This window comes from Furipterus horrens, unplaced genomic scaffold, assembly GCF_987537825.1.
Source record: "Furipterus horrens unplaced genomic scaffold, mFurHor1.1.pri manual_scaffold_3, whole genome shotgun sequence".
NCBI lineage: Eukaryota > Metazoa > Chordata > Mammalia > Chiroptera > Furipteridae > Furipterus > Furipterus horrens.
The window spans coordinates 182,872,445-183,016,623 of NW_028327173.1; the positions used below are offsets into that span (position 1 = coordinate 182,872,445).

The window sequence follows — 144,179 nt, forward strand, 5'->3', positions numbered from 1 at the left end:
TGTGCTGGGGCCGCAGGGCTCGCGCCCAGGCTAGGACCTGCGAGGTCAGCTCGCAGGCGGCTGGGTAGACCGCTCGCAGGTGGACCTGCGGGTCCCCGCTCCTCCCCCACCCGCCCACCGCCCCCAGCCGTGGCCCCGCCCTGGCCCGCCGCTCGGCGCGCATTGGTGCCGCCAGCTGTCAGTCTCTGCTCTGGGGAGGGGGCGCCGCCAGGCTGCGGTCCCGCTGCAGAGGGCTGCTCGCTCTGGGTGCGACCGTGGCTTCCCGGCTGCCTTGGCGCCCGGCCCCGCCAGTGCCCCTCCTTTCCTACTGCAGCAGGGACCCCCCAGCCAAGGACACCAACAACCTCGGTAAGTGAGGGGAGGCGAGGAGGTTGAGCGAGAAGAGTGTGCGGACCAGTGTCCGGTCCACTGACTCTGCGCGGCTGAGTGGGTGGGAGGTGTCCCCTAGACCCCGGGAATCCGCGCCCCACCCCCGGAGATGGCCGAGGCCAAAACCGGGAAGGTCATTTATCCATAGGCATCTCCAATCAGCGCGACCCTCATCAGCTCTGCCTACCTGCCCTCCTTAGCCTTACAGCTCGTCCTAGAAGCATGGGGTTGCGGTAGATTTTTTAACCCCCTTCTTTGCCCTTTACTTGAAGGAAATGTGATTTTAGGTCCCTGGCATTATAATTGTGCAGATAGCTTGAAGCTGGGTTATCTGTTGCACGCCCCCGGCACTTTCCTTTTTAAGTAGTTTATCCTGCGCTCTAGCTCCTGCCATAAGGAGCATCGAGCCAGAATGAGAGAAGCCTTCCTCCAGGAGGAAGCTTCGTGGTCCACATCTGTGGCGCTGGAGAGAACCAGTGCTTTCCAGGGAGTGGCTGCTTTTTTCCTCCGTGCTTCTCTGCTCGAGGGAACTGGGAAGGGCTGTTTCCTATAGCACTGGACTTGCAGGTCTGTCCGTAAGGGACTTCAAGATTCCTGAGGCGATGAAACTACACCTGCAGTTTAAGGACGAATCATTTGCAATCTAACACTCAGCAAAGTTTTAACGTTTACAGATTGCATGCTCCCCACTGCAGTTAGGCTTTTGTTTGGGTTTTTATTTTTACAGTGTGATAAATCATTCAAATAGGCTTCTCAAGCAGCTGTCTATGTTAGTTTCAAATGATACATTCCTATACATGATCTATTTCAATATTTGTTAGTTATACATCCTCTGGTTAATAAAAGTTTTCAGGAGCTGAGCACTCACAAGTGCTGAGAAGACTTAAAGAAAGCTATAATCAGCTCTAATTCTAGCACTTATGGAAGCATTACATGAGGAGGGACACTATAAAAATGTTCATATTTTAGTTCCATTATTGTTAAAGGATGACTTTGTCTTTCTGTCAGAGGCATGGAATATGTAACACCCAACCTACGGGAATACTTAGATTATAAACTGATTTTCAGACTTCCAGTTTCATATGTGGTTCATAGGATCTAGAGCTACCCAAACAAACCTTCAACAGTGAAGTATTTATATAAAAATAGTCCAAGGAATGAGTCCCTTTGCTTATTTTAAGACATCCATCAACTAAAATTCATAGGATTTTTGTTAAGACGATCATTTCACATCTCTGTTCATTGTTACCATCATACCATTCTGTGGATTAAATTTTATAAATTTAATCTTTATTGTATTTTTTCTATTACCATTTAGTTCCCTTATACCCGCGCTCCCAGCAATCACCACACTGTTTAATTTTTAAATATACCTTCATATTTATATATAACTAATCAGTTTGCCAGTTGTACAGCTTATCATTTACATTTGGCCTTTATATTAGCTCCAGAACCAAGAAAATACAATATAAGGAATTTCAAAAGCTTAATTTTAAAATAGTAAGAACTCAGCCTAATCTTAATTCAATTTTGAGTTGATGGGCTACATAATGGTTAAGTAACTGTTAAATATTTTAAAACTTTTTGACTAGTGGATCTAGTATAAATTAGCATCTTGAAACAACTAATTTTTCTGATGTAATTTTTTTAAATTGATTTTTTAGAGAGAAAGAGGAAGGGAGGGGGAGAGAGAGAGGGAAACAGTGATTTGTTGTTCCACTTATTTATGCATTCATTGGTTGCTTCTCTTACATGCTGACGGGGTATCAAACCCACAACCCTAGTATTTCAGGATGATCCTCTAACAAACTGAGCTACTCGGCCAGGGCTCTGATGAAACTCTTAAAGCCCAGTTTCAGAGCATGGACTCCAGAAACAATCTTAGGTTGAATCTGAGCTGTTACCTATCAGCTATGCAATCTCAGGCAAATTGCTTAACCTCTCTAAGCCTGTTTGTTCATCTGTAGATGGTTATACCACCACCTACTCATTTTGTAATGTGGGGAAGGATGAGAGACGTATATAAAAGTGCTTAGCACTTCCTAATATACAGAAGTTGCTCAATAAATGTCAGCTATTACTATCATTCGCTCTCACTGACCTTCAACTATGTGCTCATTATGGAAAATGTTTGAACAGCAAATAACATAGAAAAAAAAGTCAGTGTTGTACCACTAAATTTAAGAGTGGAGAATGACAAGTAATGTCAAATTTCCCCAGTGTATGTATGAAAAGTATCACTTCCCTGATGGAACAGGCATTTTTAGAGCAGAAATCTTATGGTATAAAGGAAAGAACATTGGAGAGTTGAAGTCTTCAGCTCTAACTCTGGCAATGACCTTAGCTAACAGTATGGCTTCCGACAGGCTCACTGCCCATTCTGGTGCTCAATTTCTTTGTAAGACTGGACTTGATTAATCTCAAACATTCCCAAAGATCCTCTGTAGCTTCAGAATTCTTTATTGCATGTAATAAAATTTACAGTAGCTTGCTTATCACCCCACCCTTCATTGCTGATTGATTGATTGATTTTAGAGAGATGAAAGGAGGGGGTGAGAAATACTGATCTTTTGTTCCACTCACTTAGGCATTCATTGATTCTTGTCTGTGCCCTGCCCAGGGATCGATCCTGCAACCTTAGTGTTTTGGGAAAAGACACTGGCCAGGGCTACTCTTCATTGTTTCGTTGTTGTTGTTTGTTAACTTGAACTTCCGAATCATAAACAATTCATAAAGACAGCACAACTAAAGAATTGATAAAATTGTCAGATTTGCAAAAATAATCCAAAATGAAGTTTTAACAAAGAGACTAGAGCAAAATATATTTACATTGAAATCTTTTTGATAAGGCAAAAGTTAACTCCAATTTTTAATCTCCAGTCATTTTCAGTAAGTTACCTTATAAAAACATGCCATGTAGAGTCATATACATTCAACAGAAATCATCTCTACAGAAAACAATAGGCTGATAGTGAAATAACATACCACTCTCTTTTCTCTCATCAGGTTGATGCTTAAATAAAACAAGTCTATCAAGTAAAGGGCTTTCGTGAAGAAACTAAAGAGAGAAGTTACAATTATTGGAGAAACGAGGTATTTGCATATGGGATAAACCACCTCAAACAACTGTGTACATTAAGACAAAGGGAGTGAATACATCTGGAAGAAATTTTGCTTAGTACGATATTTTTGCCCAGCTTTTTGTCATAAACTGCTGCTAAGGAAGAGAGAATATCGTTTGCTAGAGACAGAGTTTAATATAAAAATGGAGACCCCAGTTTCTGAGATTCAAGTAGAAAGCAAGGAAGAGAAGAGATCAGCAAAAGTTAGTCCTCAGGATGAGAGGCAGGAGGAAAAAGCACCGACACTTTGCTTCAAGAGAAGAAAAAAATCAGCCAAAGCAATGAAGCCCAAAGCTAGCTCTGAAGCTGGTGATGTGGCAACGAAACGTCCCTCTGAAGCAGGAGCTCCTGATCAGCCACAGCCCCCAAGGGGCACCTGGGCCTCAATCAAACGTCTTGTAACACGCAGGAAAAGGTCCAGTTCTTCAAAGCAGCAAAAGCCCTTTGAGGCTAAAGTACAACCTGAAATCAATACTGAGGATGATGATCTTTCTAAGAAAAAGGCAAAGTCCAGACTTAAGATTCCCTGCATAAAATTCTCAAAAGGGGAGAGAAGAAGTAATCATTCCAAAATTATAGAAGATGCAGACTGCAGCATCAAAGTTCAGGAAGAGGCTGAAAGGTTGGACACAAAAACTCCAACCCAATCAGATGACCAAGCAACAAAGACCAAGTTGGCCCAGGACATCTGTGGAGATGTCTCACAGAAAGGGGGTGATGAGGTCTGTGAATCAAATGTGAACAACAGCAGAACTTCTCCTGGAGAGAAAGTGACTTCAGTAGAACTTGGACTAGATACAGAGCAGTTGGCCATTCAAACAGGAACTCTAATTCTTGAAAAAGATACTGAAATGACTGAGGAAAAAAAAAGTATCCAGCCCCAGGAAACAAGCCCACTTGAAACTTCAGAAACAGAACAGCAGCTGCCATTGGTTTCTGATACTCCTCCCTCACCTGCAATCCCAGATCAAGAAATTGTGGAAGAAACCAGAGACAGTTTCCAAGGAAGTGGACCAAATTGGAAAGACCATGGAAGTGGAGAGATTGTAGTTGAGGAGGTCAAGTCAAAAGATGCTGAACTGAGCCAGGAATCAGATTTTAAAGAAATTGAGATCAGTGCAGAGAAACCCAAAACAGAAGAAAGCAAAAGAATGGAGCCGATTGCTATTATTATTACAGACACTGAAGTTAGTGAATTTGATGTTAAGAAATCTAAAAATGTCCCTAAGCAATTCTTAATTTCAATTAAAAATGAGGAAGAAGGGGTTTTTGCTGAGGGTGGTTTTGAAGGCAGAACTTCAGAACAGTATGAAACACTCTTAATAGAAACAGCTTCTTCTCTTGTCAAGAATGCTATCCAGTTGTCTATAGAACAGCTGGTTAATGAAATGGCCTCTGATGATAATAAAATAAACAATCTTCTACAGTGACTCAATTTCCAAATCATGGGAGGGAAGAAAAAGTTTAATGATGAATTATTTTACATACCTGTAGCATTTTTTAATTCCATAACAAATGAGAGGTTTTCATCCATGGAATTTAAAGATGTAATCTCAGCCCAGAAGTGCTGAAGAATTAATCAAGTTTATAAAACCCTGCCTACCAGTAAAATGCAGTCACTTCCGGATGGAGAAAGTTAATACCGATTGCAATAAGTGACATACAGGAGTTGCTAAAATGGCATGTGGAGATGGGGGTGCCTGAAGGAAGATGTACTTATTGAGCATCTACAATATGCCATAATCTCTTTAATGTCCTTTGATGTCACAAAGCCTGGTTTCCTTTTAATAGCTCAGCTCTGTGTATAGGTTAACACTGCATTCAGTTTTCAAAAACAGTTACAGTGCACATTTATGTCATTTAAAATGGTGAATAAGGTGAGCTTTTTGGTGTGAATGTATGCAGAATATGTGTAGTTGAATTAAATATGAGTGATTTTCTAGTCTTGCCTGAGTCCCCTTAAAAAAAAAAAGGCCATTCACAAATTTCTTCAAACTGGCAAATAATTACCAAGTGCAAAGCTGTGGGAACGGGGAGTGCATTTTTCCTCTCCATCTTTTCTTCTGTCCCAAACAGACTTGTCTACATCTGTTTCTGCATGGGATCATCTGATGAAAAGGTAAACACAAAACAACAGCAACAACAAAAGAGTGGGATATTATTTTCCATCCAGAAGGCAAACCTGCCAAGTAACAAGTCACCACAGATGACACGGGTTCATAAGGCAGGATTACTTCTCTAAAGACCATATTCATCAACTCTCCTCAGACTGAGAGGAATGGATTCAAAGCCAGCCTGGCAGTAAAAGTCCTGGGAAATCCTAATAGTTTAGTAAAAATATTATTCATTCTTGACCAAGAGTGAGCCAGGTGAATAGAAAGTAAAAGGTTATTGCTAGAGCACATATTTTAAATGCCAGTGTTCTTTCATTGTGCTTATGTATTGAGAAAAACCAGTTAAAAATGTTTTGCATGGATATTGAAAATTAAATTTTTCAGCATCTTTTTTCCAATAGAGCTACTCCCTTAACCAAACCAAAAAAAAAAAAAAAAAGAGAGTGAGAGAGAAGGGCTTATTTGCATTTTATTCATTTATTTAAATCATTGATCTCATCAATGACTGCCATATTTTTTGAGAAAGTTATTCTATAAGTTATTCTACTTCAATCTTTTCTTGTGTCCATAGAACCGTAATATATCCCTTACCTCCCAGGATAGGTTTCATATTGCACAGTCCCGCACTAAACTGAGTTACTCTGAAAGTAGACAAATAATGAAGAGCTTTCACTGGTAAGAGTATTTGTACATTCTTAGAGAAAAGACTATATTAGATGATTTTAAATGATCTGGTGACTTCTTGAATTATTTATGGATTGCATATAGAATATGTGCTAATTTGTTCTGTAGAATCTTTGTTTCTGTAAGTACACGTTGAGACCTCTGGCAGAAAAATCTAATCTGACTTTGGAACTGAACTAAATAATGGATATTATTAACAAGAGTCTGCTGGAGTGCAAAAGTATTACCCCATATTTTCCTACCTTCATGCTTATAAACTTGGGAGGGGGGGACTCACCAAAATCCTTCATTTTAGCAAGCTAAAAAGTGAACCTTTCAAAACACATGACCCCCCCCCCAAAAAAAACCCAATTTTTTAATTTGTATAAACACTCAGAAAGACTGCTGAGTCAGCATCCCTAAAAGTACTTTCTTTTTTTTTTTTAATTTACTATATGGTGCTAATGAACTTGGACAGTTACCAGCAAATATCATATATTTAAAAGTGAACAATTTTAAAAAACTGATTAAAGTTGGTGCATTTTACAGTGTTTAAAAAATCCTGCCTTCATTTACTGCAAGGATGGCTCAAGCCAATATACTTGGATTGTAAATTTTTAATCTCTCATGAATGAACAAAAAGTACAGCACTTACCAATTATTGAAAATATTTTGAAAGGATTAAATGTATTTATTTGGGAGCTTTAAAAACAGATACTAGGTTAATATGTGTAATGAATATTTTTTGTTATAAAAGTAACATTTTATCTAGTCCTATGTTTCCACACCCCCCCACACACTGTGGTTTGATATGTATTTTTTATTAGAATGTAAAGACGTAGTGGGTTTTTGTGATGAGTATACTCTACTTACATTCATTCTTCAGTGGTTTCTCCTCTGTCTTTTCTATTGAAAATCTATAGTGAATTAAATAAGTAGGATTCCAGTTTGAAAAAGGAATTAGACATTAATTGGTTTCAATCTGATTATATCTTCCATATGGATTAAATCCTACTACAGTGAATTCTAAGGTGACCCAGATTGTTTTGTTGTTATAGAAATAACTAGGAATCAGATGACTTAGAAATCGCCCTTAAAATTTTTTATTATAATGGCATTTTAAGCTACTTGGTTTTATATGTAAGACATTAAATGAATATAAATAGGTTCTTATTCAATTCACAATCCTTTGACAATATTAAATTGATCATTTAAAAGGCAATTTAATAACCACATTAATTTTCATTTAAATTTGCTGTGGTATAAATATTGCCTTTAGTAAACATTAATTAGCAGGGATTCAGTTTCTCTTTGAACTCAGAAGTTTACAAGGCTGGTTGGTTTATCGGGTACTTGTTAAGTTTTCAGCATATTATCTTCTCCCTTTTAAGAGTCAAGTATTATTCACTTCGCTTTACAACTCAGCGAATATGAAAATCCTCTATTTTATGTAACATTATTCACTTAACATTTTCTCAGAGTACTCTATAGGACATAAAAAATAGTACCTGGTAACATTTAGGTAAAGGTAGCAGAAAACAGAAGAACTTTCAAATTCTTTTCCCTGCCACCTCCTCCATTTCAAAGAGTAATAACCATGTGGCACAAATGGAGTTCTTCAGAAAAGCTGTCTGCATAATTTTCTTTTAGGTAATCTATTTGACAATGCAGTCTGTGATCATCTTAATTGGACTACCATTTAATGGAGTGTTAGAAACTTTCTGATTTATTTCTAAGAGTTGTATTTTTTCACAAGCATGCATGAATAGCCTTCCTGCTAAAGACTTTTAAAGATATCGGTCTTAACAGGGCATACAATTCTGAGTTAACTTCATAAATTTATAACTTCAAGTTGCCTTATTTTTTATACTTAACTTTTCTTCAGGATTAATAACAATTTTAAAAATAATTGTTAAAATTTAAAATCCCATTGTTTGAAAAGATCCTTTTAATGTCAACTTTATTTAACTAGGTGGTCTAATTTCATCTGACACTTAATACAACAGAGTTTGACATTTTTGCCTGTCATTTAAGGTTTAGAATTCTTTAGATTCAAATTCCTATGATGTTTTATTGTATAACATGAAGTTTCTTATTTTACAGAATTCAGACTTGCAATGTATAGTACATTTTATGGTACATTTTTTAGCAAGAATTTTTGTAATGATCCCTATTTAGTTATAAACATTTAACAGAAGAAAGCTACATAAAATTTAGAAGTCCTGATTAGATTCATTTTGATTCAGCATGTGTTGGGTATAACATATGCCGAACACTGATAAAGGGGACAGGCTCCATGCCCTCCAAGAGCTCAACCTAGGGAGCAGCCCCGATGGGCTCCGGGACAGGGGTAAAGGAAGACAGCCGCAGGTAATGCAACATTTGAAGTGCTATGGAGGGGACAATGAAGAAAAAACAGTGTTATCTGGTGTGGGAAGGTGGTCGTATAAATACAGGGGCAGTTTGAAAGCATTCCGTTTCTAAATAGTTAAATGGTATATTTGTCCTAGTTTGTGCAGAAAAAAAAGCTTGCATGGTGTTACATATTTATAGTACTTTGTGAAATGTTAAGTGAATGAGCTGTTATGAAAGTAAAAATTCCATTTTCTATTTCTATGTTACTGTGGGGTCAGATGCTAATATTCAAGAAATACTCTAGAAAAAAGGTTTCAAGCTGAATACATGTACTGACTGTTAATACAGACTAAATGTTATACTGCCTCATGTTTACTTTATTTATCAAACCTTTTACGAGAAACGTGGTACATTACTTTCATTTCTTAAAACTGTAAAGATCACACTCATGAAACTACGGAGTTAACGCTACAGAAAAGTTCTCCTCTGCTGATTGGGTGTGGGACAGACTTCACAACAACTTGCCTAAAAGAGCCCACTTTCAGCAAAGAAACACAAACACTTAGACCTTGAATTCAATTTCATTGAACTAATTCTGTGTAAAGGGTGATTCTGACTTTGATGCCTTCTATGAATTTGACAAAAGTGCACTTGTTTCCATTATCTCTTGCGTTACTCGTTAGTTGTTCCTACATTATATTAAACTATGAAGTATTAATCATCTTTATAGTTTTTTAAAATAACTAAGCAATCTTGGTGTGAAAATGCTTAAAATTATTCAGATGATGCCTGCTAAAGCTGAGAGCTTCAAAAGTTCTGTGTATTAAGACACTGATTTTAGTCCCCTGATGTTGACAACCCTGTTTTTTCTTAAGCACAGCCCAATAATAATAATAATTGGACTCTTTGAAATAGTGTACTTTCCAATCTCTGAACCAATTTAAAGTTGAGAATGTCTTAAAACTTCGTTCCAAAGCAAAATGTTTTATTAATGTACAAACACTGTATATAAGGTGTTTAATATTTCACATCTAGCAGAACTTTTAATTAAATCACTTCTTTCTAGTATAAAAGATACACTGCGTTTTGCAAAACTTGTCCTCACAGGCAATTCTAATTTCTTTTTAGATCTATTTTTAAGGCTGAAGTCTGGAGCTCCCAGGACCTTTGTGAGTATCCACTTCTTTTTCTCCCTGAAAGCTTGCGATCTCCAGAAGGTTAAGTTCCTGAGCTTAGAAAAGAGAGGAATTATATGTATGTTTGTATATGAGCCCAATCCACATCCACAGAAAACCCTGAGCAAAGCTGGACTTGGGCACCATGAACAAGTAAGGAAAACCTAGGTGAGGGGAGGATGATGCAGTGGCCCTAAGCCTGGAAAACTGCCAAACTTAAAATTGTCTCTGTAAATTCCGAGTATCATAACAGCAATAGTATCAATGTCCAGCAGTTTCTGTACATCTGCAAGACAAGACACATCTCACAATTCCTTTGGTGACTAGCCTCAAATAGGACTTCCAGTCTTGATCTTTATGGCAGTGCAATTATAGGGGGCAGGAGTGAAACCTGTCAGATACTTCTCACAGCCATACATATGGCCATAAACCCGAGGCCTTCCACTTCTGCACTCCTGGGAGATGGGAGCACAGGGTGACATAAAAGCAGATGCAGCCATTTGTACACTTGTACTCAAACCTTCTATTCCCAGATACCTACTTCGACATCTGTACCTTTATGTCAGTCAGTATGGAGATCTGGTCAGTATAGCTACAGGTGGGTCTCTGGACCACATCTGTGATCAATTACAGTCACAACACAGCTACAGGCATGCATGCTCAAATCAAACATCCTCATATAAATTATAATGAGGATGTTTCATGTAGAATAGTTGTTTACAGCACAAAAACGTAGAATATCACTTCTGTTCACACAGGTCATCCAAAACCAGAGGATTTCCATCCCCCTGATCAGAGTGCTTGGATTCGTCCTTGCACTCTGTGTAAGGCTGTGCTATGGCATACAACATGCTGTACAATTGGTCACTACTCCATTTAGGTGAAAAAAGTCAACCTGTCTTTCTGATCTTTTATTAAGATGTACCACAAACAACTTTATCAATAATTTTGTTGATTTCAGAGTGAACTTGCTTGGAACTATTTTTAGTTTTATGGATTTCCTCTATATTCATAATGTCTGGCTAATGTGCTTTTCCTGATGTGGAAGGTTGAATCGTGAATGGTAATCATTATGATGCATTAAGCTCTAAGACCTTTTCATATTTATCTGGGTGGTCTTTTTCTCCATTAAGATACAATTTACATACATGTAAAATCTACTCTTTTTAGTACAGAGGTTAAATTTTGACAAATACTGTATATATAGTTGTGTCACCTAGGGAATATTAATTTTTTATTCTGATTTCATTGTTGTTTTTTTTCTCCAGTATTACAAAGTTTGTTTTAAATGTTTTGCCAGTAGATTAGGGCTTTTTTTTTTTAAGTATATTTTATTGATTATATTGTTACAATAGTTCCGATTTTTTCCCCCCTTTGATTTCATTGTTCTTTATACACCTATGTATTTTGGGTTAATCTAATTTTCTAGATGCATCAGTGAAAACTGCTACTTCCTGAAGAAATTCAAAATAAGGGCTTCTTAAGCCCAGTACATAAACCAAAATAAGGAAAGGCAGGGTTGCCATGCACAGCTCTGCAAATTCTGCACCATCCAACTCCAGGAGAAGCATTCGTTTAGTAGTGGTGCCCCCTAGCGTTTATTGCGCATAATAAGCTTGGCCATATGTGGTAGCTCTGACCACAACCATCAATTTTGGGAGATCTGAAACTGTAGTGTTAACAGTGAAACAGGAGATGTTTAAAAATAAGTCTTCCATTTGTCTTTCCTCCCACACTTAAAAATATTGTGATATCCCAAGCTGGTGTGGCTCAGTGGGTTGAGCACTGGCCTGCAAACTGAAGGGTTAATGGTTTGATTCCAGGAGAGGGCACATGCCTGGGTTGGGGGTTTGGGCCCCACTTGGGGTGTGTAGGAGAAGCAACTGATTGATGTTTCTTTCTCACATCGATGTTTCTCACCCTTTCTCCCTCCCTTCTCTCTCTAAAATAAACTAAATTACAATCTTTTTTAAAAAGGTGGGGTCAGACCAGGAACCATTGTGCTCATAGCACCACACTTTGTATACGTGAAAGGGCAACATTGGGAAATGAGAACTGGTCCAGTAGAGACTTGACACTCACTCCACTGGGATCTTTAATCCGCATTTTAAAAGCTTTTCCCTTACTTTTGCAAATGTTACATCCTTTTTCTTAAAAACTACCATATATTCTTTAGATTTCCCTCCCTACAAAGCAAAAAAAATTATTAATACTTTACCTAGATACGGTTTAGACTAAGTACCGTATTGCTTCCACTACAGAAAAAATGTGGCAGAGCTAAATTCACAAGATCTCATTCCTCGGTGGCCTGCTTGGTCCACACAAATCTAACATGGACCTTCCTGGCATTCAGGAATAACATAACCAGACAAGGGGGACAGCTACAGCCTGGGAGGCCCTCCTTTTCCGGCTTGCGTCCTGCATAAGCCTCTCCCCCTGGTCCCAGGAGAGCAGGGACCAGTTCAGTTGTGCAGAGAAGCCCACTCAGAGCACTGCTACTCCTTCAGGTTTCTGATGTGAGAGGACAACGTCATTTCTTAATAGCTTGAGGGGAGATACTTTATTTCCATTATTTTGATGCAGTATCACCACGTTGTTTCAATAAAAAACTGTTAACATTGCTTTATAAACGCTAGAAGAGAATTAATCTGAGAGGACGTGGGTTCATTCTCCAAGTTGGTTAACCAGCTGTAAACTAAATTTAAGAGAAGTATTTGGTGATTAGGTGCAAAGTCCTGGATAACACTAATATTATTGTGGGCAGAAATGATGTGGACAAAAGAGGGCAGAGTATATTCACTCGGAACTGGAAGGCCAGGAGAACTGGAGGCAAAAGGACTCTATTACAGAAGATCTCACCTTACTCAGAGATTGGGAGTGAGGGGAAAAGGAATAAAGAACACCAGTGTAGAAAGTCAGTTGAAAAGAAAGTAAATTCCAAAAAATAATATAAAGGCCAACCTCACAGGCTGTGGATGTGGGAAAAAAAAAAAAAGAGAGGCAACAGAACCGCCATCTTCCATTAACTTGTCACCAAGGGAAAGAGAGGCACCCGCTGTATGTTCTCTAGGCCTTTTAGAAAACATGGTTCCTTTGACCACATACGTGAGAATCTACAAGAAAGCTGATATTGTAGACATCCAGGGAATGGGCACTGTTCAAAAAAGAATGCTGACAAATGTTACCAAGGCTAAACTCAAGAGTCTACGATGTCACCCACATGCAGTGGGCATTGCTGTAAACAAATTGAGGGCAAGATTTTTGCCAAAAGAATTAATGTACATATTGAGCATATTAAGCACTCTGAGAGCCGAGACAGCTTCCTGAAACGTGTAAAAGAAAATGATGAGAAAAAGGAAGCCAAAGAGAAAAGCATCTGGGTTCAACTGAAGCACCAGCCTGCTCCGCCCAGAGAAGCACTTTATGGGAAGCAATGGAAAGGAGCCTGAGCTGCTGGAACCCATTCTCTGTGAATTCATGGTGTGATAAGTGTAAAACGATAAAAAAATATATCTGTACTGGAAGAAAGAGAAGAGGAAAGAAGAGGAAGGAAGGAAGAAAGAAGGAGGAGGAGGAAGAAGGAGAAAAAGGAAGAAAAAAGGAGGAAGAGGAAGAAAGAAAGAAAGAAATAAGAGGCAAAGAAACAAGGGAGTATTTACTCAAATGTCCCTGGATCTCTCTCTTGATCAGGCACAACACTAAAAACTGAGTTTGATGCCTGATTAGAAAAGCAAATGTGATTGGGACTAAAATTCCCAGGTCTAACTGTTAAAGGCTCACAAGAACCCTCAGAAATGCTCAATATAACAATCACAATAAATGTGATATTTTAAAAAGTTATCTGCGGCATCTTAATCAAAGACAGGTATCAAGATATTGCAGCACCTACTATATTATAGAATTCTAGGAAACCCTCATTGCTCTGACTCTACAAAGTAAAGCAAGATCCAGGTATAGCTAAGTACTAAATAAATAGTGAGTGAAATAGTGATGCCAAATTTGAACACAAGGTAAACTAGATCCTTAAAAAGTACATTAGTGCCACCTTTTGACCAGATTTAAAATTTACACAAATTACAACCCACAATCATATTTTAATTTCACAGAGACCTTGTTAGGGACACAACTGTTTAATTCAAACATTACATGAATATATTTAAAACTCTCTTACCCTTACCCACAGGGCTCAGTGGATTGAAGTGTGATCCTGTACACTGAAAGGTTGGGGTTCGATTCTTGTCAGGGCACATACCTGGGTTGCGGGATCTATCCCCAGTTGGGGCGCTTATGGGAGTCAATTGATCGATGTTTTTCTCTAAAATCAATAAACATTTTTTAAAACTGTCTTGTTCCTTAATATATCTTTGATTTTTAATAATCACATTTTAAAAATATTTTAAAGGCTGGAATAAAGGATAATATTTACAAATAGACTTTAATTCTGATCTAATACCTTTCATACTCAGAACAATATTAACTTAAAAGATGACTGGGACAGAAATCCCAAAATTTCTCTTGGCAACCATCACAAAACTTACTTAAGTTTTTAGCCCAAGATTAGTCAACTGCAGCACTATTGACATTTTTGGGGTGGGCAATTCTTTGTTGTGGGGGGTTATCCTCTGCATTGTGAGATGTTTATCAACAAACTTGGCCTCTACCCACAAGATGCCAGTAGCAACCTTTCCCCACCCCCACCCAATCTGACAACCAAAAATATCTCCACATTGCCAGATGTCCCCATGGTGAGGGGGCCACCTCTGTGATGGTTAAGATTATGTGTCAACTTGACATGGAGTATACACATGCATACACATCCACTCACTCACATCCTGTTGGGTTCTTTCTCTGCAGAACCCAAACACATCCTGGTTGAGAACCACTGTTGTAGATTATGTTTCCAGAGGAGAAGCAGTAGGGAGTAAACAGGGAGGGGAAAAAGAGAAGCAAAGCAAGAAACTTCTGGTAAATGACTAGATATTACCTTTCTTCCCAGAGATAGTAGTTGGATTGTGGTTGATAAGAATTGGACTAATACATTTTTACATCACACATCCAAAATGTTACCTGGCACAGAGATTACTTACCTTGACAGAAGGAGGACATTTGGCAGACACTACTGTAAAATAAGAACACAGTCTATAAGCTGAGCTAATAAAATGTTTATGATCAAGTTACATTAATTGATTTATGATGAAATACATGAAATCCACTGCTTTTATTTCATATAAAACTTTCTAAAAGAATGTTTCTGAAGCAAAGTCACATTAGGTGAAAGAGTTTAACCATACAATGTACTGATTTCAGTCTTCTCTATTTTGCCATGTGTTACTTGTATTTTGAAGATTTCTTCAGTGGGCCTTCTTTATTGTACAAGTTTTTGAAATCCAAGTTTCTTTGAAAGTACTTTTAAGTTGATATATAATCTAATCTGACTAAATGACTTTATTTGGCACAAAATAGAAGAGTTGATGATGGTTAATGTCTGTTGCACTGAAGCAATATCTACTAAGTACTCAAGTGTAGCAAGGATACATACAGAAGCACAAGGGATTTTCCAAGGTCTGAAGACAAAAATCATAGTGTGTGATTCCTTGTATTTAAGACATCCAGGTTTGAGATTATGTAATTGCACCAGTTCTCAAAAAGTCCAACCGTACAAACACAGAAGTACAGCAGAGAATAATAATTTACAGATTTCACTCTAGGAACTTAAAAATAATAATAAAATTCCATAGAGCTACATTTTGTTTAAAACATACAAAGTCACAGATACGTTATGAAAACAACTCATGTGGCCTATTCTTACCTCAACTGCTACAAAAAATTGGTGTTTCTCAAGGATATGAGTTAACAACATCAAGAATATGCCTGTGCAAATAAACATTACACATTTTTTCACCTTCTTTTTCCATGATTAATATGTATTTCTTTCAGTTTTAAATGAAGCCTTTCGAATACTATTTTAATAAAACATAATGAATTACTGTTACAATCCCCATTCCATTTCTTGTCCCCATCTACTTTTTAGATGAACTACATCAAAGAAATAAAAATATTTTCACCAATGCTTTTCTTTCTTTTCCCAGGTGTAAACAATATATTTGGAAGAGCTTTCAGTAAAGCTGATATTGGCAAGGTTTTATTCCGAAAATTCAAAAGAACTAACATCCTTCTTGGTAAAGTCTAAAGAAAAATTCTAATGATTAAACTATAGTAGAATAGGAATTCTAGCAACACTTGTTTCTAGAGTATTTGTAAAAAATAAAAATAAGAATTTTGTCAATTAATTATTGAGTATTAAATAGTGTATGACTGCTTCTGGGTTGGAATACTGAAGTTAATAGATTTAGCTATAGAATCATATAGTTTATATGATTGATTTTTATCAATAACACTAAAAGCTTAACACAATTTTAATACAAATCCTCACAACACTCTTGTGACGTAGGGGTTGCTTATAACTTCACAGATGGAAAATTAGAGCAAGAAATAATAATCTCAAGATACAATACAAATCAAGACATCTTGGTTTTCTTATAAGGCAGATTGAATTTATCAGATGCTGGTATGCTAATAAAGACAAATACTGAAATAGTCTGTTTTTCTCCAGGAAACAACTATGTGGAATACCTGGAAAGAAGGGAAAGTTCTAAGCTAATCCAAGGGGAAAATGTCTGTTTAGTATTTGTCCAATACACAGATTATGGTACATATAGCATTTCCAGTTTTTAGAGTTTGGTAATAATTATTCAAACTATTCTTTATGGCTAACATTATTACCTTTGTTTTGCAGACGATTAGTGAAAACTAAAAGTTTAGCTGGCAGAAAGTTTTTTATACAAAGCAGATTTTCTTAGTGAAAAATTATATCTTAAAAAAATATACTTAGGGCACAGTGTTAGTTGTTATAGTTATTTAAAAATATGGCTGTTGAACGAATGGAAAAAAATAAAATGGGTCAATCCCCACACCACTTTTTCACTGGTTTTCCAGAACCCTGCTTTGGGGATGTTTTTCTATTGATATAAAATGGAGTTAACATTTTGCCACTTCCTAAAACAGAGAGAATACCATGAAGACTAAGGAAAGAACATTTGCTTTGAATTCCTTATATTAAAAATAAGGATAAAAAATACAGTTAACCACTATTTTCTCAACACCCAACAAACGTAGCTATATTTCTGCTTTAAATTGATGTTGTCTGTCATGGCCAATCAGCCACAAGCAAACTTACATTTCTCCAGACCATGCCCTGCCTGCTGCCCTACCCCACAACTCCCATGCACTCGTAATCACACCCTTTAGCTACAAACTTCTTGTGTCACGGACCAATGACTGAGCAAGTAAGTAGTGAAGAACAGAGAAGAGTCAGAAAAATTAAAAGAACTAATAAAAATGAGAAAATTTTACTTGAAAATGGCTAGGGCATATATCTTGAACAGCCTAAAATACATGAAAATCAATGTTACTATATGTGTTCATCCTATGAGATGAAATATTTGAGAGCAGAAATATTTGAATTAGAATAATTGCTTAAATGATTTAAGTTGAAGATTAGATGAAGTTCTGACCCCAAAGAGCAACACATTTATTTTAACCACTCCCAATACAACTGATCCTATAGCCATAGCTAATTAGTTTGCTCTCAGCACATACCAGTCTTGACCCCAGGAGGCTTTACTCACTTGTCGAAGGCAGAATTCTGCTGCTTTAGACAACGAATGCCCAATGGTTTTCTTATTACACACGCAAGAAAAACCCACCACTTCATAATTCAGCTAACCTCCACTTACTCAGAGAGAAAACCTTTGCACCCTTAGAATGATCTGATTACTCTTTGAGCTCCCTTCTTACTGAACTCTGATGCTGTCAGAGAACTCTGAAGTTGTCAGGAAATGTCTCAAGAGTGTGCAGTCAAGAAGGAACTTAAAAGCATTTTTGTGAGCCGCACAACCCAAATTCATCCTATTTATTAAAACGTCTGTGAGATTTAGTATTTAACAGACAGCATACAAAAAATATGAGGTTGTTTGAAGCCTCTCTCTTTTGTTATTCTTGACTATCTAGTATTAGATACTTAAAACATTTCAGAAACAATTTAGATCTATCCTTTGTGATGAGGTTTGATCAGCTATTTCCCAGCTACCTTGAGTAGGAGAATCTACCATTTAGTACATCAATTTTAATTTTGGGGGGGTTCCAATTTTAAAAGTTTTACCACTATAAAATGGAGTTAAAAGTTTATTCACAGAGCCCTGGCTGGTGTGGCTCAGTGCATTGAGCACCAGCCTGTGAACCAAAGGGTCACTGGTTTGATTCCCAGTCAGGGCGCTTGCCTGAGTTGTGGGCTGGGTCCCTAGTTGGGGACATGTGAAAGGCAATTGCTTGATGTCTCTCACATATGTCTCTCTACCTCTCTCTCTTCCTCCTTCCCCCTCTCTAAAAATAAATAAATAAAATATTTAAACAAAAAGTTTATTCACAGAGAAAAACCTACCATAGACTTTAAACATAGTTCAAGTACATTGACTATCTACTCTGCTGGTTTTATGGACCAGAAAAAAGTGAAAATGTCACTGAAAAATTATTTTTCAAGTGATTGTTAGAAGATTAATTTTAACTCAGGCAGCCTAGAAAATCCTGACAGAGAGGGTATGAAGATAATACGTATTTTAACATTTTCCTTTTCAAACCCATGTAAACCTCCAGTCATAAGAAAATCTCAAATTGTTCTTAAGATTTTTAAGAAAACACATTAGATTCAGGTAACAACACTGGGGTCTTAAGTCATTGCAGATCTATCTGGACCTCTGTCTCTGTGAGCTCATCTAAGTGTATGTATCTTAATGTTACTCTCTTTAGGAATTTTTATGTCTGACACTTCTCTCTTTTTAACAAAAACATGTTTTATTAAAAATGAGGTATGCTCACAATTTTTAAAAGATAAATACCATGCAAGCTGTTGCAGAGCTAGTTAAGTAAAACATAATTTTAAAACTACTTTGTATAGCTATGCTTAAAACAAATTTTTTATACATTATAACATAGTTATGCATTAAAGTAACTATTAATTTCCTATATGGCAGAAAATATTTTTACATAATCCTTATAGGGGCTTATTCCTGTGATACAGTAGTCAAAAGTGATGGTCTAAAATATTATTTAAAAAATATTTCACTTCATATTAATTTGATTTTACTGATTTGACAACCTGGAAAAACTTAGAAATTCTATAAATAACTATTTACTGTAAAGTTCCATATTACTACATTGGTTTCTGACTTCTAAATTGTGAATTAATTTATGAAAAGTTCATAGCCCTAACTGAAGGTAATTTTTTTTTAATATTGATATCTGACTATATTTTTTATTTGTTTGTTTTATTTTATTTTTTAGAGAGAGGGGAAAGGAGAAAGAGAGGGAGAGAAACATCACTGTGTGGTTGCCTCTCACTCATGCCCCTAACTGGGAACCTGACGTGCAACCTAGTAATGTGCCCTGACTGGGAATCGAACCAGCGACACTTGGCTCGCAGGCCGATGCTCAATCCATTGAGCCACAGCAGCCAGGGCTTAACTGAAGGTAATTTAAATAGCCATTAAGTAATATCTTACAATAAGAAGACCTAATATACACAACATTAAAACTATGGGTAAATGGTAAAGAAAAAACGTCAGGAGAACTTGAGGAAGAAAATAATTCATGAATAAAAAATGCATGTGAATTACTTCAGAACTGATATAAAAATTCTGAAGGAGAAAATGCTACTCAACTAGGATCATGTCCATGTTTTCTTGTGTGAGCTCCGACTCAAAGGCACGAGATGACTCTAACTGCTCTTGCGACAAGCGGGAACTTTTCAGGGGGACAGCAGAACAGCCATCACAACATGGCTGGAGTCTCTGGGCTAACACATTACCAAACCTTTGGCATCGGTTATGTTTGAAAGATTTACCTTTGTGTGAATACATGTGTTCCAGCAATTGGCTCTTTCGGAGAAATTTATGACCACAGATGGTACAGCTGATTTTTCTTTTCCTTGAAAAAGAAAAATTGCAGTTTAATTCTACTGGCTCTGTGTCTTTGGAGATCAAAGACACCTGACTGATCTGCAAAGGCTCTGCAGTCCCACGGTTTGAGTGGTCAGGCTGTTGCTCATTCTCCTTGACAATGAAAGAGCTGAGCCTGCGGCATTCAAGAGCCTCGCTATTTTCATTAAGTGGATGCACTTCACCAAGGTCATTACTTTCCAGAATGGAAGCAGGGACACCAAATGGGAGGGATCCAGACACATGGGTATGGAGATGTTGCCGAAGGTTACCACGGGAATCAAAACGCTCTCCACAGTAATGGCATAAGTGAATTTTGATACTACTTTCAGTGGAAGTGGGGCCTGTCATCTCTGATGAGGATGAGGAGTGGCTCTGGGAGATCACAGATTCTGGGTCACACCTTTCCTGCTTGATGGACACTGGAGGCTTCTGGCGTTCCTCTAAGACCTGGGCAGCAGGGTGGACCCTCTGCTGGTCAGCAGTGCCATCATCCAGCCCAATAGCAAGAGAAAGCTGCAACTGGGGGTGTTCTGCCTGGGCAGCAGCTCTGCTTCCACTGTTACTGGACGGAGCTTCTTTGACCTCCAGCCCTTGTTTGACAGCTGTTTTTTGGGTTGTTGATATTTGAATGCCATACAAATTTGAGGACTGCACAGTCTCTGGTGAGAACACTCGATTCATTTCAGTTGCAATGTGAGAAAGGTAGTCGGCATGAAGAAATCGAATCCCTTCTTCCAAACGGCTATGATCCACAATCTGTTTTGGCCCTTTCCCCGTGTACATAATGTGCAGCAAATAGCTGAATATGTCAGGTTGGATGTCAGTTGGCTGTATTTTTATGCATTCACTGTTAAAAACAAGAAACAGACCCACACAAAATCAAACAGCCTAGTTGGCCTTTTAGATAATAGTACACAGTCTTAGGCTAAAGCAATTTTTTCCTAAGACATTCAAACTTAGCAATCTGCCTTGATGAAACACAGCAACAAAGCTTAAACTTTCATTGTATACCAGTTTTATGGCCTAGCAACAAGTCTTCATGTGTCCGATCTACTGCCTAAAGTTAGGATAACAGATATTCTGATTAGTTCAACATTTATGTAGTGACTCCTAAGTGATACTAGTCACCAGGGAGTAGAAAAATTATGAATAAAATAGGTACTCTGCTCTTCTGGAACTTAACAATCTACTGAGTATATAGCCAAAAGAACCAAAAACAGGGATTCAAACAAATACCCATACACCAGTGTTCAGTAGAGCATTGTTCACATTAGCCAAAAGGTAGAAACAACTCAAGTGTCCATCAACAGGTGGACATAAGGGTGTTCTATTATTTTCAACCTAGGATGGATTAAAGCTATTCTTCACCAAGAGCTCAGAATCTGAATACCACTTCCCATCCCTCCCTCTGCATACCTACCATGTTGGGATAACCTAAATTCAAAACGTTTTGAAAAAACATTTGAAACAAATGACCTTTCAACTAGAATATGAAATTTAAGGTGGGTAGAATTATGACACTGAAACCTTGCTATGAAAGTGTTACAGAACAGAAATCAATAACTTAGTGATTAAGAGCACAGACCTTTAAGAGCACAAATCTACATCTGAGTCTAACTTATTAGCTGTATATCCTGGATAGGCAAGTTATGCTAACAACTGAGTCTCAATTTCCTTTTCTCTAAAATAGTATGGACAACAGTAGAACTTACATCAGGTAAATACCTAGTGCTCAGGTATGAGATAAGCCTTCAATAAATTTGAACTATTATTGTTTTTATTCTTATTTTCCACTATGGACTCGTCACACTGCATTTAATTACTGATATGTAAATATATATATTACATTTTTTTTTCCTAAGGTGACCCCATAACAAAGAATTCTTCCAAATGATGTTATAATAAGGTTTAGATATGCCACAATATTAAAACACTTCTCATTTACAAAAGCACATCCTTACCTTGTTTGGTGAATAAATATCATCTTAAAATAGTTAGAAAAAGCAGCAAGAACTGCTCTGTGGGCTTTGAAGTAAACATCTCCAATAGCAACTGTGCAATCACACAGAAAACCAAATTCTCGTTGCATGTTCAGCTGCTGCAGAAGGACAAGGCTATGGCTAGCTGTGTCCATTGTGGCTCTAAGAAAAAAGAAATAAAAAATTTTTTCCAGCAAAATTGACTACAGTTCACACAAACCCACAGAGTACAAGAGGACCTAAATTTAAATAAAATTATTCAACATTTTTTAAATTTTGTTTTTAATTACATTTTACATTCAGTACTTTGTATTATTATTTTCAGGTATACAGCATAGTGATCAACAATTTTCTATACTGTTAATTTCACTCCAAACCTAGCTAACATTAAATCCTCCTAATAGACAATTTATATAAACTGCTGAAACCATAAATACTTATGGCTTTTTTCCATCTGTTAAGAAGGTAAGTTGGTAGGAATGACACAGAGCAAAAGGAAGGCCTTTTTAAAAAAAATCTATGCAACCACAATGTTTTTAGTCCTCAGTTTCCTCACTGGAAAAAAGTGGGAGTGAGGTATTGATCCTTGCCTCAGAGCTAAATAAGTTATGTGAAAAGCACCTTGTCATTGAAACAGCTATTCAAATGTTAGCTATAAATGTTAATAACATTACAGTGCGTCCTGTCTGGGTTGGAGATGTCACTGCTCCTTAGGGAACCTGTGTGCTTAGGAGACACTGGCCTTCTAATTATCATACAACGTTTGGGAAATGTACCAGTCACAGTAATGTCACGAGCCCCTCAAACAGATGTCAAGCCACATCCCCTGATTTACATGGGGCCTGGGAGCCACATAGGAAAGAATCTAACCCCTGATCTTAACTGGATTCAGATACATACAAGTGTGGGGAGTCATGAAGGAAGCAGAACGAGGAGGGTGCACTGGTCTTGGGGGGGAAAAATCATGCATGAGGAAGAACATGCAAAAGAATTCTGGCAGAGAAGTCTAGTGTGAGTACAAGGTCATTCAAGAGGGCGGTGGTTTCAGAGCAGGGAGGCTGCGCTGCGCCACCTTCTCCACCCCAACTGTGCAGACTGCAAAGAACCCTGGTGCTTGGCACGGAGGGTATCACAGGGTGGGGGCTGCGAGAACCTCTTCCAGAAAATCAGATCCTAAAAAAGATAATGAAGTTTCCTTACTTGCCAGAGAAACCGAGGGGTAAGGAAATCAGAGATTAGAGAATGGGGTTAGCTGTCTGGACATTGGCAGTAGCTTTGGCAATGGACAGCTGAGTGATTGATAATATAATAAAAATAGCTAACACTATATAGAGCTTCCTATGTGTCAAGCAATTTTCACTCATTTAATTCTCAGTACAACTCTATGAGAAAGGGAATACTCAATGAATCTTACAAATGAAGACACTGAATCATCACAGAGTTAAATTTACCCGAGGTCATGATGCTAGTAAGTGGCAGAGCAGGGGATTCAAACTCAGGCACTAGATTCCAGAGCTCAAATGTCCTCTCTCTCTGCCTCCCAGGGAACATGACACACAAACTGAAGGAGCCAAAGGAACAGTCTGAATTATACATCAGGGTACCCCAGAAAGCCTCAGGAATATTTAGAATAAAATGCTTGCTTCCAGAAGGGAAACTAAGGAGCAGGGAGTTAAGGATGGGGGGAGGGGGACTCTACTGTTTAAACTTGAAAAAAAAAACACCAATGGAAGTTTTATATCATACATACCTATATGTATTCCTTTTTCCCTCATTTAAAAAAATTATATTTCTGCAAGGTACAGTGAACAATGTAACAGAACCCACCAACATTATATACATGGTAGAGATCCCTGGCATTTCCCCCTCATTCTATGCCCCCACCTACCTTGCCTCCAAAGGTAACCACAGTCCTGAATTTGGCGTTTATGACTCTCCTATATATTACCATAATATTACACCACATGTATATATCCCTTAAGAAGGTATGGTACTGTTATGCACGGGGTTTTTTCTTAAAAGTTTTTTTTGTTTTTAGAGAGAGGAGAAGAGAGAAAGAGAGGGAGAGAAACAATAATGTGTTTCTCATGTGCCCCTAACCGGGGACCTGGCCTGCAACCCGGCATGTGCCCTGACTGGGAACTGAACCAGCGACCCTTTGGTTCGCAGGTTGGCACTCAATCCACTAAGCCACACCAGCCAGGGCAGTTATGTATGTTTTAAAATTTTATATAATTGATAGTATACTTTAGGAATCCTGCAACTTGCTTAATTCTGCATTCATTACTTTTAAAATTCCTACTTCTTCAAACATAATTACCCCCCATTTATCCCCCAATTAAAAATTTTTAAAAAAATGAAATTCTTACCCCTTACATTTTCATTTTAAAAGCCCTTAAATAGCAATGAAATAAAAATAAAAAGATAACAAAACCTACAGAGACATGAACATACCTGTAAGAATATAAACAAAATCCAATTGGGGGTATTGTTTGAAAAGGCCATTAAACCAAAAGTCAATTTTTATTATATTGACCACATTTCTCTGATTCTAAAACATCCAATTTATAGGGAGACTACACAAACAAACAAAATAAAACTCTATATTGGAAATGTCAGTACGTGAAAAACATGTGTTTTAGAATCAATGAAATGGATCAAATTGAAGTGCCTTAAACTAGCCTTACAAACTGTCTCCCAAAAACCCCCTCAGATCATCATTTTCACCAGTTCTTTACATATGTATATGTTTGTGAATATATAGCACAATATAATGAACTGTTGAACCATATGGAAATGAAAATGGCACACTAAAAAGCAGCATATTAAAAAGAAGTCTTGTGGTTAATGGTCTGAGTAACAGTTAAATTTACTTGCTGAAAAACTATTTATTGAAGAGAAATTTAATAAAGACAAATATTTGAAAGCATGCATTACACAAGACAAGAGGACAGAAAAAAGTTACATAGATGCTGCAACCAAGATTACAGGTTAATAGGGGAGGTAAAACATAGTAATAACATGAAGTGACAAGTGCCATAGAGCAGTGTGGAAAACATGTTATGTGAGGGAGAGATAAATAACAGGTGACCCAGTGGAAAATAAACCATTCAATCTGGATTTAGATGAAAAGCAAGATGAACACAGCATTGCAGGCAGGAAAAACAGAATGATTAAAATAACAGGGAGTGGTATAAATATATAGATAACTGAAGAATTCAGATTGGCACTTGGCACAGAAAAAACAAAAGTAAGTGAGTAACAAGAGACTGGGTTAGCTCACAGAGGGTGCTGCGTGTAAAACTAAAAGGTAGTTCTGGTGTTTGAAATGGAAAACTATATTAAGATGTTTTCTGTGAGGGAGAACAGTGTAGTAGTCAAAGCTTAACCTCTGGAATCAGACAACTTGGAGTAAAATTCCAACTCTGCCCCTTAGCTGTGTGGTCTTCACAAGATACAACTCCCTGGGCTTCTGTTTCACTTACAAAATATGGGTAATTCAAGTATCTACTTCATAGGTGTTACAGACTTAGTGAGATGATGCCTATAAGCACTTAGAAATAGTGGGCGCATAGTAAGTGTTCAATAAACAGCAGTTACCATCGTCACCATCACCATCATTAGGCTTCTAAGACTGGTCCATCTAGGAGCAATATATAAAAAAGGATTAGCAAGGGAAAGGCATGGAGAAATAAAAACCGGCAAGGAGCCTACTGCAATATCTAAGTAATGGTGCAAATGAAGGAAGGAATGTTAAGATACACCAGATGAAGAACTGACATGACTTGGCAGGCAGGTTGGATGTGGTCAGCCACAGAAAAGAGCAATTCAAAGCTGAGTCTCAGAATTCCAGCTTGGATAATTGGAAGTATTTGTTCATGCCTTCAGGTCACATTTGCACAGTTAAGTGCCATGTGCTGGGTGTTGATATAAAAAAGGCAGGGTCTCAGAATGCCAAAGAAAAGGTTTAAGAGACAAGTTTCACTTTTGACACATTGAGTTCAAGGTGTTCACTCTAGGACATCCGAGTAAACCTGTTTGGTGATCAGTGAAAAGAAAATATGCTAGTCCGGGGCTCTAGAGAAAGCAGTGCCAGAGAGGGAGAGGAGGTTCTCTGAAATGACAAGGCTGAAATCACCAGGAGAGAGTGGACTACTGAGTAAAATAACAGAAGAAAAGCTAAGAATAAATCCTTGAACAGCACAGAAAAGACACAATAAGGGGGAAGCAGTAAGAAAATACACTCTCGTTGAGCAAAGATAAGGAAGGTGATGGAAAGGTGAGAACCTTGGCAAGAGGAGGTGGCAATGATGGTAGACGCTGCAGAGGAGCAGGTGATGAGGCCTGTCACAACACCCCCGTGTGTGACCAGCGGATTTCTGGGGGCCTCTGAAAATAGTTTAGGAAAGCAGCAAGAGCCAAGTGACTGCAAGGGAGACGTTAGGAAGCAGCAGCCACAGGGGTAGGTGCAGATAGGATAGGACATAGAGTGTGCTGCAGATTGAAGACAACTTGCAGGCTAAAGAGGGGTGGAACCTCTAGAAGCAAGAAGGAATGCAATCAGTAGTATAAGCATAGCAGCTAGCCAGGGAGAAGGGGGGAAAAAAAAAAGTATCTTTTTCTCAAAGTGCAAAGGAAATGGATGACTTGAGGAGAGAATACAAGTTTGTTTGTTTTGGATGGCATTGACTTACAAATTAGGTCAGTCCACATGCAGAGGGAAGAGGTGAGTTAGGTGAGTTCAGGCCTTGACAGAACCCTACAGTAATAATCCCTGATGCTAACCTAGAGCACTGAAGTTTACAGAGAATTTACACATATACTTCCTTCTGCTTTAATTTCTATTAATCTATCTTCAAGTTCACCGACTTCATTATTTCTAATTAATCCCATTCAGTGAAATTTTTAAATGCAGATAGTATATTTTCAGGTCAAAATTTTTTCATCTCATTGTTAGTTTCTATTTCTCTGCTGAGGTTTTCTATTTGTTCACACATTACCAACTTATTATGCTTTACATCCATGGGCATAGTTGTAATAGCTGTTTTAAATCTTCTGCCAAATCCAACCTCTGGGTCATCTTGGGGTCAATCTCCATTAACTAGGGTGGTAATGGTAATTTCCTGTCTTTTCATATGTGTAATCATTTTGGATATCTTCACCTTTGTGATTACTATAGTAAATATTTTAGATTCTGTAATATTTTTCCAGAGTTTGGTGTTTTTGCAGACAATTAACTAGGTTGGACTGAAACTCCCAAGTTCTGCCTCTCTATGGTTTGGACTTTTCAGTGTTAGGTGTGCTGTTTGAAGGCTGTTCAACACATGTATAATAGGGGTTGGCAAGAGATTTGAGCTGAGTTTATATGCAGTACTTAGCCCTCCCACTCATCCTTTCTAGGATTTTCCTGCTTACTTTCCTACTGTGTAGTCCCTCTGAACTCTGTCCTCTTTTCTTCAGGCAAATAAGATTACAGGTTGTTGTCTCAGCTTTAGTCATCCCTCATGTCACCAACTGGGGCCTTCTCTCAGGATAAAACCCATAAAAATGGGAAATTATTCATTGTCGTTCCCTTCTTCCAAGTGCAGACTTCATTCCAGTCTCTGCTGGCATTTTGTCACTCGTGAATGACATCTGGTAGTTTTTAAAACTTTTTTTTCAAGTTAAGTTTTTATCTTGATAAAACTATAAACCTTTATTTTATAAATCTCAATCTTACTAGGAACTACTCGGCCATTACCCTTTATCAGCAATTCTAAAAAGTTCTGGTCTCAAAATCCATTTATTCTCTTAACAGAAGTATTACAAACTGGGAAGAGTTGTTGTTTTTGTGGGTTATGTCTATCAACAGTTACCATGTGAGAAATTAAATGTGAGAAGTTTTTAAAAATTTAATTTATTTAAAAAACAATAGACCCATTACATATTAACATAAGTATTACATTTTTCTAAAAAATGTATTTTTAATCTAAAATGTTTTTAGATTTACTTGTCTTAGAAAAAGGGAGAGTAGAGAGAGCGAGTGAGATCGATTTGTTGTTCCACTTATTTATTCATTCATTAGCTGATTCTTGTATGTGCCCTGAGAATTGAACCCACAATCTTGGTGTACTGGGAGGATGCTCTAACCAGCTGACTACCTACTCAGCCAGGGCAAGAAAGGTTTTTCTTTTTTAAGGGAGGGATGGCATTGTTTTACATTTCACAATCGTCTTTAATACCCAGCTTTAAAACAAACAAAAAAAAAAACAAAAAGTTTGTTTTTCCTTTCTTCTATGCTTCTGCATTCGATCTGTTGCCACATGTTTTGGTTCAGGTGTGTTAAGAGAATTTGGCCTTGCAAAAGAGATCCTTGTAAACCCACTGAAAGGGTTTCAGGAAGGGTCACACTTTGAGAAATCTGCCCTATATATTTTTGATACTATGCAGTAACAAAGCAGGTACTAAATTAGTTCCATTTTATGGTTGAGGAACCATGGGTTCAGAGAAGGCAGGAAAGGTACCCAAAGTTAGACAACTAGCTTTTAGATGATGCTGGTAGTACTTCAAGTCTGACTATAAACTCAATGTAGTTTCTTCAAAATCCCCATCTAGAATGTTCGACATATATATATTCATGGCAGATTTTACAAATATATTGAATGAAATAAGGGGATAAATTTTCCAAGTTTATGAAATAAAACAAATTCAGATTTAAAAAAAAAAAAGCAACTTATATACATAACAGGTTCATTCAAACTTGTCTGCATAATAATAGACCCTTGATGTTTGAAGGCAACACAACCAGACTTTACTTCATGTTAACAAGCCAATCCATCACAGAATTACTGACAACATTTTCTAACACAACCTACTTTGCAAATTATTAGCTAGGCTGTTTATATAACCTTTGTTCATCATTTCTTTGATCATCAATTTGATTTTCTCTAGTATATAGAACAGCCAGTTTATTATGAATACAGAAAAATCTTAGAAGTTACATTTGAGAATTTTTGGTGGAAATTTTAAGATGTGAGAGATGTTGCAGAAAAATAATTTATCATTTTATTATACTTACAAATACTGGAGGCAAAAATGTAAGAGTGCTACATCTTAACATGATTTATCTGGTATTAAAGTGCTTTGTTTTTTTAAAAAAATATTTTTTTAAATTTATTTTTAGAGAGGGGAAAGGAAAGAGAAAGGGGGGGAGAAACATCAATGTGTGGTTGCCCCTCGCACCTCCAACCTACGCACGTGCCTGACTGGGAATTGAATCAGCGACCCTTTGGTTCACAGGTCAGTGCTCAATCCACTGAGCCACACCAGGTAGGGCCAAAGTGGTATTTATATTACAATAGGGTTGGCACTGGTATTTAAGAGACTACAAAAACCTTTTTTACTGACTAGACTGCAGTAACTCTGGATTAGCTCGAACTAAGTACACTAGAACAGCTTTATACCAGTATCTGTTTAATTCAAAGTTACCTTGATATTCAAGATCTCTGATTTTTATTTACTTAAAAAAAAAATCTATTGTATTAATTTGACTGGACTCTCAGACCCATGGTAGCCAGAAGGATGTCCTAGAATAAACAGCTTTTCATTCAGTCTCTCAGGCAGTAAGAATCTTTAATAAAAAAAGGATCAAAAGGAATTAGGCATCTGTTTCTGTGGAAAACAAACAGTCTTAGATATTATTTCTGTGGTTACTACAACTGTGACTTTATTATTAATTATTACAACAAGGAGGAAAGTTGGCAGAGGAATGTGTACAGCTTTTTTGAGATACTCACTCATGGCTATAAATACAAAGTAAAAGCAGATATATTCAAATTGCCACATGATAAAAGACTGTATACAATGCTTTTAACTTTTTAATGATACTTTCACATGATAGTGAAGGTGTAACCTAGATAAAGGTTGTTTGCAGAAATAATTTTATCCTGGAATAGTGGCTATTTAGCTGACTATATTATAAAATTTTCCATGTAGAGTCATACTGAAGTCTGAGTCCTAGTCCAGACTAAGCCAAACACAATTGTCAGGGATGATACACAGATCCTTTTTTAAAAATCTCTGCAGGTGATTCTAATAAGATATCTCAGTTAAGAGCCACTGAATTAGAAGAGGGGACAAAGAAACTCTAGAAAATACTTCACACTCTAAAATTACAGAGAAAAAGAAATTCACAAAAAGTGCTCAAAATGTGGGAATTATACCAGTTACAAGAAGTAAACAAAAATCAACAATTATAATTCTAGTTGTAACTTTAAACTAAAAACTTAGCCAGATTAAGAAACAAAGGTGTTCTCAAACTAGTAGGATAGGCATTGAGGGCAGAGGAGGAACACACCATTTTCAGATTTCTTTTTAAAAAATACTTAGGAAAAAGAGATACTTACTCTTCTATTTTACCATTATATTTTTCATAGCATCTAAAAATGACATGGAAATTCCAAATCTGAAAATATTGTTTGAGGTAAAGCCTGCAATAATTCTGGGCATCTGCTTATAAAAATCACTGGGAATATTACAGAAGAGGGTAAGAAGCAGACGTGGTAGATGATACAGGAAGAGCAGTTATGCTCTAGAAACCTTTAACGGAACAGGGAAACGTTAATTTGGGGCCTCTTGCCTGTTGGCAGACACAGCCAGCCTATACCACATCTCTAACCCCCATCTCACCAACATGTGGGATGCCTGATAAAGCCACAGGCAAACAAAATATGCCAACACCAGTTAGTGCAAATTGCTAGTGGACCTTTAAAAAAAAATCAGAACCCTGTGAAGGAAGATTCTTCTTTGTTTACTAAAAAGAAAGAAAGAAAAATATTCTTTCTGAAAGAAAAAATAAGATACTGAAAGGATAGGAGAGCCCTGGCTGGTGTGGCTCAGTGGACTGAGTGCCGGCCTGTGAACCAAAGGGTCGCTGGTTCGATTCCCAGTCAGGGCACATGCCTGGGTTGCAGTCCAGGTCCTCAGTTGGGGGTGCATGAGAGGCAACTACACAATGATGTTTCTCTCCTCTTTCTCCCTCTCTTTCCCTCTCTCTAAAAGTATATAGATAGAATTTTAAAAAAAATTTTTTTTCAAAGACAGGAGAAAGTTGGAAAATGACAGTGCTAGTACACATCTAGAGTACAGTACAAGCAAGAATGATTATAACTTCTGAATATAGGTAAACCAATACTTCCTTTGCCGCAGAATGTTCCACAACCATGTTGTCCACATGGGCTAATGAAACCCTTTGCTTAAAGTGTCTACAGTTTTTCAGAAAGAACAAAAAGTCATTACATATTGATTTGTAACTAGGAAAGAAATGAATCAGAAAAATTCCAAAAATAACTAACATTGCCAACATTTTTTCCTAAAGATGAGGTTTAAAAAATTCCTGATAAGCAAAGGGAAGGCAGAAGTACTAATAAATTCAATCAATAATCCTGAAACTGATGTTTGCTTCAAACACTTTATTTCCTCGTCCTCCACTCTTGCTATGCAGATTCAGGTAGCAACATCTTTCCTACACTAGAGAATAATACTGTTCTAGTTACTATCAACAGCTACTATTACAATGAGTAAATACTATGTGCCTTGTGCTAAGTGCCCTTTGTACATTACCTCTTTTAATCCACACCATGACTATGTGTTCTTTTTCTTTTCATTTTACAGATGAGGAAAAACCTAGGCTTAGGGCATACAACCGGCAAATGGTATTAGGTGGGGATCGAGCTAGGTCTGACTCCATAGTCTGTGCTCATAACTATAAACTGAAGTGGTATTTTTCTTAGCATTCTTTTATCAAAAGAATGCAGTTCACATGCAAGCGGGAATACGCCAGAAAGGGGGCACAGGAAGTGGCGCATAAGTACTTTACAATTTATCAAGATAAGAGCACCTGCACTGCTTTTTTTAAGACCAGGGGGAAAAAAAAAGAAAAGAAACCCTGCAATAATATAAAACCCCCAACTCTTTTCTAGCCCTGTTAAATGGACAAGTTTTTCAACAAGATGGTCAAGCAGCACCTACAGACCACAGTACATAAATCACTTTGGTTCAGTGGTGGGGAGGGCATTATGAAACACTTCCCAGCACAGCACTCACCAGGATATTTTACCGCCAAGACACTTAGGCCCCTCCTCCCCAGCTAGACAGCCTGGCTCCTTCATATTCCCCTCAGGAGATAGGGTGGAAGCACAAGGCTCCACTTTCTAAGGCACAGAGGGCAGTTGAAAGTCCTTCTCAGCCTCTTTGGGCAACCACAGGCGCCAATAAATCAGCCACAGGCGATTTCTCTCATCCCCTTCCCGGCTGGAAGTAGTAGTGAGATACAGTGCAAAAGAGCACAGATTAGCCTTGGGAGGTTAAGTGATATAGGCTTGAATTGTACTGCAACCAGCTGTATCACTGAAGCCAAGTAAACACCTGTTTGTAATATGGAGACTTTTGATAAGTATCAAAATTCGTCTATGAGAACAGCTAGCCAGTGCAGGTACTTAATAAACAGCAACCAAACCTGAGCAGAATCCATGTCTAGCACCTCCAAATATTGGTAAGATATTCAGGCCAGGGCTGGTCAAAACGGTGTAGCAAGTCATGTGAGCTTCCTCCCTACTTTCTTGCTGACCATTCAGGTGATGTTTCACTGCTTCCTGGTAACCTCGCAGCCATCAATCAGTACTAATCTATTCCATGTCTTATCCCATCATTGTTTCGTTCCCTACTAAAGAGCTGATGTCTGATAATTAAAATGTCCAGATTACTAAAGAGGACTTTGATGCCTTAACCTTAAAGAAGCAATCAATGCTACAAATGTTGGTTATTCTTGCAGAAAACAGGGCTGAACTGGGGGGTGGGGGAAGGGTGAGCTCCAAAGTACATCATAGCCATTCTATTTAACCTAGAAATAGTGCCAACCCTGTTTCTTAAAATACCAAAGCCATCACGCACCAGCCAAGCCTGATTTTTCAGTATTCTGGATCAAGCCAAGTATCATCACCTCTGGCAGAAAGCCTCTACAAAGCACGGGTTAAACTGGCCCTGCTGCACTCCGGGTGTGGTAGGGAGCAGAGCAACCAAGCTGTCTGGAGCCGGTGAGTCCAGTTACTCAAGAGGTGCAGAACCTCAATCAAGCTACATACTTGCTCTTTAGGCTGGGTGTCCTCATCTGTAAAATAAAAGGGATGAACTGGATTTTCCATAAGGCTCCTTTCAGCTTTAAAATCTATGACTACAAAGTGTACTTTACACACTTGACAAAATCCTATGAGAATGAACAGCTGTCCAAAAAGACTCGAATCTCAAGAGAATGAATGCCAAATTCAATCCCTTGAGAGAAACCAGGCGTTAATTTATGAAACATGTTAACCGCTTGTCAAGTTCCAGGGGCTGCCTAAGCAGCTCAAGAACAGCTTGTCTTCTCCACTTGAGTGCTAGCTAGGAAACGAAATGATAGATGATGGGGCAAGCTCTAAAAAGAAAAACTGGCCCTGGCTGGGTAGCTGGGTTGGAGCATCCTCGGGAGGTTTCAGGTTCCATCCTGAGTCAGGGCACTGCAAGAAGCAGCCAATGAATGAATGCATAAATAAATGGAACAACAAAATCGATGTTTTTTTCCCTCTCTAAAATAAAAAAGCAAAACTAAAAAAAAATAATGAATGGGTATGCTCAGAATGAGATTCAAATAATCTGAAAAAAGAGAAATAAATTACGGGACGAGAGGGGTAATTCCTGCTCCAGAAACAAGGTAATCACAAATGGAGGTGGGAACGGAGGGGGCCTCCGCAGGCTGCACCTGGAAACCCACCCACTCGCCAAAGGGGTCGGCTGGCCGCCTGTGGAACGCCGCACGCCAGTCGGGGCTGCCCGCGCGGGGTCGGAGCCCGGCCTGCAGCACGCGTCCTCGCGCCCGGTCCTAGCCTGCATCACGCCCCGCCAACTGCCTTGTGAGGACAGCGAAGGGCGGGCTGTGGGCATCCTCGGCCCAGTGCTCACTCGCGGTTGCCATTTTCCTCCTTGCCCTGATTGACATGTCAAACGGACCAAAAATACCCCTGTCCCCATCTACTTGCATCTGTTCCACGACCGGCGCAGCTGCAGGCCGCCGCCAGCCTAGGCGGCTCCCGGCGGGAGGGACTGACTCTGGAGCAGCCCACAAGGGCCGGGCTGCATCGCTTACCCAGAGGCCGCCGCGGCGGCCAGCCGGCTCCTCCATGCGGGAGGGGCGGCTCCTGCGCCGCAAGCGTCACGCGGCGGCGCCCGCTCACGCACTCCGCGGTCCATTCTCGCGCGGCTTCCCGCGCCGGCCGCCCCGTGTTGGGCCCACGTGACCGCGCGCCCGGTAGCCGGGAATGAGGGGCGCAGGGGTAGGAGTGTGCGTGCGTGCTTACGTGCGAGCCCGCCTATCCGCTCAAGTGGCCAGGAGGGGTTGGCTCGCGCTCGGCCGCCTCCGCCTCAGTCCCCAGTCGTGACTCTGTAGGCGGAAGCATGGTAAAGAGCCTGGGCGTTACAGGCTCCCCACACACAACCGCGTGACCTGGGGACTTTCCCTAGAATGTGCAAAAGCATGGGCACCCCTTCAGTGTGGGGGTGGGGAAGGATGCGCCCGGGTGTCCGAAGGGGGAGTGATGAGGGCGCGGGACCAGGGAAACCAAGCCGTGGGAGCCTAGGAGAGGCCGGGTGGGCAGGGTGGGGCATGACGAGGGAAGTGATTCAGGGCCAGAGGCCGACGGGCCCATGGAAGGTAGGGCGGGGGGAGCGTAAAGAATGGGCGACCCTGAACGCACTGGCCACGTCCAAGACTGGACGAGGTTGCCGGTACCCCAAGAACGTCCGGGACGTACTGCGAGGGAGGGCCCAGCTGCTGGGTCCTCCCGGGCAGGGGTCTGACATCTGGACAGTGTGGGAAAGCAGCATCTAGCCCTTGGGGAATCGGAAGGAGCCCAGTCCCATCCAGCTGTGCAAACAGGAGGAGGAGGTCCCAAGCCTACCCTTGGGAGAGGGGCAAGAGGGGTGATCAAGCGGCCGCCGCGCCGGGCCCCCGCGGTGCGGGTTGCGCCAGTCTCCTCAAAGCCCGACGCAGAAACTTATAACAGGCGACCGCGGGTGCCCCTAGCAGCCAGCGGCGGAGTGGGTGGGCGGGCGAGAGGGAGGGGAAGGCTGGCGGACGCCGCAGCGAACTGGTGGGCAGACCCGGAGTCGCCGCGTAAGCGGGGCCGGCTCAGTGCGGTGCGGCAGGCGCGGCTGTGCGGCAGCGGAAGTCCTTTGTTGCAGCACAGTCCCTGGCAGAGCCAGAACCTCTCCGCGCAGCCCAGCCCGAGCGCCGCGCTTCGCCGCCACTGCAACTCGCGGCCCTTTCGCCTCCGCCCGCCTTTCCCGTCGCTGATCTGCCTTAAACTCCCTAAAATCTCCGCAACCTCGGTTCCCGCTGCGGCCGGTAAGTATTTGCCAGTTGTGGGACTATTTGCGCAACTTTGGCCCGCGCCTGAGGGCGGCGGGCCGGGGGGCCTGAAGGAGTGCGGCGTCGGAACGGCATCGACCCATGCGGGGAGCCAGAGCGCAGCGAACACGCTGCGAGGACCCGGCGACTGGCGGCTGCCGAGCCGCCTACTCGATCCCGCCGCCCGCCGCCCGCCGGCGCGTCCGGTCCACGACATGCGGCCTCCCTGGGTCGGAGAAGCCCCCGCGGAGACTAGTTCCCACATCATTTACCTTCTTTTCCCCTTCTTTCTCTACCTTTATTTATTTTTTTTGAGGGGGGGGGCAGGGAGGGGAGGTGTAGACGGAAGGCGGGAGGACCCGGTTGATTGACGTGCCCAGAGCCCGCTTCTCTCAACTTACAGCTGCGGCTCCTCGGCGGGTGGGAGGGGGAAGTGTCCCGGAGTCCGAGGCCGCAGACTTGGGCGCGCTCCGAGCGAGGAGGCGTAAGAGCCGTGCAAATTCTTGCTACGCTCTTTCCCACCCCCTCTGCCGGCACACAAGCTTTTTGTTCAGTAGAAAGTGGTAGGTCTCGGGTTTGGGAATTTTCAGTGGAGAAGATTTCTTTCCTGGGAAAAAGTGCTTTCGCTTCTAGTGGTGGGCGCTTAACTAGAAGTTCTGTTAGTGTTCGGTAAATGTGTTGGACGTAGATCGGGAGTCGTTACCACTAAAATATGTAGGCTTGGTCTGAGCTCAGTCTCCTTCCCACTCTCTCATTCTATCTAACTGTGTCTACGTGATCTGAAAGACTGACGTGACATTTTCCAGACTAGGACCGTCAGGGAGATGTTGGTGAAAGTCCTTGATGTTTTCTGGAGACGGTAGGACATTGGTATGTGTGTAATAATACTTCTAAGTCAGCGTGGTAAGCACGCGCATATTCACCACTGGCCTAAGTGTATTTCCTTACAGTATCACGGCAGGATAATTGTTCCAGGAACAGTTTTCCCTTTGACACTGGATCTCAAGGAGGTCCCAGGCTTTTGGGAGAAGACTTAGAATCAGTTTCTTGAGTCGAAGTGCAAGCCATTCTGGAGCAGAGTTGGTGAAGGATGCAGTTCTTAGGATTATTTCAAAGCAATCACCGTCTTATTTGAAACTGTGAGATTAGATCTATGAAGCTTTGTCAGAGCTAATAGATATGATATGATGAGAATTGGGATACCAAAAGGATGAAACTTGACTGAGAACTGGCCCTCAGAACCTCAAAACTTTTTTTTTAATCACTTGCTGGATAGCTGATGAAGTCTCAATATCTGAATATCTTTGGTGGCTTCATCATCTTAAACAGAAAATTGAAACATAGTGGAGGTGAAGTGCTTTTCCAAAGATTAATAAAGGCAGTCTGCAGTAGAGCCTTCAAATAACATCTTCTATTCATTTTAAAAGCGAATTTCTCTATTATGACCAAATTTTCATCTTACAGAATAACTCAGGTAAAGCTGTCTTTCCTGAAGCCTTTCTATTCTTCCCACTCCAATATAGTGGCCTCCTTTGGGGTGGAAGTGTGGGGGAGCTAGTGCATCATTGTCAGAGAAAAGAGAAACCATGTTTAACCAGGTCCTTAGCAGAGCATGAACACAGCCTCAGCCTCTTGCTGTTGATCTTGTGTTTTGATTTTATTTAACACTGTTAAATTTTTGTACCTGAGCGCCATTTCCTATTCTAATGTGCAGGAGAAAAGAAGTGCCCACTTTAAGGCCTCTCCTCCTCCATCTAGGAAAAGTGCTAAGCTTTTGCTGTTGACCTTCTATGTCAAAGGAGAGGAAACCATTTGGAATGAAATAGAGAAAATTTTCCATCGATTTTTACTTTTAAGCTACATTCTGTTGTCTTCCCAAAGATTGAGGTGCATATGAAAAACAATTGTTTGAGAGGTCACTTTGATCTCTGTAGGATGCTGATATTTTCTTGTGCTAATATCTTATCATAAAATATTGAAATTAGCTTGTTATTTATTCTTATATTCTTATGTGAACCAAATTAAAGGTGATTCATGCCTTTTTTCTCAAAATGGAAATACTTTATTATAAAACCCATGTTCTTTGTAAAAATTCAACCTACATTGAAGTACATAAAATATAAAAATGAAAGCCACTCTTGACTCCCACTCCCCAGAAATAATCACTGTTAACAGTCAATTCCTTGTGTGAAATGAGAGAAGGCAAGATTTGATCGTAAGGGTGCTGTTGTGCATGCCTCACTCTGCCTGGGGATGGATGGCCTGTCAGATGATTCATGGGCTCATGTTCTCTGTTCACTGCTCAGAATGCTGAGAATTGGCCGGATAGAGGAAAGGGAAATGCTTTGCATGGGGCTGATCTGAAATTCTGGGATTAAGTAACAGACGTGAGAGTTTAAATATAACAGGGCTGCTATTTTAGGTCTGTCCTAATGAAGTACTTACTGTACCTTGGTGGGTTATGCTAATTCTCACACCTTTTTAATGTTGATGTCTAGCCTCTCATGGGCTGATTTATACCAACCAAACAAAGCAAAAAGCCCTCAAATGGTAGAAAGTATCATAATTTATAGTTGGGAAGGAGTTGGGTATACTTTCCATGAAGACCATTGCCAAGATATCCCTGTGCTGATATGGCATGGGGCATTCTTCTATCCAGAGGTAGCATGCCAAACATCAAGGAAAGGAACTTAGAAGAAAGACAGGCATTAATGACTGTGGTTTTCAGATGTGGCATGGAAGGAGATAGTACATATTTAATAGATTTCTAGCTATATTGTGGCTTGTATAGTAACTACAAGCAATCTTCGTGAAAGTACAGAATCACTTATTACTTAGTCTGGTATATTCAAGAAGGATGAGCTGTGAAGTAGTTGATGTTCTGAAAACAAAGCCCCAAAACATTGGTTATTTGAGGGTGTTGGGGCCATGCATGTTTTTTGCACTACACTGCTTTGAGTTTAAAATGACTTTCAAAATAAAACTGGAAAATTAAGTAATTAAATCACCAACTAGATTTTCTGTTTGCTATCTGAGCTGTACATAATCCTTTTTAGAGGAAACCGAAGAGTTCCATCCTCTGTTAAATCTTTATTAGTAGGGGAGGGTTTGCCCTCATGGGCAGTGGGAGTCAGCAGATGGAAGAGGAGGTGGGGAAGGCGCGGCATTCTACTTGCCTTGCCATATGGGGCAGTATGAGAATGGGGTGACTCTGGGAGGCTTAGGATGTTCATTCCAAAGGGACACTTGAGTTAATTGTCATTGCCAGAGTGTGGTCTGATTTATGAAAACAAGCTCAGGGCTCTGAATCAAAATAGAGTTTGAGTCTCATCTTCTAATTATATACAATATGAGCATTTGATATCAGCCTATCAACCACTGAACCTGTTTCCTCATTTACAAAATGAGGTTAATAAAAATACCTACCTCGGGGTTGTTGTGAGAATCAGTTGTATACTGTGTAGGAAATGGCTTTGTAAGCTCTTGGCCACTACAAGGTGGGGCAAAAGTAGCTTCACAGTTTTTTGTATGGGTAAAAATACAATAATTAATAAGTAATAATACAAGCCCTGGCTGGGTAGCTCAGTTGGTTAGAGCGTCGTCCCAACATGCCAAGGTTGCGGATTTGATCTGTGGTCAGGGCACATACAAGAAGCAACCAACCAATGAATGCCTTAAGGAAGTGGAACAACAAATCAATGTTTCTCTCTCTCTCAAATTTAAAAAAAAAAGTATGTTTAAAATAAATAATACAACAAAACACTATGTTTCACATAACAACTGTAAACCTACTCCCTCCTTATATAGAAGTTGCCATGTTTGAAAGAATGCAAAAAAAAAAAAAAAGATAGGCAAAATAAAACTTACCTACTTCAACATTCACTTATTCAAAAATTGATCAAATATAAACCAAATACCAGGCAACTGTTAGGGGCTCAGGGATACAGTGGTGACTAAGACAGTCCTGCTCTCAAGGAGCTTACACAGCAGAGCAGGGAAGCCATATAATTATAATCCTCTGCCTTGAGCATGGTGATAGATAAAGCATCCCACTTTGGATGATACATTATTTGTCACCCTGTAGTGGTAGGCACAGGCTGTTTTAGAAGCACAGAAAAGGGGCATCTGCCTTACCCTGGGATCAGAAAAAAATTCCTGAAGAGAATGAACTGAACATCGAAAAAGTTCTAAGCAAAGGGAGTAGCATGTATGAAAGCATGATGGCTGTGCTGCGTTAGGTGCTTTAGGATGAGGGGGAATTTTAATTCTTATATACATTTAAGGCTTAAAAATGTAGTTAAGCTTCTTAGAATGAGCATACCTTTTGTGATACTCTATTGGTTTCATTTCATTGACTTAATTAGATAAAAATGTGAAGTTTTCAGGGTTTTGGATAGACTTAAACATTAAAAAAGTCAGCCCTGGCTGGTGTGGTGCAGTGGATTGAGCGCTGGCCTGCAAACCAAAAGGTGTTCCGTTCGATTCCCAATTCCCGGTCAGGGCACGTGCCTGGGTTTTAGGCCAGGTCCCCAGTTGGGGACGTGCAAGAGGCAACCAATTGATGTTTCTCTCCCTCTCCTCCCTCACTTCCCTTCTCTCTGAAAATAAATAAATAAAACCTTTAAAAAAATCAGGGCTATGAAATTGGAAACAATACAATTAAAAGTGCGTGGGGATCTGCCGGAAGAAGGAAACAGGGTGGGCCTTCACACGTCATTGAGCTGCCTCACCAGTTATTCATTTATCAGCTTTTACTGAATACATGTTACGTTGCAGAGAAACAAAGCCCAAGACCTTGCCTTCAAGTTGCTCATAATCTAAAGCAGAGACCAACACATAGGAAATTGTGGTAGCTGATACATATTTGGCACTTACTCTGTGAAGACACTGCCTTACAATAAGTCTAAAGGCCAGTAAGGATTACCATCCCCATTCTCAGATGAGAATTGAGGCACACGTTAGTGAGCAACCTGCTCAGAGTCACACCTAAGAAGTGGCAGAACCAGAATTTGAACCCAGGCTTTAACACCCACTTTATGTTGCTGCTCTGATGATTAAAATAAGTGTGATAAGTACAAAATGAGATGCTACAGAGCAATATCAAAACCTAAAAATAGTGGGAGAAGGAGGTATTACAGACGGCTTTCTGGAGGAAGTGATAAACTGGTTATTAAATGATATATGGGAGGTTCAGATAGAACTAATCAGTGTGACTTAAAATGGAGATAAAAAAATACATGAAGAAATGGGGATGTTGAGGAGATGAGCAGTTTTATGTTTGTCTTTATGCTTGAACATGAAGTTTGAAGCAGGAAGTAGCCAAACAAGACTAGATGGGTGAGCTCTGAGGCCTTTTGTCTGCCTTGCCTGAGGGTATGTGACGGGAACTATAGAGGGTTTGAGCAGAAGGATCATAGGATCTGATTTTCTTCATGGGTCCTCTGAGGATGAGGGACCAGTGAAGGAGCCTGTTGTAATAACTCGGTAGGGATGGAAAAGAGACAGATTTGAGAAGTGTTTAGTGAGAAAAATTGGCAAGACTTAATTATGAGAAAGGAGTCCCAGGTGACTTCCAAGTAGCCCTGGTGATTAATGCATAGTGGTGCCAGCTAAGATAGAGGATACTGGTGGAGGGGCAGTTTTAGGTGGGTCCCAAAGTCACAGAGTGAGTGCTTTGGAATAGATAGAATTTCCACAAAATGAACTTGTAAATATACGAATGCCACGTGCAAAAAAGCACTTTCTGGTGAAGCTGCTTTTTCCTGAGAAACTTACTGTTCACACAGTGCCCTCTGGTGGTCAGAAGGTGCCATGTTGTGTCTTTAGAATGAACAGATCAAAATATTAAAACTTGCATTAAAATACTTTTCTTCCTCTACTCCTGGAGGAAGAGAGGAATATTTCAGAAATTTCTCTGTTCCCTTTGCTTTCTGTATGGACTGATTAATTTCCTAAACCCATACTGCAGCTGAACTACAGAAACACCTCTCTTATTCACAAGTGATCAGGTGCCCTGGGCTGAAGCAAAAGAGTAAGGCAGTTTGTTGCTTGTCAGCAATTAAAATAGATGAAACAAAGTGCAGGAATTAAAACCTTATCTTACTCATTGAACATTTTCCTGTGTCCTCATAGAAAATTATTAATGTAGATTCAGTGTCAATGAGTTTTTTCTTAATTTATAACCCACAACAAATGGTGGGCTGCAAGAGTTCAGCACACCTTTTCGAAGTGACAGCTGCTGGCTTAACACACAGAGAAACAGCAAAATACTGGCCAACAAACCACAATCTCCAAAAGTATGACGGTCTCAGGCCATTTTGTAGGTGTAAACAACCCTTGAACATTTGAATAACTCTTATATTTCAGGAAAACATAACTGATGCAGAGGAGAAAGCAGGCAGCCAAGTGTGCTGTACATGAGGGCTGCAGTTAGAATAGTAGGAAGAGCTCTAGACCAGGATTAAGGAGACCAAGGGCCTATCCTGCCAGCAACTAAAACTAGATGTGACTTTAAACATATCACTTAACCTCTTAGCACCTCATTTTGTTTTCCCATCCATAAAGCAGCAGGTTGAACTTTTGAACTCTTCATATAATTCTATGAACTGTGTTCCCAATGATGGCATTAATATTTAAGAAAATTGTATTATGTATGGATTGAAAAGACAAAATCTTTTTGTCATCTTTAATTTATACAAGAGTCCTGTGAGAAGTATATTATCCATATTTTATAAATGAGAAAAGTAGGCTTAGAAGGGGAAGATGTTTAGTGGTAGAGCTGGTATTCATATCCATTGGTGTCTGCTTCTGAGCTCTAAGTTAATACTTTCATTTAACAAATGTGCATTAAGACCAGCCATGTGGGAAGAGTGTGCTCGGCACAGGGAACAAACACAAAGGCCATCAAGCCTCATCTGTGTCCTTGAGAGTTCAGTGAGGTACTGCTGTATAGTACCTCTGTTAGTGCTAATGATATAAATAATACGACAGCACATTAGGGCTTTTAAAGAGTTTAGTGTGTGAGCATAGAACTCAGCCACCATTTTAAAGTTTTAGAACATAACTCAATTATATTTTCAGAACGTTCTATATTGCCCGGGCTGGGTATCTCAGTCGGTTAGAATGTCTTCCCACTACACCAAGGTTGCAGGTTGAATGTTGGTCAGGGCACATACAAGAATCAACCGATGAATGCATAAATGAATAGAACAACAAATCTCTCTCTCTCTCTCTCTCTCTCTCTCTCTCTCTCTCTCTCTCTCTCCCCTCTCTTTCTCTCCCTCTAAAATCAATAATATTTTTTTAAAATAGAACTTCCTGTACTAAGTACCAAGTGTACAGTCTAATAACTGAAAAGTGAATAAAATTTTCTAAACTTGATCATGTCTATCATTTAGGTGCTTTGAAGTGAAATCTGTTATCTTTAGGAGCCTCTACAACTGGTTCTTCTGGAAATTTCTAGGGGAAAACCCAAATTATTTAATTAAATTTAAATTTAGAAATTGGATTGTGTACCCTGGAAAATGGTATTCTAGGAAAGAATTTTACTGAGGTGACTTTATTTTTATAGGTGGCAAAATTGTTAAGGCCATGAGCTCAGGCTGAAGAGTCAGATTGCATGTGTTCCAATCTTACCAAGTCCTTGGTAGCCTTAGGAAGGTTATATAATATTGTGTGCCTCTGTTTTCTTATTTGAAAAATAGGTCTTAAAACATTACCTCCTTTGTAGGGTTATAAGAATTAAATGATACAATTATATACATATTTACATGCGTACATACTGTACATAATACATAAGATATGCACACACATTTGCTTAGACTAGAGCCTGGTACATTGATAGTAAGGCCAGTAAAACAATCTACCTTTCCTCCCATTACATTTTCAAGCTTTTGTGCTGCTGTGTACTTCTCCCCAATTATTCACATAGACAGCAATACAGATTATTGAAATGCCTTTCCCTTTGCTTTCTCTTTTTCTTTATTTTACTCATTCATCAAGGCTTCACTTAATCTTACATTCTTCCTAAAACCAGCTGTTCTGGTACAATGCATGCTTTTTTCTTTCAAACTTTATTCAATATAGTTTAGTACTTAATTATTCTTGGTTTAAAATTTAATCCTTTATATGTAATTAGCTCTATTGTGTACCATCTTTCTTCACCCTGCCCTTCAGTGCTCTGTGTGGCATAAGGAATATTGTAGGTGTTCTGTACATTCTGATACTCTTATTTATAAACATGAGAGAATCCTTTCATTACATTTCAGGCTTCTTCAAAGGCTAATCTGTAGCTCTCAAATCCTTGTACATACATGCAATGAGGTAAGACATAGAAATATGTACAAGGAACTGTGTGAGTTAAAGGTCCAGAGATAATTTTAAGTAGTCAAGCTGGTGCATGCCGAATTGAGTCTGATACTAGCTAGGCTCTGCTGTAGACTCACTGAGGCTCTGCAAATTGTCCTCAGGGGCCTCCTTGGTAATGCGGGTCTGACACAAATTAGAGGGTGATTATTTGTCTTATAGATGGGGTCAGCTCCAAAGTTTCTTTTAAGTTACTTCTTCATCCACTTTACATGCTTATTTATAGACCCTTAAATTATCATTTGACTAAGGCTAGGTCAAAAGGACATCCAGCAAAACTTTTTTTCCAGTTTTAAGAGATTTAGCAATGAAGGAAAAATATTTCTGAAATCTTACTATGTCAGTGAGAATTTACTGAAATAGCTTACACAGTATAATTTAGGGAACAGGTCTACTGGATTAGACTTGGTGCAAATATACAGATAAAATCATATTACAAATAGAGTTCAGATGGGGGTAGTCAAAAGTGCAAGAGCACCTGGCCAGTAAGCCCTGTGTTAAGGATTCAAGCACCATCCTTGTATTCTTTGAGAAGGACACACTGCATTGTACCAAGGAATATGTAGTAACTATTGTACAGTGGTTAGTACTCATCTGGGTTGTCAGGAGTCCTAGTACCTACTTTACCAGTTAACTATACCCTTGATACATTTAATGGCCATAGATCTTTGCCCTTCTACGAAATAAGAATTTGGACTAGATTAGATCTCTTATGTTGTGAAAGTCTATGAATATCTAAATTGCATAATGTGCTTGATAGCTGCTTTTAAATTTAAGATGAGCTGGTAAACTTTCTCAAAGTAAGTTTTTAAAAATCTAGTATAAAATGTTCGCATTAGTTAACTCCTGTGTTCTTCCTGGAGAACTGCGTGCACACTGAGTGTCCTATCCTGAGGCAACGCCTTTGGCTTTAGACCTCATTTGAAGTTTCTGCTCTCAGCCCCGTGCCCTTGGCGTCTAGCTGTAATAAATTTGTTCTACCAGTCATGAAGTTAGTGACACAAACAAAAGCAACCACCAATTCCAGTTACAAAAAGAGGAACAACTGAAATATAATAATCCTTTTATTCAAAATTATTAGCTTTACTATAACAAAGTTCACTAAGTTTTTTGGTAGCATTATTAAGGATATCAAAATCTTGAAAAGAGCAAACTTCTTTGGGAATTTGAGTGAAATTTATTGTTTAATTAATAAAATTTTAATGCAAAAATTATTCTAAAGAGGTAACAAGCTAAAAGTCTCACAGGAATTTAGATCCATCACCCTGGACTCCCTTCCTCCACCCCCATCGTGTGTGTGTGTGTGTGTGTGTGTGTGTGTGTGTGTGTGTGTGTGTGTGTTAAGCATTCTTAAAGTTTTTCTGAATAAGAACAGAGTTGCTGGTACTAATGGGTGAATGATTGCTATTAAAAGTCAGTCTACCTAAAATTATTTTTCTCAGAACTTGGACATTTGCATAATGACATTGATGAAACTACAGTTCTAGGTCAGCCTTGACCCGTAGAACTAGCATTAATTTTAGACACAGTACCTGTTCAGCTTCTGGCTCTGTGAGAGGAAGATTGAAATAGACATACGAAGGCGGCGAGATTCTTACCCAGGCCTGTCTGACCCAGAGCCCATGTTCTTTCTACCACAGCATGATGCCTTCTTCCACAGAGTAGGTACTTTACTGAGTACATGTTGAATGAAGTCACTAACCTGGAAAAAGTCAAAGTTCTCATGCATGATTTATCCTTGAGATTACAAAATACCTGTGCTATTGCTGACTCTCAGTACTTTATACAGTGTGTGGTACACAAAAATATTCAATAAATATTTGTTGAATTAATAAGTATACATTAGAGTGCTATCGATGCTCTTATTTGTTTTAGTGTTTTGTTAACACAGAATGTATGCATTTTCACTGATTTCAGTGGTTGCGGCTATAGCTACAGATGTGTCTCATCTTGTTCTATGTAGTTTCATTAATTTTGGTTGCTAATCATAAAACTGCTTTTCATTTAAATTTGAAGGGTCCTTGGGACCTTTAAGCTCTTCCTGTCATTATTTCAAGCACAGGATATTTAAAACCTGAAAGTTTTTACAGATTAACTGCTGACATTTGTGCTGCTGGACTTCTGTTTGGAAGGAAACTAAGGCTGTCTAGTCAAACCTAACTCCTGAGAGTTAACATAAGCATCACACCCACAGCATTGCCACAGTTTCTTCCATTAATTATTACATGCCAAGTACTGTATATTGTATACATTGCTTCTTTGAATCTTCATATCTGACATATTATTTGAGTTATTATTATCCCCACTCTCACAGTTCAGGAAACTTGAGGTCAATGAGAATGAACAAGTTACCCAAGGCAGCAGATTTTAGATTGGAACTCAGATCTGTCCGATCCAAAGCCTATGCTCTTTTCACTGAACCATACTGTCCTCAACATTTGTCCTTGCTTCCACACAGGGCATTCATTATCCTTTGAACAAGTTTGTTTAATTTTAAACAACTCTTACTACTAGATAAAAAAAATTGAGATGATAGCCATCCCTCTGCCTCTTTCTCTTTGATTTATTATTCATTGAAAGTCTCTCTGAATCTTACAAAAATGCCTATAGACCTAGAAATCTCATCCTACATAAAATTGGCTTGGGGTCAAACTTTTCTCATTTTCTTCTACAGTTTTCATTCACAAATAGTTTTTAAAGATGGCAGGACAGTGAATTTTAGAATGTGGATTCGTCTTGGTTCAATAACAATTCCCTTAATACCAGGCATTTCAAATTATAAATAACACATTGATGAAAACCTATGTACACATTACTTTTTGTATTTAGGTACATACTGAACATGATTCCTCACAGTTTTGGCATAGATACCTGAGTCACAAAAGATTGAAATATTATACCTACTTGAAATACCTGATCTGGCTTATAGAAAAGGCACAGAGGTTGCAATTTCAAGAAGGCAGTAGTTCTCAGTATAAGCCACCTTCATTTCACCAGCACATTTCAGCAGTAGTTTCATGTGCATCCCTGGCTGTGCAGCTCTATCTGTAGGCAGGAAAAAGGAGGCAGGGTGAGTCTTAGGTAGTAGGGAAAAGGGAAGGGGTGGGGGGGCATGTAATCCACATGTGATTTGTGACAAACATTAAAAAGCAAGTGAAGTTGGTAAACTTAGAGACTGTCTTAATTACTATTAAGGATTGAAGGGTTTGGAAACTGAAGAGGGAACATTTTATTTCTCTGAACAGCTTGTTAAATGTTCTTTTTATGTTCAAATTGCGCAGGAACTTGATTTTTGGTAGAAAACAGATTCTGAAATTTTATATATACAGATTAAATATTGAGGCTGAAATTAGATCTTATTTTAGCTGTGCAATATGATAGCATAGATAGGACTTTTAGTGCTTTTAATATTTTCCTCTTTTTTTATCCAAAGTCAACTCCCTATATTAAAAATACTTATAATGTCTACCATATGTTAAGTGAAAAACAACTAGTTGCAGAAAGTAATATATTATGATACATTTAGGTTTAAAAACCAAATACACAACAAAAGCACATAGCCTGGCACATAGTAGGTACTCAATATTTGTTGACTCTGTATGTATCCATAGAAACTGAGCTGAAGATATACAATCGAGAGTGTTTGGAGAGGTTACCTCTGGGAAGAGGTATGCAGCCTAAGGTGTGTTTTTATTCTCTATACTTCTATGTTTGAATTTTTTGCAGTGAGCATGTGTCACTTTTGTATGCATTTTATTAAACAATCATGAAATTAAGAAAAATTTACAATCTGTGGATAAACACCTTCTTCCCGAATAGGTCTATTGCTTCTTTATACCCTAAAATGTATGCCAAGCAATAAAAGACAGCTATATTCTGACTCTACAGAATTATTGCTCCTATATGATGAGGAAGAAAGCAGTGATCAAACCTATTTGCTTGGTGCCATTTCCATGTAATTTAATAAAAATAAAAATTTAAATAAAAAATGTTTAAATAATTTTAAAAGTAAAAATTTCTAAGGAAATTTTCAAACTTACAAAAATAGAATTATACCTGTCTCTCAGCTTTAGTAGTTCTCAGCACATAACCAATCTTGTATCATCTGTAGCCCTACACCAAACCCACTGTATTATTTTCAAGCATATTTTAGAAATATCCATTTCATCTATAAATAGTATGTATATGTAAAACATAAGGAATTTTTTTTTTAACAAAACCAAAATTTCTTTATCCCACTTAAAATTGAGCAGCAATTCCTTTCTGTCCATCATCTAAGAAGTTTTTTTTTTTTTAATTGTTCTATTACAGTTGTCCCATTTTTACCCCCATTGCTCTCCCCTGGGCCGCCCATTTTCCCCTACCCCCAACACACATTCATTCCCTGCCCCATTGTTCATGTCCACGGGTCATTTATACTAGTTCTTTGACTAGCCCCTTCCCCTTCTTTTCTCCCTTCTTCCCCTCCCCTCTCCCCTCAGGTCAGTCTGTCCCTTGTTTCCATAAGAAGTTTTTAATATTCAATTTAAGTTGCTATTTTATTTACTTTCATTGTTTATATAATTTAAGTACTTTTAAACTTGTGTCTTTTTTCCTTTCCAATTTAATATACATTTTTCCCACAGAGTTGTAATGAAACCAAAATAATAAGTTTTTGCTTGTGATACCTTTGCTTGTATTTCTTAAAATCGAATAAGTAGTTTGAATAAATGGCTGAGTATCTTCAAATTTAAAAATGGTTCAGGTATATATTACTGACTTTTGCTACATTGGAATGGAAGACGTATTCATACCGTAATTGTAATAGCAAAGTCACAGAAGTCACAAATCGTGATCAAAGTTATTATTTTGTTGAAGTGCTTTTCTGATATCTTGTCTGACTGTAAGTTTTTTTTTCTTTCTATAGGTCTCTAATTAATAGAAGATGGCAAAGCCCAGCCACAGCAGCTACGTCCTTCAGCAGCTAAACAACCAAAGAGAATGGGGTTTCCTCTGTGACTGTTGTATTGCAATTGATGACATTTACTTTCAAGCGCACAAAGCCGTTCTAGCTGCTTGTAGCTCCTATTTTAGAATGTTTTTCATGAACCATCAGCATAGTACTGCACAACTGAATCTCAGCAACATGAAAATTAGTGCTGAGTGTTTTGATCTCATTTTGCAATTTATGTATTTAGGGAAAATTATGACTGCTCCCTCCAGTTTTGAGCAGTTTAAAGTGGCAATGAATTACCTACAGCTGTACAATGTTCCCGACTGCTTAGAAGACATACAGGATGCAGATTGTTCTAGTTCAAAATGTTCGTCTTCTGCTTCTAGCAAACAGAACAGCAAAATGATATTTGGGGTAAGAATGTATGAAGATACTGTGGCCAGAAATGGCAATGAAGCCAATAGGTGGTGTGCAGAGCCAAGTTCAACAGTAAATACACCACATAACAGAGAGCCTGATGAAGAGTCTTTACAACTGGGTAATTTTCCTGAACCACTATTAGATGTATGTAAAAAAAGCGCTGTCTCCAAATTGTCTACTCCAAAAGAACGTGTGTCACGACGCTTCGGACGAAGTTTTACCTGTGATAGTTGTGGATTTGGCTTTAGCTGTGAAAAATTACTAGACGAGCATGTGCTAACCTGTACTAACAGACATTCCTACCAAAACACCAGGTCCTATCACAGAATAGTAGATGTTAGAGATGGAAAAGACAGTAGTATCAAGACTGAGTTTGGTGAAAAGGATTCTTCTAAGACATTCTCTACGCAGATGGACAAATACAGAGGAGACACAAGCCAGGCTGCTGATGATTCGACTTCAACCACTGGAAGCAGAAAGAGTAGCACAGTGGAGTCTGAACTACCCAGTGAAGAAAAGAGCAGAGCTGCTGAGAGGAAAAGAATCATTATCAAGATGGAGCCAGAAGATATTCCTACAGATGAACTGAAAGACTTTAACATTATTAAAGTTACTGATAAAGATTGTAATGAATCCACTGACAATGATGAATTAGAAGATGAGCCTGAAGAGCCATTTTATAGATACTATGTTGAAGAAGATGTGAGTATTAAAAAAAGTGGTAGGAAAACTCTAAAACCTCGGATGTCAATAAATGCTGACGAAAGAAGTAGTTTAGAAAATATGAGGCCTCCTAACAACAGCAGTCCGGTACAAGAGGATACTGAAAATGCATCTTGTGAGCTGTGTGGACTCACAATAACTGAGGAGGACCTGTCATCTCATTACTTGGCCAAACACATTGAAAATATCTGTGCATGTGGTAAATGTGGACAAATACTTGTGAAGGGTAGACAGCTTCAGGAACATGCTCAAAGATGTGGAGAACCCCAAGATCTGACAATGAATGGGTTAGGAAATACTGAGGAGAAAATGGACATGGAAGAGAATCCTGATGAGCAGTCTGAAATAAGAGATATGTTTGTTGAAATGTTGGATGATTTTAGGGACAATCATTTCCAGATAAATAGTATCCAAAAAAAGCAGTTATTTAAACATTCTGCCTGTCCTTTTCGGTGTCCTAATTGTGGCCAGCGTTTTGAAACTGAAAATCTTGTGGTTGAACATATGTCTAGCTGCCTAGACCAAGATATGTTTAAGAATGCCATCATGGAAGAAAATGAAAGAGATCACAGACGAAAGCATTTTTGTAATCTGTGTGGAAAAGGATTTTATCAGCGATGTCACCTAAGAGAACATTATACTGTTCATACTAAGGAAAAACAGTTTGTGTGCCAGACATGTGGAAAGCAGTTTTTAAGAGAACGACAATTGCGACTACACAATGATATGCACAAAGGCATGGCCAGGTATGTCTGTTCCATTTGTGATCAAGGAAACTTCAGAAAACATGACCATGTACGGCATATGATTTCTCATTTATCTGCTGGTGAGACTATATGCCAGGTCTGCTTTCAGATATTCGCAAATAATGAACAGTTGGAACAGCACATGGATGTTCATCTGTATACATGTGGAATATGTGGAGCAAAATTTAATTTGAGGAAAGATATGAGATCACATTATAATGCCAAGCATTTGAAAAGAACATAAGTCATTTTCTACTGTACTAATGTTTAGTTGATAGCAGATAAAACACCAAAGCAAAAGATAGGAGCTATTTAGAAGTTGATTTTCTAAGATGACCTATTGGGAAAAAAATTCAAGGCCCTTTTACCTTAAATATTTTTGTTTAGAATCTTAAGTATCTATATTTTAGGTGTTAGTAAATGTTTATCATTTTTGTTTTTTTCTTAATATAATTCTTTGTTTTCAGTTTGTTTTAGCTATGATTAAAATTACTTTTAAATGTAGACTACAAGTGGTTGTTACCCCTTTAATGACTATTAAACTTTAGTTTCTTATCAATAAGGTGATGACTTCACTATTTCTATGTTTTGTTTTGCTTTTTAAGGTTATTCTGTGAAATTTTAAACCCAACACCATTGGCCATTCCTGTTTAAATTTTTTAAAAAAATTTTAAAGTAATTAGTTATATGAAGCTACCCCATTCACTTTTAGCTTTTTTTTTTTCCTTTTCTTTTTGGCAAGTTAAACAGTGATTTAGCCACTGTTTATTCCTCCTCCTTCTCAGTGAAATTCATATTCTTATTAGGCAGGTTAGGTGCACTGAATCTAACCTTGAAAGTTGACATGGGCTCAGACTTGGCCTAAAAAGATCGAAGGACCTAAGGAAATTCCTATAAATGAGCATTTTCCTATAATTGATAAAATATTATCATTTAATAATCACATTTAAAACTTATATTAAGTGTAAAACCCAATGAATGACTTTACCCCATTGAGAAATTTGTGGGGACAAGTCATTTTGTTTTGTGATATTAAATTTAACTATGATAGTTAATTAAAAAGATATATCTTGTATTCATTTAAAATAATTTAAAATATTCTGATTTCTAAAGTGTGTTAGTTTATCAATTATTTTGTTTATATAAATAGATTTTAATAGTTCTCTAGAAATCTGACATCTAAAGGAAAATGATTTTTCACCTTTAAAATTACATACTTTTGGAACTTTGAGATTTGAGAAAGCTGCCATGTATATTGATAAAGCTAATAAAATAAAGAAACCAATTACAAATCTGGTTGTTCTATAAAAGTAGAGTGTGCAAAAAAATGTCTTGTGTTTTATACTATTTAAGATTTGAAGAAAATGTGTTGTGGCAAATTGGAGTTTATCACCTGCTTTATTATTTTTTTCTGTAAAGGACTACAGAATTTGAGGAGTATAATATAATAACAAAGCATATAAGTGAAAATAGTTTATCATTTTTTAGTTAAAGTAGTATTACTGTTGTTGCTAACACAGGGTCTACATGAATTACATGTGAATTGAAACACTGGCAAACTGACCCGTCAATAAACACAACTGTTGAATGCTTTTTAATGTGAATTACTTGCATTTTGATTCCCTTCTCATAATGAAAGGGATTTTAAATAACTCCTCTATTTAAAAGTATAATTTTGTGATCATGAAAAGCATTACTCTTTTACATCATATTTTTAAGATATGCAAGTCATATTTTTTGTATACAGCTTGCATAATGGAACAAGTTGCCAAGAGAATTGAGAGATCTACTGACTGGTACAGATTTAGTTGACAAAGAATTATTAGAGCACAGTGTGAGCTCAGAGATTTGTGGGGAGACCTCGAGCTGTTAAGAACAGGAATAGTACAGGAGCTGTGCAATATTAAAATAATGGGAAGTAGAGATGGGGAAATACACAAAAAGATAAATGATTTTTTTTTAAGCCACATAGAAAATGATTCATCTTAGTCTTGGATACAGTAATTTAGCAAGTAGTTAAATCTGAAATGGAACTTAAAATGAAATATGCTACATACATTACTGATGGGAACCTGATAAAAGTTCTGTAACAAGCCCCAAGACCATCAGAGAATAGTGAGATAAACTAAGCAGATTTTCAAACTACAGAGTATCATAGTAAACATAATTTTCTTTGGGGCTACTGTTTTATATGATCTTCATCAAAATTATTACAGTGGTCTTCCCACCATTAAAGAACAGGATTCTTTCTAAATACTGCCACTAGTACCAAATCTGTTTCCTAATGGATTATCTATTCCATTAGGAAGGGAGGCTTAACCTAGTGTTTTGACATGTACTAACAGTCAGCCATTAGCAAGCAAATATATGAACATTAAACAAAATCTCTAATTTTACATAACTGAAATGTTGATAGTTTCACAAAGCCACACCTCAATGATCTTGTTTTCTCCCAGTCTCAGGTTACACAGGCCACACCTTTTGTTCTGTAACTAGCTACAGGCCCAGCATAGGGCCTGTATAATGTAGTTTTCCTTGTTAAGACAAGGAGTTCATTTAAAGGCTACTTGCCTTTTAAAACCAGGAAGAGTGAAAAATATCCAACACCTCTGTCCAGCCCAGTTTCCTCTCATTTTTTTCCCTCTCCTGGGGTGGAGTTACAGCTCTGTAGCTTGCTATTGCTTCTTGCCCTCCAGTGCTGTGAAGACAGTGAATCAAGGTTATGGGAGCTGTGTGCTCCTACCTTTATAATTTGAGTGATCAATTTCCAAATTTAAAAATGAAAGGAAAATCAAGGTAGATATATGTGCAGTTTTGTTCCTCTTTCTGTCTCAGTAACAGTCTTGCTTAAAAGGACTTGTTCTCCAGCAAGAAATTCTAACAAGCTTGCCATCAATTGTAGTACAATGCAGATGTTTATAATCCTTTAGTAAACATGACTAAGAATCTCAGAGTTAGTAAAGCACAACCAAATAGCAGCAGACAAGGACTCAACCTCTTCCATATATTCAGAGAAATACCTTATCACATAAGTAAAATGTTACATGGCTATAGTGTTTAATGTGTGAGGTTTGAGTACAGATAAAAATTGGAAAGATTCCAGGGGCTATTTATAAAAAATAAAAGAATTAAAATAACCCCTGGCTGGTGTGGCTCAGTGGATTGAGCGCTGGCCTGCAAACCAAAGGGTCACCAGTTTGATTTTTAGTCAGAGCACACGCCTAGGTTGTGGGCCAGGTCCCCAGTTGGGGGCGTGTGAGAGGCAACCACACATTGAGGTTTCTCTCCCTCTACCCCATCCCCTCTCTCTAAAAATAAATAAATAAAATCTTTTTTGAAAAACATAAGGAGTTTGCTAGGGCACTCAGAGTACCTGAAAAATCATTTATGTAATGTAGTTGAGAACAAAAATATGAACAAGATATAAAAGTTGAATTAAAAAAGTAAACATTTGAAATTTTCTGAGCTGAGTAAAGAAGTAATTTGATAGGTTAAAATAATTTGTTAATTCAATTAGAGCTATAGAATGCCTAATGAAACAATTAGTATGAATATGCCAAGGATATGCCCAAATACTTGAGATAATATACCAACTTCTGTATTTTAAAAAAGTGGGAAGAGAGGCTGATTGTGGTTGGCAACTTTCTCCCTGGTTAAAACAATACCTGTTTCTCTAAATCACTTGTTAAGGAACTTCCATATTTAATACATCTCTGGAAAATCCCCCAAAGAACCAGTGTGATGGTTATATTGAACAAAAACTTGTGACTATTGTTAAAGGCTAAATCCGTATCAACCAAAAGAAAATTAACCTGAATCTGTATATGCACACATAGTTGAGAATAAAGAGATTTGGTATTTTTTATTAATTTTACATGAGTTTTATGAGTTAAATTCTTTTTTTCCCCCCATTAATCTACTTTGATCAGTTCCTCATCTTTCCTCCCCACCCCCACCTCCTGTGTAACAAATGCTTCTCAGTGATAAATGCTACTGTTCTGCAGGCACCCTAGTATAACCAAGGCCTAGGATTCCACGATCCAGAAAAGCTCTGTGGGAACATTACCCTTGTGGAATGTCTCCCATCTCCTTAATGTCTGAGGTGCAGGGAACTGGGGGTGACAGGATGAATGCCAGGGAGCTGAAGCTGAGTTATATTTGGTAATGAGAAGTTGAAGCTGCAGACCAGATTTGGAGACCCATGATCTCTCCGTCCTAGGGCTCTCCCTAGTAACCCTCGCATCCATTTAATTAGCACTCTTTCTACTCTGCTATATGATTTACATATGTAATTTTAATTAATCCTCACAGCCTTATGAGGTAAGTACCATTCTCATTTTCCAGATGGGGACTTCAGGTTCTGAGCGACTCTTTTTTTTTTTTTCTTGAGACCACACAGAAACTTAATACTAGAGCTGAAATTTGAACCTAGGCCTATCTGATTTCTACATTCCTGTATTTAACCACTAAGCTACATAACTCCACCTATCAAGAAGTACAAAGAAGGGCCTTTTCAGCCTAGGAACACATGTAATAAAGCTCCTATGAGATTCTGTGCTTCTTGTTCATCACCTGTCATCTGCAGTGCCTGGTAAGGTAGCTGGTAATAGTGGGGGAAATATATTAGTCGAAAACAATATTTGAATGGGTCATTCAGAATGATGTTTCAGAAATAAAGACAAAATACTGATAAATTTTCATTTTCCTTTATTTAAACTTAAAACAGTAGTATTGTTAGCCATGTTGGGGGCCCATGGTAGTTTCTCAATTAAAAATTAATTTGAATTCATCTTACATGTTTCTACATTTGTGAACTTCTCCCCCTCTTTTCCTTATTCCTGACCTTTATGTTTTAATTTCTCCCACCAATCCTAATTTCCTTTTACTGGTTTTCAGACTGATGAATAATTCAAATCATTTAAAAATATTCCCAAGAAAAATCAGAACCCTTCACAGATAATGTGGATAAGAAATTTTTCACTTAATTTGAAAAAGAAAATGAAATCCTTGTCATATTGTGATTGATATGATTATAAAGTTTATAGAGCAATCAAATTTTGCCTAAAAAGAAAAGTTGGTTTTTCTAGCCATTTGTAACTCAATTTACACAAAACAAAACAAAACAAAACCAATGGCTTTCTAGTGTAAACTTAAAAACTCTTACACCTGCCCTGACTGGTGTGGCTCCATGGTGCAAACTGAAAGGTTGCCAGTTTGATTCCTTGTCAGGTCACATGCCTGAGTTGCTGGGCAGGTCCCCAGTTGGGGGTGAGGGAGAGGCAACCACTTGATGTTTTTCTCACATGTCAATGTTTCTATCCCTCTCCTCCCCACAACCGCGCATCCCCTCTCTCTAGAAATTAGTTAATTAGCTAATTAACTAAATTAAATCTTTAAAAAGTTTTACTCGTAAAAGAAATGAAAGAATTTCAGGACACAACAGCTGTATATCCACCCTAACCTACCAGCAAACTTAAAACAAATGGAACAGTTATTTAATGGTTCAAATGCAGGTTTCTCCCCAATTGAATCTTATTTTTACTTTATGCATCTATTGTCTGTTTTCTACAGCCTATACAATAGGTTTTACTACTGTGTTAAATCTACTATTTTAATTATCTGCCAAATTGTATTAGAATAGAAGAATGGGTAATGTCTATAGAATCATTTAGGTGGTCCCTTTTCATGGCCTATCAACCTCAAGGACATATTGGTACATGCGGAGTCTCCTACCAAAACCAGATGAAATTCAGCAACTTAAAAAATTATGCTGGCGAGAGGCAAGAAATGCAAAGACTTAGAAAGCTGGTAAATATAAATGACAATGGCAGCTTTTAAATTCATGCTAATTTTGAACCAATTTAATACCACCTACATATTTATATGCACATGCCTGCTTGACTTTAGCATTAAGAAGTTTAAATCCAATTTAAGTTGCGCCTTTATGATATTCAGGAGAACCAAATCATTGAGATTCATTAATGATAATTGTTCAACCTTTCAAAATCCACCATAGGTCACTAGGGAGTAGGAAGCCATTATAATTTCTCATTATTTTACTAATTTGCTGACAAAGATTGTTATGAAAATTATAACTCAGTACCTGGCTCTGAATTTAATGTATCAGTGTACTAATTGCCATTATAATAAGGCAATACAGGAAACTAGGATCAAAGGATGACCAAAAAAAAGTAAAGGACGTGATTTTATTTCAGGTCAGGAATATTAATTTTATGTGAGAAAACTTATATAACCCTATATATATCCTTACCTTTTTGAGAAAGGCATAGAGTTAGGTAGACAGCTTATGAAGTCCCCAGTTAAACTTTTAAAAGTTACTATGTTGTTTTTATTCTACTTAAAGTAATTGCTTATACCAATTAGAATCAGCAGAGCCCATTTTTAGATGAGAGATAACTAAGCATACATATTATGAAAGTCATCTCTTCTTTCAAATGCATATGTGTTCCCTGATGTTAGGGGAAAGTATTTTAAGAGATCATCTCTTAAAAAATTAAGACAAAGCATTGCTGCAAATATTTCTACCCAGAATCACACAGGCAGGTTAGGGGAGCTATGAATTTAGGAATTTGGAGGAAACTGTGTGTGTGTGTGTGTGTGTGTGTGTGTGTGTGTGAACTTTATTTGCAGAGTGCACACAGTACTTAACATTTGAAGAAAACCACTCGATGTTTCACTTTTAAATTTGTTAGATATATAATATGTTCGAACCAGATTTGCCATTAATAAAGTATATTATAAAATTATTTTCTTTGAAGGAAAACACTTAAATGCTTCTTGCCTCCCTGGCTGATCTCCAATTTTTTTTTTTTTTAAGTTCTATTTATTTATTTTTAGAAAGGGGGGAAGGGAAGGAGAAAGGGAGAGAAACATCAATGTGTGGTTGCCTCTTGCATGCCCTCAACTGGGGACCTGGCCCGCAACCCGGGCATGTGCCCTGACTGGAAATTGAACCAGTGACCCTTTGGTTCACAGGTCTTCACCCAATCCACTGAGCCACACCAGCCAGGGCTGACCTATTTTTTTTTATGTTACATATATGCCTTACCCATTCTAGCTTAGATCATGCGAGGGGGGAAAAAGTGCCCCTACAGTTGAAGAATTATTTGAGTAATAACACCTTATATTTAAAAGGTATAATGAGTTACATTGGGGAAGAAAATAAATTTAAGTTCTAGGAAGTATGCTTCAGTTTCCATTCTTGTTCTGTTAATAGTGTGCTGGCCTGTTGCCAAAAGCCATGAAATTCTGACCTAAGATATATGTTGTATCTGTAGAGCAGTCAACTTGTAGTATTATTTTTCTTGAGTTTTGTCTTTTTCTGTGTGGCAGTGGTGAAATAGGGCCTTCTAAACCTCTGGAGAAGTGAGATCTGAATTTGGAGAGGACATGGGGAAGAATCAATCTTCAACAGATAATCTTTAAGTCCAGACCCAGGAATATCAGATCTGAAGTGACACCATCTTTTCTGTCTTCCTGACAAACCTCATCAGCCCCAAAAGTTCCAGTTGCAAGCATCCAAGAAAATTCAGTAAACATCACTTTGAAATCACTGTGTTGTGACAAAATTGATTCGTGGTGTCTCCTAGTATTTGCTGAAAATCTGCTAAAGAAAAGTAGAATATTCATAAGACATCAATGGGTAAAGCAACACTAAAATGAAACTACATGCTAATTATCTTCAAGGGTCCCTTCTGAAAGGCCTGCTAGACTACTATAAATAGAGGTACTCAAATAAATGTGTAACACAATTTTAATCCGAATCAGAGTTTATATATTATAAAATGCATTTAGACAATTTTTTAAAATTATACATAAATAAAAATGGGTCAGAGAAAAAAGACCAATATTTTAACAAGAAAAGATAGTTGTTACTCACTGTAATGTAACATTTGCTCTTCTTTATATGTTACAAACTTCTTTATTAATATTAACGAAGCTCCCTTTTAAGTCTGTTAACTTGAAGGAAAAACAGAAGTGGTATTACTTCTTCAATAGTGGTAGATTTTCACAAATCACAGACAGCCAAAAAGAGTGTACCTTAAGGCACATTATTTTGTTTTGAACTTAGCAACATAACCTAATAGGACAGAATGGGTTTCTGTTAAACATTTAATTCTCAGTATTAATGTTTCTCAGTTTTCAAGTTTCAAGATAAAATTCAACTAAGTATTGAATAAAACAATGGTTAACATTTTTAAAGACCTTTCACGGGGGAATGAAATGTTTGGTGAAAATTTAACCTGGCTACAAATAACTTGATATATATGCTCATAATATATTTCTTAACTATACAAATCTTCTAGCCATATTATTTCCTTGTGAGTATACTTATAGTTTTACTTTTGGTTAACTGTATGCCCAATTCATTATTGTTATTATTTTTGTTTATTGTGCAATATATCAATATGTCATATTTTTGGAAATGTTTATTATGTTTATATGCCTATTCAAATATTTTAATGAATTGCACAGAGATCTAACTTAGAGCATACATAATAGCATATGCAGAAGTAATTTAAAATCTCTAGCTATAAAATAGAATAACTTGAATATCCTTTCTAATAATTAGATTAATAAAAGTCAGAGAAAGTTGCTCTGACTGATGTGGTTCCGAGGGTTGGGCATCATCCCGCAAACCGGAAAGGTCGCTGGTTTCATTTCCTGCCAAGGCACATGCCTGGGTTGCAGGCCACATCCCCAGTTGGGTGTATGAGAGTGGTAAGGGATCAATGTTTCTCTCGCACATCCATGTTTCTCTCTCGCTCCCTTCCCTCTCTCTAAAAATAAATAAATAAAATCAGAGAAAGTTAATTACAACGTGATAGTGGGCGAGAAGGGAGAAGAGAAATCCATTAAAGATGTCAAATTTATATGAATTCAGCTACTTTAAAATAAAACAAGTTTAGATTTCTAACAAATAGGAAACAAAGATATAAGAATATTATCAATAATTAAAGGTGACAGATAAATATAGTACAGACTCAATAATTTTAATTGGTGGAATTAGATTCAGAAAAATTTTGATTGTACTAAAATACAAATGTAATGAACAATAAGTAATATAAGTGCATTCTATAATGTGATTATTTTCTGTATATTAGTATGAAATGGAGTTTATTGAGTTACATAGAGAACTTTTGTTACATTTTTAATCCATTGCTTTTACCTAATAAAATTTCCTCCTCTATATTCCGAAGTTAAACTGTCTATATATTACTTTTATTTATACTTTATTTTTCAACTTGGCTTTTTAAAAAAAATTATATGTCTGAAAAGTTATCCATCCCTTTCATTCTAATACCAAAATAATAAAATATTTGATATAGCTAACTATGGTGGTCCTGAGCAGCTTCAGAAGTACACAAAGAGAATTAACTGAAATTATTATTGCCAAATCCTATTTTCTTTTAATATACAATTACTGGAAAATTACTCTTTTGTGGCAAACACAGACAGCAACAAATTAATTAGGTTTCTTTATAATATAAAAGGAAACAATTATAAAAATCCACTGACAGTATTTAGCTCTTTCAAATGGTTGATAAATTCATTTCTCAAAATAACAAACATAATTTATTCATAGAAATAACTTCCTAACAAGTATAATTCATTTTGTTTATTTTCAGTTCAAGAGCTTAATAATTTTGTTTCAAGTGATCAGCAATGAGTAGTCTCTTCATTTCAGATCAGTTCTGAAAGATGATTGTCATAATTTCAGTTAATCTAATTTCACTTAATTTAATTAGTGTTAACTAACGGCATATTGAGTCTGACTCTTCATATTTACAAGATAACAGCCTCACTTTTTTCACATTATTTTAGACTATTCCACAAGAGTCTATCCTCCAAGTTAGGATTCTTCAAAACTGTGTAGGTACAATTTGTCAGCTGTGTTCACAGATTTACTTCTCTTCTGGAAAAGCCTCTCTTCCAGGTTTGGGTCTGATAGCCTTCCAAGCCAGGCAGGGTAGAGTCCCCCAAGGCTATTGTGTATCTACAGTTTAATTGTAACCTTTAAAGACAGTTTCCCAAGACTCAAAGAAGCTAATGGTGAAAATTTTCCCATATTGACAGGTGATTGGATAAATATTTTGGAATAGGGTACTTTCAAAGAATTATAAAATGGCTGTATTTACAGAGGTCTTAAATATGATTAGTTTGACTCCAGTTTGCTCATAGGTCCTCAAATTATAGGCTGCTACTTACTCCACCTTCTCTTCAGGCCAACAGTACCTCTCCAAAACAATCCATAAAACTTTATGAAGGTTGTACCTAGGTAGGGATTTAATAGTTTCCAGAAAAATTCATAATTTTTTTTTCCCCTAGTAATTTGGGGAAAATTTATTCTTGCTCAGTCAGTCTTAAGGCAGACCTGACTATCCATGCATATAGTTTTAGAACTAATTTTATTCATTGTTTTATCTCTAATACAAGTATTTTTAGATGTGAATTTGTTTCAGTTTTTGATATCTACAGTCTTAGTATGGAAATATAAGATGTAGGCAGAGAATCTTACTCTTACACAGAAAAAAAAGTTATTCAGTATTTTTGGTTACATAATGTGCTTCAGGTTACTTTTAATAAACTTGAACTAGTGAATCACTACTGTGTTCCAGGTACTCTTCTGGATGTTGGGGATTAAATAGAGAGGGTTTGGCATATGTTAAAGCTCTTGGTTTTTCCAGACTGTGTGGGACCTCAGTCTATTTTAAAAATATTTTTAAATATCTAGCATTTATAATCTGCCAAACAGATTTTCTTATATTGAAAATCAATAGTAATTTCTATGTAAGTAGTAGGACTAGTAAACCTTGTTTCAAGTAAATATTAATGGCCAAGTTTTAAAAATCAATTGTAAGATTATATATATATATATATAAATAAAACAAGGACGTTTAGAAAAATTACTGTTACTACTGCCACTTGGAGATAACCAATTTTGATGCATTTCTCATATACTTAAGATTATCCTACATATAGAGTAAGAAGTTACAAAAGTCTTGTATTTTCCACTTAATTATATCAATAACTTTTTTCTGTGTCATTAAAATTCTTATAGTTTGTATCGCTACATAATAATTTATCATACAGATGTACTATAACTGATGTAATCATTTTCTTATTGTCAGATATTTAAGTCATTTCCTTTTTCATGTTATCATAAATAATACTACCTGCATGTTTTATTATATTCTTGGGATGAATCCCACAGGGTAGTGCTGAATGAAGGATATGATCATGTTTAGGTAAAGAAAAAATATTGTCACATTGTCTTCCAGGGAGATTGTACTAAATTACATTTCCACTAGTAGAATTTATCTGTTTTGCTGCACCACTGCTCACATTGATGAATATTATTTGGTTATAAGTTTGCTAATTTAATCATTTAATGGACTATATTTTTTATTAACTTGAGCCACAGTCATCAAAAAGAAAATTTAAAAAATCAATACAGATAAGAAACAATGTAAAAATTTAAAAAATGCTCAGTGTATGATAATGTTCTAGGACTGCAAAAGTTTATTTCATATGAGACCAAAATGAAAATACTGTGTCTTGGAAAAATCTCAGGATACCATCTAAAGTATGAAACATCAATTTACTACGTGACAAATTAGAGCAGGGAAAAAAATATATATATATAGCTAATGAAAATGCAGATAAATTGCTACTGTGGTTTCAAAGCTGTGTTAAAAATAAATATGGTGGTTAGATTACAAAAGAAGTTTGTAATAACTGTACATAAAGACAGTATATAAGTTACTAAGACGCTCCCTTCTGAAGTTCTAATTTTAGTGTTTGTGTATAAGAACTGGCATGTTTGGTTTTTGCAATCTTGCTTTGCTTGAGTTAAGTCTGTGAGGGCTGTCTCAATACAAGAGATCTGAAGAGTTTGTTTCTTACAGTTCTTTCTGCTTTCAGTTGTAGCTGGGAACCTGTCTCTTAATCACATCATATTATCAGTTCTACAAAGAATTTGAATTGCTCCGCAATCCTCTAATCCACCCAACTCCCGTTTTTTGTTTGTTTGTTTGGTTGGTTGGTTTTTTGTTGTTGTTGTTAACTACATAAAAGACATTAATTTGCAAGAATAAAATCAAGACATATGTACTCACAATTTAAGACAGCACCAATAGAAAACTTTTGGTTTTATCTTTGTTTTCCCAATATTTTCTTTAAAAGGTTTCCTAGTTCAAAATTTTCCTTTAATTTCTTTCGTAAAAAAGGAGATGAGAATTGTGGTTAAAACCAGTACTATTTAACAGATGAGATTAACAAATTAATAGCATGTGTTTGTTTTAAAGATTGGAAATTACACAACTAGATAAACGTTCATTGATAGACTTTATAGGGTTCTAGCAACAGGACTTCTGGTCACATGTGACTTATGTGTTTCTCAGACAAAAATTTTGCCCAGCGCGGTCTCACACAAATTTGATATGGGCTCTGCATTACTATCCTCTTTCAAAGGATGGTTCTCCCCTCTCATAGCCCCAAGGGGGGAAAAAAAATCATGGCACTTAAAGCTCTTAAATGTATCCTATCAACCTGAACACACTAATTTTTGCTTGTACCCTGCCCTTGCAGGAACATTAACCTGTACAGAACTTGTAGTTGCCCCAGGACACTGCTTTCTTCCCAGCCCAAGCTACCACAACCCACACAAAGAATGCCTCCCCTCCCCTCTCTGCTGGCAACTTCAGCGCCTGGCTCAGGCATCTCACCTCTTCCAGGAAGCCCTCACCAACACACTTTTCCCTGTCTGGATGTGCCCCTCCTTTGTGTTCCCATGGCAGTTCTCTCGAACTATGTTTACCTCTTTATTAGACTCTCGACTTCATAAAGACAGACTATCTCATTTGTCTTTTTACTCTCACATAGTAGGTACCATTAAAGCTTGTTGAATTAATGTCTATAGATTAATCCCCCCTGGTCTCCCCTCCTCCCCGTTATGTGAAGTATCAGCCCCCGATTTTGTTACAGTTTTCCTTCAGGAGCCCATTTATAGGAGTCTACTTCTACCTTATCACCTGGTGCCAGACAGTACTTCCAAACCTATTCTCACATTCCTCTTATAAAATGAATTTTCCTTTTCACCTACATTCTTTGAGGGTTTATGCCTCTGATGAAGCTTCAGCAAAGCTAAAGAATATAATCTCATTCAGTTGAACTCAGTCATAAACATGACTCGGATTATAAACAAGATCGCGTGCGCGTATGCTGGGGATGAGAGAATCGGGCTGGGAGAGAGACTGGGATTATTTTATGGTGCTTTAGCATGAGGGTTTGAGTATAGATTTTCCTGTGAATAACTCAAAGCGGCGGATAGAGCCCTTGAAACCCAAAATAAGGAAAGTAGTGGAGAGAACAGGGAGACGAAATCTGAAAGCTTAAAGTGGCAGGACAAGCTGGAAAAATGCAAAGTGAGGTAGACAAAGTTTAAACGCTGGGAAGACGAGTTGCAGCCACTCCCCAGTGCCCATTCCGCAGGCCTCCCGCGCGCGGCACGGAAAAGTCTCCGGGCTTTCTCCCCGGCTCCCTCCCTGGCTCCTGTTGCCCCACCCTCCTCCGCCAGGGAGTTTATATCGAGCTCTCACTCCCACTGAGACGCTGCGAAGTACGCAAAGTAAAATTCCGTGAGGTCGACGGCCCGATGGCAGAACTTCAGTGTCATTTTATTTTTGTCCGGGTTTAAGGGGAGCCGCCCTCATGCCGAGGCCACGCCAAAGTTAAAATAGCAGATTCTGGCCCTATTTCCTCGGTGCAACAAACTCAACTAATTGCCCTGCCCCCACATACTAGATTAGTCGGTATACTTGGCACTGAACTGCACACTGAAGCCCTATGAACTCTAGGAACAGCCTAGGTGACTCCCCTCTCCCCGCTCCCCTTCCGCGCCTCAGCCCTCACCAGGCCCTAGCCTTCCCGTCCCCCGACTTGGAAGTCGGCTCTACTCATTGGCCACGTGCCCTGCCAATCCAATGGATGTGGGCGAATCCAGCCTTATGGAAGGCGGAGATGAAGATAAAGCGCCTTCACCTGGAGGGCGTCGGGGAGTGCACGAGCCTAACGCCCCCAAGCTGCAGGCTGCTAGTGAGGCGCAGCTGACCCCCGCCGCTGGGAAACGTGGGAGGGGCATATTTGCATAAACGGCCGCCCAGCACCTCCTCGCGACGGCCTGAATCCCGCCCCTCACTCAACTTAAAAATCTATTGGGCCCTGGGCGGGTCACTCTGACAAAGGCAAGCCTTGGCGGGCGGTCCTGAGAGCGGATTGGCTCTGGGAGTTTCCACAACGCGGCTGTGAGGTGGCTATAAGAGCGAAGAGCCAAGCCTACCCGAGCGGGAGACGCTTGTTGCGCTCGTGGTGTCAGGTGCAAGGCGACCGTTAGTTGACGCCGCGGATTTTCTGTCCCTGGTGTTCTTGCCTAACGTCGCTTGCCTATCTTTCAGCCAGGATGTCTGCCCGCGGCCCGGCTATTGGCATCGACCTGGGCACCACGTACTCGTGCGTGGGGGTCTTCCAACATGGCAAAGTGGAGATCATCGCCAACGACCAGGGCAACCGCACCACCCCCAGCTACGTGGCCTTCACCGACACCGAGCGCCTCATTGGCGATGCCGCCAAGAACCAGGTGGCTATGAACCCCACCAACACCATCTTCGACGCCAAGAGGCTGATCGGACGGAAGTTCGAGGACGCCACAGTGCAGTCGGACATGAAACACTGGCCGTTCCGGGTGGTGAGCGAGGGAGGGAAGCCCAAAGTGCAGGTGGAGTACAAGGGAGAGACCAAGACCTTCTTCCCAGAGGAGATCTCCTCCATGGTCCTCACTAAGATGAAAGAGATCGCCGAAGCCTACCTGGGGGGCAAGGTGCAGAGCGCGGTCATCACCGTCCCAGCCTATTTCAACGACTCGCAGCGCCAGGCCACCAAGGATGCGGGGACCATCACGGGCCTCAACGTGCTCCGCATCATCAACGAGCCCACGGCAGCGGCCATTGCCTACGGCCTGGACAAGAAGGGCAGCGCGGGCGGCGAGAAGAACGTGCTCATCTTTGACCTGGGCGGCGGCACCTTCGACGTGTCCATCCTGACCATCGAGGACGGCATCTTCGAGGTGAAGTCCACGGCCGGCGACACCCACCTGGGCGGCGAGGACTTTGATAACCGCATGGTGAGCCACCTGGCTGAGGAGTTCAAACGCAAGCACAAGAAGGACATTGCGCCCAACAAGCGCGCAGTGCGGCGGCTTCGCACCGCCTGCGAGCGCGCCAAGCGCACCCTGAGCTCCTCCACACAGGCTAGCATCGAGATCGACTCGCTCTATGAAGGTGTGGACTTCTACACGTCAATCACCCGCGCCCGCTTCGAGGAGCTCAACGCTGACCTGTTCCGCGGGACCCTGGAGCCGGTGGAGAAGGCGCTGCGAGACGCCAAGCTGGACAAGGGCCAGATCCAGGAGATCGTGCTGGTTGGCGGCTCAACCCGCATCCCCAAGATCCAGAAGCTGCTGCAGGATTTCTTCAACGGCAAAGAGCTGAACAAAAGCATTAACCCCGACGAGGCAGTGGCCTATGGAGCAGCGGTGCAGGCGGCCATCCTCATCGGAGACAAATCAGAGAACGTGCAGGACCTGCTGCTACTCGACGTGACCCCGTTGTCGCTGGGCATCGAGACGGCTGGCGGCGTCATGACCCCACTCATCAAGAGGAACACCACGATCCCCACCAAGCAGACGCAGACCTTCACCACCTACTCAGACAACCAGAGCAGCGTGCTAGTGCAGGTGTACGAGGGCGAACGGGCCATGACCAAGGACAATAACCTGCTGGGCAAGTTTGACCTGACCGGGATTCCCCCGGCGCCTCGCGGGGTCCCCCAGATTGAGGTCACCTTCGACATCGACGCCAACGGCATCCTCAATGTCACCGCTGCCGACAAGAGCACCGGTAAAGAAAACAAAATCACCATCACCAACGACAAGGGTCGTCTGAGCAAGGACGACATTGACCGGATGGTGCAGGAAGCGGAGAGGTACAAGTCGGAAGATGAAGCCAATCGCGACCGTGTAGCCGCCAAAAACGCGGTGGAGTCCTATACCTACAACATCAAGCAGACGGTGGAAGACGAGAAGCTGCGGGGCAAGATTAGCGAACAGGACAAAAACAAGATCCTCGACAAGTGTCAGGAGGTGATCAGCTGGCTCGACCGAAACCAGATGGCAGAGAAAGATGAGTTTGAACACAAGCAGAAAGAGCTGGAAAGAGTGTGCAACCCCATCATCAGCAAACTTTACCAAGGCGGCGGCCCTGGCGGCGGCGGGTCTGGAGCCTCCGGGGGACCCACCATCGAGGAAGTGGACTGAGCTTGCACTCCAGTCAGCGTAACCTCTTTTCCTTTCTTTATTTTTTTCCTTTTGTTTTTGTTTCTTCTTTGAAATGTCTTTGTGCCAAGTAGAGATCTATTTTTGGAAGTCTTTAGGCAGGTGTATACATATAAAAGGAAAGGAGCAACAACTTAGTTTAATTACAAAAGGTTAGTTCTAAAGTTTGATTTTTAAAAAAACATGATTTGAGGTTTCTTTTAAATGTATTTTGCGTGTTTGTTGACTTGAATAATTTTGGTTAGCTTAGCTTTAGACGGGAAACCCAAAGTTTGTGCACCTGTTCTGTGGAGTCTTGGTAACCATAACATATATAGAAGTTTGATTTGTTTTTATGTGCTGAAGAGGAAAGTAAACGTTGCAGTAAAGTCAAGACTGGGCATTCTATTTGCACACAATTGCATAAATACAAATTTAAAGTAAAGTTGAAATTGATCTCAAAATTGCTGTCTTGGAGTTTTCAATTTTCCCTTGGTACTGTTTTACCCATGTTAGTCTTTAAGATATTAGTATGAGGTGAAATTTATCTAACCCAAGCTTGTCTTATTCTCAGATGAGGTTTCTGCTTTGAATTACCAACAACTTAATTGGTGAAGATCTGGGTAAACTTTTCCCCCTCTTTAAACACAGAAACTAGACTGGGATCTTCAATATGCCCAAACTCCTAAGGCTTGGCTTAAGTGTTCTATTGAAAATCCATCTGAATATTCCATTAAAATAAAAGCTATATTCTGGGGTTAAGTGTAAAATGATTCTTTAAACTAAAAAAAGCTGGGGCAGGAGTTGTCCTCTGATAATAGCCCAAAGTAGTATGAAACAAATTACTTTCTGTGACATACAGGTGCCTGAAATAAGAGCCAGTAGGCAAACTTGAAAGCCACTTAATATTAAGAGTCCAGATTTAGTCAGACTTGTTTTAACTTTCTAGTAAAACACTTCAACTTCTGAGCTTAAGGCGAATTCCACAAGTATGTGTTTCCAGCAGGTATAATTTCTAGGGGGGTAGGAGGAGATAATGTAGATTTCCCCCATAATTTAAGAATCATGATGATTTTGCAATACCTGCCTTAAATCACTAGAATAGATTTCTTTTTAAAAGGCAAACTGCAACATAGTTCTGATTTGAGATTCCCAACCCTTGAGAATCCACTATCCTGGGCTTTAAAATCCACATCCTTGGGAAAAGAGTTTATTTTTAGTGTAATTAACGCTTTTGCTTTGTTCTGTTTTATTCTCTTTAAGGGGAATTTGGGAAAAATTCTGTAAAGCTGGTTGGAAAATGCATAGTTAACCTAATGAGTTCACCACACAGACATTTTGGTAATCTCTTTTTAAGCGATGTAGATTTGCTTCATGTTGTTTATAAAATAACAGTGAATTATAGAAACTATATTTTTAATTTAGTAGTGGACCCTTCTATATCATGCAGAGAGAAAACTAGGGAACAAATTAGCCTAACACTGGGCTTTGGTAATGACCCTCACGCAAGAGATGACTCTTATGTACATATATGTTTCCTTTTCTTCTTTCTCTTTCTCTCTCTTTTTTACCCCCAGCAGGTCTCATTTAGGTGGGGAATGAAGGTGAAAAAGCAGTTGTGAAATTGCTTCAAAATAAACTTTAAAAAATTACACTGAAAAGCTGAAGTTAACTTGGGCTTTTCAGTACTGGTGCCAAGCTGGTGGAAAGTTTTCAGTGAGGAGGTGTTAGGGTGTTTCATTTACTACAGATAATATCACATAAATATTTGACAAGCTACCTTGTTATTAAGAGAAGAGGTTATTAGTAGCCTTAGAGTGACTATGAGCATTAATTTTTACCAAGATAATACACATGCTATTCAACTTCTCCTTTTAGTTCTTTATTTGTTGAGTGTTTATCCCTTGCTCTTACTTCAAAATATAATAGTCTTTCTGTAAGTGCAATTTGGTATTAGTATAACTCATTTTAGACATTAGCTTCTAAAGTATCAGAAAAATGACCAGAGGTAGTCACTTTGATCCTGTGGCCTGAAGAGTAACTGGCTATAACACTACAATCTATGTAGATACTTTCTATTATTTTGAAAAATAATTTGTAAAACTCCTAGCCTTCTTGAGTGTTTTTTAATTGAATTCTGTCTTCTCAAATTATCTAGATCTGAATATTATTAAGATAAAGCCACCAAAGCAGCTATTCAATGTTTCCAGGGGTCAGTTGAAACTAGTAACTCAATAACCCTTGGGAACTCCTTAGCAAATGTTAGATCAGCTATAGTCAAATGACAATGGAAAAAGTACTTAATGTTAGGACAAGGCTAAATTACAGTTTAAGAATTAATTAAGCATCACTTGAACTTTTAAGTAGTGAGTTATGGTAGAGACTAGTGGTCATTTATGACTAAAGCAAATGCAATACATACAGAATACTAAGGGACTAAAAAATACATTTCTCAGAATAGGCACTTAAATTCTTCTTGCCTTAATGTCTAATTAACATGGTTGTTTTGAGGCAATACAACTAGATACCTATTAAAATAAGACAATAGGTTGTTTACGGTATTCAGATGTGTGGCATTTCAAAACACTCACTCTACACTTTTCATAGTATTAATTTGACATGTATAATGGAAATTCATTAAAACTTGCACATTAGGAGACATTAGGATATTTAATGAATCATCTAATCAATATGTCAGGGACACTAAATGGGAATTTCTTTATCTTATATATAATCTTAAGTAGGAATACAGCCTGGCTATTTAGATTAAATCAAAAGGTTTCTTTTTATGAAGTTCAAATACTAGGCCTATGATAAGGCCTTCACCTCTTTAAATGGAATGTAGTTTATAAAAGCTGTGCTGTGAGGCATTTTCCTCTTGCTTGAACACTAATTAAAGTTTTAAAGAATCTTAAATCCATGTATTATAAGACAATTGCTAAATATATATATGTGTATATATATATAGGTTAAGGAACAACAGGAATATTCAATTACTTCTGTATATATAATTTATAAGTAGGTATCAGGAAACTGTTTTTAAGCATTAAAATTAGATGCAAAATTTCATTCCTTGAAGAAAAGAGCCCAGTATTTTTTTTTAAAGACTTTATTTATTTTTAGAAAGAGAGAAGGGAAGGAGAAAGAGCAAGAAACATCAACATGCAATTGCCACTTGAGCACCCCCAACTGGGGACCCAGCCCACAACCCAGACATGTGCCATGAATAGGAATTGAACCAGCGACCTTTTGATTCACAGACTGGTGCTCAATCCACTGAGCCACACAAACCAGGGCCAGTATTTATTTTTTATATAGCTCTTGGAATGGATATATGCATTTCTGAGATTTAATAGGGTGATATTTATTGTAGAAATGTCTTTCTTTTTCTCAATAGAACAAATCAATATGCCATAGGCTCTTTTCTCCATCACTTTCAAAATAGATTATTAGGTTGTCTGTGAATTCAAGATTACAGAAATAAGCAACCAAAAATGGAGTTGCTAATTCAAATATTGTCGTTGTCATGTCCTTACATGTTAATTTTTTAAAGGTAGAATTATATAACACTATGAAAACCTGTCCATTATGACGTTTTCACAATACTGAGTCAGGATAGTAAGAAGCTAGGAAAATTCCCTGGCAAGTAGAATGGGGAAACTGAGACAGATAGCTGAACAAACTGGCCGAGCAACTTATAGTCAGATGTAGAAGGTCACCTCCCTGGAGATAACATCTAGAACTCAGTTGTATTTCAACTCCAGGCCCAGAAGAGCAGCAAAATCAGGTGGGCAACACCAGGACCAGCTGCAGTGGCTAATGACCCCCTGCCCTGGCACCGACCAATCAACAGAGACCACGACCATGGAAGGGCACACCTGGAAAACTGATGAATATTCTGCTGAAAAACCCTCAAAGGACCCAACAAGTGCTTTCCCTCTGAGGAGCGTGCCTACACCTTTCCTTTCCTCCTCTTCCCCCATAGGCACAGGTCTCCAAAACTCTAAGGATCCCCATGAGACTTGCAATGGGCAGTGGCAGCTTGTCCTGTCCTGGACTAACTCTCTGAACTTGTCCCTAATGCCACCTTTTCTCTGACTTCGCAGTGTGCCAAAGCAGCCCCACCTTGGCTCATTTCTTTCCTGTAAGATTTTTAGAGAATCAAAGCAGCCAGCCTATGTCTCTCCTGTTCCTTGCTCTATACTAACTAAGCCCTTTCTTGTTTCACTAATCACAACCTTAATAAATCTACTCTCAATCACCTGGACTTCTGTTGTGAAATCTTTCCTGCATAAAGTCAAGAACGCACACACTATTGGGTAGCCCTAGGCAGACCTGCTCAGGGCCAGGTCCCCTGTCCAGTAACGGTATAAGCATTTATTATAATTCATTTAATGTCTTAGGCCTAAAATCTGAGACCAGCAACTTAGTTCTATGTTACATGCTCTTAGTTATATGACCTTGAGAAATTTCTTTTAATTAGGGGGAAGAAAATAACACCCAACAAAACCTTTCCCTCATAGGACACTTGGAATTATTAACTATTTAGATAGTACCTTTACCCCAACTTTATAATGTCATAAATTTTTTTCCAAAAGGAAAATTATATTTCCATTTTATAATTTGTGATTTCTTATGTCACAAAAAAAAAAAAACTATTTGGTGCAAAATCTGACCTAAGAAATGAGTGGGTCACTTTTAAAATAATGATTTAGAGCAATAAAAAAAATATTTTCTTCCCTCTTTTGTTAGGATTTGGTAATACAGAAGTATAAGATGATCATTCTGAGTTACAGAAGGGTTCCTTTAAATACTATTTCCCCTCTAGCACCTGTGAAGTAACTTGTTATGTAACAATTATGTAAGTCATTGTTTTGAGTTCTCAACTCTTATTTTTTATCTTAGTTTTGTACATTAGATAGCCTGATGCTAGAGTATGGTGATGTGTAAAAGATCTTTGTTTTTCTTCACTCATTTGGATAAATTGGAGGTTGACTGAAGTGTGGTCTTCCTGATCATGGTTGTCAGGTGAATCGATTCCAGGTTTTTCTGGAGCTTTAGCGTATTTCCCAGGCTTTTCTGGAGCGTCAGCTTATTATTCCTCCCTGTGCTATCCACCCCAAGTTATATACACTGTTTGGTGAAAAACTCTTAGCGACTGGAATAGTCTTACTCCTTTTCAAATGAGTCATCTTGTAACAAGCCAGCCTTGAGGCAACAGCCTCAAAGCAGCACTGCCAGTATATAGGTAGGTGGTTTTTTGCTTTTGTTTGTTTTTTAAAGATTTTATTTATTTTTAGAGAGAGGGGAAGGGAGGAGGTAGGTGGGTTTTTCTGTATCTTGCGCCAACCAGAACAGCTACCAGCAATGAACACAAGTGAATGGAATATAAATCTAAGTGTTTACAATTTTGTATCACTGTGACCAGTGATTGTCTTACCAAGTAGTGAGACCAGGAGGGTGGAGGAAGTGGGAATGTCTGTTGCCACATTTTAAAAAGTTGATGGGAGTATATAATCACCGACTATTTACTAAGCATCTCTTACGCTGAGCAAGCTGTGGGGGTAAAACAAAAGAATATATGAGGCATTTCCAATCATGTTGCATCACCTAGCATGCTTACATCAGTGTTGGAAGGAAAGAACTATAATCATATCAACATACCAACACAGTTGCAAGAAGAAATTACGTGATTTGAAAAGTGTAAATGTAAAAATATCAAGTGAATACCCATTGACACAAAGCAAGTTTCTTTGCTTTAAGCAACGTTAATTTTGAGTACCTATAAATGGTGGTGGTTTACACACATTACTCCTTAAAAATCCTCAAAACCCCTGATTTGGTCATCTTCTAGTTATGCAGAGCAAAGTTTTGAAAACCGTATTTCCAAACTTCCTCGCCTACTCTCTCCATCCTGCCCCCGTCGACGCAGTCCCATCTGGAACAAAGAAAAATTCCCTGTGGAAGTGAACCTAGTTACTCCAATTAAACACAAAACAGTCAAGTGAAGGAGCGCATTCTTCATGGTCGAGCCCCGCCCCCGGGCAGCTTTGCTATGGATACTCCCATCAGCCAGCATAGCAAAGGCTGTCGCTAGGCGGCCGGTGGAACCCGGGTGCCCAGACGCCTCTCTGACCCGCGTCGCCGCCCCCCAGCCGCCCGCCCGCGGCGGAAGCAGCGTCCGCCCCGCGCCCCGCGCCTCTCGCTCCCCGCAGCGGTTTCACGGCGCGGGCGGCCGGAGGCCCGGGTGATGCCGGGAGCGGAGTGAGTGAGGCCATGTATCAGGTGCGGGAGGATGTTCAGAGGAAGAGGCATTTGGAAGCCCAGGGGCCTTCCCGGCCGGATGTAAGTGCCGCCGGGTCGCCCCAAGGCTGGCGGCGGGTGGAAGGCCGCCCCGCTGCCCTGACCCGGCCCGTGGGCACCGACGCCCGGTTCCCCTTTGTCCTCCTCTCCCCGCCGTGCCGCCGCCCAGTCCCGGGTGAGCGGACTCGGTGCCCACGAAAACAAAACTGTAGATGCGTGTTCGGCAAACGGCCAGAAGGGATTCTGGCTCCATGCGCAGATGTTTAGGTATTTATGGAAGTCCCACCTCACCACCTCCGAAATAAGTGTCGCCCTGCGGGGGAAGCGGCCCCGCTCCGGACCGATCCCGGAGAGGCGAGGCCGGTGGGTCGGTAGCAAAGAAGGGAGGCGCGGGGGGAGGGGGTGGCGATTACACTTACTTGTTCTTTGCTGACTTCCTCAGAAGGGCGGTCAGTGTGAGAGCGGGTTCCTGTTATGAGTGTGTCTAACTCTGCAAGGGCCAGGCTGGCCAGAGCATCCATTTATTGTGGTTTGAGTCCCAATTAATTGGTCAGCTGCTATGATGGGCTTTGAGATGGTGCAGCTTAAGTTTTGTAACTTCCCTTCCTTCCCTTCCTTCCTTTTTACTGAAACTACACCTAAAAACAATAAAAAAGGAGAAAAATCCCCACTCCAAATTTAAAAAACTCACACACTTTAAGGTTCTACATCTTAATGGAATAAAGAGCAACTAGTGGGAATTATTGTTAAATGTTTATTGTGACAGGTGGACTGTAAATTTCAATTTTAATGATTTTTGCTGCAATCATTTTATTTTACAGTTGGGATTACGATTAGGCATGTGGTACTGGAAAGATGAAACCAAAACTCTTGAATTCAGAAGGTAAATTTTAATAAAACTTTATTATAGCTTTTATAAAAAGTACATTTGCTTGTGGTAAAAATAAAAATAAAAAATTAAGCAATACCAAAGGTATAGAGAATAAAATAAATATTCGCTGAAATCCCACCAGTGTAAGCCCCTCAATGGCAGGAACTATCTTACTCATCGTCCTGTCGCAGAGCCATCTAACGGACTTCATAAAGTAGATATTCACTCAAAGTTTATTGTTCAGTAAACCAACTAAATTCAAGCAGAGAAAGACTAGAGGCAGGGGACCAATTAGAAGGTTAGTTGAAAGAGGATTACAAATAGTTATACAGGTAAAAAACAGAGTCAGGACCAAGCCCCTGTTGGTAGCAATAGAAAGAAGGGTGCAGGACTAAGACATATTTAAAAGATTGAATTGACAGGGTGTTTGGATAGAACTGATAGAATGTGGGGCCTGGGTGTGAAGGCAGAGGGAGAACAAGGTGTTTAGGTTGACCCCCCAGGTATCTACTTTGGGTGATTGGGTGGCTGGGATTGCCCTTCACCCATATACAGAATAAAAAAGGCAAAACTGGTGGTGTGTTTAAGGTTGCTATGACGTGTTCACATGGATACATGTTTTAGACTGTTAGACAAATGGGGCTGGAGGCCAGGAAAGGAGGTGGCTAAGCAGATGTAATTTATAGTTACATTATATTTAATGTCAATTAAATATCAATAACTTAAAGCCTAAAGAGTACATTAGAGTCACAATCAAAAGTTTATATTTCAAAGAGTATTTATTTCAGTATTTGAGTCATCTGTTGTTTCCAAAGCAGTGATTCACAGAAAATTCTGTTGAGTAGCTCCTGAAACATCACACTCAGTGAATGCGAGGTAGACAGTGAGAAGGACAGCAAGATAGCTTTGGGATTAGACAGACAAAATACATTTTAAAGCACAAGAACATATGGAAATAAATTTTTAAGTGCCGACATTTTTTTTAACATTCATATATATCTAAAGGCCATCTCAATCCTCTCTTCTATGATGAAAATTGGACCATACTTTTTACCTACTGACCTTCTTTGTAAATGAAGATAATTTGTAGAACTTTTCAAACTACTTTTCAATACTAGTCTAATAATAACCCCACGGCAAGTGGCACTATTTCCTATAAAAGCCTACTAATAAATTCACAGATATCAATTCCACACTGACTTTCTTGTTTATAAAATATTCATATTCATAAACTAAAGTTTCTTTTGGCTTATTACCAAATTATTCTTTGAAAATAGCTTAATTGCTTTTCACTAATTTTGGAGAATATACATGGGGTGATTGATTTAAAAGGTACAGTATATGGCATAATGTTGAATAAAAAAGGCCAGACACAAAAATGTAAATACTGTATGATTCTATTTATATAAGAGTTTAAAATAACAGATAAAATAAAGAACTGTGACGATAGAGGTCAGGATAATAGTCAGCTTTAGGGATATATCAAACTGGCAAGGGCTGGGGGAAGGTACAAGAATCTTCTGTGGTGCTGGGAATGGACTATTTAGTTATCTGGGTGGTAGTTATGTGGGTATATATTCATAGTAAAAAATTCATCAAGCTCTCTTCTTAAGAGTTACATACTTTACTACATGTAAGTTATGGTTCAGTTTTAAAAGTTAAAACAAAAAACAAAACCCAAACTCCAGACTCTGTGGAATATACAAATTGGAGCAGTAGGAGTGATGGGAAAAGGCATACCATGAAGAATAGATGGGGGAGAGGGTTCTTTTGTGGTGGGGCTGCTTTGTGTTAAGGTAGCTCAGCATGGCAAACCTCAGAGTATCAGGATTACCTTGGAAGTCCACCTGCTAGGGACAGTACTGAGGAAGAGGAAAGCAGAACTTTGTGTGTTTTAGGTCAGAGTTAGTGTTTGGATTTGATGGAACTATAGGCACTGATTCTCTTTTAAAGTCTAAGCATATCCCATCACAAATTAAAATGTCGGTTTGAAGTTGGAGAGGACTCGTGAGCTGGAACATGCTCTTTTTTTTCAGAGACAACGCTGCAGAGAGTTACCTCACCCCAGTGTGCGGTGATGAGAGGCAGAGGAGGTTGAGAGGTGACGGTGGTAAGGGTGGGGGCTGCATAGGCCAGAAGACAGGGAAGGCTTCCCAGGGGAGGTGATAGCCCAGCCAAGACCTGAGGAGGAGGAGTTGACAAGGCAAAGGGAGATTTGGTTGGGAAGGAGGAGAGTGCATTCTAGGCAGAAGGAACATGTGCAAAAGCCCATTGTTCCAAGTGTTTAGAGACAAAGTAGACCAGGGTAAGATAATGAAAGGTCTTGCATATGATGCAGAGGAAGCTGAAATTTATGGTGATTAGAATCACATTTTAGGAAAATGACTGTGCCTGCAGTATGGAAGATAGTTTGGAGGGAAGCAAGACTGGGGGCAGGGAGCTGAATTAAGGAGCAGTTGCAGAGATTTAGTTGATAGGTGATGGTGACTAAAATTAAGATGGTGGCAGAGGGAAGAGGTGGGAGTAGAGAAATCAAAAAGCTATTGAAGAATGAAGTGATTAATGGACTTAAGGGCTTAAGACTGATAGAGAAAGCAAGGATGACACATTTCCTGGCCTGGACACCTGGATGGGTGGTGGCACTTCTTTGCTGAGATGGCGGAAATAGGAGCAGTGAATACAAGTTAAAGGGGAATGAGCCCAGTTCTGGACATATTGAGTTAGGTGTCTGTAGGGTGCCCAAGCACAGGTGTCCGATAGACAGATGGGTCCATTTCTATGTCTGCAGAAAAACCTGAACCTTAAATTGGCATTAGTTGAGTAGATGAAGTTACTCAGAGGAATGGAAGAGAGAAACCAGAAGGAACCCTGAGATAGGCCCTCATTTAGGGAACATAATTGGGACAAAGGGCTTGAGGAGACAAAGGAAGAGCAGCCAGAAACAGGGAGAAAAATTTGGAGTGTCATGAATCCAGATAATCTGCTTTGCAAAGTAACAGCTTGACCTCAGGGATATTCACATTCAGTCTGGAAATCTCTGCCTTGACGTTAGTCTCCTTCCACATGGGGTAGTCCACTTTTTACACCTGCTAGCCAACCAGGGCTTGCAAACTTCTAGGTATTCTCAAGTTTAGATCAAGAGAATACGATCCCTTTCCTCTCCAGCACCTTGCACTTCCTGGCATCTCACCTAGATGAATAACACTGGAAATCTTACCCTTCGAGAAGCCCTGGCGCCCTATTCACAGGCAGATCTTGCCTTCCCTTTTCAGATTATACCCTGAGGGAGATAACTATCAGAATACAACAGGATACTCATAACCTCCATACAAGAAATGGACACACAGTAATGAGCAGGGAAAGATGGTCTTTATTTCTTAATAAGCAGTTAAGAAGAAAGAGACAGTAAAGAGTGGTTTGCAGGGAGCCCCGGGTTCGGATCCTAGCTCTCCAGCTTACTAGGGGTTATCATTTGTCAGGTTACTTAGTCCTGCTAACATCAGTTCTCTTGCCTATAAAATCAAGTAATAATGCCTCCTGAGGAATAAATGACGGTGCTGCATAACTCATCAGCATGCACGCCCATTTCTTACTTGTTAAAGAAAGAATACCCCTATTCACAGGCCACATCTGGGCTGGCCCATGAGGCATTTGTCTCCCTGACAGTGTCAGCAGTCCTATCTCTTCTTATTTCAAGTGCCCCTATGCCCAGCTGGGAGAGAACCAGCAGCCTCTGTGAATCTTTGCCAAGGTCATTGAGTCCCCTGAGGACATACAGAAGAGGATACTACACCTCCAGAAGTCCTGAACGTCTCTTGTTTTTCATTACGGCCTAAGAGAAGACTACTGACTAACCACTGAAGAGCTCTAACTTGTGTGGGGGCCAAGAGTGGTCTACATTTTAGTGGTGGGTTCTACAGGGAAAATGTGATTTTTTTTATCATTTATTTCAGGGCAAAGGGAAACCACATGATTATGTTGTAATATTAAGAAAACAGATTACCAAAGTGCAGTCTGTAAAAGGACCAGATCCTAAATGGGTGGTCAGATTGAGGAGGGCACAGAACTAGCTCAGACTGTGGTTGGGGAGCCACTCAGAGGTACAGTTCAGAGGACAGTTTTCATTGAGTACTAGTGACATTTTCAGCGACTCCAAGTTGCACTGAGAGTGTAGGCTGCCTCTGCAGCTATGGCAGGGCACTCACACAGAAACCCATCTCACCAGAGAGTTAAAGAATGACTTTGGTCAAGTGAAAGGCCACTTGGACAAGTTTGAAGTAGGAAATGTAAATACGGACTAGAGGTTTAGCAGTAAATGCCAGACCATTGGCTAATGGCCGGCAGTGCCTGCCACGAACTTCAAACCATGAGACATGGGTCACCTTCTCTAAGCCTTTGTTCTCTCCATCAGTAGGGTGACAACCATCTTTTAGATGTCCTCTAACCCCAAATTTTTTATTTTATAATTGTAAGTTCATTTGACTTAGTTCATAGAACTGATCTACATGATAATCTCAAATGTATTCTTTCAAATTTCTTTTTTTTAATTTATTTTTAAAGAGAAAGGAAGGAAAGGAGAAAGAGAGGGAGAGAAATATCAATACAAGAGATGTTGACCTGTTGCCTCTCACATGCCCCCAACTGCAGACCTGGCCCACAACCCAGTCATGTGCCCTGACTGGGAATCAAACCAGCAACCTTTGGGTTTGTAGGCTGGCACTCAAACCACTTAGCTACACAGCCAGTGCTCAGATTTCTTATTTTAGGGCACTCTAGCCTCCAATGATCTCAGGCAACCTAATGAGGCAAGAAACTTTGAATTACAGGGATGGGACTGAGAAAAGGTACTCAATAAATAAAAAAATTCTTCCAAACTTATGAGCTTTGTTTCTTGTGAAGTTACTACAACATTTTCAGATGGAAATATTTTGTGTATGATGCTATTCTGGAGGCTGCTAATACAGAGAATATAAAATCTGAAATTTTAGTCCTTTTCTAGAGGATTGTTCCATATATAAATGCGTAAGTTGGGTCATGCTGTGCCTCAAATTCTCTTTACACTCCACTCATAATGTATCCTAGTCCCAAGATTACATAAGCTATGGTCATGATGTGATTCGTTTTCCTAGGGGAAAAGGTTAAGTTCCTTATTTGCTCATTTCTATTACAGTTTTGCACCTGCAGTAGAACTCAAGGAAAAAGGAAGAAAAGGCAAAGCAGTCCACTTTGCTGAAATTGGTGGTGCAGCTTCAGACAGGTATCTTAACTTTCCAACCATGATGGCACCTCCCAGCAGAATGGGTTAAGCCTTTACAAACTCAGAGAAGATAACATTCCCATTCTCCTAGGTTGAAATGCAAATACCCATCAAGTAAAGAACATACATTATTTCATAATTACGGTAGGAGTTACAATAGTCCCTATAAATGCATCCTTGTAATAATTTGCCTATTAACAAATTTTTAGCTTTTTATACTTCTTTTAAAATCTGAAAATGGTGTCTACATCATAAATAGATTATTTAAATGATCTATTTAAAATGGAATTGGTCTTTATACTTTATGTCAGGCAATGTACACTCCTTGTACCCATAGTATGGTACATATAATGTTTAATAAAGCATATTCTGAAATGATCCTACCTTAAACAACCCAAGCAGCAGACTTAGGCTCCTGTTACTTCATAGTAAAAGCCTCATCCACCTTAGGATAGAGTAAATACAACTAAAACCTTTCAAAGCACTACTTGAGACTGTTACATCCTAAAACAGGTTGACAGATAAAAGGTTTGCCTCAAGAGATGCTAAGACACCCCAAGCCTTAGAAAAACGCGGTCAGCAGGGCAACGTTACACTGCACGATGCTAAATGTGAGTAACTGCCTCCTCGTCCTTACTGCTTATCTGATACGAATCTCTAAGGCAGCTCTTGGCTCCTCTTGAAATTGTCCATCTTTTTTTTTTTCTTCCAGTTGTTGCTTTGCTTTTGCTACAAGAATCTGAGGTGCAGCGGGTCTGTTCTTTTACAACATTTATGAAGTATGTAATGCTCATGAGACATTTTAGATCTTTTCTCCTCTATTTTGAAGTTATTCTATCTGATAAATGATGACAAATCTGATTTTTGGAGAAAGGCGTGGGGCTGGCTCTATGCAAGCCATCCTCTCAGTGACCTAGGCCAAAGAGAGAATGCCAGAAGTCACAGGATCCCCTAATAAGATCCCAGGGCAAGGGGTTTGGAGAGCATATTGTCAGAGGTCCTTAAAGGCTGCACTCTATTTATATAATAGTTAAAGGGTATACATACTCACTTACTGAAGATCAGTTTTCTATATTAGTTGTGTTTGGCAGCCCCCAAAGTACTAGGTGTGTGACTCTGGGCGAGCTTCTGAGTTCCTTAGACACAAAATCGGAAGTAATGGCGTCTCATGGCTGTTAATGGAAGCTGTTTCACATGGCACCTGCGCTCATGAGTGCGCAGTGCGAGTTGGGTCCCCAAGGCTATTGGCAGCTTTGCCACATTCCCTCAGCATCCAATGAAGGCTGCTTTGGTGGACACCTGAGATTCTCTGACTGAAGATCACTCCGGGGCAGGAGCACACTCAGCCTGACTGCAGGGCAAGCAAGGAGCTCTAGGGCGGCAGTCCCCAGCCTTTCTGGCACCAGGGACCAGTTTCATGGGAGACAGTTTTTCCACAACTGGGGTGTGGAGTGGGGAATGGCTATATAGCCTGCCACCAGATGCAGCTTAATTGTCACTTGCCACTCACTGACAGGGTTTTGATATAAGTCTGCAAGCAATTAAATTATTATGGTCTCTGTGCAGTCAAACCTCTCTGCTAATGATAATCTGTACTGCAGCCGCTCCCCAGGGCTAACATCACTGCCTCGGCTCGCCTCAGATCATCAGGCATTGGATTAAGGAGCGTGCAACCTAGATCCCTCCTCCTGTGCGCAATTCTCAGTAGGGTTCGCGCTCCCCTGAGAATCTAAGGTCACTGCTGATCTGACAGGAGGCGGAGCTCAGGCGGTAAGCGAGCGATGCGGAGCCGCGGTAAATACAGAGGAAGCTTCGCTTGCTTGCTCACTTCTTACCTCTGGCTTTGGTGTGGCCTGACTTGTAACAGGCCACGGACTGGTACCGGTCCACGGCCCAAGGGTTGGGAACCCCTGCTCTAGGGAATTAGTGCCCCAGAAGCAGCCTTCAGTCTGTGATGTGCCAGAGAGAGAGTTGGTAGATGACTATCCCAGTTTCCATCTATCAGGGTAACTTGGAGAGGTTTTCTGCGCTGTCTTCCAGAGTCCCCTACAGAACTGAACTTCATTCGTCCACAGTGATAATGAACTTGTTAACCTCTTTGTTGGCTTCCTTCGCTTTCCTATCTCACTTCCCCACTCTCCTGCTGATGTTTCCTGAGATCTCTTTCCAAGTATGCTACTTACTTTCAGATCTCTGTCTCAGGATCAGTTTCTGGGAGAAGCCAACCTAAAATAGGTAGTTATTAATATCCTGAAAAAAAAATTGCAATGCTCACTTTTATCCTACTTTCAAGGAACAGTTAAGGAAAGAATGCCAGAGTAAGAATTTCCATTTGGGTTTAGAAATGAAGCATCAAAAGTCTTGTAAGAATATATAGAAAGAAAACAATGACTTCTAGTATAAAAACAAATGAGAAAGGACTGTAAATCAGGGCAGTTTTTTCAGAGAGCAAGACTTATGAAACTTTAATATATGTACGTATGTACTATGTCCTAACAATTTCACTTAGGAAGTTACTCAGAAATATGATTATAATAATAAATGCTGCAGTAATGTCTATAATGTTTTTGAAAGATCTAAATATTCATCCATAGAAGGCTAGTCATATAAATTATGAAATATAGAATACTTTATCCAGCTGTTTTAAAGAGTGAGGAAAATCTATTCATAGTATTTTGAAAAGAGGTCCTTGCTATACAGATGTAAGTGACAAAAACAAATTATAAAGATTTGTGTATACAGCATTGTCCTGTTACAAAAAATTAAGGTGTATTCATGGATATGTATGTGTGTTGGTGTGGGGGGGGGTACCTTGTTTGTGATTGTCTGTGCTTTAGAAAGTTTAATAAGGACTCATAACAAACTTGTAGCAGTGGATACCACCAGGGAATAGGATGGTGACAGAGTCGTGAGAGGAGAGAACTTACTTGCTACATTTGTGTACATTTTTTAAACAACAGAAAAATATTACTTGTATAATAAAAACTTTGTTTATCCTCACCGGAGGACATGCTTATTGATTTTAGAGGAAGGAGAAAGGAAAGAGGGAGAGAGAGAAGGGGAGAGAGGTAGTAGAGGGAGGTAGAGAGGGAGGAGGACAGAGAGACATCAATCGGTTGCACCCCAAATGGGGACAGAACCCACAGCTTAGATATATGCCCTGACTGGGAATCGAACCCACAACCTTTCATTTCACAGGATGATGCTCTAACCAAGACACATAGACCAGAGCTAAAACTTTTTAAAATTTAAAGTTAATTGATAAGCAAAACTTATCAATTTAAGTTATCAGTTATCAAAATGATATTTGAACATCTGACCTTCCAAAAAGTGTTGTTTACAAAAGTCAGATTTCTTACATCTTCAACAGTATAGTAATAGAACTTTAAGTGGGAAATTAGTTGTATGATAGGCACGATCACATGTATTTCTATTTATTATAATGTGTGTTCTTACATATTTTTTATGAGAAACTTAATGTTTGAAATATGTTAGTGTTAATCTCTTTTTCTTTTCTTTTTTTCATCTCCCTATAGGAATAAGAATCTTGACAATTTCCTCATGGCATTATTGTATTATTTATCTCATTACTTGGAAAAAATCTCTTTGGAAAAGAAGCCCAAAAGCTGTATGGTGTAAGTAGGATTTTGTAATATGCTCTAGAGTTTTATCACTACCAGTATTAAAACTAGCTTTTGTCTAGGGTGAAGAAGTGATGGAAATTTTTAAATCTTTGTAGTAAACTAGAACATTTTACTTAGGATGAGTTTACCAGGTTTTAAAGCTCACTGAATAATTCAGATGGATATTCTGGTAACAAAATATTCCAGATTATATAGACAAGTACTGCCTAATAGAAATACAGTGAGAGCCCTGGTTGGTATGGCTCAGTGGACTGAGCACTGGCCCCAGACTGAAAGGTCACTTGTTTGATTCCTGGTCAGGGCACATTCCTGGGTTGCTGGCCAGGTCCCTGGTTGGGGATGTGTGAGAGGCAACCAATCTTTCTCACATATCCATGTTTCTCTCCCTTCCTTCCCCTCTCTCTACAAATAAATAAATAAAATATTTAAAAAACATACAGTGAGAGCCACATATGTAATTTAAAATTTTCTAGTAGCCATATTTTTAAAAGATAAACAAATACAAGTGAAATTAATTTTAATATATTTTATTTAGCCCAATGACCCAAAAATGTTATCATTATAATATGCAGTCAACATTAGGTAGTTATTGATGAAATACTTTACTATTTTTTTGGAGTAAGCCTTTGAAATTTGGTACCTGTTTTATACTTAGAACATATCTCAATTTAGACTAGCCACAGTAAGTGTTCAATGGCCACATGTAGCTCATGGCAACCATGGTAAACAGTGCAGATTTAGATATTATTTGTGTGCTTTCTCTTGCTAATAGGTTTGTAAGCATCTAGTTAAAAAACTAGGAATTAGTCCTGGTCAGGTGGCTCTGTTTGTTGGAGCATTGTTTCATACACTAAAAGGTTGCAGATTCAATTTCCAGTCAGGGTATATACCTAGATTGCAGGTTTGATTCCCTGTTGGGGTACATATAGGAGGCAACCAATGGATGTTTCTCTTTCACATCTCTCTCTCTCTCTCTCTCCCCCTACCTGTCTTTCGCACTCTCTAAAATCAATAAACATGTCCTCAGATGAGGATTAAAAAATATATTTTTTAAACTAAGAATTAAAAAATTAATAGAGTTAACCAAAATAATATTCTATATCACAGAGGGAAAAAACCACAACATTTCTTAGGCTGCATATTTAGAATTTAACTGCTTTAGACAAAGGTGACTCAGAGCTATGCACCCAGGGCAAGAACCTGGAACGCAGAGTCCAGAGAGAACAATGCCTCTCAGGCTTGGTGACCTTTCAAAAGCCATGGAACTTTCCAAGTGCCCAGGCTGCCTTCTCCAGTAGATGTGGAATCAACCCAATGATTTAGCTGTTAGGAATGTAGGTAGAGTCATGAATCTGTTGCTGCAGAATGTTTTCGTAATGCAAAATCCTTGTATACAACCAAGCAGTTTGATTTTATGGACAGATAAATGTATCTGGACAGCAGTTTTGTGAAGAACCAAATAAATAATTCAAACACTGCTACTCCAGTAAGCCATCATAATAAGCATCATCTGTCTTATTTCAGGGCTGCATTTCACAGCAGGGCATCCAGAGATCACAAAGTGTTTCTGTGAGAACAAGCAAAAGGGCTCAAGCCAACTATGGGCTCAGAAGGTTTGAGGAGCCTTACTATTCCCAAAAAGAAACTTATTACACTTTGGTGACATGTTAGCTTATATTTTATAGGTGTTTTCTCTCAATTCTGAGGATTATTGTTAATCTAGCAGAGAGATTTGCTTCATAATTTATATAAATAGATAACAAAAGAAAAGTTTCTTAGTTATTTAAAAAATTCACAAAAACTTATTAGAACACAGCGGTATAAGATAGGCTTTCTTAGAAGGAATTAGTGATAGAATAATAAACAAGAAAATAGGAACACTCTCTCTTGAGCACTCCTGTGTCTTCCTCCCACCTTCTGTCCTCAGACATGTACCTTTGCTTTCTTCCTCCTAAGCTCCAAGGTTTCTCATGAATTTTCAACTAGGGGAGCAGTGAGCAGCAGCAGCTTGTCCTGGGCTAATCCTCTGAACCTGTCTCCAAGGGCCCTTCTTTTGCCTCTGTAACTTGTTTCCTGAGTCCACACAGCCCAGCTGGCTCACTTCTTCTGCCTCTGTGACTTCCTTTCTTAAGGGCGAAAGCAGCCTTGCCTAGGCTCACTCTTCCTCTGTCTCCAAGAGGCCAAGGCAGCTCTGCCTAGACTCACTCCTGCTGCTATGAGCTTGCCTCTTCTATCTTTAGCCCTTCCTTTGTTTCACCAACCCCAGCTTTATAAAAGCCCTTTCAAAATAATACAACAACAACAACAACACAAGACTTAAAATGATTGATTCTATGATGTGATTCTAAAAAGTTATGGTGACTTTATTTTCAGGCTTCCAGTAGTCTATTGGTTTATTATAATAGAATTAAATATAGGTTGCATTGAGATATGTGAATAACTTTAAGGAAAAAACTTATTTTTAGTCAAACTAGTGAGGTATAACATAGAGATAACAATAGTACCTACTTCACAGAATAATAATGCATATTATCTTAAACTAGTGCGTGACCCTTGGGAGTAAAGCCTATAAACTGTGAGAGAAGAGCAGAAAGGGGCGTAGGAGGACAGCAAAGATACAGTTTGGTGGTTTTAGATGATTAAAACCCTTAATTGAAGAAAAAGGAAGAAGCCTTGTCCTCATTTTACAGATGAAGAAGCTAAGGCTCAGGAGGTTGAATAATGGGCTAACACCTATAATTGATGGAGCTGACATCAGAACCCAGGTCTGTCTAACTCAAAAGCCTGTGTGCTATGCCCACCCCCTGCTACCAATCAACTAGGCTCACTTTTCCACAGTTCAGCCATTTATAATTAGGAATTATAGTGTATAGATGTTGATGTGAACAAACCTGCGTCCATCTCTGTACCCCTGCTTTGTTTTGTTTTGTTTTTTAAGTTTCCCTGCTGAGAACTCTGACCTAACTAGTCTCAGCCAGCACCAAAGCCCCAGTTAATGATTAGCTGCGTCCTGTAAGCTTACACAGTGTAATTTAAAAGATTCCTGTGAGTAAACTGTTAGAATGGCATAGCAACCAAGATAAATATCAAACTGGGTGTTGGCATCAGTACTAAGCAAGTATCCATTATAAGACCACCAAGACACATGGTTCCTGATTTGTTTTGCATTCTTTGCTCCTTCATCTTGTCAGTTGTTAGTAGTTCAGCTATACTAGAAAATATTTTCTGTAATAACCATCTGGTGGCAGAGGTTAGCTATGTAGACTTAGACCGCTGTATTGCCTATCCACTCCAGTCTTACCCTTGTAAGTAACTTACCCTGTAATAAATTCTGTTATCATTAACAGACTTGCCTGGTTCACTTTTCAGTCTTTTTTGCCTTTTTTTTTAATTGTATTTTTTCCCCATTACCATTTATCCCCCTTATATTCTCCTTACCCCACCCCTGCATCGTTTCTCAGTCTTAAGATACCCCTGTGGTTCAACGGTCACTGTACCTTCACTCCACCTTCGGACATAGTTTCTGAACAAAGGCACAATTATGTGTGCACTTTTTTAAAGTGTATGTAGTTTTAAACATTATGTCATGAGTATTTTTTTATTATAGTTTTCATAATTATAATTTTTAATGATGACATAACATTCCATCAAGCCCACGTATGTTATTAACTTACTGACTTACCTATTAAGAGACAGTATAGTATAGTGGTTAAGGATACAGACTTTGGTGCCTGGCTTAAATCTCACAGGGAGTCATATATTAAGTCAAACTGTACCTGGCTGTATTACTACAGCCTGTATTACTCCTCATTTTATCCCTCTATTTTACATATTTTGGGAGTTTCTAGTTTTTATGAAGACAAAAGATAAATAATGATTATATTGAATATCCTCATGCATTAGATGTTCCCTTAATTATTGAATGGTTTTTAAAAAGAATATATTTCCAGGAAAGATAACTGGATCAAAGTTATGATCGGTTGTATGGTACTTGAAATTATTAGTTTTTTTCCAGAGGATTATGCCTGGGTTTATTTGAAATGCCAGGTTCTACCCGGACCTGAACCAGAATCGTTGACAGAAAGAACCATTGGGAATCTGCACTTTTAGCAATAACCCCAGGCAATTCTTCATATATTAAAACTTAAGAACCCTTGGCCTAAAAGTCTCAAGGTGTTTCTTGATTGTTGTTGTTTGTCTTGTTTTGTTTATAACAACAAAAGAAGGATATTAGCTACTGGCAGTTATGGCAAAGTAGGGTGAACAGTGAGGGAGGGGACTACTGAAGAAAACAGGGGGCAGGCACAGTGATGGCCATTGGGGTGCTTGCTGGAATGTGTGCTGGGCTTATATGAAATTTGGGCATTTAAAGTTGGAACCTGATTTAGCTATTCCAGAAACTCATTTTAGAAATATTCCTTTAGAGAACGGAGGGAGAAATGTACAGAAACATCAATGTGCGATAGATACATCAATAGGCTGTCTCTCATATGTCCCCAGCTGGGGACCTGGCCCATAACCCAGGCATGTGCACTGATAGGGATCAAACCAGCGATCTTTTGGTTTGCAGGCTGACACTCAATTCACTGAGCCACACCAGCCAGAACCAGAAACTCTATTTATTTCAGGCACTCACAAGCGTTCTCATCACATATGATAATGTTTTGTACATTGAACTATGTATTTTATCCTCAAACCCACGTCCCTCCCCCCACATCATATCCTCATGGGATCAATCTACTGCTTAACATCAGAAGGGGCAATAACTTGTTTAGAGTGCATTTCATTTGGTTTAAATCTTTCTGAAAATTAACTCAAGGATGAAAGCTAGTGACACACACCTTTTCAATAGCAGTCATTGGAATGTATTGATAGCAATACTGTTTTCTTCTATACTGCAAAAACTTCTAAAATTAGGCTTCAGACATATTGTAACCTAAGAACAGGCTGTCTTTTAAAGTTCATTTGCAATTCAATTGGCACTGGGGTGTGTTTTCTCTGGGAAGAGAGATTATTGTAATTGATGTCAAAGTTTCAGAGTAGTAGTAGTCCACAGATGCCTGCTTAGCAAACACAGAGACAAACATTGAGCCCCAACTCTTAGTAGGATCATCAGGAGCCCAGGGGAAGCTGAGGTGGGCGTCACCATGGCTGTTTTAGCAAAACAGCAGAACACTGGGCTGCCAGCTGCCGCAGAAATCAAGATAGGTAATAAATTAGGACTTCCTGCATATACAATTAAGGATACATGGCATAAAGTATAAAGAATCTATGAAAAAGTGAAAATTTACCATAAACTTGAGATGCTGATGGTGATGATAAATATCAAAGGAGTTCGAGGACCTTTGCCACAGCTTGAATAAACTAAATGAAAGGATAAGCCAGATGTATTGATTCACTTGTATTTCTTTCACAATAGTTTATACTTCTGACTTTTCATTAATTAAGATATGTGTTTTCCAAAATTAATCCAATTATCCTTTTTCTTTTTAGGGGCCTTGTAGAGAAAAAAGAGATGGAATTGGTTTTAAGTAAGTTAGAAGCAGCCCAGAAATACTTGGCGCAGAAGTACTGTGTCCTTGTCCTGGGTGTGGGAATGCCCGATAAGCATCACATGTGCTGCGGAAAGTAAGTGCACACTTAGAATTTTATTCCATCTTCACTTGTTTGTATATCCACATCTTTAAGACTCTTCAATTTGACTTCTGGTGCCCTTGAGAAAGATTCCTTTTTGGTTGCACAGAATAATGGGGCTCAGTGTAAGCTCTGTCCCAAACACATGCAATGTCTCTTTTGAGAGAGCCAAGTGAGTATGGGGAGAATCCCAGAACCTCAGCTGATATTTTAACAGCCCTCTACTGCTTGGGGATTGAGATTTCAGCATCAGAAATATTCTGTGGTCCGAATATAAGCTATTTCAAGTCCCTAGAATAACTACAGCTCTATTATCAGAAGGAAATAACACACTCATGTGGGGCAGGAACTCTTTTCAGAGTTGAGAACTGCACACTCTTTGAGGCCCAGGCAACAGGCACGGTGCTGTCTGGCTGACCCAGGGCAGCTGGCTCCCACTGGCGGAGAAGCTGACACCATACACCCAGTCACCATGCCACAGCCACCAAACTCTGACATCAGCTGACCAAAAGGCATCTTGCCATCCCAGCGCGGACTGGCTGGCTTTTCATCCATTCTTTAATGCATGCAGAAAACACACTGCTTTTGAAATCACATGCTCCTGTTGCAAAACATTGCTGGGATGCCAATTCAAGCTGAGGACCGTGGAGCTAACTGGCTTTTTAATGTGCTTACTTACCCGCCAGTCATTCTCAGACTCGAAGTAACAAACAGAAATGAGTCATGCTTCGCTTCCCACAGCCAATTTGTTCTCTGGTAGGGACCGCTTGACAAAAGTGGCTGCATGATTAATCCTCAGGATCACCAGGGTTGACTTCCAGACACCATCTTTCTGACTCCAGGCACAGGCATTGCGGTCTGCCCGGCAAGTGAGGACGTGGTCACTCTTGGGAGCTCAGTCGATACCTGTGATATGTGCATGGTACTCCTTGAGCTCATGTGCTTTCACCCACCGGATCCCGTTCTTGTAAATGAGGACTTAGTGATTATTGGGGCTAAGGGCAACCTAAGTACCGTCCCTGTACAGGTGTGGCAGGTGATTGGCCTAGTACAAATTGATGCAGGGACTTTATTCTTAGTGTTTTCAAGAATAGAAAGTTGATTCTTCAGAAAGCCCTAAGAATCTTCTCACTGCAGATGAGGAAATGGACTCAAATGGAGCAATCTTCCCAGGGTCATCCAATGAACTGGTGGTACCGGATTAGAATTTTGGTAGTTCGGATGGGTTGAGCAGTCCGGGCAGCTGGGCAGAGACTTCACGGACTCTGCTCAGTCATCGTGAACAGGCTCTAGCTCAAAAAAATAATTTAATTGCCTATACTTAATGTTTAATCTTTAAAGAACATATGCATTGCAAACTAATTTGGGAATAAAAAATACAGTTATATTATAATTAGAGATTTTATCACATCTTTTAGTTCCCTGGGTATAGAACCTCCACATAAATTATTGCACTTTTGATGGTACATTTTTATTACAGTGTAATTTTTATTCAAACTTTTAAAGGAACTAATTTTGTTTGTAAGCGATTGCCTCAATTTAGTACTAGCTCACTTTCAGGAGATATTGGTCTTTTTTTCTCATTATATGCACCGTCACCTGCGTTTCTCCTGCCTGTTGGATAGCAGTTGGAAAAGGATCAGTTTAGATCTTACCACCCACCATACTCGTAAGAAATTTCACACAAGTCAAAAGCTGAACAAAGGATATTGAGGAAAACAGATTATAGCATGTTTTTGCCAGTAGAAGTTGTTAACTGGCCATGGTATTATGTCCTTGAATGGTGTTTATATTGTTCTTTTGGTTGTTTTTATCCACAAAATAAGGACAATGGTTTTTTTGCCAGCTGTGAATGATTAAATGATTTTAACATATCTTTATTTCACTTCCTCCCAATGTGAATAAGCTAATATTTTCATGAGAACATTTTCATGAGTATTTTCTGACTTTTCCTCTCTAATATGTACATGCTTAATATCGGACTAGAATACCTTTTGCTATTTATCTCTGGAGTTAAAGATTTCAGTAAAACCAGCAATTTGGGGGCTGTTAATTTAGTGCTTTCATGTTTCTTGAGAAGTAGGAGGACATGCCTTTCTCTTCTAAATACATCTGTGGAATCTTGATATCATAAAAGCTTTGGCAGAATTTCGATGAACACGTTCAGTGAAAGTTCTCTGTATTTTCCAGGATAGATAAGAAAACTCCGTGCATGGCACACGCTGTGGAATTAGATATGTTCTTTGGTTATTGCCAATTCTGGCTCCACCCTCACCTCTACATTAGGATTTATACCCTCCTCCTGTGCTCTCAATACAGCTGGCCCCTGATGGGTGACCACAGAGGCGATGCGTTTGAGGATGGGGAGAAAGGGCTCCTTGAAGCTCAGGTGTTTAAATCATCCTTAAAACCCATTCCCCACTCCCCACCGCAGTCACAAGCACCAAGGCCTCTTTCTCCTTCCCCCATGCACAGTCCTTTGAAATGTTTCTTCCCTGATAAAAAGCAGGTCTTGACCTTCCTTTCAACCTGATTTCACCTAAAGCAGCAGAGGGCTAGTGGAGCACAACATTTTTTTTCTCTCCAGTCCAGAATAATGGGCCTGGGCCTAAGTTTTGCGTCCTTGCAGGAATGACGGATGACATTTTGGTGGTTTGGATACAATCGGTACTGCATTCTGTACTTAATTACTGTGGTGTGGGCTACATCAATTGTCTTTGGTCTTGAAGAGAAGAAGAAGTCCTAGTTTTATGGCAGCTTGAGGAGAGGGGGAGGAGAGTGTGGGGGAGGAGGTTCATGAAAGAAAAATAAAGGAGAGAAAGTGTGTGTTTCCTGGGCAATTACTCCATCATTTCAAACTTCGCTGAAATGGTGCTGGTTTGGGTTGTGCCAACGTAATACTGCTCTAACCCTCCCAGAGCACAAACTAGCTTGCTATTCCACAAACAAAGTTTGGCTGGTTTCCGCTTCAGCTTGGCAGGTCTGTGTGGTCTCTGGTTTCACCTGGCAGAGTCTGCGGAAGGATGGAAATACCACTTAGGCACTCCTGTCAGACGGAGGCTTCAGGTGGCACAGAAGATGCTGAAGCTTGTCCCAGAAAGTTTCTGCTGGGCTCTGTTGTTTAATTTTTTTTAACTATTCTGCAAAACATTCTAAAGAGAAAGCTTGTTTCCCTTGCATTCTGTATGAGGACAAATGTGGACCTCTGATTGGCCTGTGTTTTAGTATAAGCTTTACCCTTAATTAAATATGTATCTTTAGACTTGAGTCTCAGTTTTAGTGTTCTCAGCTATAAGGCTGACTATATCACAGCGACATTATGAGAACTCAGTGTTATAATATACATAAATGACTTAGCATAGTACTTGGCACAAAGTCTATACTTAGTAAATGTTCACTGTAATTAACCATTGTCTTAATTTCTTCGTTGAAGACTTACATGTGAGGAAACCAGTGTTTAAAGGAAGAGTCTGTAGGAGAGGACTAAAGGGTCACTGGTTCGATTCCCAGTCAGGGCACATGCCTAGGTTGTGGGCCAGGTCCCCACTTGGGGGCACATGAGAAACAACCACACATTGATGTTTCTCTCCCTCTCTTTCTCCCTCCTTTCACCTCTCTCTAAAAATAAATTTTCAAAAATCTTTTTAAAAAAAGAGATAAGGCTCAGTTTACACACCTTATTAAGAAGGAAGAGTACACTGTCCCCAGTCTATTGATTGCATGGCATAGATTATATTTGCATGGCATACTGATATAGTTTTATTTCTTTTGGCACCCAATAGCCATAACCATTAAGATATTTTTTTCTTCATTTTAGACTTACCCTCTAGTTGCTTTATTTCCATACTAACACCTTGGGTTGCCTCTTCATCATCTTTCCACTCTCTCCACCTCCCGAACACTCACATCACCAGTAGCATTTGAAAGAATACATTTCTTGGCTGGCTTGTTTATCCTGAATTTATATAGGTTAACTTTTGAAGGACCACTCTAGGGATTTTGATATGGGTAACCTAAGAAGTTGGAGAAAAAGATACTAGAACTCATTATCAATGCATTTTGATAGCATTTATGTGTCTCAGTAGTCTTGGGGTCACAGGTAATGATCCTGCAAAGTGACTTTTTGAAAATAAGGGTTTGCCTAGATCACTGAAAGATTGATCTTTCATATCAACCTATAGTTGTGATTTGTTATATTGTAGGGAGAAAATATCAAATACACAAAAAGACTGGAAGTTCTTTGAGGTGAGTAAGTTATGTTTTGGGGCTTTTTTCTTTGATACAAAACATGAAACACAGCAATGACTAATAACCATTTGTCAGGGACTTATTCATAGTGAATGTCCTTTCTCTAAAGGATGCTAACAAACTATATGCCACTATATGCTCTGATTTTCTTCCTGCTAAGGTGAGTACATGTATAATTTTCCACAACTTTTTAGGAATGTTGAGAAATTGGGTCATCTGGGTTTATATCTACTTAGCAGTGTTACATAGACAGGTGGGAGTTTTTCATATCATAGCTGTGGGTGTGATTCTAGTCTGTTTCCCATTGTAGTCCTTTTATACGTTCTGTGCATACGTAGCTTGGATTGTCTTCCGACGTCAACACTTCACAGAGATTGAGGAAGAAATAGGAAGGCTCTTTCGTACCAATATGTTCAATATTCCTCGAAGGAAACGTGAGGATGAAGAATCAGGAGGAGAAAAGAAACGCATGACTTTTGTACAATTCAGGTATGACCTTTTGACTTTCCTAAGCTCAAGGACATTTCCAGAAAACAAGATGATGGGACCAGATGTCACCTTTCCCCCCCGCCATAGGAGAATGATGGCAAAACGCCCAGTGATTAAAACAGCCATTAACATGCGCTCTCCAGTCATGTCTTCTCTGCTGCCATCTCTCAGAGAAAAAGCTCAGAATATCCTTGAGAAAAAGTATAATCAAGTAGGCACCAAATTCTCAGCCCAGATACAAGAGCATATGGAAAATCTGGACTCTGTGCCCATGCCAAAGTAAGTGGCCCAAGGAAAGAGAAAAGAGAGTCCCGAGTGCCATTTCCTAGGTTTTGCTGGGAGGGACAGGGGCTCAGACACCATGCTTCTCCCAGAAAGCTGAACAGAGATGAAAGCAGCATCTTCCTACCCACCCCCTCCTCCTTTCCACCTGCTCCCTTTCCAGAGCAGCTCTTGGTACACCCATCTAGACTAGAAAAGATCGCTAGAATGTTAAGCTGGACTTCACATAGTTCTAATTTGAACGAGTGAGGAGCAGACTTTAAAAGGCTGAGGTTTTTCCAATAAAAGAATCATCTTTGGGAAATAGGCCAGTACAAAATCTGACTTTGGGCTGTGTTTTTTGACCCATATATAGACCACAGTAGTGGTTCAGGGAAGCAGGGAATGCTTAAAAAAAAAAAAAAAAAAACTTAGTCTTTGGCCTCACTGCTTCAGCTATACCAATAATTCTTTTTACAGAGTTGGCATCTTGGGGGAGCCTCGACGTCTGTTCAACCCCCATACTCTTCTCCCCCTTGAACCAGAAGAAAACATTAAATCATCTGCGAGACAGTCTTTTCTGACAGAAAGAAATCACGTGAGGATTCAGGATACACTGGACTTAGCTATGAGCACACTGTCCTCTCAAACAGCATGCCCTAAATAATCTAGTAGATTCCATTTCTGTAATTAAATCCCTGTAATTAAGTCACTACTTGGACTTAATTACTTCACATATGATTAGTATTTGTTATTATTAAACTTTTTTAATTATTCAAATTATTTTGTTAAAAGTTCAATGATACACTATTAAAGAAATCTGGGAAGATCTTGAAAAGCTCATTGTCCTATGTTTAATAGTTTGCTTTGTCATTTATTTGCCTCCTTGGCTTCCATGTGACTAGAGTAACACATTGGGACATTTAGCCAGTGTTCTAGTAGACTAGTGAAGAAACATTCTGTTTATTCATTCTAAGTTCCTTTCTTGCTTTATGAGAAATTTTCTTTGGTATGTTTGAAAACAAATTTCATAAAAACACAAATTAAATATTGCTAACATTAAATCTCTTTTTTTAGATTTTATCTATTTATTTTTGGAGAGAGGGGAAGGGAGAAAGAAAGAGAGGAAGAGAAACATCAATGTGTGGTTGCCTCTTGTGCGCCTTGAACTGGGGACCTGGCCTACAACCCAGGCATGTGCCCTGACTGGGAATCGAACTGGCGACACTTTGGTTCACAGGCTGGTGCTCAATCCACTGAGCCACACCAGCCAGGGCTAATTCTCTTTTTATGGCTATATTATTGGCACTAGGACATAAACTATATCTGATTTTTTTTGAAGATTTTATTTATTTATTTTTAGAGAGAGGGGGAGGCAGGAAGAAAGAGAAGACCTGGCCTGCAACCCAGGCATGTGCTCTGACTGGGAATCAAACCAGCGACCCTTTGGTTTGCAGGCCAGCACTCAATCCACTGAGCCACACCAGCTGGGCGGTACGTCTGATTCATTTAAAATCCTTTTAGCATATATGTTTCATTCATTTTTATTTATTCATTTAACAACAAATATGTACTAAGCTCCTTCTCCATCCAAAGCCTTGTTTGGTGTTATGTAGGGGAAAAAGATCTTCAAGACAGAGACCACATCTTCCAGGTCTGGGTAGTAGAAAGGATAAATAAAATACATATCTGCTCACAAAACAACATGGAATATGAGAGAGGTCATAAAAGAGATTAATACTGAATGCCCGGAGAAGACAGAGCAGAAGAGCAATCACTTCTGGGGAGAGCAGAAGTGTTCTAATTTGAGTTTGGTGTTGCAAGGACTGGGAGACACTAAAGGGGGACATCCAGTCAGAGGAAGAACAGTGGAAAGGCAGGGATGCAAAAGTATGTCCTGTGACAGGAATGGCAGAGCATGATGTACATGAAGGGGTGCAATAAAAGAACAGGCTGGGAGGTTCAGCTGAATGGCCAGGTAGGGTGTGAGTGGGTGTTGTTTGGTAGGCAGTGAGATTAGGAATCGCTAACAAAACCAGTTCCCTAGGTGGAATACAGAGCTACTGATTATATAATATTATCATTTTAAAAGACCTGTAGGAGTTTAGCCAACTAAAATGACTGGACTAAATTTACCTTTCTGTGGCCACAGGGTATCCTCAAACTTCAAAATCCTTCTTTTAGCTTTTAGCTAAAAATTAATTCATTTCACAGAAAAAAAAACTGGATATCTTTCCCAGATTTAATATGAAAAGCAGAGGAATACCATCTCCAGCCTATTGGTAATGTGGAGCAGCTTCTGTTAAACCTACTCTGTCTTCATTCTCTCATCCTTTATTATTCAGGTTAGTTCTTGTTACTCCTGTTAAAACTGCAAAGTTTTTTTGTTTTTTGTTTTTAAATAAAAATCCTGGATTATAGGCTAACCCTTGCTGGACTTCTTATTTATGTAGATAATTTTGTTATAATGCACTCTCTCATAACAAATTTTTATCTAGAACACGTTGATATGGTTTCATTTTTTTTTTTTTTTTATATTTTTCAAATATAGCCTGGGAATTGTAAGACTTTTATAACTGTCTTTACTAGGGCACTGAGCTTTCTCTGAGTCCTTTCTGAACTGCAAGGCTTTGGTATACTTCATTTATTAATGCCTTCATTTGTTTATTCATTTTTTTTCATTCTACAGTTACTATATCCCTACTCTGTGCTATGTACCATGTTTAGTGCTGGAAATTCAGGGTGGAAAAAGTACAGCCAGCTCTTGGAAATGACATTACTCAGATAATGAACTAATTGCAATTGTGATGAGGGTAACAAAAGAGAAGAGAATGCTGTGAGAGTGTATAACCAAAGACTTGCTCATATGTGGGGAATTGTCAGGGGAAGGGGAAGTCATCCCCGAGGAAGTGACATTTAAATCTGAGACTTAAAGACACATAGCAATTAAAAGAGGTAAGAAGTGACTAGGGGAATGTTCCTGACTGTATTAGCTGTCTATTGCTGTGTAACAAATTACCCCAAAACACAGTGGCTTGAAACAGTGACATTTTTATCTCAGTTTCTGGGGGCCAGGCATCTGGGCACAGTTTCAAAGTGTCCACCAGGGATGACATCATCTAAAGGCTCAAGTGGGGTTGCTCTGCTTCCAACATGACTCAAGTGGTTGTTGGCAGGATTAAGTTCCTTGTCGGTTGTGGGGCTGAGGCCTCATACTCTGTTGGCCTAAGGCCCCCCTCAGTTCCTTGCCTTCTGCGCCTCTTCATAAGTAGCTTACAACATGTCAGTTGGCTTCATTAGAGTGAAGGAATAAGAGAGGGAGAGAGTGCAAGCAAGACAGAAGTTACAATCATTTACAGCCTAATATCGGAACTGATGTCATCAGTTCATTTTGCTCTATCTATTCATTAGAAGCAAGTCACAAGGTCAAGTACATCTCAAGGGGAGGGGACCACATGAGGCTGAGAATACCAGAAAGTGAGGGTCATTGGGGTCTTCTTAAAAGTCAGCCTGCCACACTGGCAGAGGAAACATGAAAACCTTGAGGCTGGAAGCAAAGGCCTTCCAAATTGCTGAGATAAAGCTTCTGTGGGTATAGAGAGGAAGGATAAAAGGATGAGATGTGGCTGGAGAATGGGCAAGACTCCGATCATGGAAGGTTCTATAAATGTAGTGAGGATACACTTAAGATCCATGTGGCTTGTTGCAATTTGATTGTGCAGTTCATGCCTTGCACCAACGCATCAGCCAAGGGCAGGGATGGGGGTGAAATACAAATACATATCTTGGTGGTCCTAGGTCTTTCCAGAGGGAGTCCCTATTTGTAATTCACAAGTCAGCAGCCTTGAATAGGTACCCTTTGATGGGTTTTAAGCAGCTGCATCATTAAAGCTTATCAGGAGGGGTTTTAATTTAAAATAGTCAGCAATTACAATAATGAAAAGACAAGCTTCAGGCTGGAGAGAATATTTGCAAAACACGTCTGATGAAGAACTTGCATGCAAAATATAGAGAATTCTTAAAACTCAACAATAAGAAAACAAACAATCCAATGAAAAAATAGGCAAAAGATATGAACAGACACCTTACCAAAGAAGATACACACATGACAAGTATATGAGGAGATGCTCAATATTTTTATAATTAAGGAATGCAAGTTTTAAAAGAATGAAATACTCATTAGAATGACTTTATTAAAAAAACAAACAAACACCTGGCAATACCTAGTTCTGGTGAGGTTGCAGAGCAACAGGAACTCTTACTCATGACCCGTGGGAATCAAAATGGTGCAGCCACCTTAGAAATCAGCTTGGAAGTTTCTCAATTTATGTGTCTTACTTTTCCTTAAAATTCACATAAAAATGTAATGGACCCAGATAGCCAAAACAATCTCAAAACAATCTTGGAAAAGAAGAACAAAGTTGGGGGACTAACACATTCTGAATTTAAAACAACAAACCTTCAGGATTCAAGACTGTGGTACTGGTACAAGACTAGATATTTACGTTAATGGAATAGAATCAATAGTTCAGAAATAAACTAGGACATTTGGTGAAGAAAAGAATAGAATTTTCAACAAATGGTGCTGGACAACTGGATGTTTCCATGTAAAAAAATTGAATTTGGATTCCTACCTTATATCATACACAAAATTTAACTCAAAATGGATCATAGACCTAAATGTAAGAACTATGACTAGAAAAATCGTAGAAGAAAATGTAGGAGCAAATCTTTGTGATCTTGGGTTAGGCAATGGTTTCTTAAATATGAATGACACTAAAAACACAAGCAAAAATTGATAAATGGGACCTCAAAATTAGTAACTTTTGTGCTTCAAAGGACATTTATCAAGAAAATGAGGGTGATGGTTGTATAACTTTGTGGATATACTAAAATCAATTGAATTGTAGACTTTCATGGTGAATTGTATAGCATGTGAATTATATCTCAATAAAGTTGTTATAAAGAAAAAATTGATAACAATTTGCAAATCATATTTGCAAATCATGTATGTAGTAAGGATCTAGTATTCAGAATGAATACTATAATGAACTTTTACAACTCCACAATAAAAAATAAATAATCCAATTTTAAAATAGGCAAAGAATTTGAATAGATATTACTCCAAAGAAGATATACAGGTGTTCAATAAGCACATGAAAACATCATTAGTCATTAGGGAAATGCAAATCAAAACCACAAGGAACTACCACTTCATGCCCACTAGGATGACTATGAGCAAAAAGATGGGAACAAGTGTTGATGAAGATATGTAGAAATCAGAACCTTTAAAACATTGCCAGGGGAATGTAAAATGATGCAACCACTTTGGAAAACTGTCAGATCCTCAAAAAGTTAAGCATAGAGTTACCATATGACCTAACAATTTCACTCTTAGGTATACAAGGTCTGTCCAGAAGTTATTCAGCCATGTTATATGAAAAATAGAGACATTTGTTGAAGAAGATACAAAATACAAGAAACATTGTACATAGGACAATGAGGCCTCAGTCCCCTTCAAAGTAGGCACCTTGAGACCTAACACAGTCCTCCCAATCGCCATCGGCTGCTCTGTTGTATTTTCCTGAATCTCACTGACGGTCTGAAATCTTTTCTCTTTCAAAGGTGATTGTAGTTTTGGGAAAAGCCAGAAGTCATAGGGCACCAAATCTGGGCTGTAGGGGGCTGAGTCACCTGGGTGATTTGATGTTTCTCAAAAAAAACCCTGCACAAGACATAACGTATGAGTGGCGTGCTGTTGTGATGAAGCTGCCAGTCACCAGTTGCCCACCACTGTGGCCTTCTGAATCATTCCAATAGTTTCTGCAGCAGAATGTTCAAGTTTAATGCAAAATTTGATGCAGATTTGTTGCTCTACTTGCTCAGTCGTTTTGAATGTGATGGCTACAGAGTATACTCAACAGCATCTCCCACCCTCGCTCCCTAGTACAGTAAAGTCATCATTGTTCACACATGCTCATTCCAGTCCACTCTCCTTGGCTGTCAGGTTATATCCATCATGCAAATCATTCTTGTTATATTAGTAATGGTTGGACTTTTTCCAGACAGACCTCGTATATACACATATATGTATATAATATCAGGAACATTTACTACTAAGGAATTATTGGTAAATTTGTTAGGTGTAATACTGTTATTGTTTTGTACCCCCACCCCTTTAGAGGCATAAACTTAAATATTTGCAGAAGTGGGGGGGAGTCAGGCAATGGAAAGGAAGATGAGAAAAAATGAGTAGGTGTCAACTCTCCATAAACTACTGGGTGTGGTTGCAAGTTGACTGGCGAGTATTACACCCTCTTCTCTAATCCTTTTACTTTGCAACAAGCACAGACCAAAGCATGTGTGAGAATGTTGAACCACTAAGACATACCTGCAAGAGAAAGAAAACAATCACAAAATGCAGTAAATCCACTACATGCTCAGGCAACTGGAATGAACTTCAGACTGTGCCAGGCCTCAGGGGGATCTGGCAGTGGATTTATAGCACAATCCCTACTTCAGGGGAATGTGTTCTTTTGTGTGGCTTCTCTGAGCCCACTGATTATGGATAACATGCTGGTTCCTATCCAAACACTGTTGCTTAATTTGGGAATAATTATCTCCTCTCCCCCCACCTGCCCTTTTCCCTTCACACATGTCCTCTCTCCCATGCTAATAACTATACACTAATGCAGACCTACAAGGCACAAAACAAGCATTTGCTTGGGGACTCAAGAGTCTATGTCACTGCACACAAAGTATAGAATGAGGTGGAGCCCTAAATGTCATCACAAGACTCACACTGTAACATGTACCCATTGAAGAACAGTTGGGTGGATTTCTAGAACTAGGAAAAAAAAATTTCCATTCGTTCTCACAGCAAACCAGGAAGAATAGTAGTTAACAGTTGCTGGCTCCTCAAGTCAGGACCCTGAGGTACAGAGCTATTGTTACCAGTCTAGAATTGTTTGTCTTACTTAATCATTGGTTTATTGACTCACAAATAAATATTTATTGTGCCCCTGCTGCACGGGGTCCTGAGAATACCCCCCATGACAAGGTGGCAGGGGATAGCGCTCTTCCACATGGCTGGAGCCCCTCCTGGCAGCGGGTGGAATGAGAGGGGATTAAGAGGGACAGAAGGCTTGTGTTTTGTAGGTTGTGGCAAAATGTTGAGATTTTATCTAATTGTGGTGAGAATCAGATGGAAGGTTTTAAGCTGCCATGATCTAATGTATGTTTGGAAGGATTACTCCGGCTACTCTATGGAAATGGGCGGGGGGTGGAGGCTGGGAGAACTGTGAGGGGCTACAGGGGTGGCCCTGGAGAGGGAACATAGTGAGTTACTAGAGATGGATTCTGGATAAGTAGAGTTGACAGGATTTGCTGACGGACTGGATATGGGGGATGAGAAAAGGCAGTGCAAGGATAAATCTAAAATTGTTGGCCGAAGCAGCTGAGTATTCAGTGTTTCCGTAGCGAAGAGTGGATGAGGAGCAGGCTGAGGGAGAACATCTTGAGTTCTGTTTTGGACTGTTAAGTTTGAGATGCCAATTATTTATCCAAGGAGGGATTCGTCAGCCTTTGGATATACAGTGTGGGGCAAAAGTGGGGTTACAGTTGTGAGTGCGCAAAACACAGAGTTTATTCTTGCATTATTCTTTATTCGTTATTGTATTATTTTCTGGGCGAACAACTGTAAACCTACTTTGGTCCCACCCTGTATAGGTTTGGGGCTCCCGGGAGAGGTCAGAGGCAGAAATAACAGATGTGGGAGAGTGAAGTCCGAGAAGACTAAGACCTAGCGATAGGGCACGCTACATGTTAGAAAGGACAGAGGAGGAGCAAGCAATATGCAGCAAACCTCTTGTGTGCTCCAAAAACTCAACTCACCTTCAGAATGTGCCGCCAGCTAGTGAGGTAAGAGAAAACCAGGAGAATGAGAGGTCATGGAAGACAAGAGAAAAGAGTGTGACATGAAGTAGGGAGTGGGCAGCTGGGTAGAAATGCTGCAGAGAGAACTAGCAAGGTGATGAGGGTGGTGCCATAAGATTTGGGAACAAGGAAGCCAGCTGTGCACACTCGGAGGTGTGGAGCCCACCTGAAATGGGCTGAGCAGAGAAAGAGGTGAGGAAGTGAATACCAAGACCATGGGCAATGCAAAATTTGCTGTGAAGGGGGGTGGGGGGTAGGCAAAAATGGCACAGTAGCCAGGGGGTGATGTACGGTCAAGGGGATAGAGTTGATTGTGAGCCTGTGTCATTTGGGGCTTTTTAGAGACAGAAAATAATAGAATAGAGTTTGTATGCTGATACAGATGATCTAGTAGGGCAGGAATCTAGTAGTGAGTGGGTTGGGGTGGGGTGAGTAGGGATACTTGGAGGAGCTAAGAGCTTAAGGGGTGGAACCAGAAGCCCAGGTGGGGGGTTGGGAAAAGGCATCCGCAGTTGCAGGAGGGAAAACAGAGGGTATGATTCTGACATTCTCTCTCCTGTGCGTTATAGCTTTTCTGCGTTCTCTGACATTCGTGAGTCTCTTACATACCCAGAGGCCTCCTCAGTGTGCATCACCTGAGCCAGGCCTGGTCTCTGAATTTTCAATAGAAGAATTCCAGACAGCAAAAAGTGTTCGCCCAAACAAGTCCATTCCTAGTGGTGGACTTTCAGACACCACATGGGAAGGACATAGTTGTGCTGTGAAGTGTCTTTGCTTTCCCTGAAGCCACATTTTTTTAAGTGGTCATCTGCTTCACTTATATATAAGTACAGCCATGAAAGTTGTTCTTTTTTCCCCTAGGATCCCTCAACGAAGTCATGGATCATCAAGCTTTAAAACTAATAGTACCTGGTCTCTGAGCTGCTTCACCTTTGTAGAACTTATTTTGTGCCCTGTGGGTTACATTATAAAGTGAAGTTTATTTCTCTCTTAGAATTGACTGGTATGGAAATACTGTCTCCCCTAAAAATTACTGTAATGACTTTAATCACAGGACAAGAATATATAACTTATCATGATTTCCTCTTTTTCTTTTGTTGCAAGGAAGCACAGAAATACATTTAATCCTCAATTATAAGAACTTGGAGTTATGGTCTCTCAGATTTTTATTTTCTCTTTTTTACAGCTTTGTGTTTTTTGTCATTTTTTGGTTTTTCTTTTTTAATTCAACATTTTATTTTGAAATAATGGCAGATTCACATGCAGTTGTAAGAAAGAACACAGAGGGATCCTGCAAACTCTTTAGCCATTTTCTCCCAGTGGTAGCACCTTGCAAAATTATAGTACAGTTTCACAACCAGGATGTTGATATTGATCCAGTCAACACACAGAACATTCCATTGCTCCCAGAATCCCTCATGTTGCACTTTAATAGCCACGTGCTTCTCTCCTGTCTCACCCTCTCCTTAAACCCTGGCAACCACAAATCTGTTCTTCATTCCTATAATTTTATCACTTCAGGAATGATACATACATGGAATTATAGAGTATGCAACTTTTCAGGATTGGCTTTTTCCAGTCACAATTATTTTCTGGAAATTCATCCAGATTGTTGCATGTATCCGTAACTCGTTCCCTTTAGCTGCTGAGTAGTATCCATGACATGAATGTAAGACAGTTTGTTTAAGTCACCCTTGAAGAATATCTGGGTTGTTTCCAGCTTTGCGGCTATTACAAATAAGCTGCTACAAACATTCATGTACAAAGTTTTTGTGTGAACATAAGTTTTCATTACTCTGAGCTTATACCTTTCATAGTGAATTGTATTAGGTATTTATCTGTGAGCAGATAGTATATGTAATCCCTAAATAAATAAAGACCATCTACTTTCCTTGTATTGTGGTTGTTATAAGCATGCTCTAATTCTTCATCTTCACAGCTTACCAGTCTCCAGCTCCTCTCTCATGGCCTGGGGAAAAAAGCAGATGAGACTTGGAAGAGTTACACCATTGTTTGTGGGTACGAGGAGCTTCAATTCTTATATATGTTCTCAACTCCCTTGCTTTTATGTGGCTCTTATGCAAACCAGTACAGTTCTTAGGATATAGCTTATTTTTGTTTTTTCTCTCCAGAATCCTGGTCTATATGAGCCATGTTTAGTTTCAAGTTGCTTGCTTAGGAAAGGCTCAGAGATGTGGGTTGGGCATTCATTCCTTCGTGTGTGCAGGCAATTAAAACAGAAGTCCCGCTAGAGATGGAAGCATAGTTGACTTCTAGACCTTCTTCATTGGGATCTGACACTTAAAATTCAGACAATCACTTCATGAAACCCTGGTTTTATATAAACCTCTGCTAAAGAGAATGCTCAATTTAGAGAAAGAGACAGAATGAATCCACCATGAACCCCAGCCCTGTCTTTGTTGAAGCAACGTCAGACAAACTATCTGTGGAGGAATGGAGGATGAGAAAGTGTGTGCAACTGTCCATTTTTGAGGTTCTAAAGTGACACATACTGGTAAATACAGCTCTCACTGTCTCTGCCTATCATGGTATAATATCTAGCAATTAAATTTTATTTGCTCATTTATTTCATTCAGCATTCTGCTCACTCAATGCCAGGGACTGGGATAGGGGGCTGTACATTGGGAGATTAATAAGATGCCATTCCTATGCCCAAGGGGCTCAGAGTCCAGTGGGAGAGGTAGATGAATGTCTTGAGAGTCATGAGACAATGCATTAAGTGCTGTTCCAAAGTCTGCTCATGGCAGTGGTGGCAGCAGCAGCCTCTGGTGACCAGGTGTGGTGGCAGCAGGGGTCTCACTGGACTGGGTCAGTGGTGTGGCCTTGCCTGTGGTTAACGCTAGTTGTCCATTTCTCCCTTTATTCTTATCTATTTCCTAAGCCTTCCTGATGATTCTACCCCATATACTCTCAGTGAATTCTCTTTCTGCTTAAATCAGTCAGTGTTTATTGATAGGCTGCTAGTGTCAGGTTCTTAGGAAAACTTCCAGAGGGGTATGATGCATGAAAATGCAGGGCTAAGCCTCCCTTATTTGTAAAAATGTTGAAATACTTCATGTCAGTTGGTAAATAGATACTATATCTAGCCCCTGAGACCCCAGCTTCCCAGGTCCCTCCTCTCAGACCCGCTTCCCTATAGTCTGTCATCGTGAGGGGTTAGGCACAGGTGCTCTCATACAAAAGGTGGCATTTGTTCTGATTGACAGGTGCCTCTGGTGATGCATCTAAATATATACAGTATATGTATATAAGTGGAGGTAAGTATATATAAATAGCTATATATTTATAACAACTTCATTGCAAATGGGAACTTACTACACATTGTGTATGACAATGTGAGATCTTCCCATATTAACACATGTAAATTTACTTCCCCTCTTCAATGGTTGCTTGCTGTTCCATTACATGGATTTAACCATGGATGATGTAACCAATTCAGGGAGGTTTTAAAAAAATAGAGATGCCCTGCCCCCATGTCTCAACACCACCCACAGGATGAGGATTCAGGAAATCTAGGGAGAAGCTGACCATACGAATTTTCCAAATTCTCCAGGTGGTTCTGATTACTGGCCAGGTCTGGAATTTGTTGGCATAAGCAATGCATCGGTTCACCCTACAAATACAAAAGCAAACAAAAAGCCATGAAACTTCTGTTTTTTAAAAAGGCCCGTCTTCTCCTTTCTAGGACACCAGATGTAAAACAAACAATATAAAAATGTGTGCTTAGGACCTTCCAATACTTCAGTTTATAGTTGCCCTGGCTTGCCACCAGACTGCAATTTTTCTCTGTTTAGCAATAACTAAAAGGATTGCTAGTCTGGAAGCAAGATGAGGGGCTAAGCTCTCTCAGTAAGTGCTAGCTGTCCAGGCCAAGTGTTTGCTTCCAAAGAACATTGCTGTTCCTCCTATATTTAGAATAAATTCAATTTTGGTTGTCCTCCAGGAACTGAGCAGTGGCCAAACATCAGGATTTCTTTAGATTTGGAAATGAATCTTTTTTTTAAATCCTCACTCGAGAACATGTTTATTAATTTTAGAAAGAGGGAAGGGGAGGGAGAGAGAGGAGAGAAGCATGGATGTGAGAAACACCGATCAGTTACCTCTTGCACACACCCTGACTGGGGCCTGAACCCACAACCCAGGTGTGTACCCTGACTGGGAATTGAACCCACGACCTTTTGGTTTACAGATGGGACTTCAACCAACTGAACCACTGGCTGGGGATAGAAATGAATCTTGATTGTTTCTTCATAAGTCCACATCAAGCTCAGATAATTCACTGCAGTTCTTGGAAAGGATTAAATGTGAACTCAGTTCACCACTCCCAGGCTATCAGGAAGCCAAAAAACTGTATTTACAGGTAAAGAGGTTTATATAAATACTCTCCCCAGTGACTCACATGATAGAGTTGAGAATAAGCATCTTATGATTGGTGGATGATACCAAATTAGGTGGAGTTGCTAAGAGCCCAAACAGTGAGAACTAAACTCAGTATGACCCTTTTAGATCAGCCTTGACAAATTTTAAAAAATGATCCATACCACAAATACAATATGAGAAATGACTCAGTATGTTGGGGACCCCCGACCTGCAGAGATCCCCTGGTGTCGCAGATGGAATGAAGACTTCCCAGGCAGCCAGTGCTAGGGGAGAGAAGGCCAGCAAATGTCTGAGAGACAAATGCCTCAATTGCCTTCCTCCAAGGTCTTTTATTGAGTACAGTAGGCTTAAGGCCTATAGCATACAGGTAAAGCTCATCATTCAGTGTTAAACAGTGCTGATTACAGAAAACAGATATTGTTCAGGGATAACAATTGAAGAAACATTGAGATCTTCAGGTTAGGGTGTGTTGGTCACAAAGACTTCAGATGGCCATAAAATAGGGAGAGTAAATTCATTCTGAGTTAAAGTTAAAACCTCTGCTGCTGGTACAATAAAGCGACCAAGTGAGGTAGAAGAACAGGGCAAGCTTCAAAGGACATAAAGCATTTTCTCATTCCCACCAGGCCCCCTGGCTATAGCATCGAGGCATGTATGCACCCAGCTTTCCCAGTTTTCCGGTCAGGTCTTACAGGCTTCGTTGCCTTCACTTGGCCTGCGCGGGGCTCTTCAAGTCTCGATACTTTCCCAGGGGGACCCCGCCATCAGTAGAGCTATTGTGAAAAAAAAAATGCTATGAGGTTCAGAGTGAGCAACTCCGTCACAGCCCCACATTAGTGAGCCATAGAGATACCATTGGGGACACAAAAGAACATGATGCTGGAATATAAATGAGAAAAAGGTAAGCAAGTCCCTGAATACTCTCCCCACATAGGGCCTTGGTCAGGCCTTCACGGGAGGACACTCCTATCCAGTTTGGGCCTTCAGAATTTGGGAACTCTATCTGAAAAAACTAAGTGTGCCCTGAAAAATGTGGGTGACTTAAGAGATGGGGCAGGGGGGATGTCTGGGAGAAATTTTTAACTAATTGGAAGTATTTAAACTACAGAAAGAAAGCTCCAAAATAACTTAAAAACTGTCTTCAGACATTCATGGTGTGATTATAAAGAGAACGCTGAATATCTTTTTTTCTCTTCCACGGGGGGCATGACAGGAAATAAAGAGGTACGCAGGTAATAATTCAGGTTAATGAGATCTAAGGGTGTGTTTGCCCGAGGCAGACCAGTGTACTGGGTATCTTAGTGTGTAGTACTTGGAGTAGAGAGCATACACTCTGGAGCCCGGTGGCTGCAATTTGGATTCCAGCTCCTCCACTCACCTCCTGTGAGGCCTTGTGTGGGTTATTTCCCCGCAAGCTGATTCAGTGTTCCCCATGTAAGACATGAGGGGTCAGTAGTGTCTGCCTCATGAGGCTGTGGGGAGGACAGTACAAGACGATGTGTGCAAGACCCCAAGAAAGGTGTGCTTATTGGCAGATCACTAAAGTTGGTGAATCCTCTAGAATGGGCTCCTGGAGGGCATCCTTGAGTCTATTCCTAGACATTTAAAAGACTCTCAATCTTATGGTTGAATTCGTAGTTCTAATTTAAGACAACTCTGTCAACAACACATGATGTCTATGCTAAACATCTCACATAATGTTTTAGTCCTAATTTCAAAATTGTCTCCTCCTATCACATTCTTATATCATAAAACGACAACTCTCGTGCACTCAGCTGTGACTGCCCTGCACACAGTACATATATGCAGTCACATGATTGTGAGCTTGGATGTGACTCAAGAAAATATTTACTGCTTTGCCTTTTGATGTTACAGAGACACTATCAAATAATTTTCATGACATACCATGGAATAATTCATTAGAATTCTATTGTAATAGAATTTTGTGCTAGTGAACCAGTTTCATTGAATTCAAATAAATTCTGTTTAGTTCAACTTATGGTTATTGAAGATCTGTGCTAGGACCTTAGAAAGACAAATAACTCCTGTCCCCTGCCTTTAGAAACCTCCAGGTCTAATAAGAAAAAGAAGAAACAAAAATAGTTCCTTTTACTATCATGCGGTAGATGGCACATTTCAGGTGCAAATTGTCATGGAAGTATAGAGTCTGATTGATGATTTTTACCTGGGAATTACCAAAAGTTCACAGAAGCCCAGCCACTTAAATCACCCTTTAAGAACATGAAGACAAAGCATTTTTGAGGTGAAGCTGAGAGTAGAGTGACAGCTTCTGCTGGGTCCAGGGACAGTCACTCAGTATGACAAAGTGAGGAGCATGCTGGTGTGGGGGAGAGGGGACATGCTCAGGGACAGAGGCTATGGATTCCAGAGGCTGATAGCATTGAGTGACAGATACTTCCTCTGCTAGAGCCCTGTTCCACCTTGGTGTCCATTGTAAACAATCGTGGAAATGGACTAGGTGGTCTTTCCCAGCTCCTCTCCTGCCCTGTGTCGGGAAGATAGTGACGCAAGTTATAGGGACTCTATTTCCCCATAGTGGAAAAAAATCCACATTTTATCATTGCAGCCTCAGGGAAGTAATGCACCTCCTTATGTATCAGGAAGGGTCAAGCAAGCACTGGATTTAGAATCAGGGTCTAGGCCTGGGTTCCAGTTCAGCTCTGCCACTTATTAGCTATGTTACTCTGGGTAGGCTGCTCATTGGTACTCAAGTTTTCTGGCCAATGGCTAATGTCCCAGTTCAGAGAATTCTGGTAAGGGTGAAATGAGAGATTGCATATGAAAGCAGCTATCTTCAAGTAGATGCTCCAGTGATGGTGGAGGAATTTTTGTTTTTGTTACCATTATTATTTTGCTTAAAGAGTGTTGGCATAGAACTATGAGGTTGCTAAGTGAACGTGAACATGAAGCAGTATTTGAGGCAACAAGAACTCAGAGGCCATAGTTGTTTAAACTGCATCTCTGCCTTACCAAAAGATTTCAAAAGCACCACTGACAACTCATTAAGAATCCTGGGCTGTGTGTGTGTATTCATCTATCTATTTTTAACAATTCTTGAACATGTTCTGAAGAGTAAAACAGTAAACATCAGAGCAAGATGTCCTATCTGTGTGTGATAAATGGAGTAGAAAGAGCTCTTCCCTGCAACTCTGTTTCTAGAGATCCTGGCAATATGTGCCCAAGTCACAGAAGTATGTTAGAAGCACACACTCATCCCAGTTTATTTCTATGTTCCAAAATTGTGGAAGTATAAGATACTCTACCAGTAATATGGGAAAGTTCAAGAAATTCCCCCCACCCCGAATGTTGCTATGAGGTTTTTCACAGCAGGAATAAGGGAAGTAGTAAGAAGAGAGAACAAGGAAGGCCAGGAGGGAGGACACAGGTATCCCTGCCCGTTCAGGCCAAGCGGAGGTTAAGGGATCTCTTTTCATCTCTCTTTAGGTGGCTGGATTGTTCTCTCACTGATGTTTTCCTAACTAATAAGTGGAATTTTGTTATAAATCAGCCCCTTCTGGGGTTACAAGGAAGGCAGCCACTGACCAAGCCACTCTGCCCAGCAGGCTCAGGATCCCGAGTGGACCAAGTTGCATGTATTTTCCTGTACACCAACTCTGGATATCACATTTGGCCCCGGCACCAGTAATGGGAAGTCTTTATTTCAGGGCAGAGCTGGGGAGAGGCAGTTGAATGAGGGGTGTTCAATGCTTTCCTATGGTACAAGGGCAATGCTTTTTTTCAAAGCAACCAACAGATCATCCTTTGTCCATTCTAGCGAAGTGACACCCGAGGCCCCAGGAGGAATAGTTGGTGCCCGTCACGGGACACCACACCCTCATCACATGCCTGTGTCAGTCTCCAGAAGGAGACCTGATGAGCAGGCCCGGTGGCCCTGCCCCTGACCTCTGGCCAACAACTCTACTTCCACCCCCTTCTCTTCTTTGGTATCTGATTTCACAGATGCCAAATAAAAATCTCATTGATTCAGCATTTGGGAACATCAGTGCTGAACAAACTTAAGTTTTCCTTTGCAATCACTTCAGAGAAGGGTTTGATAAATAAATGAATGAGGTAAGAAGTTGTTGGGGGGGGTAACCCAATTTGAATAATAACAGTATCAAAAAAAAAAAAAACAACTAAAATCTAAATAGGGTTGATGTGTTAGCCCCTGGTGGTAGATAGATTTTATTTTTGTCCTTCTCCAACTTAGAAAGATAATAGGTTTAAAAAAAAAAAAAAGAGGAAAGAAAGAAGGAAAAGAAAGTTTATCTAATTTAAACAGCACTGATTTATGAGCAATACCTGCTCTAGGCTCAGAGAGGAAGATACAGAATGGTAGTAAATAGGCCAGGTACTTGCCTCCTTCATACTGCTCATTCTCTTTTAGAAACAGCTATGTAGAAAGCAAACAAATAAAATTTAAAAAATTAAATTAACAGTTATTATGTTCTAGACTTTTTTTTTTCCATTGGATTCTCATTGCACTCTGAAAACTAGTCATGGTCATCCCAACTTTACAAATGGGAAAATCAAATCCTGTAGAGATTAAGTTGACAAAGATCACATAGCTGGTTCGTGGCAGTCTGGTTTCAAAGACAGGTTTGGTTGACTGCAAAGTCTATGCTCTTTAAATTAAAATAGAAAAGACCTCTAGTTGACAATACATTAAAAGAATCAGTACAGCCCTGGCTGGTGTGGCTCAGTGGATTGAGTGCTGGCCTGTAAATGTTGCTGGTTCGATTCCCAGTCAGGGCACATGCCTGGGTTGCGGGCCAGGTCCTCAGTTGGGGACATGTGAGAGGCAACCAATCTCGCACATTGATGTTTCTCTCCTTCTCTTTCTTCCTACCTTCCACTCTCTAAAAATAAGTAAATAAAACCTTAAAAAAAAAAAAAAGAATCAGTACATTAAAAGATTTCAGTATATATGAGAACACTTTTAATTTAAAAAGTTTGCCCTGGACAGTGTGGCTCAGTTGATTAGAGCGTCATCCTATAAACTGAAAGGTTGTGGGTTCAATTGCTAGTCAGAGCACATGCCTAAGTTGCAGGTGCGTCCGATGTTTCTCTCTCACATTGATGTTTTTCTCTCTCTGTCTCACTCCATTCCCCTCTCTTTAAAGTCAATAAACATGTCTTCCGGTAAGGATAAAAAAACAATTTCAGTGGAGGTAAAATTAAATAATAAAAAAATACTAAATTCAAGAGAAGACAGGAGAAGAGAAAAAAGAAACAAAGATGTGACAAGTGGAAAACAATTAGCAAGATGGTAGATTTAAATCCAAAATATCAATAATTACATTAAATTTAAATAGTCTAAACTGTCCCTAGTAAAAAGCAGGGATTATAAGATTGAAAAAAAAAAACACTGAACCCAACTATATACTGCCCATTAAAAAAAAAAAAAATCGCTTTCAATATAAAGACACAACTAGATTAAAAGTAAAAAGGATAGAGGCCATGACCAGCGTGGCTCAGTGTTTTGGGCGTCTTCCCATAAACTGAAAAGTCCCCAGTTCAATTCCCTGTCAGGGTGCATGCCTCGCTTGTGGGTTCATCCCCAGTAGGGGCGAGTACGAGAGGCAACTAATCAATGTTTCTCTCTCAAATCGATGTTTCTCTCCCTCGCTTTCTCCCTTCCCTTCCCCTCTTGCTAAAAATAAGTAAATAAAACCTTTTTTTAAAAATCATTGAATAAAAAATTTTAAAACAATTGCTTATGGTAAAGTAGAGATCACAAGGGAAATTAGAAAATATTTTGAATTGACTGAAATAGTCTAAAATGCTGCTATCTTACAAAGTCCAACTGGTCTGACTTATTGTGGTTTGTTTGTAGGTTATAAGGCAGTGTCATTGGGGCAATTTTACTAAAATACAGGAGCAAGAACTCTGTGCTCTTAGCAGTCTCTAAAATGAGCAGATGGGTAATGTGGGGGGAGCGCCTTCCTGATTTTCTCCGCTCTCTGCAGTCCTGGCTCTGCCTGGGTTTCACATCACGAAGTGAATATGTATGCAAGTGGAATTTCACTCCAGACACCATACTAGTGTTGAGTATTTCTGGGAGAGCATCCAGCCCATGATACAATCACTGTGCAATGGGGATGAACAAGGGATTCTACAAAAGGTAACCTCACAAGGTGATTTGGTCATAAAATTCCTAACTGGCAGGTCATGGTTGGTAACACACCCCAGGCATAGAACCTTTTAGTAAAGAATTTATCTTTGCCTTAAGCAAGCCCTGTCCATTGTTGCTGTGCATCTAGGTTAAAACACCTTTGAAATGCTTCTAGAGACTTCTCAATAGAAACCACCCTCAAAAGAGCATGTAATTTAAAAAAAAAATTTTTTTTTTACTTATTTATATTCAGAGAGAGGAAGGGAGGGAGAAACAAAGGGAGAGAAACATCAATGTGCAAGAGAAACAGTCAGTTGCCTCTTGCACATCCCCAACTAGGGTCCTGGCCCCATAGGAATCAAACCTCAAGCTAGCGACCTTTTTGTTCACAGGGGAGCCTGTTACCAAGCAAAGTGGGGCTCGTTCACACAGTGCCTTGGTGTAACACCCAACAATTAGTGTTGAGAAAAACAGGTCTTTATTTACAATATTCCATCCTTGGGGGCGCTGTGAGCACTCATGCTCAGAGCCCTATTCTCCCAAGACGCAGCACTTCCCTTGCCCCCCAAAAGGCTATAAACCAAAACCAAGCCCAATAGGTCCCCATGCCTTATCTGTCAGCTCTCTCCTTCAGGATATTGTCATCAGCCTCTATATAACAGTCCAGGAAACATATGCTGTGTTACTCTGGATCATGGTGAAGCCCAGGAAAGGCGTAAGTCCTAGGAGAGTGTCCTCTTCACATGTCCCAAGTTCCACGTGTCCAGATAGAGTCCGGGTCTGCAAGGCAGTCTGCGGGCTTCCGAGTCAGCTGGAGCAGGCACAACCGAACAGCAGCATGCCTGCTTTCTTACTAGCCCAGGCCGCATGGCGGGATCCTGACTGCAAACTGCATGCCTGCTACAACCGGCTGCTCCATCACGCTCCTCTAACACGCTCCTTCCATCGCGCTTCTTCTCATGGCGGATGGTGGCCCTTCTTTCACATCAGACTTCATGGCGGACAATGAGGCCCTTCTTCCTCCTTTCCAAGAGCAGGGCCCCCCTTCCTTATGGTTCTCGCTCTAATTTTAAATGCTGACCCAGAGCCCCACACCTCATTGTTATGAAAAGCGTCTTAAGCTGTATCATCCTCCCTTTTACTCAGGTGGCTGCAGTGCTTCCCTTCAGGAAAGGCTTAGCCATCTCTTTGTCATTGATATGCAAAATATCTTAAAAGCTGTACTTATTTCTTCCTGAAACCATGAGCCGTGGGGGCTTTGGGGATCTCACACACACACACACACACACACACACACACACACACACACGTTACAAACTGGCACTCAATCCACTGAGCCACACCGGCTGGAGCAAGAACATGTAATCTTGCTAACTATCCTATAATCCAGTCCCTGACTTGCTTTCTTCCACTTCGTGGAATCTTCTCATGTTCCCTCCTTAATTCCAAATGCATAAAAGAAGCTGCAAACTGCCATTCTAGGGAGCATTTTTCTCAGTCTGTTGAGATCTTGCTTGCAGTGTATCCACTATTCGGATCAAACACATTTTTATAAAAATTCTCTACAGGTTTGGGTGTTACGTTAACAGCAGTGAACCAAGAGCTGGGACGCTCTCTCTTCAATGAGCAGGAGTCAGCTGTCTTACTGGCTCTGGGTTTAAACACCTTCAGATAACAGCACCAACCATGTGTCTCGCCCTGTTGCAAGCTTCTGAAGAAAGCCCGAGGCCTATGTGAAATTCATTCCATCATCATGGGTGAGACAGCTGGAACGGCCCTAGACAAGAGGAAAAACCAAGCCGAGGTATGGGGACGTATAGATTACATATTATTACCAGTAATCCTAATACTTATGTACTGCTTATTCTGTCCCAGGCATTAACTCTTTAAACCATGCAGCAACACCATGAGGTAAGGCCATCCTGCAGAGAGGAGACTGAGGCACAGCAAGTTAAATACAAGTAAATTATTTAGGGTCCCACAACCAGCAAGTGACAGAGCTGGGGTTCCATCCAGGCTGTGTGTTCGGGCAACTGAATGGCTCTAAAGGCTTCATATTGAAGTACATGGTCCCAGCTGGTCCCCACAGGGACCCCTGAGGGGGGGCCTTATAATCAAAGGGGGAAATGGATGCTGGAGGCGTGCCAGTGCCTGGACAGAGGAACTAACAGACCCAGAGAGGTTAAATGATGTACCCATGGTCATTAGGCTGTTGACGAAAGATCTCAAGCTAGGACTCAGACTTCCTAATCCCCAGGCCAGTGCCCTTCGCTCCACACAATGCTGCTTCCTCACCTGGTGCCCCAAGAAAATCACTCATGTTTTTTACATCCTGGTGTATACATTTTCCAAAGCACCAGTATGACCAACTGTAAATACAGATGTGGATATAACGAACAGAAGAGAGGTAGTATTCCTGGGGCACAGTTCCAAAGCCGCATGGTGTCCGGGAGAGGGACAGGACTGGGAATGATTGGGCTCTGTGGGGCCATGTGATACGAATCCGGTCAGAGAGACCCAGTCACACATAGGAGCTATGTGACTTTCAGCAAGTTACTTAACCTCTCTGAGCCTCTATTTTCTTGTCTAAAAAATTGGGGTAATAATACTAATAACCTTCTGGAGTCACTGTAAATATTAAATGTTAGAGATAATGCACATAAAGCATGAAATGCAGTGCCTGGCACGTAGGGAGTGCCAAGGCACTGTTGGCACATAGTTTCTAAGTACTGTTTCTTGAGTCTGCCTAGGAAGTAATTACTTGAGTGTACACTCCTATAACTATAACCTCTTGGTGAAAAAAGAAACCAGGTTTTTCTCTTTTCTTCTTTACCCCCTTGAGAATGGTGATTTCTACCCTGTGTCTTCCCCAGGTGCTCACCGGGCTGGGACTTTGAGACACATGCCTGTCAGGGCCTGTCCCACAGTTCAGCTCACAGCTTCTCTTTGTTTTTAGCACACACCTAGCATTTAGGATGTTCTTCCTTGGATCCAGAGAGGGTGTGCTAACCATGCAGTTTTTTCCAAGGTTCAGAAATGGGAAGATTCCATCAGAGTGCTTTGTAGAACACACACAAACACATATATTCAGCAGCGGGGACAAGGGCGCCTGAAAGAAGGAGATTGCTTTTGCTTAGTCTTGTATATTCAGCTTCTTCTAGAGAGGGTTAGGGCTCCAGACACTCTGGACTATTGCTCCGTGGGGTGTAAAACACCAGGAAGGACTCTGTTTTTGGAAAACACTCCCAAAGCTACCATCTCCCGCCCTGAGATCCAAAATGATGGGGGGCCACAACTTCTTCCCAGGTACCTCCCACTCCCACAGCTCCTATGCGTGAAGTCACCCAATGACTATTTGAGTTGGTGGGGCAAAGGGAAATGAGCCATGTCTTGACACCAGCACCCCAAACCTTCCACAGGGCTCAGAACTCCTTGGATGACCCAATGAAGTGCTTGGGAAAGATAGCATGATTGACGAAACCTTCAAGGCCAAATCTGAAATCTGAAGGATGGGGCACTGCTGTAACTCCCTCATCTGGATAAAAACAAGTAACTGCATGGTATGCCCAAAGCAGTTCCTTCCCATCTTTCCACCAAGAAATAGGGGTGTGATAAGATAATTTTTAAATGATTAATTAATTCACTCAATAAACAAATATTAATTTAGTACCTACTATGTGGCAAACATGGAGGATACAGCAGTAAGCAAAACAGCAGAACCTCCTGCCCTCATGGAGCTTCCATTCACCTTTCATTGACAAAACCTTCATGGACCTGCTCCTGGCAGGGTCATTCTGATGCCTCTTGCTAGGAAGAGAGTGGTGAAGAGTTACAATCTTGATGAATGGATATCAATAAAACCTTCTCCCACACTCAAACCTAAATACTCCCAGCTCCCAGGCAGGTGGACAGCCCAGGGCCCCTATCTCGTGTACAGTTCTGTCCTGGCACCCTCCCACGTGTTCACGCTGCCCACATGCTAAGCTGCCTCCTCCTCCTCCTCCCTCCCCCCCTCCTGCTTCAGTGGCTACATATATTTGTGTATTAGGTAACTTGGAGTGGGCATGAAGGAGCTGGGACTTCAGGGGTCCCGATCATCTCTTGAGTTAGGAGTAGGCCTGCAGCCTACTTGGTTAAAGCAGTTGAAGGAAAAAGTCTGGAAGAAGTTCAACGGAAAAGGGGACCACAGCATGGGTCCCTACAAGTGCTGGGTTCAGTCTTATTTTTACGCAGTGTAGATAGAGTACCTTCATCTTCTTCACTCCCCTTCCACCTAAATAATTCTTCATTGGTTTTAAAGATTCAGTTTGAATCGCTCCTCTTCTAGGTCACTCTCCGCAAACGCTCTAGTCCAAAGTGACCTCAAGCTGCTCTGAGTTTGGAGATCAGTCACTGTATACACAACAAATTCCACTGTGTGTTGCCCTTGGGTCTTCTCCTGGGTTGAGGACAGGACGTGCTCATTCCTGGCCACGTGGGTCTGTGTGGGGAATAGGTGTGAGTGCACAGTCTACACAGCAAGCTCCTTGCAAGCTCCTTGCAGGCAGAGAGCATGCCTCTGCCTCTGGGAACCTCCCTCACCCCCTGCTGTGCTGCGTGGTGAGTTTATACTTCCTTGCTGACTGATGGCTGGTTGAAGACAGAAACTTGCTCCCTCATTTGATTTCACTCTTGATAAAAAAGAGAGGTAGCTGGAACTTTGGGGAGAGGCCCATACCTTGTCTATTCTTTGCCGCAAGGGCTGTTTCAGCAAAAACTGAGGCTGAACAGAAAGGAGTGAAAATTACAGGGAGCATTGTGCTTTTCTAGGACTGTGTTCCAAAATGGTGATAAAACATCTAAGTACACTTCCATTCATAGCTCAGAAACCACAAAAGATGGAAGCAAGTGTGGGCAGAATTAGAGGCCAAGGTGAGAGAACAGAGTCATGCATCAGTCCCCGGAAAACCTCATCAAAGAAATTGGCGCAGAGAATAAAGGCTCCCTAGGTTTGTTTTGGAAGAAAGGATGGGGGATTATGTCCTGGCTCCTACAAGTACAAGAGACTTGGCACTGGCTTGGACCATCCCAACAGTAAACCCAGTAATTATGTGTTGTGGGCAGGGCCAGCCTGCTTTCTCGGTGCCACATCCATTTCCTGTGGTGGGTGGCAGGTCTATAAGGCCCTGTGATGCCAAGAGTTTCCAGCTTTCTTCTTCATGTGGGGAAGTTAGATTAAGGCCAAAGAACATGGTTTGGAAACACAAAGTGAAACACTGTGAAGATCATTTGAGCAAGATGGTCAAGGTTTCAACCAGAATGGCTGCTTCTTTATAAACTGAAGCCAAGTCATGGGACATGCTCTGGTGGCAGAACCAGTCTAAGAGAAAGTGGGTCTGCTAGGTGCACAGGCACCAAAGGCAGGAGGAGGGTGAGGAAGTATGTGCTCCAATCCAGGCCAGATGAGGGAGTTACAGCAGTGCCCCATCCTTCAGATTTCAGATTTGGCCTTGAAGGATCAATTTAGGGGAGGAGGATCCTGCATCAGGATAGAGGGAAGGACACTTCTGCCTCTCAGGGGCAGCCACACCTTTCAGTTAAACTGGGGTGGAGAATGGAAACAATGGGAGGAGCTCACAGGCCCATGCTCTCTGGAAAGGTCAGTGGGGGTCTGGCATGGTGCATGAGGCATTTCTGAACGATTTTTCAAACTACTGGGTCTTAGCTTATGTATGTGTATGTTTTTAAGTTATCTTAATAATATATGTATTTTGTCAAATACTTGGAAAATACTAAACAAGTACAAAGAAGGAAACTATGGCCCATAATCCTATACCCCTGTGAAACATTCCCAGGCATATATACATATATATATATATATATATATATATATATATATATATATATATATATATAATTTTTTTTTTTACTATGAGGGTACATTTATTGTGGGGATAGTGAAACAAGGGAGGGCTTAGCATAGAAGAAGCAACAGGAGAGCCTAGGCTGGGCTGCCTTAACTCACTGGGAAGTCAGAGAAAAGGGGGCTTTAAGGGCAGGTTCATGGGATCTTCCTGGGACAAGCTGCCAGGTGCCCATTGCCTTAGAATTTAGAAGACATGTGCCTATGAAGAAAGAAGTGGGAGAAGAAGAGAAAAGAAATGGCAAGGGCTGCTCCCCAGAGGGAGAGTGAGAGCATGGGTCCTTTGTCTTGAGGATTTTATCTCCTCCTGCAGGTGGGAATGTCAAGGGAGGTCTCAGGGAAGGATTTCAGCAGAAGAGTCATCTGTTCTCCAGGTGTGCCCTTTCAGGTCATCATCTCTGCTGATTGGTCAGTGACAGGGCACGGGGTCTTTAGTCATTGCAGCTGGTTCTGTTATCACTCACCTGGTTTTGCTGCTTCTTTGGGCCTGGAGCTGTCTAGATGAGTATTTCTTCTTTATATCTTTGTTTGTTGGACTTCCATGCAGCTCGATTTTCTGGAACTTCTGGTTGTCTCTAGTTTTGAGGTAGTTGTATTCCTTCTTAGTTGTGGAGGGAGACACAGCGTGTCTGTCTAGGCCTCCATCTTGGCCAGAAGTCCCTAAACTTAATATTTTTGAAATAAACTTAGTATTTTATTTTTAAAAATTACCTGATCAAGGCTAGAAGCTCTTTTAAAAGTTTCAATCTGGGGAGAGCCAGGGAAAAAAATTTTCAGAGCCTGAATTCACAGTCCATCCATGCCTGGCTCAGAAATAGATGTTTGAGATACAGAAATGGGTAAGATACGATTTCTGTCTTCAAGGGGGTAACAGGACACTTAACAAATTAAAGGCCAAAAAGGCCTTACTCCAGTTGGACAGAATCAGAGAGGAAGTCTAGAAAAGAGGATAAAAGCATGGACCCTGGCGTCAGAGAGAGTGTCTTAAAATTTTCTCTCAGTTTAAATTTCCGTATCTGTACCTGGAGGCTAATAATTGTTGCTGTTTATTATAGAGGCTGTTGGGAGGATAAAATAAGCTCAAGCACAAATTTCGCTCAGCACAGGGCCCAGGGGGCTCCCAAAGGAAGAGCAGTAGTTCCACATGGAAAGAGGGGCTCAGGCTGTCTTCCAGGACGAGTGTATGTTGGCCAGGTGAGCAGTGGAGGGCTGGGTTAGATGGGATAATGGTGAGATGACATGCAGGCCTTCCAGGTGCAGCAGATAAAGGGGCCTCTGGGGGACACAGAGAGAGCGCCTAACACAGGAGCTGCCTCAATCACATGCCACATCACACCACACTCAACCACTGGAAGTCCTGCTTTTCCCCATAGAATCCCTGCCGTATCGGCTATGCATTTAGGGCCCTCCAAGGCGCTGCGCTGATCCCCAGCATGTGCTTTAGCTACATCCCCAAGCACACAGAAGATATCCGCACAGTTCAGTTGGGGATGACCACTTAGTTGTCAGTCTGCATAAAGGACAGAGGTGGATTAAGCTCAGTTAAGGCCCTGGGTGCAGAAGAAAATATTGGGCCCCTTAAAAAAGAGAGACAGAGAATGCCCTGGGTGGTGCAGCTCAGTGGATAGAGCACTAGCCTATGAACCAAAGGGTCCCCGGGTTCGATTCCCAGTCAGGGCACATGCCTGGGTTGTGGGCCAGGTCCCCAGTTGGGGCACACAAGAGGCAACTACACAGGGATGTTTCTCTCCCTCTCTTTCTCCCTCTATTCTCTTCTTAAAAAAAAAAAAAATACAGGGAAAATAAAAATACATGTAAACCATATTTTATGCAGCATAGTAATGAAACCAAACTTGGTGTCATTAGAAAAAAGTGTAAAGTTGGGGTTTTGCGGGGCCCTTCAGAAATCAGGACCCAGGGCGTGTGCCCGGTGCGCCCGCTGTTAAATCTGCCTCTGATGAAGGAGGGACCTAAGACCACCCAACTGCCGTGGTGCCAGGCTGTTCTAAGCACATTATCTACATTAACTGGTTTCACCCTCACAACAAGGCAGTGAAGTAGGTGCCCCATTTTATAATTTAAAAATTAGGCACAGAGAGGTGAAGTAATTTGCCTGCAGTCCTGTTACAGAACCCCACAGGCTGTTCAGTTATGAGGGGCCCAATTGCCCGCCGCCAGAAGCATAACTCAACACCAGAGTTTGGTGAAATGAAAAAGGATTTTTTATTTAAAGATTATACGGATTTAGATCTGTGGAGTTCCCAGCTGCCTTGCAAAGAAAGCATGGATCTCTCCTCTACCTGACTGCAATACCACGTGATTCGCTCTCTCTCCCTTTCTCTTTGTAAACAGCCTAATTCTCCTCCTCTGCCAGCTGCGTGGAACTCTCTTTTCTTTTTCCTTCCTTCCCAAATGTCTGCCACCCTCTCCTTAAATCCCTGACTGTGGCCTGTGACACAGTAGGCATGGTAACTGCTTCTGGTCATTCACAGAACCTTCCACAGGCCTTGCTTATTCACTGCTCATTATTCCTTGTAGCTGTGGAAGAACTGAAGTCATTTACATAATTAAGACCCTAGCTACCAACCATAGATATGCAAAGGCATCTTGGAAGCTGTCTCCCTTCCCCCATCCTCCAAACCACAGGCTCTGGGGTTTTCTGGGGGACCCCACTATGTAACAGTCCTACGGCTGGGAAGTGGTGGTGGTAGGCCTCAGACCTCGGTGGTCTGGCCCAGAGTTGGAGCTCATAGGCACCACTCTATTAGAAGCATAATGAGGGGTAGGCAATCATAGTGTCTACAGTTTACATAGGTACAAAAACCACCGAAGTGTGCTTTGTTGGGAATGTTGGAGACCTACAAACAGCTGAACCTGAAACCGCAAAAGCTGGTGTCTGTGCTGCCTGTCAGCCACCAGACCCAATAAGAAGAGACAGGGATTGCATCTTTATGGGGACTTTATTCAGAGGGTCAGCGATCTGAGAAGACAGCAGTATGTACCCTAACAGACCTTCTTAAATTCTATTATCAGTAGGCCCTTTTTATAAGGAGAAGGCTAGGTAAGGGGTTTGGAATCCAGGGAAAAGGTAAATTGGATAAAAGCTGCAGCATTCTTTCATCTGTGTCCTGGGTGGTAGTCTCCTCACCCTGGGGCACAATGGCTCAGATACCATCTTGATGGCTTGCTGTCCTCCTGAGGCACAGAGGTGGAACTGCTTATGGTCTCCTGGAGTCAAGGGGGATCATACCTCCAGTTCCTGAAACAATAGCTTTTTACGTACATTGATTACCAAGCTTATTAGCTGTTACCTGAAACTAAAATTTTCCAATATTGGAGTCCCCCATCAAACCTTTTCACTTCTAGGTCCCTGGAGGCTGAAAATCTGAAGACTGGACATTTCCTAGAAAACCACATGGCTGCAAATGTAATTCTGGGAATCTGTGGGTCCTCTTGTAAGGGACAAAGAAGCAGTGACTCTCAAACCAGTAGGAGATAAGATAACAGATGAATCATGGGAAAGGGACCAGGAAATGACATTCCGAAGCTCCTCACACATATCTCTGGGATCAAAGGAGGAAGATTGTCATCACCAAAAGCAGAGAAATGGGAAGATGTAGCCAGACAACTTTGCAAATAAGTTGGAGATAGATCTATAACTAGATTACCCTTAGTTACTCACACCCTTAGTTAATCGCATTAGATTGTGAACCCAGATTAACCAGTAATGGAGAAATGGGGGAGAAAGAGGGGGGAGGGGGGAGTTAATTGCATTAGTATAAAACCAGTTTACTTTGTCAATTTGGGGCGCGCATGTCCCTGGCTGGCGGTGCGCCCGACTCTGCAGACTCCCGAGTAAGCGCCTCGCTTTGCTGCTGAAATCCTATGTTCTGGTGTTTTATTGTGAGCATTTCTCACACTCTGAAGCCCAGTACAGGCCTGTGAACTTGAAGTTAATGATCTGGAGGTCCGGCAGGGGCAGGAAAGGGATTTGCTGGAGGGGCCCAGAGGAGGCAGACAGGTTCTGCGTCAGAAGTGGGCTCAGCTGAGCCAGGGCGAGGAGCAGCTCAGGGCGCCCAGCCGAGAGCTTCGCGATGAAAGCACTCCTTCAAACTCTGAATCACCCCTTGCTATTTCTTTACATATTTTTGCAAGAAAAGAAGACTTTACTTGGAATTATTTGCCAGTGTATTATAAATCAAGAGACATACAAAACAGACTTAAAAGGCTACAGAAACTTACAGAGACTCAGGAGCTATAAAAATAAATGATTTCTCATGTTCCCACATAAGGCATGTAAACTCAACTCCAGAGGAGAGAATAAATGAAATCAACTCACTTTTCAAGAGGTTACAGATCTAGCTAATATAACGCATAGCTATTTTCTTCTTTAAAAATTGAACCAAGGTGATATATGAACAGGATTAAAAAGTTAAAAAATTGGAAAATCCAGCAATGAGAAGTAATAGCTGCTTCTATCCCCACCCTGATTCCCAAATCCTAAAGAAAAATACTGTTGCCTTGGTGCAGCTTAGTGGGTTGGGCATTGTCCCACAAACCAAAAGGTCGCTAGTTCGATTCCCGGTCAGGGCACAAGCCTGGGTTTCGGGCCAGGTCCCTGGTTGGGGGCCCTGGTTGGGGACTTGTGAGAGGCAACTCATCAATGTTTTTCTCACACATTGTTTCTCTCCCTCTCTTTCTCCCTTCCTTGCCCTTTCTCTAAAAATAAAGAAAATTTTAAAAGAAAAGAAAATACTGTGACCTGTTGTTTCTCCTACTCTGGGTGCTACCACATCTCTAAATAATATGCTTGACTTGTGCTGTCTTCTGTCCTAGCAAGAATTTAGATTATGTCACCACCCCATGTCACCCTCTCCCATTTCTTTATAAGTAAATTACTATTTTCCCTTCTTTTGCATTGGTTAACATTGTAACATTGAAAAATATGTACATAAGTCTCTATTTCTTGCTCATTCAACTTTTGACAATTTCTCATTTTTCTACTTCACAGATGAGAAAATGGGGTCTTGGAAAGGTCCTCGTGAGTAGTGGAGCTGGATATGAGCCCAGGCCAGCCCCCAAGCCCAGCTGTCATTGCTGTGGTCCCAGAAACACTTTTGGCTGCCGCTAAAGAGGGGTCACTTGCTATTTTTATACCTGTTACTATGCAAAGAGAGCGGTCTGTGGCTAGATGAAATAGCATATTAGCTAGTGGAGGAGGCATGTTTACAGGGTAGATCGCGGTGCTGTGATCAGTCCTGGGGATCTGGGGACGATTCCTCCTCTTCTGCAGGGAAGCAGGATTAGAAGAGCTAGTTTAGGGTGTTTTATAATAACAGGGATTGTTAGGTGGAAGCCAGCAGAGAGGTTCCCTGTTCAGCACTGTTATTCAACATTGGCAAAAGAGAGTGAACATATTGAGGTCAGTAGCGATTAGTTTAGTGTCCTGTCCTCAATCTCGGAACACGCGGTGGCCTAACTGGTGTCACTCTTACTGGGTGTCTTCCTCTTCTGTGGAACTGTGGAAGACTGGATTTTCCTCACTCTCCCTTGATAGTTTAAAATTTCAAATCGGACATGAGCACACCTGATAATAATTGTTCTCAAGCTTTTTCAGTTGATCTAATACAGAACACACAGCCCAAGGCTCCTGTCAGCACATAATGGTGAGTTGGTAAATGCCTAACAACTGGTTCTGCTTGGCGCAGGGGGGCGGGGGTGGGGGCGGGGGAGGTGCTGATGTGTAGCTTTGCCAGTTTCCAGGCTGTAAATACTCCCCATGCAGTCAGCTACTGGCTGACCTCACTGAACATGGAATTGGGAAGAGATGCAGAGTAGCAATTAGTTACAAAGTATTTCCACCAAACAGTTGCAATATATATAAATAACCTCAAAAGCACAGATAATAGTAAAATAATTAGGAAGTGATGATTTTGAGTATTTATTACTTTTTAAAATATTTAATTGATTTGATCGTAAGTTTTCATCATTAAATTTTTTTAGAGACAGGGAAGGGAGGAAGAGAAACAATGTGTGGTTGCCTCTTGTGCGCCCCCAAGAGGGGACCTGGCCCGCAACCCAGGCATGTGCCCTAAGAACCAAACTGGCTGACCCCTCGGTTCACAGATCCACAGACCAGTGCTCAATCCGCTGAGCCACACCAGCAGGGCTTTATCACTTAATTTTTAATATGACCGTGTTTAATGACTGGCTGACAACATTCCTGAAAATTCAACAGCCAGCTCTTGTGAACTTGTAAAAACCAGCTCTAGCATATCACTGCTCCTCGTGATGGGGGACTGAGATGCTGAAAAATTTTAGTTTCAGGTAACAGCTAATAAGATTAGTAATCAATGTATGTAAACAGCTATTGTTTCAGGAACTGGAAGTATGACCCACCTTGACCCCAGGAGACCATAAGCAGTCCCACCTCTGTGCCTCAGGAGGACTGCAAGCCATCAAGACGGTATCTGAGCCATTGCACTCCAGGGTGAGGAGACTACCACCCAGGACACAGATGAAAGAATGCTGCAGCTTTTATCCGATTATTCCATTAACCTGTTTCCTGAATTCCAAACCCCTTACCTAGCCTTCTCCTTATAAAAAGGGCCCATTTATACTGGAATTTAAGACAGTTTGTTAGGGTACAAACCCACTGTCTTCTCAGATCACAGAACATCTGAATAAAGTCCCCATACAGATTCAACCCCTGTCTCTGCTTATTGGGTCTCGTAGGTGGCAGGCAGCATGAACACCGGCTTTTCCGGTTTCACTCGCATAATTTAGAAATGTTATCAGACTAAAGGGTTCATTTGCCTGCACGCATCATAGCCCGATAAGACAGGAACAGGAGCTTGCAGCAAGAAAGGGTTTATTTTTAGGAAGTGGCCCACACCCAGAGACCGGTTAGCTAATGAATGCTCAAAGACCTGGCTCCTTGATGGCTTCCAGGGGATGGGTTGTATAGAGAAAAAAATCATTAATCATGGTAACTAAGGGAGTTAGGGTCATGGTCTCTACTGATTGGTCAGCGCTAGGGTAAGGGTAGTTGATCAGTTGCATCTGGTTCCCATGTCAACGATGATGTCACTTTGTCACTTTGTCTCATTTCACTGCTTTTCTGCGCCTGGAGATGAAACCCAGCTGAGGTCTAGAGGTTGGATCTAGTTTGACCAAAACTCCATCTCTGGGGTCAACAGACCTGAGGCTTTGTTCCTAAGATTATTTGATGCTGATCAGAACCTCATTGTCCTGAGGGCTTAACGATTAAGAGAGTGGTCCTGCAAGGGAGAGGAGACAGGTGTGTCAGGGGCTGGATGAGGCCAGTTTGAATCAAAAGGAAAGAAAGGAGAAAAGGTCACATTAAAGAAATGAACTTTCTGGGAGGCTACAGGCCCTGCTACCTTGACTAAAGCAAGGAATGAGGAGGCTGGGATCTATTATGAGACTACAATATTGATGGGGGACTCAAATGTTGGACAATTTTAGTTTCAGGTAACAGTGAATAAGATTAGGAATCAATGTATGTAAAAAGCTATTGTTCCAGAAACTGGAGGTATGACCCACCTTGACTCCAGGACACCAGAGCAGTCCCAGCTTTGTGCCTCAGGAAGACTGCAGGCAATCAAGACAGTATCTGAGTCATTGTGCTCCAGGGTGACCACTGCCCAGGACACAGATGAAAGAATGCTGCAGCTTTTATCCCATTAACCTTTTCCCTGAATTTATAATGTAATCTAAGATGGTCTGTTAGAATACAAACCCGCTGTCTTCTCAGATCAACAACCATCTGAATAAAGTGCCCATAGAGATTCAATCCCGGCCCTGCTTATTGGGTCTGGTAGGTGACAGGCAGCACAAACACCGGCTTTCTGGTTTCAATATCATAAGTGACCAGCAAAACCATACAAAATATACAGGAGGGTGGGCTCTGATCACACAGAGAGCAGGCCAGGGTAGGCCGAGCTCTGAGAGATGTGAGTAGAGCGGGGCTGCAATCTTACTACACTCAGATGTGCCAAATAGGGCAATGTTCTTCATGACTATTTTTTTTTTTTAATCTTCCTCTAAGGCCTCTCTTTGCTCCAGTTGGGGCAGAGGATTTCTACTTGTCTATGAAAGTTAACTCAGAGAACTTATTCTTTAATTTAGAACAGTCTCTTTCAGTTTCTCTCAGCCTCTCTTGAATAAAGACCTAGTTTTTCAGATTTCTCCCCATGTACCTTGAGACTTTAGCAAAGATGGTATGTATATTAGTTTGCTAGAGTTGCTGTAACAAGTACCACAAACTAAGTTGCTTAAACAACATAATTAGTGTCTCAGTTCTGGAGTCTGGTAGTCCAAGGTCAAGATGTCAACAGGGTTGTTCCTTCCAGGAACTGAGAGGGAACAATCTGTTCCAGGTCTTGCTTGTTGGCTGGTAGAAGGTCATCTTCTCCCTGTGTCTCTTCATGTGGCCTTCTCCCTGTGTGCAGCTGTCTCCAATTTTCCCCTTTTTATAAGGATACAAGTCACGTGGACTAGGGGCTCACCTTATTTTCCAGTATGACCTCATTTTAACTAATTATAGTTGCAGCAATCTATTTCTAAATAAGGTCACATTCTGAGGTACTGGGGGTGTGATGTTGTGGTTTATAATAAAATAAATAAAATATTTGCTCTTTGTGTTGTGTCTGGCACATAGCTCCTAAAACCCTTGGAATTTCCTGAGTGATAACAACTATAAAGGTGTTTTATGTTATATTCATGAGGTGACTTTTGGGCCCCACCTAAGGATAGGGGCTAGTTGCCAGTAAAGCCAATCATTTGATAAGAGAGTTGGAACTTTCTGTCCCACCCCTCCAACCCTCCACCCCTAGGGAGGGGAGAGGGGTTGGAATTTGACTCAATCATCAATGGTCAATGATTTAATCAATCACTTCTTTGCAATGAAGCCTCCATGAAAACCCAACAGATTCAAAGAGCTTCCTGGCTGATGACACTGGGAACACTGGCTCTCTCAGAGATGGCATGGAAGCTCCGTGCCTTTTCCCCGGTACCTTGGCTTATGCATTTCTGCAATCTGTTGGAAGTTGTTCTTGAAACTGGAAAGCAGGTGTCTGTGCTGCCTGTCACCTCCCAGCCCCAATAAGCAGAGACAGGGATTGAATCTTTATGGGTGCTTTATGCAGATGGTCGGCGATCTGAGAAGACAGCGGGTTTGTATTCTAACAGACCATCTTAAATTCCATTATTAAACGGACCCCTTTTATAAGAAGAAAAGTGTAGGTAAGGGGTTTGGAATTCAGGGTAAAGGTTAATCGGATAAAAGCTGCAGCATTCCTTCAGGTGTGTCCTGGGCGTTGATCACCTCACCCTGGGGCACAATGGCTCAGATACCGTCTTGATTGCCTGCCGTCTTCCTGAGGCACAGAGGTGGGACTGCTTTTGGTTTCCCGGAATCAAAGTGGGTCACACCTCCAGTTCCTGGAATAATAGCTTTTTACATACATTGATTCCTAATCTTATTCACTGTTACCTGAAACTAAAATTGTCCAACATTTGAGTCCACCATCATTCGGAGTTATATCTTTTTGTAATTAATGAGTGATCTAGTGAGTAAAATGTTTCTCTCGACTTTGTGAGCTGCTCTAGCAAATTACTGGAACTCAGGAAGGAGGTATTGGGCTTATAGATTGATAGCAGGTGGGTCAGAAGCAGAGGGAATGGCCTGGGCTTGCAATTGGCATCTGAAGCAGGGTGGGATGCGGGTGGGGAGCAGTTCTGTAGGGCTGAGCCCCTAACCCGGGGCACATGACGCTACCTCTGAGAAGACAGTGTCAGAATTGGCTTAAAATGTAGGATACCCAGCTGGTGCCTGAGAATTGCTTAATGGCGTGTGAAAAACCTCTGTCCCCACATTGAAATTGGGTACAGAAATATTATAAAGGGGTTAGGAAGTCAACAGGAACTTTGGAGGGACACAATCCAACCCATAATAAGTATTTAATTGTAGAAGCGTGTGTCCTCATGAGGGTGGCGAGTCAGAGCTGTCCTCCTTGGCCGGCACTGGGAGTGGCTGCTCTGGTCTGGTTTCTGCACACCCAGCGCCTGCCGCGTGCTCACCCAGGTGAAGCTAGTCTCTCCCCCGGCTCTTCTGGCTCCTGCATAGGTAGTCACTCTGCTCGTTTGGTTCTCTCATTTGATGGCCTCTCGTTCTCCCTCAGCTTTGTGTAATCTCGTGGTTCTTAGTGCTGGTTCAAGCCCCTTGGAGGACTGGGACCCTTGGTGGCTTTTTTGTTTTTGTTGTTGACATTTTTAAAAAGTGTTTTTCTATTACAGTTGTCCCATTTTTCCCCCTTTACTCTCCCCTGCTTCACCCACCCCCCATCAAGTAATACTTTTGATAGTTAAAGGGAGCTTTTGGAATTTAGGGGGAGAAGTCTCTCCTAAAACAAAGAATGGCCTTCAAAATCTATGGTCTCAATTTTTGGATCATTCATTCCTAGCAGTAAAAAAACAAGTATGTACATATATAGTTGATATACATGTATAATACATCAAATAGTAACGTATGTTTTAGAATTATATGCATTTAATACTGTACTAATGTTGTACATGACTTATAAAACATACAATCAAAAAAAGACACATAAGCCCTGGCTGGTGCATCTCAGTGAACTGAGCACTGGCCTGGAAACCAAAGGGTTGCCAGTTCAATCGCCAGTCAGGGCACATGCCTGGGTTGTAGGCCAGGTCCCCAGTTGGGGACATGCAAGGGGCAACCACGCATTGATGTTTCTTTCCCTCTCTTTCTCTCTCCCTTCCCCTCTCTCTAAAAATAAATAAATAAAATCTTAAAAAAAGAGAGACACATAAAAGATAAGATGAAATAGAAAATAGAAGTGTTAATACTTTTTCCTGCACCACAGAATGTTGCTTTGGCCACACCCCACTTTGAAGGCCACTGTTCACTGTTGTTGTCTTGCAAGGGACTAAAAAAATACAAGGGCCCTGGCCAGTGTGGCTCAGATGGAGCATTCGGTTCCCGATCAGGCACATACCTAGGTTGCAGGTTTGATCCCCAGCTGGGGTACATGGGAGAAGGCAACCTGAAACTGGAAAACCTGGTGTTCATGCTGCCTGTCACTACCAGATGCAATAAGCAGACACAGGGATTGAATCTTTATGGGCGCTTTATTCAGATGGTCAGCTATCTGAGAAGACAGCCAGTTTGTACCCTAACAGACCATCTTAAATTCCATTATAAAGAGAGGACTAGGTAAGGGGTTTGGAATTCAGGGAAAAGGTTAATCGGATAAAAGCTGCAGCATTCTTTCATCTGTGTCCTGGGTGGTGGTCTCCTCACCCTGGAGCACAGTGGCTCACATACCATCTTGAATTGCTTGCAGTCCCCCTGAGGCACAGAGGTGGGACTGCTTATGGTTTGCTGGAGTCAAGGGGGATCATACCTCCAGTTCCTGGAACAAGAGCTTTTAACATACATTGATTACTAAGCTTATTCGCTGTTACCTGAAACTAAAAATTTCCAACATTTAAGTCCCCCCATCAAACTGAGCTGATGTTTCTCTCTTACATTGATGTCTGTTCATTTGTCTGTCTGTCTTTCCCTCTCTCTCTAAAAGCAATGAAAAAATGTCCTCGGGTGAGGATTAAAAACAAACCAACCGCAAAGGTTTGGCAGCCAAAGCTGAGCAATGAATGACCTGGTTGCTCTCACTGGATTCTCCCTTTCCCTAAAACATGGAAACCTGTTGGATGGTGGAGAGCCGCAGACTAGCGCGATTTAAGTGGAAAGAAAGACACACCAGTTTAACATCCATTCAAAAGAACTTGGGAACTTTGCCATGGACTGGCCCGGGTCTCCAAGGCCTGAGAACAAAAACAAGCTGCCTCTCTGTGGCACACAACATTCCCTGTGTCATCACTTGAAGAGTGAGGGGTTCATGTTGTCCCCTACCCTCCCTGGGGCTACAGGACAGCTAGGGTGCCTGTCAGCAAGAGAAGAATGTGGGCACCAAACCTGCGGATGTATGTCAGCGGGTGGGAGCTGTCAGGAGGCAGATGTGGGGCAAGGTGAGGAATACTAAGCTCTGTGTGCTGGGAATAGAAAGGGACACGGAATCCGACTCAGGGCCTGGCTGTGATGACTCTGTCCCAGAGGCTGACCACATCCTTCTTTAGTATATTGCATTGCATGGAAGTCCCCAAGTCAGAATGCCAGTCCTCATTGTAGGGACAGAAACAGAAACTCCTTCTAAGTCTAGCATTTCTCACATGGGCACATTTGAGAAGCCAGGAAGTCAGGGAAATAGATAATAGAAGTGCTGTCTCGCTTTTCAATAAAGACCTGGGCCAATATTACGGGGACTTGTAGAGGTTCACAGTGAGTAGCTGGTCACTTCCTCATGGTTTGTGATGCTGACTCACCCTGGCATAAATGTAGTGTGTCAGTTAGAAAACTGGAGGATCCTGAATTGGTCTTGAATTCTGGTTTGAATCCTGGCACGTGCTTCTAAGTTTGGTGACTTTGGGCCTGTTAACTTTGTGAAACTTCAAATGATGTATACAAAGTGTCTAGTACACTACATGCCACACAGTAAGAATTTAACAATCCTGATTAACGTTAGCTGATATAGGTAAAGGCTAGACTTATTAAAAAATTTCCCCCAAAATTCCTAGCATCTCCTGCTGGCCTGATGCCTGGACTTCCAATGAAACTTCGAGGCATTAAAGTGGCCTGTTATTTAAAAACAAAATTACTGGGGGTGTTTAGCTTTTTAATTAATTTAGTCTTTGTATATAAAAGTGTTTAACATTGTCATTGGGAAAATGACTGAAGAGTTTCTTACCATGTTTATCTATACTGTAGCATCACCCAGGTCCCTGAAGCAGCCCCTCCCAACTCCCATAGTATTAATATTTACACTCCAGTTTGACGTCCCTCCTACTCCATTTACATTTTTAGTAGGAAGCTCTTGAAAACCTGACCATTTTAAAAATCAGAAGTGTATCTGCAATACCGAGACTTCAAGCTGCATGACAGATGGTAGAAAGAAATATTTATATGAAGTCTGTGAGTAAGAGGGAAGACATTTCTCACTGTTGCTAGTAGTTGAACTTGCAGCTGTCTCCTATTAGACGTGCAGGCATAGACCTGGCAAAGGCTCTGTCCGTCCTGATGGGTCTTCCTCACAACAAACAGCCGTCACCTTCAGTTACTTCTTTGGGTCCCAGGATTTTCTCAGCCAGCCTCCCACACAATCTCCTCTAGGAAACGTGCTCAGTTCTTCCAGGAGAGTCACAGCTGGAAATGACAGCTCAATGGCTGGAGCTGGCTCACCAGTTTCAGAGAGCTGGTAACAAACGGGCGGGTAAGTGATGGGATGCTGGGACAAGTGGGTGAAGTTGAGGAATGGAAATAATCTTCCTGGGTATTTCTGGAAGGACAGATCTATGGGAGCATCACAGAGAGGGGGGCGTGGGTAGCAAAGGGCAACTGGTGACCAGAGGAGAAGGGAGGTCCCTCCTCTTCCTTGTACCATTTTTACAAAAGGCTACCCTGCTTATTTTTAGTAAAATGTTTCAAAAAGAAAATGTAGGATAAGCACTTTTTTTTTTTTTTTTTTTAATATTACACAAGCAAATGGTATGATCTTTCTGCCCCCACAAATCTGTCTTCAGGCTTCCTCCAGGGCTCTCTGTGGACACCCTGGTGGGGCGCTGCCAGTATGGGAAACACTGCCATCTGCTGGGCCTTTTGAGAATGTTAGCAGACCCTGCCTGGCAAACCCAGTCCCAAACTGCCCCTGTGCCCTGAATGTCAGCACCTCGGCCACCAGAGCTGACATTTCCAGCAGCTCCAGGGAGGAATTACTCAGCTGGCCAGAATATAGAGAAAATCAGTGAGACCTTTCTTTTTAACCTTTAAGAGAACTGTATTAAATTAAAATTCCAGTACTTGCTTCCTGAAATGATCTAATTTGCCTTATAGATACATTACCTCCATGACCAAATGGCATTAGAATTAGACTAGAAAAATTATTATTTTTCATAGCTTTACCCTTACCAGCTCTGGCACATGGGGAGGGGACTCATTTTGATAGTAATCTTTCCCATAGTGTTGTTATAAGGATTTAAAAATCTGGCACAGCCCTGGCTGGTGTGGCTCAGTTGGTTGGAGCATTGTCCCATAATGGAAAGGTTGTGGGTTCAATTCCCAGTCAGAGCATATACGTAGGTTGCAGGTTTGATTCCCCAGTAAGGGCACATACAACCTTGAACCAGGTGTCTACAGGAGGTGACCAACTGATGCTTCTCTCTCACATTAATGTTTTTCTCTCCTCTCTCCCTTCCCCTCTTTCTCTCCAAAAGCAAAGAGAAAAGTTGTCTTCAGGTGAGGATAAAAAATAAAATAAAAATAAATAAAAACCTGGCACATAGTAGGTGCTCAATAAACAGTGGCACTTTCTATTCTTAATTTGGTTCTAAAATTCTATAAAATCTAGAAAAGTAGTAACTTATTAACACAATACTTTTGTAAGAGAATGTTTCTTAGATAAACTTTGTTCTCTGGCTGAGATCCAGTCCTAAATGAAACATAGATCAGGGGACTATTCTGTCCCAGCCCTACCCTCTCTGCTATTCCAACCCGGTTTTCTTGGAAAAACAAAACAAAACACTCCCCAACACACATGCATACTAGGAATTCTGACCAGAATGTGCCCAGAAGAACTACTGTCAACACAGTAGAGGAGGAGAAAGGCCACAAAGAATTTTTTATTGTGCTTTTGGAATCTGCTTTGCCTTTTGCACTTCCATCTCCTACTTCTGGCCTTAGAATTTTAATATAAGTTACTGATTAAAGCTCTGATGTGATTTAGCAGCATATGGGGGTGGGGGTGGACTTAGAAATACATTGAAGCAAAACAAAACACAACAACAAATAGAAAGGCCATCTAGGGAAAAAGACCTTAGAGAGAGAGAGAAAGAGAAAGAAAAAGAGAGAGAAACATTTATTTGTTATTCCACTTATGCATTCATTGGTTGATTCTTGAATGTGCCCTGACCAGGGATCAAACCCACAACCTTGGTGCATCAGAGTGATGCGCTAACCAACTAAGCTACCTGGCCAGGATTAAAGTTATTTTTATAAAATAGCACCATGAAGTGAGTGAAGAGGCAAGTCATAGAGTGTGCAAATATAACAGCAATCCACATAACTAACAAAGAATTGAGTTCCAGAATAAGAAAAAGACAGGTTACCCAAAAGAAAAGTAGGCCAAAGATTCGAACAGGGAATTCTCAAAAGAAAACACTCAGGTGTCCAATGAGCTTTTAAAAAGGTGTTCAGTAACATTAATAATTATGAAAATAAAAATTCAAACCACAGTGCAATACCACTGTACTCATATCAGAATAACTAAATGAGAAAGACAATACCAAGTGCTGACAGGGATATGGAGCAACTAGAATTCTCGTGTAATATTGGTGGGTGTGTAAATTTGTATAACCACTTTAGAAAACTATTTGACAACATATACTAAACTTTTACATATGTTTGCTCTATAACGTAGCAATTCTGTTAGGTAACATACCCAACAGAAATGTATACATATCTGTGCCAAAGGATACATTCATAATAGCTTTGTTAATAGTAGTGCAAAACTGAAAACAATCCAAATGCCCATCAGGAGTAGAATGGATAAATTGTGGTGTATTCATGCACTGAAATGTTATACAGCAATGAAAGAAAATAAACTGCTTCGAGCCACAATATGCACAAATCTCACAGACATGCTATTGTACAAAAGAAGTGGGTGTACCTTCCCTAGGCTCTCCTTCCTCATCTGCCAACTAAATAACGAGAGCTCCAAGGACCTAGAAGAGGGTGCAGCTGCAAAACAGAGCTTGGGGAACACTGATATTATGAATACTCGCTTGACCAGGAACACCCACTCTGTATTGTGACATGAGTGAAAATAACTTTTCGTGTTAAGTCACTGAGAATTTGGTGTTAACCTTTTTCAGCAGCCGGCAGTACTGATGTATAGGGCAGTGCACAATGAAGTGGTAACAGGTCGTAACATTGCAATGTGCAGGAGAAGCGCATGAGAAGGAGAGGCCACCGGCAGCTGGCTGCCAGGAAAGGCCTTTTCAGGTCTGCAAGAGCCAGAATCATATGCCTGGTGGGGCTTGGGTAAGTCAAGGGAGAAATCCTGACAGGTAAGGGCAGAGGCTGTTTGAGGACGGATGGAGAATAACTGTTCCTGCAGGCAGAAGATAAGGGTAGGGCCAGCATTTGCAGGTGCCCTTGCCATCCGCTGAAGGATCTTGGAAAATAAGGGTCAATGGCTCTCCTTTCCTCAGTGGTCTGCGGTCCACAGTTTGAAATGACATCTGTGCTCAGCCTCCACATTCAGGACAGTTTCCGGTGAAATGTATGTAATTCCTTTCTTTTAACAACATGCTCCACTGTCTTTTCTGTTTCATAATTATCTACATTTAAGAGAATTTATGGAGCCTGATGAATAGCTTAACATTTTTTTTCTTTGAACTTCCAGATGTTCTGACCTGATTCCAACTTCTAGTTGACATTCCCAGCCCTTCACCAGAGCTGTCTGGTAATTTTCTAATCCTCCCAGGGACGTTCCTATTTCCTGCTGAGAAACAAGAAAACAACAGTGCTTCCCAAAGGGTGGTATGCTTTAGCCGGGAGGCTGGAATCTCCATTTTAGGCAAGTGTTTACAAGGGCATAAAGCTCTGAAAGGAAATGCGACTGTGAGCCTCCCAAAAATCCCTAAAAGGAACGTGAGAGCTCACCATGAGGGTTTGCTGCAGATTGTTGCTGCATTCTTCAGCGTATGGGGCTGTCTAAGAAGTTCATTTTGATTACAAAATGTTCGTTTTGATTACAAAATATATCAAAGTGAAAGTGTATGGAACAGATCTGGAAAAAAGACAGGCAAAAACAGCCCTGACTGGTGAGGCTCAGTGGGTTGGGTGTGGTCTTGCAAATGGCCACTGGTTTGATTCCCAGACAGAGCACAAACTGGGGTTGTGGGCCAGGTCCACAGTTGAGGGCGTGCAAGAGGCAACTGATTGATGTTTCTTTCATACATCAATGGCTCTCTCCCTCTTTTTTCTCCCTCCCTTCCCCTCTCCCTAAAAATAAATAAATAAAATCTTAAAAAAGAAAAGACAGGCAAAAATAAAGGAAGTGAGGGAAAAAAGGATAAAGGTCAAAGGCAAATAGTTGTTTTTACTTGCAGAAAGATCTCTTCAGTGCACATATCTTTTTTATTATGAAAATATTCTAACATGAAAAATGGAGAAAATAGTGTAACGAACCATCATGTCCCTGTCATCCAACTTCAACAATTAGCAACATTTTGTTAATCTTTTTTACCTATCTGCTGTTCTTTTTTTTGTGTATTAGAGCTGAAATTGGCAAATTACTCCTGTGGGCTAAATCCAACTTGCCTCCTGTTTTTGTAAATCAGGGTGTATTGGAACAGAGCCACACCCATTCATTTATATATTATCTATACCTGGTTCCATTTCACAGCAAAGCTGAGTAGTTACAACTGAAATTTTATGGCCTGGGAAGCCTAAAATATTTGCTATCTTGCCTTTTACAGAAAAATTTGCCAGTCTCTACCTAGAGTATTTTAAAGCAAATGCTAGACATCATGTAATTTCATGTGTAAAGGCTTCAATATGAATCTCTAACAGATAAGAGCTTTGTTAAAGCCATATTCATAATAGAATTATTTTTATCTAACAAAATTAATAACTTCTTAATTTCATCTAACACCCAATCTGTGCTTAAAATTTGTCTAGTATCTAAAAAAGAAATCTAGCCCTGGCTGGTGTGGCTCAGTGGGTTGAGAGTCAGCCTGTGAATCGAAAGGTCACCAGTTCAATTCCAAGTCAGGGCACATGCCTGGGTTGTGGGCCAGGTGCTCAGTTGGAGGCGTGCAAGAGACAGCCAATAGATGTTTCCCTCCCTCTCTCACCTCCTCCTTTCCCCTGTCTCTTAAAAATAAATTTAAAAATATTTTTTTAAAAATAAGTCTTTTTACAGTTGACTTTCTCATATCATGATCTAAATAAGGTTCACACATTGCATTTGGCTAATATGTCTCTTAAGTGTCTCTTAATCCATTACCACCACCCCAACCAGCAGTGCATTCTTTTGATGACAATTATTTGTTGTCCTGTAGAATCCCCGCATTCTGGACATGGCTGGTTGTAGCCGCACTATATCACTTAACGCGACCACAGTGCATTTTTGTGTCTGAGCCACATGAGGGTGACTTCTAATTGCCCTCTCATGGGAGGCATGTGGAGAGATGTGGATGAGCAATCAGTCTAATCAGACCCAGTGCTGCCACTGTGGGATGTGGAGGAGTGTCAATTTTAGCCACATTTATAGCTCTTGGAAGTCAGACCAAGGAAGAGATCAAATGCGTCTTAACTCTGTTGAAGCTTATGATGCACAAGGGGTGAGAATACCATAATCATGTTAATATGGGGACCGCCGGTAGAGTGATAAAAGTAAGAAAGGGAGTGATACACCATTTATAAAAATTAAAAGTTCAGAACAAATCAAAACAACGCTACCTACGGACAAGGACCCAGGCCTTTGCAAGGACCTACAGGAGACCCTGGGATGCATGTCCATGGGGAGGAGGCAGGGGTGGAAGAGACCGCTGATGAGGAAGAGGAAAGACCAGGCAGCAGACCAGTAGGTAGTGCACTGACCCTCAATGGCAGGTCGCCCTGAACCGGAGAGAAGGGTTAACTCAGCCCTGTACCAAACAAATAACCAACCAGGAGGGACTCTTTTTCCTTAAAAGAGACTAGACTGTGTGTGATTGCCAAGAAAAGCCAACACTCATTTTGGAGGGATTTGCCAGTTTGTTTATTTTACTTTATTTTATTATTTTGGGGAGTTGCGGGGGGAAGTGGTGAGCAGAACTGTCACCTCTCTAGACTGAACTAAAATGGGATCCCCCACTGTGTGGCCGCCCTGTCCCTCTCGAGTCACAGTGGCTCAGCAGACTGACCTTCACTAGCAGACAGACAGCAAGACCACAGAAGAGGCCACCACCAGGGGACAGGGACAATGTTTCCTGAGGGAGGGATAGGGAGCACCGGGCCAGGGGGTGCAGAAAAGGTAGCTACCTGGAAAGAGGGGACTTTGGACTATAGAGACAAAAGTTGGGAGAGAAAGCAACCCACAAGACAACATTTTTTTGAAGGCCTAGGTCTACAACTGTTATGGATTGGATTGAGTCCTAACCCCCAGGCCCTCAGAATATGATCTGATTTGGAAATAGGGCCTTGCAGAGGTAACCAAGTTAATAGAAGGTCATTGGGAAGGGCCCTAGTCCAAAAGGACTCGTGTCCTTATAAAAGGAAATTTGAGACAGGTACATTGGGTAAACACCATGCGAAATTGTAGTTATAGCCCCACAGGCCAAGCAACCAGAAGAAAAGCCTGAACTATTATAATATCAAATGTTAACTGTAACTGAAAAAAGTTTTAAAGAATTTGATGAGATAATGTTTTCAAGAGCTTAGCCTGGTGCCTGGCACTAGCAAGCCCTCTGGTAAACTCTATCTTTATTGCTTGCTTGTGTTTCAAGGGGAAGCACAACTTTCATTGTGTGAAACATGGGCTTTGTGACTAGGACCCTCCCAGATTCTCTGCTGGCTGCTCTGCCGTGAGAATATGTCACCGTCATCATGGGCATTGTTGTCTTTGGGACTAGCCACTGGTTAGAATTATTTTGCTTGGCCTGAAGTCAGATTCCCGAGTTCAAATGTTGAAGTCTGAAGGAAAGCTCCAGCCCTGAGCCCTTGTTTCACGTCCAATCTGGCCTTCCTGTCCTCGCGGCAGTGTGCTGGGGGCAGCTTCTATCTCTTCCTGGACCGCCTGGGCTTGATTGAATATCCTCTTGGCCTCCAGAGGGCTTGACCCTGCATCCGGAGGTTGGTCCATCTAAATCTCCTCATTTGAGAAGATTTGGAAAGCTGCCACTTACTCCTGGCCAGTGTCTTCCTCAGAGCTAGCCATCAGTTTCCCTTAAATGTTAAATGTGGGCAGCACGGATTGGAGGTGCACGTGGGAGGCCAGACCCCTGAGGGTCCAGGTGTATAGCCACCGGGAGGGAAGGTGGCATCTCTCCAGGTCAGACATTAGAGGGTGTAGTTTGGGTCCTACTCTGCCTCATCACTGAAAGCGCCTAGTCAAGAAATCACTGAGGGTGGGTACATCCCTAGATTAGGTAGGGTGTGTGCATTTTTCACAGATTTGATAGCAAAGCTTTCATTGCAATTTAAATCTTCACCATCTTTAGAGACCTTATCCATCTTGGTCTTTCAAGTATAGACTCACTTAGGTTAAAAAATGTTGAGCCCTGACCAGGTAGCTCAGTTGGTTAGAATATCATCCTGATACACCGAGGTTGTGAGTTTGATCTCCAATCAGGGCACATACAAGAATCAACCAATGAGTGCATGAATAAGTGGAACAACAAATCAGTCTCTCTCTCTCCCTCTCTCTCTAAAATCAATACATAAATAAACATCTGAATTAACCGTTGAAGCAAAATTATGTAATCATTTATTATCTCCAGATTTCTGTTGGTTAGGAATTCAAACCAAACACAATGAGCGTGTCTGGGGCTTCAGATGGCAGATGATGATGAAGGTTGGAGTTTGGAGCCATGTCATTCAAAGGCTCCTTTAACCACACTCCTGGTGATGAATCCTGGCCACCAGCTGGGGGCTTCATTGGAGCTGTTGGTGGGAATATCGACATGTAGCTTTTCCATGTGGCCTGGGCTTCCTTAAAACATGGTGACTTCTTTCCAAAGGTAATTACCTAAAAAAAAAGAGAGCAGGGTGAAGGTTGTACAGCCTTTTATCATCTAGTGTATTAGTCAGAATTCTTGAGAAAAACAGAACCAATAGTGTATATACACACACACATATATATACACAAAGAGATTTATTTTTAGGAATTAGCTCATGAGAACGTGAACACAGAAACTTCTATATGAATGTTCATAGCAATATTACTCATAATAGAAAAAAAAGTGGAGACAACCCAAGTGTCCATCAATGTATGCGTGGATGAATAAAACGTGGGACGTGCACACAATGGAACACTGTTCGGCAGCAAGAAGGAATGAAGTACTCACACATGCCACAATATGGAAGAAATTTGAAAATATCATGCTAAGTAAAATAAGCCAGATACAAACTGACAAATATTATATGATTTCAGTTATAGGAAATGTCCAGAATAGGCAACTCCATATAAAGACAGAAAGTAGATAGTGGCTGCTAGAAGCTGAGGAGTTGGTGGTGGAGAATGACTCCTAACGGGGTGTCTTTTTGTCACAATGGAAATGCTTTGGAATTAGAGACTGGTGATGGCTGCTTTACAGAGGACTATACTTCAGACCATTGAACTGTAAACTGGTACGTTTTGTTATATGAATTATCTCTCACTTTTTAAAAATACTGCCTTAGTCGTGTAGATGTATGTGTACATAGATAAATAGACAGACAGACAGTGAACTATTTATCTCTGAAAAAGATGTCAATTCAGAGGACTCTGGATCAACACTAAGCCTTTCTGCATTTTCCCACTAGCTATGGTTGGAGAGAAAGTTGGCTTCTAAAGATTGAGCTGTTAGCACTGTGGGTGAGAAAAGGGTGTGGCTGTGACTTATCCGGGTAGGTGGCTTGGCTGCCAGCACTCTTGCTGGATAAAGTCAATGGCCAAGATTTTTATTATCTTCAAGAGAGGATGTTGGAGAGGGAGGCTTCCACCCTTTTTACTTCAAACTGATTTCTGAGATGTGTTAAACGAACAAAAATGTCCTAGATATCGAGGCCAAGTACGTCATCTTAATTACATAGGGGCGGAGCAGGTGGCAAATACTCGAGTTGGAATTTTGATGTAGTTTATCATAGGCTTCAGAGGTTTACACAAGAAGTGGAAGAAGACTGGCTGGTGTTATCTGGGGCTGTGGTTAAGAGCTGTCACGAATCCAGAGAAATGTGCTGTCTGTAGTTCAAACCCTGGTGGAACAAGTGTAGGGAGGGGTGAGACACCTGTGTAAGTGCCTCTGTCAGGCACCCTTGTCGGTTTGGTTGAATGATGAGCATTTTCAGGGTTTGTTTGTTTGTTTTATTTTGCTTTGTTTTGTTAGATATACTTTGTATGGTCAAATGATATTTTACGTTTTGTTCCATAACTACAAGGAAGACTTAAGAGATTTCTACAATTTGATTCTGAACTTTACAACTAAATAAGCAACATTAATGTTATAACAAGTGAGACATATTTTTCATGCGGCCCCTAGTATGAGCTCCTATAGTTCCAATGTTCCCTATGTCACTTAGGCAGAGTGTTTCAATGATTTCCTCCTATATTTTCAGGTTTTGTCCTTGCAGACGTGTCTCCTCGGAATGAGAAGGGGAGGACTGGCCCTTTACCAGGTTATCTTTTCTTATCAAGAAGCAAAGAGATGCTGAGAAAACCATTTTGGGGAGAAACCATTTTTGCAGGAGACATAGTTACAACCAGGGCTGCACTGACCCTTTGCTCTCATCATCAGGTCCTGACTCCTGGAGATCAAGACAGACCCGCAGTCACGTGCATTTTTTTTAAGGCTCCTAGTATGTTAAAATGTGAACTACGCCCCTACACAAAACAGAAAGGTACTGAGAACTGTGGTATATTAAATGTTTACCCACAACAGGGTAATACTTTTACTACAGAAAAATAGAGTAAAGGTCATTGTGCTTTCGCATTATAATTCCAGGACACATCTTAAATACGGTGATGGAACATGATTTAGAGTTCTACTCTGAATGTCACCTTCTTTCAATTCTGTCTCCTGGAGAGAATGTGAAACTCCAGAGTGTGGGGCCCTCTGTTGATTGTGAGATCAGACCCCAGTGCCCCTCTGCACCCCACCCCACCCCAAATTGGCCCCCAGGCCTCAGGGGCTGCTTCTTTTCACTTGGGTTGGAGCAAAACAGTGCAGACTCAAAAACTGTGTTTTTGTGCTGAAACCAGTTCTTATGAAAACCCTTGTTTTCAGTCAATAAACATTTTGCTCTTAAGACATTAGTACTCTTTCTGGACAATCCCATACATTTGTTTGCTGCTGCTCTGCAGTGCCTAGGTGTTTTTGTGGATTTTATTTTTATTTAATTTTAATCTAAAACAATAGCTGCCCTGGCTGGTGTGGCTCAGTGGATTGAGCACCAGCCTGCGAAACAAAGGGTCACCGGTTTGATTCCCAGTCAGGGAACATGCCTGGATTGCAGGCCAGGTCCCAAGCAAGGGGCTCACGAGAGGCAACCACACTTTGATATTTCTCTCCCTCTCCTTCTCCCGCCCCTCCTCTCTCTCTAGAGGTAAATAAATAAAAAAATTTAAAAACAACAATAAAAATAATAGCTTATTACAAGGGCAAAGTCAGTAATTATTCACTCTCCAACTGTAATCAACCAGAGTGCTAAGCAGGGCCACGCGCCCTCCTCCCAGGGCAAGCTTGCTGGGCTGGCTCCTGTGTGGGGCGTTGGGGAGGCTTCCGCTCTGCCTGCTCTGGGCCCCTCATCCATCACTTTTCTTGCTGCCTCAAGCCCAGGTGGCCCCCGCTCTGGTGACATGGTAGTGGCACTGTGACCCCAGGGATTCACTAAGGACTCACCCGGAGAAATTTGGGAACGGAAGGTTTGGCATCATTAAAAACCTTTAAATGAGTCAGGGGACATTCCAGAACATCACATTCCAGGTATCAATCTAAGCACTTCTCATGGCATCATCTCATTTCATCTTCACCGCCATCCAAGGAGATTGGTACTATCCTTGTGCCCAATTCACAGAGGAGGAAATCAAGCAGAGGATGGGTAACTTGACCAAAGTTGCACAGCTAATGAGCAGCAGAGCTAGGATTTGAAGACCGGTCCACCTGGTTCCAGAGATTAGGATTTCAGAAGCCCTAATTCTGGGTTTCTAGAGAGCTTTCCTTTTCTAAACCAGCTTCACTTTCCCCAGGGCCTTTGAGTGAATAGAAAGTTACCTTTACACTCCATGCAGCAGTGAAAAAAGGACCCTATAGTGTGGCTGTGACCGCAAACAACAGGGACACTAGTGGGAGGAGGGGGACCACAGGCTGCTCCTGGCAATGTTGTGAGCAGGGTGGCAGGAGGTGGGTCTGTGCCTCTTGAGCAGGTCACCTAAGGTTTCCCTGTGGCCTCTTGAAGGTTGGAGTCTGGCAGAGACAGAGAGAGACTCAGGAATCTTGGAGCTGGAAGGAAACTGGGAGATTTCTCACCCCCATGTGTTGCAGGCAGGGAAACTGAGGTCTGGGAGATTAAGTAAAGCACAACCTGTCGACATGTACAACCTGGGTCTCCTGGCTCCCACACCATTTAGAAAATGGGCCACTCTCTAAATTAGGACTCCAAGGCCCTGAGAGGTGATGTAATTGACCATGAACAGGGACCCATCCTTGACTCCCATGGGGTCCGCTACCTGCTGAAGTGACAGTGGGCTGTGGGTGGGAAGCATTCTGCAAGCCCGTGTAGGATGAATGAATCACACGCATCTGCGTTTCCCAGACTTGCCTGATCACAAGAATTACCTGGGCTCACGTGTTAAACACAAGAGTCCCAGTCCAACTGCTGGTCCTGCACTTGAAATACCCTTCTTACTGCTGGTCCAACCCCGCTGCCCCCCGCCCCCGAGCTCATTATCAGCAACTTTCCGTGACTTAAAGGCTGGGTTTCTTGTTTTGTTTTGTCTAAGATTTGTTTCTTGCGGGCCTGGACCTGCCCAGATTTTGAGCACTTTTCAGCCACTGCCTTCCTGCCTTTATTCTCAGTGGTGCAGTCTGCGTCCTCTAGGGGGCAGAAACGAACCACTTGTTTTGGGGGGAGACTGCGGCTTCTCTAGAACTTGAAGGAGAAAACATCCAAAGGTGGTTGGAAAGAAAGCAAATCTTACACATACCTGCTTTTCTCACAAGGTTGAAGTGTGATCTAGCATCCTCTAAGAGACAGGATACTGGTAGGAACTCAGGCTCTGCATTCAAACAGACCCAAGTGCATGGATCTAATGTACAGCATGGTGACTAGTTTACAATACTCTGCTGTATATTTGAAATTTGCTTAGAGAGTAGATCTTAGATATTCTCACCCCCACCCCCACACAAAATGGTAACTATGTGATGTGATGGATGTATTAACTAACCTTATTGTGGTAATCATTTCACAATATATGCATATCAAATTATCATGTTGTACACCTTCAAGTTTCACAATGTTATTTGTCAATTACATCCCAATAAATCTAGGGGGGAAAAGCAAAGCAAATAGCACTGGCTGGTGTGGCTCAGTGGATTGAGCATTGGTCTGTGAGCCAGAGGATCACCGGTTCAATTCCCAGTCAGGGCACATGCCTGGGTTGCGGGCCAGATCCCTGGTTAGAGGAGTTCAAGAGCAACCACACATTGATGTTTCTTTCCCTCTCTTTATCCCTCCTTTCCCTCCTCTCTAAAAATAAGTAAATAAAATATTTAAAGAAAAATCAAAAGAAAACAGACCCAAGTTCATATCTCAAGTCAGTCATCTACTGTCTTGGTGACCCAAGCAATCTCATTAAATTCATCAAGCCCGAGTTCTCTGTTCTGTAAAATGGGAATGACAATACCAGCTTAACAGGATTGTTGTAAACCTTATATCATAATTGCTTAAAAATGTTTGCTGTTATTATTACGACTATTAGTGCTGCTCTCTAAACATCTCATGATTATTAAGTCTGTAGGGAAGGCGGACTCTACTTTCTTCAGTGGTTGTCAAAAGCTCTCTGAAAAGGCATTCAGCCCATCCTTTCCCAGGCTCTGTCCTAGGATGACATTTCACATCCTGGAGACCAATAATATGAACAACACAGAGGCCACATCGGATGGAAGGAAACATGTTGGCTTCCGTGATCACATCACACCTACTTCCTCCAAGGTTGACCCTGGCTGCCGGGAGACTCTCGGCATGGGAAAGGTGGCTGGATCTCTTGGCTCTGTCCCCCAAAACTCACCTTCCCCCAGGGATTTCTCCCTAATCTCACTGGTGCTCCTTGGGAGGGCCTGGGTTTGATTTTGTTGAGTGTGTCAGTAAGGTTCTTTACCCTGTGACCTGGGGATTCTCTTCTTTTTAGCTTCACCCATAAGAGCTTGAG

At 40.6% G+C, this 144,179-nt stretch overlaps 5 protein-coding genes, 1 long non-coding RNA gene, 1 other non-coding gene and 1 pseudogene across 11 annotated transcripts; 4 read left to right on the plus strand and 4 right to left on the minus strand.

Moving 5' to 3' along the window:
• Positions 1-203: 203 nt before the first annotated feature.
• On the plus strand, positions 204-16,027 carry AKAP5 (A-kinase anchoring protein 5). 2 transcript variants are annotated; one of them, XR_016509846.1, is made up of 4 exons: positions 204-348; positions 3,376-3,462; positions 9,752-9,792; positions 15,888-16,027. XR_016509846.1 is itself a non-coding variant. In XM_090270974.1 (2 exons), exon 2 carries the CDS (start codon positions 3,635-3,637, stop codon positions 4,919-4,921), a length of 1,287 nt encoding a protein of 428 aa, XP_090127100.1. In that variant the 5' UTR covers positions 204-348; positions 3,376-3,634; the 3' UTR covers positions 4,922-5,325. The 2 variants fall into 2 exon arrangements, 1 of the variants encoding a protein (XP_090127100.1); XM_090270974.1 differs by lacking the exons at positions 9,752-9,792; positions 15,888-16,027 and having other exon boundaries at positions 3,376-5,325.
• Positions 16,028-19,061: 3,034 nt separating this feature from the next.
• On the minus strand, positions 19,062-34,108 carry ZBTB25 (zinc finger and BTB domain containing 25). 2 transcript variants are annotated; one of them, XM_090270972.1, is made up of 3 exons: positions 33,990-34,108; positions 21,815-21,994; positions 19,062-20,700 (listed from the first exon to the last, which is right to left on the minus strand). In XM_090270972.1, exons 1-3 carry the CDS (start codon positions 34,091-34,093, stop codon positions 19,566-19,568), a joined length of 1,419 nt encoding a protein of 472 aa, XP_090127098.1. In that variant the 5' UTR covers positions 34,094-34,108; the 3' UTR covers positions 19,062-19,565. The 2 variants fall into 2 exon arrangements, with proteins under 2 accessions (XP_090127098.1, XP_090127099.1); XM_090270973.1 differs by having other exon boundaries at positions 33,883-34,079.
• An 866-nt stretch (positions 34,109-34,974) lies between these two features.
• ZBTB1 (zinc finger and BTB domain containing 1) lies at positions 34,975-58,213 on the plus strand. 3 transcript variants are annotated; one of them, XM_090270978.1, is made up of 3 exons: positions 34,975-35,246; positions 48,520-50,435; positions 57,789-58,213. In XM_090270978.1, the coding sequence occupies exons 2-3, from the start codon at positions 48,538-48,540 to the stop codon at positions 57,823-57,825; spliced, it is 1,935 nt and encodes a 644-aa protein (XP_090127104.1). In that variant the 5' UTR covers positions 34,975-35,246; positions 48,520-48,537; the 3' UTR covers positions 57,826-58,213. The 3 variants fall into 3 exon arrangements, with proteins under 3 accessions (XP_090127104.1, XP_090127103.1, XP_090127102.1); XM_090270977.1 differs by lacking the exon at positions 57,789-58,213 and adding an exon at positions 47,225-47,295 and having other exon boundaries at positions 34,976-35,246; positions 48,520-51,153; XM_090270976.1 differs by lacking the exon at positions 57,789-58,213 and having other exon boundaries at positions 34,976-35,246; positions 48,520-51,153.
• Positions 58,214-60,110: 1,897 nt separating this feature from the next.
• LOC150016911 (small nucleolar RNA SNORD2) lies at positions 60,111-60,179 on the minus strand. The gene has a single exon (XR_016510384.1). It is a non-coding gene; the product is annotated as a small nucleolar RNA SNORD2 (small nucleolar RNA).
• Positions 60,180-64,791: 4,612 nt separating this feature from the next.
• Positions 64,792-71,086, plus strand: HSPA2 (heat shock protein family A (Hsp70) member 2). The gene is made up of 2 exons (XM_090270979.1): positions 64,792-66,840; positions 70,590-71,086. The coding sequence occupies exon 1, from the start codon at positions 64,918-64,920 to the stop codon at positions 66,826-66,828; it is 1,911 nt and encodes a 636-aa protein (XP_090127105.1). The 5' UTR covers positions 64,792-64,917; the 3' UTR covers positions 66,829-66,840; positions 70,590-71,086.
• Positions 71,087-72,918: 1,832 nt separating this feature from the next.
• Positions 72,919-94,387, plus strand: PPP1R36 (protein phosphatase 1 regulatory subunit 36). Its single transcript, XM_090272076.1, has 11 exons — positions 72,919-73,170; positions 73,950-74,011; positions 79,170-79,256; positions 79,770-79,867; positions 79,969-80,035; positions 82,793-82,891; positions 88,394-88,528; positions 92,737-92,779; positions 93,093-93,271; positions 93,359-93,550; positions 94,013-94,387. Exons 1-11 carry the CDS (start codon positions 73,102-73,104, stop codon positions 94,197-94,199), a joined length of 1,218 nt encoding a protein of 405 aa, XP_090128202.1. The 5' UTR covers positions 72,919-73,101; the 3' UTR covers positions 94,200-94,387.
• LOC150016914 (actin-related protein 2/3 complex subunit 1A pseudogene) lies at positions 88,890-89,811 on the minus strand (annotated as a pseudogene).
• A 44,129-nt stretch (positions 94,388-138,516) lies between the features above and the next one.
• On the minus strand, positions 138,517-143,079 carry LOC150016915 (uncharacterized). Its single transcript, XR_016510077.1, has 2 exons — positions 142,956-143,079; positions 138,517-138,800 (listed from the first exon to the last, which is right to left on the minus strand). It is a non-coding gene; the product is annotated as an uncharacterized LOC150016915 (long non-coding RNA).
• Between the last annotated feature and the right edge of the window lie 1,100 nt (positions 143,080-144,179).

What these genes read in the sequence shown, in the direction of transcription:
- AKAP5 (XM_090270974.1), top strand. Translation starts at nt 3,635, where the DNA reads ATGGAGACCCCAGTTTCTGAGATTCAAGTAGAAAGCAAGGAAGAGAAG.
- ZBTB25 (XM_090270973.1), bottom strand. Translation starts at nt 34,025, where the DNA reads ATGGAGGAGCCGGCTGGCCGCCGCGGCGGCCTCTGGGTAAGCGATGCA. An exon ending in GCGCCGGTCGTGGAACAGAT is followed by an intron (nt 21,995 to 33,882) that starts GCAAGTAGATGG and finishes CTTTTTTCTTAG; the next exon opens with AGCCACAATGGACACAGCTA. An exon ending in ATATTTATTCACCAAACAAG is followed by an intron (nt 20,701 to 21,814) that starts GTAAGGATGTGC and finishes TGTTTTTAACAG; the next exon opens with TGAATGCATAAAAATACAGC.
- ZBTB1 (XM_090270977.1), top strand. Translation starts at nt 48,538, where the DNA reads ATGGCAAAGCCCAGCCACAGCAGCTACGTCCTTCAGCAGCTAAACAAC.
- HSPA2 (XM_090270979.1), top strand. Translation starts at nt 64,918, where the DNA reads ATGTCTGCCCGCGGCCCGGCTATTGGCATCGACCTGGGCACCACGTAC.
- PPP1R36 (XM_090272076.1), top strand. Translation starts at nt 73,102, where the DNA reads ATGTATCAGGTGCGGGAGGATGTTCAGAGGAAGAGGCATTTGGAAGCC. An exon ending in TACACTGCACGATGCTAAAT is followed by an intron (nt 79,868 to 79,968) that starts GTGAGTAACTGC and finishes TTTTTCTTCCAG; the next exon opens with TTGTTGCTTTGCTTTTGCTA. An exon ending in ATGACTTTTGTACAATTCAG is followed by an intron (nt 93,272 to 93,358) that starts GTATGACCTTTT and finishes CCCCCGCCATAG; the next exon opens with GAGAATGATGGCAAAACGCC.